We start from the raw sequence: 122,805 nt of genomic DNA, 5'->3' as shown, positions 1-122,805 counted from the left end.
AGTTGTTGATCACGCTGAATTTCCGAAACGAGCAACGAATTCCCCTGACATTTGCTTTGAGACGTTGACGTTGAGGCTTTTTGGACGTTTCGCAGAGAAATCAATCGTCCTTTCGTAGCTTCCCATCCAGCTCATTCAATTGTGTCCGTAAAATCCCCGTGCTAACTCCAAAAAACGAGCCGGTGTTCCCTGCTTAACTTCCTCGTCAGGCACGAGCGTGCTACGGCAAGTCTCCTGGCTCATGTGAAGGTAAAGACTTTCACCACTGGCTCACTCCCACATGTCCACCTGGTGGATTAGGCAGTGCGTTGAAATGCCACCACTCAGGTTTACTCTCTCTCCTTATCCCGGATTCTTTTCAGCATTCCGATGTTTGGTTTTTTTCCTTTTTAATCTCGGTGATTCATCCAGCAAGTTTACACCAAACTAACTTGAGACAGCCTGCCAGGCAAGGAACTTGGCTTAGCGCTTGACCCTGGAGTCTGTAAACCGGATGCAGAGTTCTGAACAGTAACCATCCCTTCATGGATGGACTGCTACTCACGATTCGTTTCTATGGGCCATTCTTTGTCACAGGGGGACTCGGTGCAGTAGCAACAGTGGAGTCGAGGCTAGACCAGACCCCAGCAAAGGTCAACTTTGTCTGGCGCGCACTCGATTCTACAGGGACCAACTGAAGCAGTCAGGAAAAGGAAAAAACGATTATAATCTTTAATAACAGCCATACTCTGAAACAGTGTTCGGTGTTTCGGACCGAAAGGCCAAAAGGGCCATTTTTGACCCCCCTGTAAGTTCTACATCCATCTCACAGAGGCTACAAGGACAGACGTTAGCCTCCGAAATGTCAACAAATGTTTGTGTTTGAGTCGACACATATGCTGGTATTTTTAACATAAAATGGCCTCTAAATGCTGTCAGACAGTGAGTGAGTGAGTGAGTGGGTGAGTGAGTGAGTGAGTGAGTGAGTGAGTGAGTGAGTGAGTGAGTGAGTGAGTGGGTGGGTGAGTGACATCTGGTATGTGACAGCACGTGCCCCTCGTAGCTGCTCTCTCAAAGAGCAATCAGGCCAAATCAAAGCAGCTGCCCTGAACTTGAGTGCTCTGATTGGACTAATCAATTCCATTTAGCAGCTCATCAGACAGGTGAAGTAGGGTACATGCGCGCACACACACACACACACACACACACACGCACACACTCACTCACTTATGTATCAAACCGAGCACAGAGACAGAACACTCTGGATATTAGTAAGAAGACTCACGCTGGCTGTAAACATTCAAATCTAAACTGGAACCCAGACACAAAGATGAGACTTTTGAGGCTTGAGAGCTGCTGAAAATGATTTCTTTTTTAGGAAAGGGAGAGTCCTTGGGCTGAGAGTGGCGAGGTGTTGTGCGTTCTTGGGACCTCCGTTTTGACAAGCATTTGAAGGTTGTTTATACAGCACTGGTTCAGACCAGTTTAGAATAACATGTTATCAATTAGGTGATTTTGTTAAGAGGGATCAAACATAGCAAGAGAAGCAAGGACGAGCCTTTTCTCTCCCAATCCGAGCCCACATCCAGGCTGTGGATGCGTGGTGACCTAAACTGGGCAGCTGCCCTTTCACATTTACCGACCTGAAAAGATGATTTTCCTGCTCACTCTCTCCCGTTCTCTGGGCACTCAGGAGAACGTCATTGTTTCTAAACCAATCACCCTGTCGACACCATTTTTTCCCACAAAGCCAACTTGTCCTTTCATTCTATAGTTGAAGCTTCACACAGTTCAGAAACTCAAATGGATTTTCAACAGCAGCCTGTGTGGTAACATGAACGCAGCCAGTCAGGAGGGGTCAGTGGGACCACAGATACCAGCAAATGGAGCAGGACTAACAGGCCCGGCTAATTAGGGTGAGTATAATAGGTAGAGGGTTATGAGGATTGGAACATATGGGTGGGGTTAAGGCTGGGGTGGGGGGGGGGCACATCTGAGAGCAATTGCACTATGTGACAAAATGCAGAGGCAACAGTCTTCCACTTGTTACCAGCACATAAACACTCGGTTCAGGAAGAAAGCACCAGGGAGGGATACAGCCGGGGGGGGAAGGGGGGGGAGCTGCCGTTTATCAGCCATTGATTAGCGCCTCGTTTGGTCCATTTGGTCCGCAACAAACAAACAGCAGGTCCTGACGGGTGGCCCCATTTAAGGCCCGTTTAACGTCCATGTTGAGTCACCTGTTGTCTTTGTTCCGCAGCCTCGGAGAAATCCTCAACAGATTCCATGGTGAAATGAGTGGAAGCTAAAATGGAAGTTCTGTGCGTTGCGTTGCGCTGCCCCGGGTCCCGGTGTTATCACAGCTGTTAGTCTGCCATGCGCGGAAAAAAATTTGTCTGTAATTTACTCGAATTAGAAGCACTCATTTCGCTCTTCCCCTGGCATGACTTAATGATCTGTTTATTTTTGAGGCTTTGCTTTCAGCAAATTATTGCTTATCTGTCGTCTGCTTATTGTCCCCGGAGCGGCTTTAAAACAGCCCCGCGGGCGAGAAAATGGCAACATCTTGGCCGAACGCGGCCCGAATTCCCACTGTTTTTACACCACCTGCCGCTCTGCCACGAAAACACACAAATTTTGAAACGCATCGTTATTTTTTGGATTATTATTAATGATTTTGAGGGGGGAAGGACACTAAATCTACAAGAATGCTGGTGCTTAAAGCTTTCTGTTGCTTTTCCTTGACCAGTCGTTACTGGTATTAATCAGCTGTCACACACCACTGCCGAGCGTGCACAGGCTAATCTGCTACCACTTACTCACAAATGAAACGCACATAATTACTCCGAATGTTGTTGTGCTTATTAACACAAATGCTTTGCTGTTCATTGATTGCTGCAAACTATTTCCACCCCCCCATTACAGGCGTTCTGTTGTAAATGGGGCTCACTGGTATTGACTATCGGGGAGGAGGTTATTTACTTTGGAGGGTGAAGAAAATGTGGCTGTAATTTATGCAGATTTTGGAGGGAAAATACACCTGACAGCTGCCAGGGCAGATGTGGATCCTCTCAGAATCAATGTCTTCTATCCTTCTGTGTCCTTGAACTCCCCTTGGGGGGAGCGGTGGGAGGTTTGAGACCCTCTCCAGGTATCTGCTCACCGGTCAGCAGCCCCTCGGAGGAACCCTGGGAGACGACAGAGGGGACTGTGGAATCTTAGCAGAGAGAAACACACATTACAGCTTCTGACGTCCTGACTGGGTCCAACATAAACACGCAAAATACAAATTCAACATTAATAATTAACGCTTGAACTCGTCAGAGGGGCCGAGGAAGGACGTCGCCAGCATTAGCTGCTGTGTTTGTGATCCAGCAGATGTGTGGAAGCGTTTTAGAAGTACGAAAAGGCAGCATAGCGCGGAGAGAGGGAAGAAAAGCTCCATTTTGGCGGCGCTGGAGAGCGACCCCTGGTGGAGGAAGCCTGTCCAGGGGTGGGGGGGGGGGGGGGCTCTGGTGTCGGGCGGGGAGGGGGGATCTGAGCTCAGACCCGCTTATGTCTTTTAGTTTTCCCAGAGTTCCCCCCACTAATGTCGAAATTGATGAGATGATTTCGAGTTGAAACCAAACAAAAAACTACATAAATGCCTACACACACACACACACACACACTGGGGTCTGAAGCACTTTAAATGGCTATTACGTGCATGTGCTCTGCGGTGTTGTATATCAGAGCTTTGAACAGCATAACTACCCAGTTAATATTGAGAGGAAGTGCTGGAGCTCAGGGAGCCTCGGCTGCCTTGACTTGGGTTTCTGCCGCTCTGAGCTCCAGAGTGGCACATGGCAACGAATGAGCCCTAATGATTTAAATGGTATCTGTTAGTTTAGAGTAAGACAATATCTCCAGGCAATCTGGCCTTGGAGAAAATACAGAGTTTCAAAAATAACCCCATTTGTTTCAGATCAGGGTAATGCTGCCTCACCGGAGCAGCATGTCATTGGTATTTCCATGTCAGAGGTTGAGTAATTACACCCAGATGACCACACAGCAGCTTTGAAAGCGTTTGCCGTTGAAAGTGCAAGTGCGTGCAGTCGTGTGGGGAACGGGGTCCAGGAATCGCAGCAAATAATCAGGACTGTTTACAGGATTGGATTATTTGATTTGTTTCTAATGCGTTTTGACCTCGGGAGGACTCGCCGACGCGGCCCGTCACTGCAGGTTTCCAGGATCAGACGGCTGTTTTCGTCAGCTGAAACGAAAATTGGGGCCTTTGTTCAGGCATTTAAGCCTCCTGCTGATGCATAAAACAGCTTTGATTTCCTCAACTTTAGAGAAAAACACGGACGCTATGAAGCCGTGCCCACTTTGAAAAGCAAGTGCCCCACTACTGAATATAAACAGAGTGTTGTGGGGGGGCTCCACGGCCATCTGAGTGTAATTTGGGTTCATGTCACACACAATTAAATCAGGATTGCTGGCAGTAATGAAGGCAAGTGACCTGCCTCTTGGGCTAGCTTTATTAGCGCTAGACGATGTGCGTCACCTCTGCTGTTAGCAGGAACGTATATCAATATATACGCGTATATATGATGGACGACGTCACACATTAACGCAGTGATGCTCTACGTCCCCCCCCCCCTCCTCCTCCTCAGTGCTCATGAGTGGCTCCTGAAGATGGAGGCTGAGATCTGCTGAGAGCTACACACTTCAGATCACTTCGTGATCACGTCTGGACGAGGCGGAAGCGGCCTCGACGGGTTCAGACGGAGCCCAGCGGCGTGCACGTGAGCTTGTGTTTAAATATAATAAGGGACACTCTTCGATGGGCGGAATGAGCGTTCACAAACTTTAAAACCGTAAACCTTTTAAAACTGAAAAAGTGGTTTTGAAACATGTTGCGCATAAAGAGATGAGACACTGTAAAATCTGTGCAATAAAAAAAATCCAAGAACAATAACAACAACAACAACAACAGCTATTATCGCGGTCGTTGTTGTCATTTTAGTGCCATTGTTCTCTCAAACTGAGGAAGATTAACTTGACTGAAGCCAGAGGTCAGAGAGAAGGTCAGGACAACTGTGTACTTTACGTGAAGACTTTAAATCATTACAGATCTACTGTGTTGACACGAGGTGTGGAAACAACAAACACTACTAATTACAGATGGACCAGTCGCCTCGGTTGAGCCTGTCGTCCGCGGCTGATCTATGAAAATCCGTTTGTGTGGATTCAACTCTGCTGCAGATGGTCCCTGGCAAAAAGATCTAAAGCCTGCGGCCGAGAGGAAAGGTTGTGTTTTTATTTTGCTGTTAAAGAGTCTCTCAAGCTCAAGCATGAGCGCCCACCTCTGGATGTGGATTAATAAAGCTCATAAATGCACTCGTGTAATTGATGCCCTATGGGAGGAAAAGAGTTAAACAACATTCCTCCTGAGCCAAACATGTCAGCTGCACGGTGAAAAAGACCAAAAGAGGAGTTGACAGAGTTCCTAAAGTTCCTAAGTGGAGCAACTGGGAATTTCAGAGCCTCACGTCAACCTGGCCTCGCCTTTAAAATCGTTAAGCTAGCCCGAGTTCATAACAAACGCCAAGCTATGCGCAACAATTGATGCGCCGCGTTCAAACAAGCATTGAAAAAGGTGAAGAGAAGAAGTGTTGAGCAGCAAACTGAAGCTGGCGTTCGCCGCGACGCTTCTGACCACTTGCAACTTGTCATTTAGGAGCAGAAGGTAAACAAAGGCAGCCTGTTTCCATCTGTTAATGCTAAGCACGCGCAGCCAGGCTAGCGGCGTGCTCATTGTTTCTGATGCTCTGACGTCTAAATTGTGATCCCACTTGCCCTTTCCTGGGACCGACGGCACAGATGGAGCTGGCGCCGTTACGGACTGATGATTACTCCTCGCTCTCTTTTTTTTTTTAACCAGCCAGTTAGCTCTGTTTTTAACTCCTCACGGGGAAATTACAAACCACAGAGGCAAAAACCTCTTTACTACATGAATGGACAATCAGTGTGTTAAATGTAAAACCTCCTTTGGTTAGTTTGATTCACGGCGCGTGAACGTTGCCGACGTGGGACCGATTTAACTTCTTATGTTAGCGATTAGCTAACAATAACAACTGGCTGTGACGCTGGCCAGGGTGGAAATAGAGTCATGACCTTCAACGGCCACGAGTCCTCCCACATGACCAGCGGAGCTCCGCTACAGTATCGGAGCACAGCCGGGGCAAACGGCGCTAACGTGCTCGATGAATCTGACGCCACTGCAAAGTACGACACTGTGGAAGCAGGTTATGTTTAGTCATCAACACAGAAACTTTACATTGGACGTTGGACACCAACACGCTACAAAATAAAACTGTTTTTCCACAGTAACTGTATTGCAAAAGTAAAAAAAAAAAACCAAAACAGAAACAAAACTCTGGCAACAGTATGATACAACATTGTCCCTCTGCATCTGCTAGTTCTTCATGTATTAAAAAGTGTGAGCCGTGACTTCAAACATAATCATCTAAGTTCAGAAAAATAGAGATTCAGGTCATAAAATGATTGCAAATACTTTGATGTACAGAAAGGGAAGACAGCCGGGGCAGCTCGGGGTCCCTGGGACGCACGGGCCGAGCTGCAGGGAGCCGGAGCTGCTGGCACATGGATGCATTTCATATGTTGGGCATAGAAAAATAAAGCACAACAACGCGACACACCTTTGTACAAAACAGAAGCCGGACGGCTGTGACGCGACTGACGCCCAGCCGGACGCAGGTCCGAGGACACGACGCCGAGGTCGCGCGACGGAGCTGCAAATAATAACACTGCGGTGAAAAAGGGACAGATAGAATCTAAATACACTGGTTGGCTGAGCGGCGGCTAAATGGAGGTTTTAAAAAAGGGCTAAAAAAGGTCAAACTTTGTACAACGTCTGCGATGGCTCAAACACATTCGTAGAAAATAACCAAAACGCGACTGCCGAGTGTAACTTTACTTCAATTAAATATACAAAAAAGAAGAAACAAAGGTGAAAGAAAGGACCCCCCCCCCCCCTTCTAAAAAAATTCAGAATAATATATGTATAAAAAAAGCTACAAACATTAATAAATTACTTCACGGACACAGACACTTCACAAGGTGCTAATAAAAATAATTTCAATACCAGAACTGGAACAAGGGGCTGCTCATAGAAACTAAGTGTCTTTTATTTGTACAGGTTGTTTTTTTTAATTACCCACAAAGTGAACTTTATTTAAACAAAAGCACAATGCAATGTTCTTGTGTATGTAAGGCCATATGACGTTAAAACCTACCGCCTCCCACCAGACAAAATTATATGATATATAACCATTCTCTCTCTATATATTAGATATAATTTTGTCTCATGTGAAGGGGACATTTTCCCTTTCCAAACCCAGAATTCTGTTCATTGGAAGATAAAGTTTGGAGGAAAGGGCTTGACGCTGCTGCTCTTTTTGTGCTTTACAGTTGTTCCTATCTACGTCTGTACACAAATATAAATATGTGCTCTGAAAAACTGTTCCCATATAGACATGATGCTTGTTCCGACTCCCATCCAAGCTACTGGACTATGAAACACTCGAGGTGGGAAGGAAAAGTGTTGCTCTTCTTCTTTTTTCGCTCACTAATAATAAGCTGCATCCATATGTTACTAATTATTGTGTAAATTCTCCAGATCACGATCCAAGCATTCATGCAACTAAATCCATGCAGGGAATACTTCACAAGAGTTGGAGGGACTATTTCTTGTCGCAGCGACCCCTTTAGAAACCGACAGCTGTAGTAAATAAGACGTGTTCTCTTATAAAATATTTATAGCAGGTTCTGTACATATTTTCAAAAGTCGTAAACTAGAAGCAAAAACCTAGTCGAGTGATACTTTCATAGAAATTGAAATGCGTGGTTTTATTTTGTTCGTTTTTTTTTTGTTCTTTTTTATTGGCTTGTTGAACGGGGGAGCGAGGTTGGATAAAACCAGCTGGTGGTCCCCCGACGGCGCTACAGGAGCAGCTTCCCGTTTCGATGGATCTTTAGGATCTTTCCCAGTCTCTGTTTGGCCGTTGCCATTCCTTTCTTTAGTCGCTTTGCTGTGGAGAAAGCAAAGGGTCAGAGGTCAGAGGGGGCGGTCGCCTTCATCTGCTGGATCTGACCTGACTGTGCACTACATAAAACAGCCCCTTTAAAGGCCGCCAACTTCCCTCTCCTCCAGCTCTTCCGGGAGGATTCCGAGGCGCTCCCAGGCGTGTCCTGGGCCTGCCGCCCGGTGGGACATGCCAGGATCGCCTCCGGGCTCCTCACCCCCCCTGAGGGAGCCACCCTGCGGAGGAGACCCCTTCTCGACCTTTCGGACTGACTGTAAATCGAGAGCCCCGCCTCTCGACTCGGCTCTTTCTTTACCAGACCGACGGCGTCACCGCGCCCGCCAAATCTCCCGCTCCACCTTTCCCTCCCTCCCTCCCTCGCCTCGTCTACATCGACCTTCCAACAGGGTGTCGACCGGACACGGGTTGAGACTCACCTTTGGCCTCGGCCGTCGCCGTGTGGTCGCCCTTGGCGACGCCGCTGCTGTTGATGCTTGTGAATTTGGCGCTGTTGTGGTTGCTGCTGGGCGAGTGGATGGACGATTGCCTCTGGTTGAGGAAGACGCCGGGGGCCATGGGCTTCGGCCCCTCGGGCGCTCTAACAGTCTCGGCGTTGAAGGCGTAATCGCTCAGGCAGTCGTCTTGGGACTCCGGGTTGGGCTCCGGCGAGCTGCTGTCCCGCGAGTTGCTCTGCGGATGCTCGATCACCTTCCGCTTGGCGCTTTTCCTCTTCTTCTTCGATTTCTGCTCCTCCTGTTGAAACAGGTGTCACGGGTGAGCCGGGGCGTGCGGGAGCACCCGGTGCGGCGCCACGGTGAAAGCCAGACCCACCTGATGCGACAGCTTCGCCGCAGCCGCCGCCAGGCCCGTTTCTATGGAGGCCACTCGGGCGCCGTCCCTCGCCGGACGCTCGTGGCGAGGAACCGAAGGTCCAACGCGAGCTGTCGGGACATCAAGGTGTCAGGTTAGCAGGTCAATACACGCGCTCTAGGCGGCGCCGGCGTTTTACCTGTGGGGTTATACGGAGTGTCGTCGCTGCTTTTGCGCTTCTTTGATCTGGATTTAAAAACGGGATTATCCTCTTCGGACTCCAGCGAGGGGTAAACTAGAACCAAAAAGATCCACGTCAGGTTCTCGGTGCTGAGAGGAAATCAGTGGTTCTTATCGGTCGGAGCTCAGAACCACCGCTTTTGCGGCGGTGGACGTCTCCAGGGTGCATTTGCTCCTGACTCACTGTGTGAAAACCGGCATAAAAACGGGAATTGGCTGGGAATTGGGAACGGGAATTAGCGCTCACCGTAATCCGAGTCTCTGAAACACGCCTCCAGGTGGTCCTGGTCATCATCGTAGTCCTGACTTTCTACGCTGCTGCTTTTCCTGGTCTTTTTACAGAGCTGTTTGGTCGGCCGCTTCATGTCGCCGCCGCCGCCGCTCTTCTTCCCCGCCGCCGCACCGTGCGAGTTGTTCTTCAGCTGGCTGTGGTTTTTGGACTGACTGTTGCTCCACGGCTGCTGCAGGCTCTCTGAAGACGACAGGTTGGCCATGGACAGCATGCCCTGAATGGCCTCCTGCGTGCTCGGAGACGCAGGCGGCTGACTGCAAGATGGTGAACAGAACCCCCAGAATGGGTCGAACGCCGGAGGAGGAAATTCACACAGATGCTGGAGGCCCGATAATGTGCGGTTTAGCCCCAACCGTGCGGCCCGGGAGCCCTCGCTCATGGACACCTGCGTGCAGTGTGCAGAGGTCCGAGACTAAACCCAAGACCGGTGTCGCTGGATTAATCGCAGTATCCCAAGCCGCAGGTCGGGTTAAACTGTTGTCATTATCGGTTCTCCAGCTCTCAAACCATCATTAAAGTGTTGAGTGATTGAGAAGGTTTACGGGTGTTAACAGTTTAGAGGTGGGAGTCAAGGGGAAGCGGAAAGGGACGAGACAGGAAGTGACGATGGGAGGGGGAGGTCAGGCTACCTGTTAGTGCTGTAGTCAATCCCACCAACTTGCTTGCTTGCCTGCAGCAGATCCAGAATCCCTGCAGCACTGTGGTCCTTTTTCCTAACCTTCAAACTGGACCCTTTCACCTCCGGCTTGGACTCCGTGTCTATGTGCAGCATCTCCTCATCTGAAGACTCGGCGGTCTGAATCAGGAAGACGCCCCAAGAGGGGAACAAGCGATGAGAGGTGTAGATAATTCTGGCCAATTTGTCACAGGGGCTCTTTTTTTTAATGAATAACACGCTGCAGACGTAATTAAAGAACACAGAAAATAACGCAGAGTTGTTGTTTTAGGTAGACGAGGAGGTTTTAGGAACGCTTTCCTCTACGAAGTGTTTTACGCCTCTGTCACTTTCGGTACTGCAGCTTTCCCGCGGTCACGAACGCCACAACAATCCCAACTCAGCTTTAAGAGGATGAAACGTTTCATCTCTGCTGTTTGGTTGTGGCCACGGGGCAACAAAACGAAGGAAAACAGAAGCATTTCTTTGTTTACACTGCACCACAGCTTTGGTGTCCAGGTGGTTGAGGAAGGACAGGACCTGATACGTACCCTGCTCACCAAAGGCTGGAACTTGGACTTCTTTGATGGCTGAAGGGGTTCTCTGAGGTCTGAGAAAACTGAGAATTACAAAAAAGAAAAAAAAGCCCAGATAATATAAATAATAAACCCATCGCCATCTAAAATGTCCCTTCGTGTCGTCGTGCGGACCGCCGAGACATGGGACAAGGTGGCGGGGACTCACGGGACTGATCCCTCCTCGCCGAGGTCTTTTTCCGCCTGATGGGGAACTCGTCGATCTTCAGCTCCCCCTCGTCCGAGACGTACTCGTATTCGTCCCTCACGGGCTTGGACTTGTTGTCCTTCAGGTTTTGCAAGGATCCGAAGACGCCGGAGTTGGTCTGAGGCTTCAGGATCTTGGAACTGAAAAGGAAACGCCAGAATGATCAGAGCAGCTCTCCCGCCGTGCGCGGACAGCGAGGCGGCGGCGGCGTCACGTCGCTTGGGCTAAACGCACCTGAGCATTTTCTTGTGGGACATGGTGAAGCTGAATTTGTCCTTATTGCTTGACAGCAGCGTCCGGTCCACTTTGCTCTCTTCCTCCATCTTCAGCAAAGAATCCGGTTTGCTGTTCTGTGGGAACCAGACGAGCAGAACCACTTAAACCGTGGCCGCATCAGCGGCTTCGCTTGGTGACAAACCGGCGTTCCGGCCGCCACGCGAGCCTGGATTTGTCGCGCTCACCTTATATTTCCATTTTGCTTCGGTCTTGTTTTTGCTCTGTTCTCTTATTTCAAACTTCTCCATGTTGTTCTGTTTTGGTATCTCCTTTGCCGACATGCTCAGGAGATTTTTGACAACCTGGGAAAAGAAGGCGGAGCATCAACACAAGACCAGCCACAGAAATGGCGTCGCCCAACTCCGAGGGGTGGGGGGGGGGTTTCGCCCACCTTTGCCTTCTTTGAATCGTCCATTTTACTTAAAATGTCCTTTGCGTGAGATTCGAGAGCGGCGAAGCTGGACGCCTTCAGAGGCAGCGAGGTCTCTTTGAATTTCTTTGCTTTCTTCTTCCCGCCTTCCTTCACCTTGGGAGTCTTGGGGGCCTTCGGCACCTTCGGGGGTTTCGGAGCCTTGTGGGCTTTGGTGGACTTTGGTGTTTTCTGCCGGGCTTTGACTCGGCTTTGCGACAGCACTTGAGCCGGGGAAACCGGCTCCTCCGGGTCTGAGTGGGCAGATGCTGGATGCTCGACCGGTTCTGAGGGAGCAACGATGGGCTCGTTCTTGACAGCTTTGTTTGCATTCTGCAAGAGGTGAACAACAACAGAGAACCGGAGAAAATAAATACCACCAACAACAGGAGCAGCAAAATGAACCGACCGGTTGGAAGACCACGACCGCCCGAGGTTCCGGCCCAGAAGGCCAACCAATCGGTACACTTCTAAAGTGCTCGCGGAGCTCCTGCAGACACAGAGCCACGACCAGATGTTCCGACCCTTCAGAACTGGTATCCCTGAGAGACGGGCCACTCGTCTTGGAGGCTTTCCCACTGGAGGGAACAGGGTTCTACCCTGATACTGCTTAGAGACCGCTCAGAGATCCAGAATGCAGTAACGAAAGCAACGACACGGTGAAAGGTTCAAGAGGGGGAAGTGTTTGCACAGTGACTCGGTTTCATCAGACCGGAGAAGCTGGAGGAGGAGACAGGAGTGCAGCCAGTGTCACCACTGCCATTCTAGGACCCTGGACCCAGACTGGTCCGACAGCCAGATCGGGGAAGAGTCCTGGTGGTTGGTGGGAACATCCTATAGATGACCCCTCAACGCATAATTTTTTTCAACTTTGGATCATTTTACTGGACTTACTGTGGGTGCTTATGAGCTTCCTTAGCATTTGCGTTTTTTGTCAGCGCAGGTACCAGGCAACAGCAGAGAGGAACCCAACAGGCGAAGCGTCAAGAGCACGATTATTGAGACGGGGAAGCAGCAGAGTGGAAATTTCAAATAATAAAACACAAGAAAGGGTGAGAGAAGAGCGTGTTGTTGTTCAGTGAGTGTAGCGTAGCGTAACGTGGCGTAACGTTGCGTAACATAACGTAATGTAGCATAACGTATCGTGGCGTAACGTTGCGTAACATAGCGTAATGTAACGTATCGTATCGTAGCGTAGCGTATCGTGGTGTAACGTTGCGTAACATAACGTAGCATAACGTATCGTGGTGTAACGTTGCGTAACATAACGTAGCGTAACGTATCGTGGCATAACGTTGCGTAACGTAGCGTAACGTAGCATAACGTATCGTGGCGTAACATAGTGTATCGTAGCATAACGTATTCTTTTCTGGATCAGTCAGTTTCATATTTTGTGTGATGTCTTTTGTCTTGTTTACTTCTAGTGATTGAAGTTGTGTTCCGTTTGTCTCCGTCCATCTTGTGTCCCCCGTGTTTGTCCAGTCCAACCTTTGCTTCAGTATCTAGCTCAGTGAGCTCTCCTGTCGCCTGTTGGCATTTTGTTAACTCGTGTCTTCTCTGCATTTAAGTGGGTTTACTCTGGATTTCAGATTCAATATGAAGCTTTAAGTCTTGTTGTTGAGCCAAATTGCACAATGGAGGGCAACACAAAGACAAATGGTTGTTTATACAGTAGGAATTTTAGTTGCAAGCTGAGCGTCTGAAGTGGTTTGTCCGAGTTTTGGTGCGTTTAAATGTCTGTCGATTGGGCCTGGAGGATGAGTCCCTTTGTAAAATAACAACCAAATATCAACCTCGTACAGCAGCGAGTGGAGGAACTCGATCAAACTGATTCATTTAGCTTCATAATCGGCCCGATGCGACGTAGATTAGACCGATTTCAGTGGGTGGAAGCGTCCGATCTCAGACAGGCGCGGCAGAAAAGAGGGAACACAAAATACCTCCGAGAGTCTGATCTCTTTGGCCAGATCCTTGATGAGCTGGGATGGCTTCATGTTTTCTGGAAGCTCGTCTTCGTGTTCCAAGAGGGCCTGAAACGAGAAGCGTGGACCTTGCTGAGATTCTCCACATCTTCACACACACACACACACACACCCAGGTGTCCGTACCTGTTTCTTTGTCCAGGATCTGAAGGCTCCGTTGATGATTTTGGCACCGTTGAGCAGGTACGGGGCAGGTTGCTTATTAACTTTATGCAACGCTGAAAAAGATAAGAAAAAAAATCACACTTTTGCAGTCTCACATCTGGATTTGGCTCCTCTGGGGGACCTGATCTGTCGTCCACATAATCTCTAGCTTTCATGCATTCACAAGCGCATCATTAAACAAAAGAAAATGACAGAAGTCCATTGATTTTACCTTTGAATCGCTCCAGCAGGTGTCGTCCCACGTACCAACATGCGGTTTCAAAGTTGGGGAACGGAGTGAGCGTCCCGATCTTTAACCTCTTCTCGATCTCATACGCCCTGAGGGGGATAAACACGTTGGTCCCAACTGAACAGAAGCCAGAACCCAACCTTTAAGCTTGTGTCCAGACCTCATCTGCATCTCCACGCTCAGGTTGTGGATAAAGTGCCCAGAAAAGGCCAAACAGTCGACCGGAGTCAGCATTGCATTGATCCAACCTGCGGAGTAATACACACCCGGGTAAGCCTATTTTATCCTTCACTGCCTTCACAGTAGTGTGTGTGTGTGTGTGTGTGTGTGTGGTTCTCTGCTAACACTGGGGAACACAGTTTTTGTTGAGTCATTTTTGGCCGCAGGATCCAAAACTGATCTCAGTTTTTCTCTATCAGATCAAGTTTTTAGAGTCCAGATCCCCTCTAGTCCAAAGGATCCCTATCGGAGATCGGTAGTGCCGCCCTACTGGGAGGTGCACACACCTCTCACCACACTGGCTCAGGTGTGACTGCACCAACAAGTTGCCACACAGCTGGAGATGAGTCCAGGTGTGACCAGCAGGCAGGTCTGACTGCAGCTAATCGGGAATTTGGCTTATCTGGACCTGCTAGGAACAAACTGACTGTAATATTTAGAATCAGCATAAAAATCCACCTGAAAGGGATTTTTTTTCCCCAAATTGTTCCCTAGTGTGATCAACACAGCAGCCCAGACACATCGGGATTCTGTCCCACCAAGCAGCTCGAATGAGATTGGGTTTATTTACGCCTGCTTCCTTTTTCCCGATTGGCTACATTCCGTCCGGGTCACAATTCACAGCCGGCTTTTATTGAGCAAGTCAAACGGACACGACTGTCGACCGTTTTCAGAGGCGATTATCGGGACAAATTCACTCTTGAGTCAGACTACAGGATAATTAGAAGATAATCTCATTAGACACAAGATAACCGGGCATTTGCTCTCCTCAAAGAGGGGGGGTGGGGTAGGTAGGTGGAATCGGTGGTGGTTAAAGCACTTGGAGCTGTCTTAGTCCCTGAAGTAGACCTGGAACCTGCTTGTAGCGCCCGGTCAGTGCGTCTAACTGTGGGATTTCATTAAAAAAAACAACCTTTTTTTCATTTCTAAAGATCTACTCAGCCTCTTCAGGAAGGGGCTGCGAGTCTGACCTGATGGGATGAACAGAGTCTGGCCTTGCTTCAGAGTGCATTTGTAACACTTGTCCACCTGGTCTGCGAAGAACATCTCGCTGTGGTTGGACGAGGACCTCCAGCGCTCGTACAGGGACAGGTTCGCAGAGGTGGGCTTGATCAGGAAGAAGATCTGCTCCCCCTGAAACCGTTAACATTTCCTGGGATTAAAATGCGATCTATGAGGGTGGGGGGTGGGGCGACCGGACCCACTGACGCACCTTCAGAACGTGATACCAGACCGAAGCCCCCCCACACTCGATGTGGAAGTCTGTGTAGCTGTCCTTCACGCAGATGAGACAGTATTTGGTGACCTTGGGTTTCCCGAGCAGAGCGTCGTCGGGCCAGTAGTTTTCCACCCAAGACAGCTGCCGAACAATCTGCGGACTCTCAACTATGTTGTTCATCCTGTCCGAAACCACAACAACAACAATGACAACATCAACGCGGATGAAGAAGGCGGCAGCAAGGAGCCGAGCGCGGCCGCGGTTCTGGAGCCTACCGCGTGTCGGAGAACTCGAGGTTGATGACGTTCAACACTTTCTTTCTGTTGGTGCTGTAGTAATAATCAACAAACTCTTTGAGCTTCATCTTGCTGTCGGTCTGCTTGGTGACGTCGACCACGTCCACGACGACGTCAGGACCTGAGAGGAGGTCAAAGGGCACAGAGGGGACAGGAAGAAGGAGCAAACCTATTACTGCACTTTTCTTGTCTCCCTAAAGACCGTTATACTGGGAGGATCATGACAGCCGGATCGTTACAACATTTAAACCAGTCGTTGTTGGTTGGTGGTTCCTCAGATGGTTCCTCATGCCACCAGAAAGATCCAGCTCATCATGTGATGTTATTAACAAAATGAAGCTTTTCCTAAGTTGGTTCCGTTGAGCTCAAATAAAAGCGGCTCAAGAGTGTTTTCAGCAGTTTAAAACCGGAGTGGATCCTCAAGCATGGAGGCGCTGGACCAACGGTGGTTCCTCACCAACGTAGTTCTCCACGTCACTGATGTAGAAGGTCGGGGGCGGCATCGCCAGGCCCAGACCCTCTTTCTTCTGAGCCAGGATGGGCTCGCTGAAGCCGTCCTGCTCCAGGTGCTCCACGGTCAGCTGGGTGCCGCTCAGCTTCACCAGCACATCGTCAGCGCTGCACACACGACATCAGGGGAGTTTAGGCGAACTCTTCCACTAGTGTATGAGACCGGGGTGCAACCATAGTGTGGTTACCTTGGAAACGTCCGACTGCGCAGCTCCTTTATAAACACCTGGCTGCCGTTCTGAACCGCTTTGATATCTGTGCTTTGTCCTGTGTCATATTTACTCCAGTTCCGTTTCTTTTTTACTGAAGGAGAAGGAACAAACAATCACAATACATTTTACACACACACACACACACACACACACACACACGCACACACACACACACACACACTTAAATTAGCACCAGGAAATTTCAAGCAGATGTGAGCAAAGCTGTAATCTCATCATCAAACTGAAACAATAATTCAGTTTTATGTTGACAAATGAGAAAATACAAATAAAAACCAGCCCTTAAACAAAGCCGGGGAATTTGCAGGACTATTGGACAGGTCCTCACGCTAGATCATGATCCCAGGTCGGGTAAAATGCACATACGAGGCCTCCAGCTGGGGGACCCCAGCGAGGTCTGTCCTAAACAGCAAGTTCAGCCACTGCGGGCTACACCGTTACCATGGCAACAGATATCCACAGACAGAAGCAGTGGTGACCTGGAAAACCTGGACCCGTCAACCACAACAGGACAGGTTCTGGATTTGAAGTGGTCCATATTCCAGACCAGAGCGTCGGTGATAACGGTTGTCCTGCAAACGGTTCGACTCATCGCACGTCCGCGTTAGTGCGCAACTGAACAACAAGAGCGACCCCTGCAGGAGAAGCCCAGCAGCGCCGCCCGGGGGTGGGGAAGAAAACATCTCTTCAGACGCAGAGGCCGAGCAGCATCGAGAACGTGTCTCCTCTGCGTCACCCTGGATCACCATGGAGACCCGGTTCTGATGAAGCTGGATCAGCAAAAGTCTCCAGATGAGAGACGCTGGACTCACCAAGGGTAGGGAGTGGGGGGTGAGAAGGTCAGGCAACAGCTCCAGCTGTGCATGTGAACCCAGGACACATCTGGTGAGGACTGGACTTCATAAAAGACTTGAAGCAAAAAAGCCGACATGAAAACGAGGCCAAATGACTCAACTGCGCATAAAAATAGGAGTGTTGACAAATACGGGCAGATATTCGTCCCTCATAAAATGCCATCAGGAGGGTACACATGTTCAGCCATGGTGGGGCCCTCCGCCCAACACCATCCAGTCCGGGATGACATGAAGAGACACAAGGGTCTGAGGAAGGATAGCTCCGGAGAGCATCTGTGGTTAGTTCCCTAACAGTGTTCCTTCACAAACTGTGACAGTGAACTGAAGAACCAAAGCTGTTTCGAAGGGAAAACGAGGTCACACATGGTCTTAGTGTTCTTAGTGGTGCTTTAGCACACCTAGCTCACCTTGTGTCAGATCCTAGACACGGTACTTGGTGGAAGCACCAAGAACAGGGGTCGCCAACACGATCGCCCGTGAGGACCACGTAAATAGCCCGCAGGCTTGTTCTAAAATTAGCTCAAATAGCGGCACTAGCTGCATTTATTTCTTTTATTTTTGGTATCCTTGTTTAAATCACACTTACATGTAAACTAAAACTGGCAATATATTAATTTAATTTATTTTATTTTTTAAATGATGAATATAACTAATACTGTTCAAGGGTCAGTATTGTGCGCATGCCCAAAACGTAGCGTTTGTGGAAAGAAAAAAAACAAAACAAGATGATTGACCCCAAAAAAGATGGCCGAAAAAAGAAATAAAACTCATCATTTTCACGATGAATGGGAGATAGAGTTTTTTGTTTTACCAGTGTGAAAGGAGCCTGCGTGTGTCTCATTTGCAGGGCGACACAACGCGGAGAAACATTTCACAACTTGCCACACGAGCTACCATGCTAACTACCCACCGGGCAGCGCACTACAAGCAGAAAAAGTTCGTGATATAAGGCAGCTTTGAGCAAACGGCAATCTTTTTCACGACAGCGGTGAAAAGCTCCCTAAAATCAACCGCAGCCTCATTTATTCACATATAGTAAATGCTACATTGAGCAAATTGGCTATTTCAGAAGTGTGTATCAAACTGGTCGCTCTTTAATCAGTACCCAGGAAGTAGCCCTTGGTTTCAAAAATTTTGGTAACCCCTGACCTAGAGGCTCCAGCCTCCTTGAGTAAGATGCCACATGTAGCCTGGATTTGGGGATATTCTGCTTCCCTCTTCTGGACATTCTCTCAGGCTCTATCAGGCTAGATGGAACCATCAGTGGACACCCATTGTTCAGAGATGTTCGGATGAGGCTGAGCCACTTAAGCCCATGCAGCTCCTCTTGCTTAAAGGGGAACCTTCATCACAGTCTGACGTCCAGAGAACTTTGGATCTGGTTTTTCTCTGCAATGTCCCTCAACGTGGACCAGTGTCCCCAACACCCCAACAGCACAAAGCTTTGAGTGGTCACTGGCTTCTTGGTCTCATCTCTAACCAGGACCCTTCCCCTTCTCAAGTATCTCACAGGTTACTTAGTTTCTGGCCCGGTGGTTCCAACCTTCTTCTGTTTCAGAACCATGAAGGCTCCTGTGCTGTAGCACTCCCCATGTCTGCACCTTCATACCACCCTGAAGGCTCTGTAGGCAGTTCTGTTGACCTCCTAGTTTGGTTCTTAACAGTATTCTTAGCTGAGACTTTGTAAAGTGTGATCAAGCATGTGGACTCCAATCAAGGCCAAAAACATCCCAAAGATGCTCAAGGCCCATCGCCCTGTTCAAGTATCATCGCGAAGGGTCTGAACACTGGCAAAGCAATTTTTCTTTGAATAAACTTGCAAAAAAACCCAAACAAACATCAATGATGCTACTTACGTGTGGATTTGCCGTGTGTTTTTTCACAGTTTGGACAGTGATATATGTCGATATCTGGAGCGTCGTCTTCATCCACCCCAACGCAGCTGGAAGAAGACAATTGTGACATTTTATGAACAAAATAAGTGGAACATTTTTAAAAATCCAAGCCGACGGAGCATTAATCCATCTTTCCACGGTCCCACAACATTTACTGGTCCTTCAGTTCTAACATCATTTTTCTCACATCCATCCCAAGAGTCGCAGCTCAACACCTGACACTTATTTAACGGCAGCAAGTCCTAAACAGCAAATGATCTGTGGTCAAGCCTCTACGAACTCCGGAGGGAACTTCTGACCTGTTCTGAAGAATCTGTGCAGGAGACGGGGTGAAGACCCAGACACCAAACAGACAACTAGTTCACAGAGCCAATAACAAAAATAATAACAACAACAATAATATGTTTGATTGAAAAGTGCCTTTGACAACCCTCAAGGGGACTGTTGAGAAGACAAAAGTCAGTAAAACACAAAGACTCAAATATGAGGGTGAAATATTCAGGAGGCAGATGAGAGAGTTTGGATTTAAAGACGTGGAGTCGTCCAGTGTTCTGGAGGTCAGGAGTTCTAGAGCTGGGGAGCAGAACAGCTGAGGGCTCTACGCAACATGGCGTAGGGAACACAGAGGGGGATCTAAGGGAACACAGGGGAGGATCTGAGGGAACACAGAGGGGGATCTAAGGGAACACAGAGGAGGACCTGAGGGAACACAGAGGGGGATCTGAGGGAACAGAGGAGGATCTGAGGGAGCAGAGGAGGATTTGAGGGAGCAGAGGGGGATCTGAGGGAACACAGAGGAGGACCTGAGGGAGCAGAGGAAGATGGAGTAGGAGGATCGGTGGGAACACAGAGGAGGATCTGAGGGAACACAGAGGAGGACCTGAGGGAACACAGAGGAGGACCTGAGGGAACACAGAGGGGGATCTGAGGGAACAGAGGAGGATCTGAGGGAACACAGAGGAGGATGTGAAGGAACACAGAGGAGGATGGAGTAGTAGGATCTGAGGGAACACAGAGGAGGATGTGAGGGAACACAGAGGAGGATGGAGTAGGAGGATCTGAGGGAACACAGAGGAGGATGGAGTAGTAGGATCTGAAGGAACACAGGGGAGGACCTGAGGGAACACAGAGGAGGATCTGAAGGAACACAGGGGAGGACCTGAGGGAACACAGAGGAGGACTTGAGGGAACACAGAGGGGGATCTGAGGGAACAGAGGAGGATCTGAGGGAGCAGAGGAGGATCTGAGGGAGCACAGAGGGGGATCTGAGGAAACACAGAGGGGGATCTGAGGGAACACAAAGGAGGATGGAGTAGTAGGATCTGAGGGAACACAGAAGAGGATGGAGTAGGAGGTTCTGAGGGAACACAGGGGAGGACCTGAGGGAACACAGAGGAGGCTCTGAGGGAGCAGAAGAGACCTGACGGAACACAGAAGAGGATGGAGTAGGAGGATCTGTGGGAACACAGGATGATCTGAGGGAACACATAGGAGGATCTGAGGGAGCAGAGGAGGATTTGAGGGAACACAGAGGAGGACCTGAGGGAACACAGAGGGGGATCTGAGGAAACACAGAGGGGGATGTGAGGGAACACAGATGAGGATCTGAGGAAACACAAAGGAGGATGGAGTAGTAGGATCTGAGGGAACACAGAAGAGGATGGAGTAGGAGGTTCTGAGGGAACACAGAGGAGGATCTGAGGGAATGCAAAGGAGGATGGAGTAGTAGGATCTGAGGGAACACAGGGGAGGACCTGAGGGAACACAGAGGAGGCTCTGAGGGAGCAGAAGAGACCTGAGGGAACACAGAAGAGGATGGAGTAGGAGGATCTGTGGGAACACAGGATGATCTGAGGGAACACATAGGAGGATCTGAGGGAGCAGAGGAGGACCTGAGGGAGCAGAGGAGGATCTGAGGGAACACAGAGGAGGACCTGAGGGAACACACAGGGGGATCTGAGGGAACAGAGGAGGATGTGAGGGACCAAAGGAGGATGTGAGGTAGCAGAGGAGGACCTGAGGGAACACAGATGGGGATCTAAGGGAACACAGAGGAGGACCTGAGGGAACACAGATGAGGATGGAGTACGAGGATCTGAGGGAACACAGAAGAGGATGGAGTAAGAGGATCTGAGGGAACACAGGGGAGGATCTGAGGGAACAGAGGAGGTTCTGAGGGAATACAGAAGAGGATGGAGTAGGATGATCTGTGGGAACACAGAGGAGGACCTGAGGAAACACAGAGGAGGATCTGAGGGAACAGAGGAGGACCTGAGGGAAATGGCTGGATGTAGAGACGTGAAGAAGAAGGGACAGGGATGGAGAGGTGAGGTTGTGTATGGACATAGAAGAGGATTTTGTGGACCAGGAGTCCGTGGAGCTGCTGAAGGACAGGGGTGATGGGGTGGGAGGAGGTTTTGGTGATGATGCAAGCAGCAGAGGTCTGGAGCAGTTGGAGTTTATTGAGGGTTTTTTGTGGGAGTCTGAAAAAGAGAGTTGCAATACTCTAAACAGGAGGTGGAGCAGAATGGAGGCAGCATAAGGGAGGGGTTCTGTCAAGGATGAGCCAAAGACTCTAGACCTGTGGGGAGGGGGAGACTGTGGAACTGTCCTAATTCAACAATCCCTAGCTCCTTTCTGTGCTGTTTTAAAATAAATGCTGTATGTTTGTTCCTCGCCCGTGGTCCACCTCCTTTTATTTAGAATGAGCTGTAGTTACTCTTATAATAACCAAATCTCATGTAGACCCCAACAAACTCAGTAACTTTTGTTGTACTTTTAACTTTTTCAGCAAAAAAACCTTGAAATCAACAATGTCATTCTGGTTTTCATCTCCACCACTCCAAACTGGACTCATTACACATCAGCAATGGCTTCCACATGGGAGCTAACCAGTTCCATCCTCCTGGATCCCGGAGTGCTGTTGACACAACAGGGTAGAAATATATTTCTGTCAGCACTATTCATTCAACCAGACCACAGCCAGTTCTCTTTCCTCTGGTGGTGCTTGAGATTAGCTATATTTAGCTATCTCTCCCTCATCTGTCCACCGTCATCCTTCTTCATCTCGCCCTCACTGAGAACCTACATGGAATCAAAACCCCCCTCCCGGGTGGCTCACCCCCGTGGCTCCTGGTTAAATATCGTACCGACTTCAGTCATCTCGCTGACCTTACGTGGAATTAGATTAACTCGACATCCAAAGGTAGTTTTCTCTGTCAACTGGAGTGTTTTTCTTCTCTTTTGGAGATGTTTCACCTTCTATCCAGAGGTTCAGAAATGAAGAAGCCTTCTGGATAGAAGGTGAAACGTCTTCAAAAGAGAAGAAAAACAGTCCAGTTGACACAGAAGACCAACTATAACTATTAACTAGACAGTTTTCTCAAGGAACGGGGAAACCCTGGACCCACCAGCTACGAAGTGGAGGGACCTTGGTGAACCAGTGGACCATTTTAAAGCCTGTCCAGTTCCTCATTACTGACACTCTTCTTTTTATGTCCACTCAGACGGTTTGTGGTCTGGGACGTTACGATGGGATGTCTCCTTTCCATTTCAAGGTCGGCTCTTCTGCCACGTTTGAAAGTGAGTGAAACTGATGCAGCTCCGGCCAACTGATGTTGTGGATGATGGACCCAGAGATCCCAGAGGAAAAGGACTGGGATCAGTGGTCTGTGGAGACCCGATCAGCAGCCCCAATGTTGCTAGCTGACATAGCATTGTCTGTCATTGGACATAGGTACGTACGACCCTCGCAGGGCTGGCCAGCCTCTCCAGGTGGTCTTCAGTGCTGGTTGGGGAACTGAAGGTGTTCAAGAGGGGTCGGGATCTTCTGATGTGTGACATCAGTTCGGTAGTCCTTGGAGCAACTGGGACATGGCTTCTGTGACTGTAGTATTGGAGCTAAACATGCTAGATCATGTCAGTAGACTTATGAGGACAGCATTGGGCCGGTTGAAGACTGGACTGCTGTCATTCGTCATGACCTGGGTGTGCAGCTCCCAGCTGTGGCTTAACTGCTGTGGGAAATTAGCAAGAGGTATCTGATTTCTGCCGAACTGGCTTCTCTTCAGTGGTTGCCCATAAAGTCTAAATAGACTTTCACAGACTAGAACTTATCCCGACACCACTGCATTGTTCATACTGCAGGCAGAAAAAGAGGGACTAAGCCTGAATTCTTTTGTCCACATGTGACCCAGATCTGATTATTTAAGAGTCTGATCAGCTCACTTGATGTGAGATACGCTTTTTCAAGCGGAGCTAGGCCATTTTCAGACGTGGTCCTAAATCAGATGCAGGTCAGGCGGTTTGCTATGTGACCTCAGTCCGAGGAGCCGTGCGGCGATTCATCATCTCGGTGGCATCAACAGTGACCCAACATGCCAGGCTGAAGTGATGGAGGAGGAGGTCACAGCAGGAACAGTCGGTGCTGCGCTCACACGGGCTCCATCGCTCCACAAATGTCTTTGCTAATGATTTTACCCTCCTTCCTCTCATCTAGCTTCTCGTTATCAACTGCTCATAATTGCATTTCCCCCCCCTGAGCGTCAGCATGAAATAGACGCCGGCGTCAGTGGCGTCCACGTGATGTCATTGTTCTTCATGGACATTGGTCACCGGTTTAAGAAGCCACACAAAGAATCGGCTCGAGTACGTCTCCAAAATAAGACCTGCAGTGTGAATGTGGTCTTCCTCCAGAGACAGCATATTATATGCATGATGTATGTTTTTGTTCTCTCTCTCCTTCCCTCTTCTGTTTTTTTCCCTCTACTTCTTACAAATGTTGGGAGAAAACTGCAATTTTTACGTGCTTTAAACACAAGTAAATAAATGTTACATATATAGCTCTTGTGAGTATTTAGGGCGATGAATGTTGCACAGCTCTGTTATCACTATTAAATAATTAGGCCCTTCTGTTGACCCCCTAAAAATGTAAAGAGCAGTTTCCAAATGCACGAACAAAACAAAAGAAAGATGTAAAAAAGCTAAGTAGCATCTCTTTTTTTAAAAAGAGAGAGAGAGAGAAGTAAAAATGATGTGTGTGACTCAATTTGTACATTTTTGCGCCACTCATTTTGAGTTGTACTGATGAAGTTCACTTGTGAGCCTCATTAGCTTTATTGCTGTTAGCATTATGGGTCGCGCACACATAATTAAAGGCATCACGCATTTATCCAAGACCACTGCTCGTTCCTGCAACCATGAACTCTGCATTTGCATCCCAAAAATGTCAACTATCTCACAGGTTGACTCACAAGTCAACTATCAACAGATCTGTGTCTGTTAGCGCTGATGAACGGAAGCTGCAGGTTATGATCTGATGTGTCTGCAACACTGAGGGTTTAAAAGATAAGATTAGACACTGATTAAAGCGCTACAACCCATCATCCTTCCATTGTCAACCACCTCTTATCAGTAGATCAAAGGCAGGCCACACACGCAGCAACCTGGACATTCTCTTGGTCCAAAAACCATTAAATCCCAGCTGTGTGAGTCCTGGCTGTTGTTAGCAGCCTTCTCCAGACCGGCGCCTCCATCGGGCCCTTGCTGACCTCTCGGGTCTCTTCACCTCACCTGATTTCAGCTGTGAGACGTTAACAAAGACGTGTGTGTCTTTCCAAATCATGTCCAATCAACTGAATTCAACCCAGATGGACTCCAATCAAGGTGTGAAAACAACGATGGGGACCGAGCAACGGTTCCCGCGGTTACGGCTCGGTTGTCATAACAAAAGGCTCTGAACCTGTCAATGAACGTAACATTAAATCTAATTACAGCGTTTCAAATATTAACGACAACAAAAGCCATTAAAAGTCTAATTCCCCGAGAGTGGAAATCAGAGGAACTTTTGTCTTATTTGGCGCGGCTCGTTGGTTGCTGTGGCGATGGGAAGGTCGCGGGTTTGACCCCTGGCCCCTGAAGCTGCATCTGACGCATGTGAACATACACAAACGTAGACAAACGTGCACGTTATCACTCCCGATGCAGCCTTGGAGGAAGCCTGAGTGAGCGTAAAGAACCTTTAGTGGTCCACGGTGACCAGGATCGAGTCCCTCAGACACTTGAACGCAACATTGAAGTGGTGTAAATAAACGTGCACGTTTTAGCTGAGTGACATGGCAGCTCCTGCCTCCAACACGTCTGACGCCCGTACGCAGACCGCCAAAAGTTGGGAGAAGTTGAGCTGAACGTCCTGAAACTTCCCAAAACGAGCGGAGGAGCCGAGCAGCCGGAGGAGCTGACAGCTGGTCTCAGATCAGCCCGGATGGCGGAGAAAGTGGCGTGCGGCGCCCGGGGCTGCGGGGACGCCAACATCTGGACCGCCGCCGCCTTCGAACGCACGAAACGCGGAGCAAAGTGCTCCCAAACTCTGCATCATCCATCATCCCGGTCCGGCCGAAGCTGAAGGCAGCGCGGGGCGCCGAGCTTTGTTACCCGGAGCCGCGGCGCAGCGAGCCCGCCGCGCCGCGCACTCCAGCCGTGATTTCACCCCGAACGTGTGGAAGGGAGGGGGGGCAGAGAAAAACAACCGGTTTGGCCGGAGATGGGTGACATTGTGGAGATGCAGAATGCGCAGACAAGACGGTCTGCAGAGCTTTTACCGCCTGCTGCCGGATCGGGAATGATTCAGTCCCGGAGACGCGGCGGCGGCGGCAGCGGCGGGATGCTTCATCCCCGCTCAGCTCCAAAGACGAAATAACCCTCCATTACCGCCCCGAGCCTCCTAAAAACACGTCTGCTCGGCGTTATTAGTGCAAAAGAAGCGAAAGAGCCATGAGCAGCCGCGCTAACCCCGCCTTCTTCTTGTCCGAGCGGCCTCTCGTCGAATGTAAATGGGCGACTGAGCGCAACAAAGCTGTCAAACGCAGCCAGACTCGCCATTTTTGTTGATTTCGCAGGCGCGCAGCGCGACACGAACGCGACATGTCGGCGAAAGGCGTCCTTACCTGCCGTGGAACCAGTCCTTGCAAGCATCGCACTCGATCATGAACTGGGTCACGTCGTAAGGTAATCTGCAAATACAATATACTGGTACAGTCGCCATGTTCAATTCACAACTACGTCGGGATAGACTGGGGGTGGGGTGTGTGTGTGTGTGTGTGTGTGTGTGTATGTGTGTGTGTGCGTGTGTGTGTGTGTTGGACGAGGGTGCTTCTGAAGGACACAACTTTATGACCATAATAATAGTAATAATGGCGTTATTACATGTTGGAACCAAGATGAGAACTTTAACACGCTCATGTCTGATCACACCAGGCTGCAGCACCTTTTTTTGACCACACGCTAGAAACCTCAAATATAAGCCACCGAAGTGCGGGAAGAGCATCCGGCATTCCGAGGAACATGCTGCAGAGTCCCATCCTTGGCTCAAAGAGCTGTAATAACCGTTGGTCGCTGGACTCCCTCCCAAGAATTTAGGTTTTTCCTGGTTCCCTTGAGCAGAACCTGCAGATTTCTGACGCGGTTTTAGAAGGGACCAGGTCACGTTGAGGGTCGCTCTCTGTCACCTCAACTGATCAACCTTTTCCCCCTCGTTTTTCAAAGTGCCCTTGCTATAAACTCCTCCAGGTTTTGAACCCCCCCAGGTGACCCAGTGGGTGCCGACTCTGGTCTTTTCCTCTCTGTTGGAGCCTAAACCCTCAATCAGCCCCACCGGTTTGTATTTTCCTGACCTGCATTTATTTCAGGGGGTTAAAGGTCACGGCTAAGGCGTCCGATCCAGGCTCCAGATCAGACGGGTGGTGCGGCCGGCTCGGGAGTCGACCCCGGAGTGAAAACACTCGCCCTGGAATTGCGAACGCCCCGTTTTGGACCGTAACGTCCACCTTTCTATTCTTCTTTATATTCAAATCACACAAACAAAAGCTTAATACAACGTGGATTTTATTGACTACAAAACGCAGATTTGTGGATCAATGGTACAAAACTTCCCACTGGAGCTTTAAGGTGGCAACCAAACACCCCCCCCCCCTCCAAGAACTCACATCTGTCTCAGCCAGCTGCAACAACATCTGTCAATATACAAGAATAGTCAAAGGGATGGACTTTAAATCGACATTCAGATGAAACGAAGCTGGTCAGGGCGTCGCTACGGAGCTTCCCATCATTTCCTCAGACCCCAGAGGCTCCAGACGCACCGGCCACCGAGTAGAAAGTGACGCCTGACCGGTAAATCCCAGCGGAAGGAGCCGGTAAGACCCGAGGATCAGTCCGTGGTGGTTCGGCGGTACCAGAAGCGGGCCCTGAAGTCGTCGCTGCAGGTCATGAAGCCCGGGTTGGTGGGGGAGTGCACGATGCAGCGCACAATGTTATTGTGTCCTAGCGACAGCAGGTTCTTGCGCTCAGCCGTGCGCGAGTCCCAGCAGCACAGGCTGATGGTGCGCTCGTCCGGCAGCAGCACGTAGTCCTCGGTGTGGTTGAACACCCCTTGGGTCCGGTGCATCTGGCGGCCGCTCAGCCCGGCGCCTGCGCACAACACAACGGGATAAACGTCAGCGAGGGGGGAGGGTGAGAGTGGCGCCAAGGCGTGAAAAAAGAGGGTAGCAGATTCTCCGTACCTGTGTACTTGACGAGCGTCCGTCCCGTAGAGATCTCCCACAGCTTGACCACGGAGTCTTTGCCACTAGACAGGATGTACTTGGAGTTTTTGGAGAAAATGGCAGAGCAGACCTCGGCGCCGTCGTGGGCCTTCTCGAAGGACGAGACGCAGCGGTTGGAGACGCCGTCCCAGAGCTTCACGCTGCCGTCTTTGCTGCAGGTCACGTAGCTGTTGGCGGTGGGGTTGTAGCTGACGCTGCTGATGGTGTCGGTGTGCTGGTCGAGCGGGTTACACGACACGAAGCACTGGAAGGTGTTTATATCGTAGAGGCGCAGGGTCGGATGCTGCGTTCCCACCAGTAAGAAGTCTCCTGAAGGGTGGAACGAGATGGAGCGGAGCATTTCTGCTTCCTGCACATAAGGGGAAAAAAGGCAGCATCGATTCTTTTGTGTTTCTATTGTGTTTTCAATCCTTTATCTATATTTAGATGTGGTCTGCTTCACTCGGGAACATTCTAAAGAGGAATTATCCACAAGAGACGCCTACCTGTATATATTTAAAGGCTCTTTTTGCAGAGGGCTTTGAGTAGTCAAAGAGTTTGAGGGTGTAATCCCTCGAGCCAGACGCTAGAATCTGTTCGGTCGGGTGGAAGGCGAGGCAGGTGACTTCGTCAACGTGGTCGTAAAGGGTCCGGATCACGGGGTGATTCTCCATGTTCTGTTGCGCCGTCTCGTTCATCATCACCTAGTGTACGAAAAATAAAGACATCAGCATGAACCGCAACGCCGCTAAATCCGAAAAGGGCCTTAGAAGTAGGTCACATTAGACACGAGGGTCGTTTTGATCAGATCAAATCGGGTCTGATCAGACAAAACCTACATTTTGATTTCCCAAAAATGTCTTTGGAATCGAAAAATACGTGTTCATTACTGGCCAAACAGCTCCACCTCTTTTACTTTATCAGGAAACTACTATGATGCGTTTTGAAGGTCTTGAGAATAAAAAAAACGTGCGTAACCTGTGATTAATGTAGGCGATCCAGACTGTAAGCTCACCTCTATAGGCATAGCACTCTTGGCCAGCATGCGCTCGGTGTCCAGGATCTTGATGGAGGCATCGGCAGAGCCGGTGGCGATCAGCTGGCCGTCGCGACTGTATGACGCCACCCGGCACGGCCCCTTATGGGACGTTACGTAACAGGTCTCGTATTCTGATGCCTCTGGAGACATTGTCTGGACATCAGCATCAAACTCCAGGTCAATCCCCACGCCGGGCGCAACTGTATCCGAGCGCCCAATGGCGTACTGCACCGCACTGTCGTCGTTCTCCAAACCTAAAAGGAACGCGACAACATGCAGAGTTCAGGTCGCCGAAGCCGTCACTCTCATCTCAAAGATGCAAATAATGAAGGGAGTGGTACCGATCTTTGCCAGCTGCATCAGCTGTTCCGATGGCGACACCACAGTCTCTGGCTTGACCTCATTGATCAGATTGTTGGCGATGCTGATGTAGCCATCATAGAGGAGCTGGCTTATGATGAGCTTGTACAGATGCTGACGGTCTTTCAGAGTTGGTTTTGGACGATACATCCTGGGTCACGGGGGCTGCAACAGATGAACACATGATCTAATTAGGCGCACTTAAGGAGGATTTCTTTGTTAAGAAGACGATTATTATTATCCCACGCATCTTGGTCCCAAAGAGCCAATAAAGTGATTCAACGAAGGCTGAATTTTAGACGTACCGCTAACTGGAACTTAGGACCTATGATGCTACGGTACATGTTAACTTAGCTTTGCGGAGGCAGTGAATCTAATATTGAAGCAACGGTTCGACATTTGTACTACACAACACCATCGCACACATGCATTGACGAGTAGTGACTATTTGTTTTGGTAGCATTTTAAATATCATATCTGACCCCTTTGAAACTTCCAATGGCGCTCAGAGACACAATTAACGTGTGGTCGTTTTAGTTTGCGTCTTTCGTCTTTTTCTTCTTTGGACAAAACTTCTGACAGTCTAGAGGCGCTTTGGCACGGTATCGCCTCTTATCGGCCACTCCCGGTACTGCGTCTCCTTCTTCTTCTTCGCGTTTATTGGCGGTTGGCAGATTATGTTTCAGCGCATTACCGCCACCACGTGTTTCAGAGTGTTATAGAGCAGACGAAAAAAACGACTACGTATTTTAATATTCCTTAGCCACTTTCAAGAATTTTTAAAATACTTCTATTCCCCTTTGTATTGTGTATTGTTTATAGTTCAACATCCAATACTTGAATAAAGAATATGTAAGTGGTGCAATCCCTGCTCTCTGACTGTGGTATGTTTAAATGCATTAAACATGTTTGATGCATTAGTGGGTAAACCTTCACGGTCATTCTCAAGATCAGCATCATACAACTATGGAGCACTTGTCCAACTTAAAAAATTAAACTCAAAACCTACTAATCAGTTTTTATTTATTTTTGTTTGTTTGTTTTTCAAGAAAGAACACCTAAAGACTGTGGAAATATTTCTTTATTGGTTGAGGACAGTCATCCACTTCCCTTTACAGAGCAGACAGTAAATCTTCAATGAAATCTGCAAAACCTTTTACAGACTGAACATTTATGTTGGTACCAGTTGGAGGAATAAAAGGAAATTAAACTGTTGGTTCACCAGCAGGCTCTGGAACATGGTCATGGTAATCATGAAAGAAAAGGGTTAATCAAAAGGAACAGAGGCAGAAAGAGAGGCAAATGTGCTGGGATACAGGGAATACTATACAAGGGCAACAAGAAACAACATTTTAACGCCTCTTAGAATACCCCATTCTCATCTCAGTAAAACACTGCATCAACAATCAGCATGTCATCGTGCATTACCAACAACACAACGCTGAATGACAGAGAATCCGAAGAGAAATGAGGCAACTGGGAGCTGGACAAAAATCCGGATTATTACATATGTTGTTGTATATATTATATCTTCAAGGGGCAATTACTCTGGTCCACATTCCAACATTGTATGTGGCAGTAATCTTCCTGGTTTTTCATTGTAGAGAAGATAAAAAGTATAGATATAGAGAGAGAGAAAGAGGGGGCGAGGCTACCGCTATAGCAATTGTAGTTATCATTGCAAGCCACAAGGTGGCGGTAGCACTATTATGGGTTACGACCGCCGTACAAGAAGAAGAAGCGGAAGCAAAGAAGAAGAAGAAGAAGCGTAAACAATGGACGCGGAGACGCAGCGGGTTTTAGAATTCTTGACTCAAGTTGAGGAAACAGCTGAAGATGTGCTCTCCACCAAACAACAGGTAACTATAGAAACAAGCAATTAAAGACTAAATCTGCAGCTGACATTAGCAAGCGTATAAGCTAATTGAACTACGCCTTTATGATGTGATTAAAAACAATTCAATCATGCTGCAGCTTTTGTGGTATTTATACTCATCTGTAACTTTGTAGCCAGCGTGTTCAGTTTCCAGTAAAGCTATATCTGAAAATGGATCTAGTTTAAAACTTGCATACAATTAACAGTAAAGCGCACCAAAGCATCAATATTTTCTGCAATCAAACTAAAATAAATGTAACTTGCTGATGTTCTTCTACCGATAGAACACTTCTAACTACAATAGTATATGTATATACATACTCTGATTGGCTGTTTGTACTTTAGATCGTGGACCTGGATTCCAAAAGAAACAGGAACAGAGAGGCACTGAGTGCTATAAAAAATGAAATGTCAGATACAGGTGAGTTACCTTTCAAATGCTTAAATATAGTGTATGGCTGTAAGGATACATGTGTTTGAAAGGGGTTGATTTTTAAAACATGAAACAACTGTCTTTTCTAGAGAAAGTGAAGGTTTGCTTTGGAAGTATATTCATCAAATTTCCCAAGCTGAAGACAACTGAAATGATTCACAAAGGTAGTAAAAACCACACACATTTCCTAGACAAATCTGCAATGCACTGGTAAAGTCATAAATACTGTATGTGCTCTTGCTTGTGTAACACCTGTTGTTTTCTCATTTATAGACCAGCAGCAGCTGGATGAGGAGATTAAAGCCCTTCGCAAAGGACTGAAGGAAAAAGTCAATCGTCTCAATGAGATACAAGGTGCATCTTCCCTCTTGTGCAGTTTGATCAACAGTTTCGAGACCATTTTTTTGATAGACAACCACGATATTATGACATCCTTCATTTGGCATCGCCTATAAAACTACCGTTTGACACATTCTGCTCCAAATGACTTTAAATTCCTCTGTAGCATCATGTCGCTCTGTGTCTTACAAATGTTGCAGCACTGGATAGGAGCAGAGTTTTCCCTGTAGTGTATGTGTATGATCCAGTATTATGTACTGGGAATATATACTGTATATATTAAAAAAAACATTTATTAAATGCTCAGTTGCCAAGCAACCAATGTATAAATTACATTTAAATAGCTGAGGGGGGGTCAGTAATGCTGGTCAGCAGCTCAGTGTGGAGATGGGGATGGGCCTGTGTATGGAAACCATTGTTTAATGGTAATTTTAAGGAAAATCCTGAGAGGCTCAGAGATGTGTGAATCCTAACATTTATATTGTTTTTTATAGGTAAACCTGAGCTGAAAGGTTACAGGATCGCTCCTCTGTCTTCTGATGAAGTCAAGATTATTAACAGCTTCTTAAAGGGATGAAACCTCCTCTGTAGAAGTGAACTCGGTCTTCGTTCCTCAACCATCACTTGACTGATGAATGCCGGATTTGATCTCACAATCCGGATTCAGATGCAACACAAATGTCCTGTGGATCTGTGCGTCTGGCACGTCAGAAGCGGCTCCTCTTTGTAACTTATGAGTATTCAATTAGTGGGACATTTGTCATTTCACGGTGATGAAGTGGGTTGACACATTTTATTTATTCTCAACCCACCTCTGAAAAAACCCACTTTTGATTACTTCCTGTTCTGTTCATAGTTGTTATTTTTCAGTACCTGGGACAGAAACTGAGGCTTAACTTGGGCTTGTACTGTCAGGTACTTTAAATCAGTTAAATTTAATCTCTTGTTGAAGCAACATCAGTCTGAATTCTCCTGTCAATCAAAAACTTGTGTTCCTATTAAATTTTTTATTATGTCATCCTGGGGGTCTTCATATTTAAATAAGCATAGCGCCTCAAACTGAAGCAGTGAAAGGGTCTGAAAGCTTTCACTCCCCTCTGTCCACACAAATCAACAGTTCCGGTCCTCGAGGGCTGTAGTCCAACCGGGAATTCTGTCCTACCGGGCAGATTAGATTCACCTGGGTTCCTTCTTCTCAAGGAACGTTTTTTGGGTTTCTTTTTCTGCCTTGTAGGACAGAAAACAGGGCTGGAGCATCGAGGTTTGGATCCGGGCAGCCATGCCTTAAGATACAACCATCTGCTAAAAGTCTTGTAGCATTCAAGTGTCTTTCTGTTCTTTTTGTGAGGGATTTTCCACCATTCTTCAATATTAAGTCTCCTTTTTCTGGGATTCCTGGGCCACGTTTTCATTTATGATCAATGGAAAACAGATTATCAGTCAGGAGGTTGCGAGGGCCACTGGGAAACCTTCAGCTTGTGTCTCCTGAGGCCGTCCGTCGCTGATTTTGACTGCTGAGGTGATTTATAATGCTTGGAGATCAGCGGCACCTGAACTTTTCTAATGATGATTGTGAACAAGCCCTGACCCTCACAGGCTAATTAAGGTCTGACACCCCTCAGGTCGTCTGGGGTGCCTTTTCTTTTACAGCTGGTTTTCCTTTTTATTTAATTATAAAATTGTGCAAAAAAAAAAAAAAAAAAAAAACCACATTAAAAAGAGCATTTTGTGTTTATGCCTTGCAGTTGCCCAATTGTTCATGATAACACGCATTTTAAGCAGGAGTGCAAGGAGAATTTCTTATTGTCACACTGAATGGGCCAAAGCAAACCGCTCCAGGTTCCACTGGATCACAGTGCACCCCTGCTTAAAATGTGTTTTGTTGTAAGTAACCAACCGATCCTGACTGCTTTGTTGCTCTCAATATAGGTTTGAACCCCCAGGAAATCCTCTTAACTATCTGTAAACTAGTTTGCAACACTGGTTTTCCTTGTGAAGGTGTTTAGTTTTGTCTGTTGGTTACCGTGCCACTGTCTTCTATATGCTAGTGGGGCATCAAACTAAACAATAAAACGTCTTAAAACCCTTTTTTTTTTTTAAACGTGCAGATGACGAGACGGCGGATCAATCTTATAGATTTAACGACAACTCCTATCGATGGGCAGCGATGCCCAAATCCAGTCCTGGAGGGCCTGAGACGGGCCGGGTTTTCTGTCCAACCGGGCAGAAAACGCTTCCTCCGTGGAAGGCGAGACGTCAGGAGAACGCGATGCCGCATGGTTGGACAGAAAACCCGGCCGGACTGCGGCCCTCCTGGACTAGATCTGGGCACCCTTGGAAGGCAAATGTTTCATTTTCCAAAACCCAATCGATGACAAACAACGTTGGTTGGATTGTACTGTCAAAATTCCAATAAGCCTTCTTTCGTGGCATCAAATGTTAGCATGTTTGAACAACCGGGATCTGACCAATCAGTCGAGGCTGGACCAGGCGGCATAAAGGTGAGCAGGCTCGGTCCGCATGGAGCCGTTTGGACCCGAGGAGCAGAGGTCAAGGTTCCGCCATAACTTCCCGAGTATTGTCGGCTCTCACCACCCGACCGCCTGTTCGGTAAACACACACTTATGGTGGAATATGCGCTGTGATTGTGTTTGAGTGACCGGTTTGTGGAAGCTGTCGTAGCCCAGAATGCCAATTATGTCCGCCCGTTAGCTAGCTAGCGTTAGCTTTAGCGGCCCAAGGTAATTGCACTTGACATTAAAACGAGGCCAATAAACTCTATAAAACGTTCATATACATATATTATGTATTCCAGATAACTGTGATTTGGTCCATATTCACAATTAAGGCTCAATGGTTTCGCGTTTCTCGTATTGGGTTCATTTCAGTCGGCCGCGCATTCATTAATATGGTCACGGGGGGTTTTCCCCACGAGATTTGGTTTGCGTCGTTTTCATATTAAATCCGAGCAAAAGGATTTGCGTTAAATATATGGAATGTTTTAACCTTGCTGCTACACAACCTTGTTGAACGAGAATAAATGAGAACGTATTGAATTTGTTAGTGGGGCGGTCGGGCCTGTCACCCTCCCTCCGAACCTGCAGGTGGCGCCAGAACACCCGCTGTTCCAGCGGAGAGGAGAGTTCAAGTCTCTCATTTTTGTTTATTGAAAAGTTGAATAAGATTTGTCAGTCAACATGAATACTTTCCTTTTATTTTTTTCTACCATCGGCGAATTGACTGTCTTATTTTCCCCCCATTTACAAATTTGGCCAAAACATTGGGTCTCATTCATGAAACGTTGGTAAATTGGCGAACAGATTTCGACGTCGACTCCACTAAAAACCTTCTCGGGTTCCGATAGATCTGATCGGAAACACGCGTGTAGATCACCAATAACAAACGATCGTAAATTGACGGCGCCTCGCGCCAATCAGCTGGTTGCACAAATCCCCGCCCACGAATTGGTAATGAGCACCATAAAAGGAGGTGGGCGTTGCCGCGTCCTGTCAGTCACGGCACAAGCAAAACCAGAGAACGAACGTTTTCCGACCTTCTGAAGCAGGCACGGAGATTATTTTGAGTGAACCTGGGTGAAAATAAACAAAAACAAGAAAAACCCTGCATTTTATTGTCATTAATTAGCAGTGGTGTGTGTCAGGGACAGGCAAATCAGAAGCCTGGAAGGAGGTAAGAGACACGGTTAATGTGGTCTCTGCTGCCAGAACCCTGCCGAGGTCAAGAGAAAATGGTTTGACACAGGAAGAAATCTATCTGCCACAGGAGGAGGAGACTTGCTGTCCAAATCCTCAAAGACAGATTGTACACGCTACATACGGTCGAAAGCTACCCTCCCCCCCCATCAGCAGGAGGGTCCCCCTACATGAGCCTGGTCCTGCTCAAGGTTTCTTCCTGTTAAAGGGGAGTTATTCCTTGCCACTGTTGCTTGTTGGGGGTCAGGCCCTGGGATTCTGGAAAGCCCCTAGAGACTATTTTGATTGTAAAAGACGCTATATAAATAAAGATTGAGTGATAAGAAACATGGAGCTGTAGCCAGTATTTCCCCATTTGCTTAGTTTCTGTATTTGGTGTCTATTTACGTGAAGCCAGGTTTGAGATATGAACAGTAGTGACGCATGGATCGTAATAGCGGGCGACGTTAATCGCTAGTAGCGGACTGCTGTGGTGTTTAGGGCTGTTTTTATGTTGAAAACATCTTCAGCCTGCACTCCCTGAGGTAAGGTTATCAAGATGGAGGCAGGAGCCAAAAGCACTAAACTCAGTTTAATTCTGCCACGTTTCCTAAAGGAATTATAATAAACATTTATGAATGTGGTGCTTGAAAGAAGCTAACTGAAGCCTCTCAGTCCATGTTTCAACCTATCAAGTTTAAACTACTGGGGGAAGTGTCTATATAAGCTACACGTATGGAGGACGTTTAAAGTTGCGGCTTCTTAAGAAATACATAATGTTTGTAACAATTTTTTTGCTAAAATCAGTACTTTTGTTCCTTAGGAAAATGTGTGATGGGCACAAAGCTGCGGGAAGACACGCTAAAGCGTCTCCTTATCTGTGGCCCTTGGACGACGCCGCTCCAGGGAGATTGCGTCCCTCTACGAGTGGAAATCCTCCCCCACCCGAGGCCAGTAATCCCAAGAGGCCCGGACGCGTAACAAATCAGCTGAATTATTTGGAGAAGGTGGTGATCAAAGCTTTATGGAGGCACCATTTCTCGTGGCCCTTCCAACGGCCCGTGGATGCAGTGGCGCTTGGTCTCCCAGTACGTGAACGTACCACGATTCTCCTGATGTCATCGGGGTTTGAAATATGGGAAATATCTACTGAGCGCTCCTCCGAATCGTTTGGTTTATCTGATGATAACGCCAAGATCTTTGTTTTCCAGGATTATTATACGGTCATTACAAATCCCATGGATCTGAGCACGATAATGATGCGTCTGAAGAACAAATATTACTGGCAAGCTCTGGAGTGTATCCAAGACTTAAACACCATGTTCTCCAACTGCTACGTGTACAATCAGGTACGTGTGGTGTTCTCTCCTCCCACCTGTGTCTGAGTCCGTTACATTTTAGTGCAGAACCCCGGGGGAACGACATGCACGTCTTCTTCTTTCTGCAGCCCGGAGATGGCATCGTTTTCATGGCTCAGACCCTGGAGAAGCTTTGTCAGGAGAAATTAACACTCATGCCGAAACCAGAGTGTGAAGCCAAAGGGAGAAAGATGAGTGAAGATATTGAACAGCACGTTTTAGGTCAAATGCCAAGTAGCTCTCTAAAGTGTAGACTTGAGCACCTGGATTTTCACTGCTTGGGGAAAATGTTCTTTTCTTTTGAGCCGTATATGTTTAAACGGGGACACTGTGCACTTTTGCCTCCTGTCACGCAGGTGCAATAAAGCAGCGCTCTCTGGTTTCTACAGCGGATCTCCAGCAGTTCCAGCCAGTTCTTCGCTCACAAGAGGAAACTGTAGGTGTACACTGTTAATGGGGGGGGGGGGCAACATAAATATATAGTTTATCATGAGTAATCGGAAGCATTTTAAACTTGTTCCCTTCAGTTATTCCGCTGTTTTATTTAGTTCCCAACTGGGCCGTGTCCGTTTCAGCTAAAAAAGGGCTCGAAGAGGAAAGCGGCCCCTTGTCCGTTGACCGTGCGCGCCGGCGGGGAGGCGTCCCCCCCAGCGGACCACGCAACCGTTGGCGCATTAACCTGCAGGAGAAGCAGCGGCCGCTCCATCAAACCCCCAAAGAAAGACTTTCCCTTTGAACGCAAGACGGTCAGGCTGTCGGCGGCGCTCAAGTGCTGCAGCGGCGTGCTAAAGGAGATGCTCTCAAAGAGACACTACGCGTGCGCGTGGCCCTTCTACTCCCCCGTGGATGTGGTGGCGCTGGGCCTGCACGACTACCATGATATCATCAAGCAGCCAATGGACCTGAGCACCATCAGGGTAAGGCCCATCCATCCCACCGTAACGCGCGCGACGACTCACCTCGCCGTGTCGCTTCCTCAGAAAAAAATGGACCAGGGAGAGTACGCGGAGCCCGCCGAGTTTGCTGCCGACGTCCGACTGATGTTCTCCAACTGCTACAAATACAACCCTCCTTCACACGAAGTCGTCCACATGGCGAGAAAACTGCAGGTACGCATGCGCCTGAAAGGAGGCGGCGGGACGAACGCAGGGGGAAAGTCTTGTTACCACTCGCACCATGTGACCAGATGTTTGCCGTCTTAATTCCCTGGAATAGGACAGTTAAAGGTAAATGCATCAGTGTTGAGAAATCACCGACGAGAGCGGGTCCGAGTGAGGTGGGTTTGATCACGAGGCAGGGTCCACACACACACACACACACACACCCACGGGTAATTGGGTTGTTATTGGCCCCCTTCCCCTCCTACCAAGGACGGCAAACACCCTTTATTTTATGTTTTCTAAGATAACCCTGTGGTCTGAGGTGGGTGGAGTGAGTTTGTCCTGATCCTCGGCTCAGAAAACAGACCGTAGATGTTAAACGTTCAAGGTTTACGACCAGAAATGTGCCGACTTTGAGTCTGGACCTGTGAATTGCGACGTGAACAGCAGGTAGCCAGGCGGCGAGGTGACCGAGGCGGGAGGAAATGGGCTGATGTCGCGTTCTTCTTTTTTAGTTCTCCTCGCGTGTCCTCTTCCGAGCGGTGGTTTCCTGTCGGTTCAAAAGAAAATCTCGTGCACTTGCGCTTTGCGTCCTAACTCTGGGCTGCGTCACCGTCAGAACCAGCGAAGGAAGAAGAGAACAGCTTCCAGCGAAGCTTCGGCTGTCAATCAATACGTTGCTTTTGAGGCTTGTTTGTGGATCGTGAAGGTCCAGCACAATCTGTAGATATTTTGGATTCTGCCTCCTGATTGGTGCTAAATAACTGATAGGAACTCTAAAATACTGGTGCAGCTAATTCAGTTTTGCAAACTATTTGCAGCCTCGGGTCGTTATTGCGTAATGAGTGCTGACCATTTCTGTCCTCAGGAGGTTTTCGAGGCTCGATACGTGAAGGTCCCCCAAGAAGCGAGCTATTTCCCTCATCCCTGTTCCGACCGGGCCCAGGGAGAGACGGTGGGAATGCTGTCAACCACTTCTGACAGTGAAAGCTGTTCAGAGGCAGAGGGTCCGTCGGAGCAGGTGGCCGAGCAGCTGGCTAACCTGAAGGAACGGGTCGGTAGCACTCATTGGCTCCTAAAACGGCCCTTTTCTGGGGTTTTCTTGCTGTTTTGTGACGGACTGGTTTCTCAGTTGAAAGTGGTCAGTCATCAGCTGAGCAGACTCACCCAGGTGCCCTCCAAGAAACGCAAGAACAGGTTGAAAAGGGAGAAGATAGCAAAAAAGCATTTGAGGTCAAAGCACAAATCATCCAGATGCAAGATTGTTATCAAGAGAGTGGGCGAATCCAAGAGCTCCGCTCTGTGAGTACGCCAGAATTTGCCCAATATTAGAAGGGTCACGTATCTCTTCAGTCTCGTGCTTTTGCTAATATGCTGTTTTTATGTGGATATTAAGTCAAGGCGGTGAAAATGATCTCCAGAGGGCTTTTCCTGTCAAATGTAAAGGGCTCCCAACGACGACGTGTCAGGAGGAGAGTCGGATGAAATCCCAAATCAAGAAATTGCCCGTTGACAAGCTGAGGACTCCGGATTCCTCCCGATCCAAACTCCCCTCGACGCAAGTGGTCACCCGCGACGCCTGCAACAACATCGTAGCCAGTAAGCTAAGTAAGTCCATTTTCTCCACCCGCTCGGAGAACCGTGGGTATGAAGCGGAGCCTCTCTTCAATGACAAGTCTGAGGTCATTTCCTGTTTCATGCAGAACAAAGTGCAGTGAGATCCACCGGAAGACTACAAACTCCCACCAAACTCCTCATTTCCAATAAAATGCAGACAAAACGTCCCGTCCAACTCAAAGGTAGCGTCCGTTTTTTTTAGGTGTTGCCATAGCTACCATTGCTTTCAAGTTTGGGGATCGATGAGAGTGGATGTCGGGCCACAAAACGTTTCAATACTCTCGTTCGGCTTCGGATTATCATCAATGTGTGATGGGAACGTTAGCATTTGGTGGCGAGTGGTGTGTGTGGATCCAAAGATCCTTCATTTTCTACATTATTTTACTATGTTCTATATGTTTTAGGGAGCTTTATCTGCTCTTATTTGGTTTAACTTGGGGAAAACGTGCTGCACAAGTAATAAGATGGCTCTAGAAAAAGCAGGTGGATAATAACAGCCCCATTTTGCTGAGCCCAAGCTCAAAAGAGCAGCTTTCTTCCTCAGAAGAATCCAAAACGATCCCCAGCCGAGCAGCATTTAGAGCTGACGGCGGTCGAGGCCTGACGGCTCATCCCAGTGGAGGTGGAGTCGTCGTCCATGAACTTTAATCCCTTCAAGAGGACGTTTCTTCTCACTGTCTCCAGGTGAACCCTGATGATTGTCCCTGTCTTCGCAGCTAAAGTCCCGGCGTCTCCTTCTGTCTGTCCGTGGTTGTCGAGCGAGGGAAGCAGCAGCCGCAGCAGCAGCTCCTGGTCCAGTCCTGGAAACACCAGCAGCACTTCAAGCAGTTCTGATCACAGTGACTCTGATGCGGGTTTGTGTCTTGCTCTGTCTCTGAAGGTCAAAACCCCCATTGTGGAGTTAGCAAGTCAAGTCATTTGTGTACCGTATTGGCCCGAATATAAGACGGTGTTTTTTGCGTTGAAATAAGACTGAAAAAGTGGGGGTCCTCTTACATTCGCGGTCTAGACATTATACCCATTCACAACGCTAGATGGCGCCAGATATATTTAAAGCGAATGCTGAACTAAACGTCCCAGGCCAAAGCGAACCCCTGTCACGAAGAAGAAAAATAAAAATAGCGGTAGCACGAAGAAAAATAAAAAATAGCGATAAGACAGAAAAGAGAAGAGATAACAGAAAATAGAGAAATGTAGCGACAATCTGGAGAAAAGTGGGTCGAAGATATAATCATTTGTTTCAGATGTACTGTAATTATTTTCTGTATAAAAATTAAATTTGGTGTTCAAAAAGTCTTTTTCAAACTTGAGTCTTGAAAAAGAGGGGGTCGTCTTATAATCAGGGTCGTCTTATATTCGGGCCAATACGGTAATATTCGCCTAAATGTGGGGTTGGGAAATACTTGTGAGGCACCTGCATCGCTAACGTGGAGCGTCTCTGGTCTTTGTGTCTTTCAGGGTCCAAAACAAGGAAATGCACAGAGTCTAGTCAGACGTTGAAGAGGAAGGTATTTATTGACATCACTAGAATGATGCTATGGTAGCCTTGCTGAATGGGGGGACAAAAGTTTCCAAAACTCTTTCTCTAAGCAAAAGGTGGCTCGTGCCGCCTGTAGCAAGCAGCCAAACGAGACTCAAGGTATGACCAAGAACGAGCTGTGTGAGGAGCTGCCAGCCTGTCTTCCAGGTACCGCATATACGTCACACACTGTGGCACCTTATAGTTGTCAATTTATTCCAAAGTAATGCAGCCAATCACGAGATTCCAAACTGCTGATGAAACAATGTAACGCTGAGACAACTGTAGGCCATCTGGCATCCATACGTTGGCCTGCTGGACGTCTTTATGTTCTTTACTGTCCACCAGATTTGTGTTCTCTGTCACCCAAGATGTCTCGGGAATGTCTGCTAGACTGGTGCCAAGCCAGGTTCCAGGTACTTTTCATTTATTAATTTATTATCAAATGCTCACAAACACTGCTTTAAGAGTGTGTGTGTGTGTGTGTTGGGAAGCTTTGACACTCACAGTATCGGTGATTTTAGATCATTTTATCCGATGCTACTGTGCTTTACTGATATGAAATCAAGTTTTTCGATGTAATTACATCCTGACTGGTGACGGCCCAGGTTTGTTTTTTTTGCATAACCAATGTTTTGAGGTATTCTTTTTTTAGAATTTCCGTCTTTTTTTGTTTGTTCTCCGACCTCCTGAAGATTGAGCAGGAGTTCTGAGTCAGGTTTGAGCCCACAGCCCCACACATGACTGGGTCCATTACCCCTTTTTATCTCTAGTCTTTCTTATTCCTGGGTGCTCCATCCGATCAATCATTCTGTAGGAGACATGAGTTCACCCCGCTAGCACAGCAGTCCCCACCCCCCCCGTGTTTGGCACAAGACACTCGCCAACAACCAGTGTTCACATCCCCATTCTGATGCTGGTTGGAACATCAGCACGAGGTCTGGACCACATCTTCATGCCCACTCAGCTGCAGCCGTGTGAGCGGCTGATTAGATTTGTGTTGGGACTTTGGGGAAATGGTCCTGGCACTTGCTGGCCTTTGATGGGTTCCCTGAACCCTTCTCCTCAATGGGGATCCAACACGGCGCCGGTTGAGGCACGTCCTCACGAGCAGCAGCGGCTTGCCTGTGACATCCTTCTTTTAAAGCTGTTATTCTAACTGTCTTTTTGGAATTAGCGTCATTTTAATGGCAAAAGAGGAGGTTGTGATTAAAGAGCATGTTGCGGGTTCGAGACCCTCTTAAATCAGAGTTGGCAAAAGTAATTTAGGGACTAAAAAGTTCTAAAAATGCCAGCTCAGATGTTATTAGTCCTCACTTAACTTATCAAACGTCTCTTTTGGACACGAGTGCATATACATTTATGTCCTGCAGCTGTGCCTCCTCACCCTTCATAACATTCTAACAATATATGCAAGTGGCCACCAGAGAAACCGAGACCGCAGACGCACGTGTAAATTAGCGAGGTGCACGGAAGTGTCGGCCCAGTGAAGCCAAGTTCTCTAGTGTTGCTGTAGACTGACAACATTTGATATCGGAAGATAAAGGAGGCAAGAGATGAACATTTCAGCTATGCTTAGTTTCCTCTGGGACGCGCTCATTGATCTTCCTCGATGACCTTAAAGACGATGGCGGCGGCAACAGGAACTCGGACGTCCCGAGAAGTAGCTGGAAAGAAAAGCTGAAACGTCCGTCTCTTATCTCTGCTGCATGTGCTCTCAAAGCAGTTTACAGCAAAAAAATTAAAGGAATCGGCCTCACAGCTACCGTAGTTTTGAGTGACTGTTTGTACATGTGCGTGTGTTTCTTAAATCTCGCCCCTCGAGCAGGGTCCCATGGTGTCCCCTCTCAGAGACAGCCCCGTACTGTGTAGACCGGATGAGAGTAAGTCCCGACACGGCCTCTGTTTTTACATCTGCTCCTTATCTTCCTCCGATTGACAGGGTTTTTTTGTGATTCTGTCAGATTTGAGACGGTCTGCAGACCTCCCCCACAGTCAGGTGACCGGGGACTCCCACGCCGCCGCGGAATATAAACCTGCTGAAAATGAAAAAGCCCAGACTCTCAGAAAGGTCAGTGCGGTTTTATGTTTTTCACGATGCAGCTCAGTGTGTCCGTTTTGGAAAAAGAACAAAGGGGCGGCTGGGGTTTGTGCCGTCTGGCTAAAGAGCTAAACGCAGCTGCGTTGCTAGCAGTGAGCTGCTGCTACAGGTGCTGATGTCTTCAGGTCGCTTGAATTAAACACACATGCCTTGTTTTGCTGATCGCTCAGCCCTGAAATCTGACTCAAAAGGGTGTCCTCTCTCTAGACGCAAGCCGATCTGTTGGCTTTTATGTCACCTGTGGAGTTCACAGGTGTCCTCAAAGGGGCTGTGACGCAGCAAGGCTACGCTAAACCCCGCTAGCCCCCCTTGGAACGACCACCGGTGTAGAGAGATGGCTGTCTGTACAGGAGCCCCGGCTCAATCCTCATTCCCACCGTGCCGGTGCCAAGTGTTGGACACACTTGGACCGTTGAGAGTTCTGAAATAAATCCTGGAAATCTTTTGGCAGGAGATTGTCCTAAAAAACGCTGATTCTTGGGCAAGACTGGCGAGTCAGTCGGTGGCGCTGGCTTCGGGGAAGTCGTCTAAAGACGCCTTCCAGCAGTTTCGTAAGGCCGCCCTAGAAAAGGAGCGTGTAAAAGCACTGAAGAAACAAGTGGAAGGAAATGAGAAGAGGGCGTCTCCTGGAAAAACTTGGTAACCTGTTCAATATTCCCTGCGTCAGCTCCATGAGGAAGCATTCAATGTTACTGAAACATCAGAGCTTCTTTGCCTTTCAGCTCCCTGGATCCATGTAAAACGCAGGAAAACCTAGAACCTCTCGGAAAGGATGCTGGCCTGACGGAGAACATCTGCACCACGGCGACATTAGACACTCTTAAAGATGTTGAGATGCCAAAATCCAGCATAGAAGCTTTCATCACGCCTTTGGAGAGAGAGAGGGAGATGGCTCGGAAGAGGGAGCAGGAACGTCGCAGGAGAGAAGCTGTGAGCGTCTGCACCAGTGTGGAAGTCCGAGGCTGGTTCCAGGAGCACCTTAACATCTCCTCTTTTTGTTTAACAGATATCGGGCATTGATATAACGAGGCAGTGGGACGTAATGACCTCGTTCGAGCTCAACCTGGACTGAAGACTTGTTTGAATGAGGTGGTGCTTCACGTTGAACGCATCAGCCCTCGGACCTACGCTGCTCAGACGTTCATCTCCCAACTCAAATGTCAGTTGTAATAAATGTCTGCGTACTGTCAGGGCTGTGGTTACACCAGGTTTTAGCGCCACCACCACCACATTGAACTGAAATATTAAATTACCCGTTGAATTCCTGGTTCCTTGTCTTTCGTGCACCATGCTTCCCTTTCCCTGGTGCAACTCGGCATTTATAGTATAAAGGATCCAGAAATTGGACATTTGACGGCGTAGATATGCACAACAGCAGATCACGCCTTGATAATGTTCCCACGTGCATGTTCACCATCGCTGTGCACATTTATCCTGAGCAGTGTGCTGGAGCTTACTCAATATATGCACCCCTGGAATGGAGAGAGATGTATTTAAATGACCTGAAACGGCACCGACCCATTGATGTCTGGACGACTTGGATGATCAGCTCGCCACTGATCATTTCTTATTTATTCGTGTTTCCAAGTTCAATTTAATGGTTTAGATTGGTTACTGGTGTCTTTGATCTCTGTTTTTGTTGTATTTATCAGTTGGTGTTGTGATGTTCGCTGTAATCTTCCTCCTCATACTAAATGTCATTTATGTTATAAAAATAAAATACGGCTCTTTTAGAGTTGACAGCCTATTTGCAATGAACGCTCCTTCAGCAAGAGCGCGCATGCGCACTGTCGTCTCTCAGACCGGCGGATGTGACGTCGCGTCGCTTCCGTGTTTACCGCAGGTTGTCCCCTCCGCTCTCCTCAACCTCTGAATCAGGTATTTTTCAGCGCCGGCTGCGTGTTATTTCAGCGGATACCATTTAATTTAGGTTAACTGAGGGACTAAAATACATTTGACCTCGAGTCTGCTACTTTTGGGGTCGCGCTTCAGCCACGCGCGTTGACTCTTGTCTGGATTTTCAGCCGTTACAGATCTATATGAGAAATATGTGAAAACTACACTTTACTACTTGATGGTTTAGTGTTACTATTCTTCACAAAACGGAGGAAGAACGTCGAAATTCTCTAAATTATCCCGTGGATGCAAAACACAGCTCAAGTGTGCATGGAAAGTGTGTTTAAAGCGATTTAGATAAAGTAAAGAGAGCATATATTGTATATACCCATCACAGTTTTATTCGCTACTTAAGCACTTCTGGTTGGATGCTAACTGCATTTCGTTGCCTTGTACTTGTGACATGTGTAATGACAATAAAGTTTAATCTAATCAGCAAAATGCCCTTCCCTTCGTTTAGAAAAGCATTGTGGTGGTCGGGGCCTGTCGCTCCTGCAGGCCGGTCCTGGTTGCTGTTCTACGGGGGAATAAGAAGAATGAACGGTGCCAAGAAGAGCCACGAGTCTGATTACCAGCGGGTTGTGTTAAAGAACTCTTCTCCATACCACTACATGAAGGTTTCTCTGTGAGTTTACGTTTGCTTTTCTCTAACCAGTGTTTATTTTTAGAAGAGAGCCACAATGAAGTGACACATTAATATTTTTGTGTCTTTAGTGAACTAGAAGATGAGTCTACCAAAGTGAGTGCTGTTGAACTGAAGCATTTCATCATCACAGGGCTGAAAAGTCTTTTTGGAGAGGTAAGAGCACGTTGAGAGAGTACGTTGGCTTTCTCTGCTGTCATTTCCCCACATCTTCATGCTTTATAACCTCCAGGTGGGAGCAGCGTTGGACTTTGATGTTTTAAAATACAGCGAAGACACCCGCACGGCATTCCTGCGCGTGCCCAGTCGGTGAGTCGTGGCGGTAGGAAGAAACGTCCACTCATCCTGTCCAAGGCTCGCTCATCCTATCATACATGTTTTCAGAGGTTTGGTGAACCTGTGGAGCTCTTTGACTCTGCTGGGCTCCTACCAGAGCCAGGCCTGTGCCTTCAGAGTCCTGCAGGTTAGCAGACCATCGATCGGCTGAGTCGCTTGAAGTGATCTTGTAGAAGTGACAACAAAGGTTCTCCTCTGTCTGAACATCAGGTGTCGTCGTTCCTGCTGCCCCTGACGGGAAACAGCCGGGAGCTGCTGCTGGACTGATGCAGAAGCGGTGAGGATGACTTATACGTGGAGGAGCATCTTGAATAAACCCTGGCTAGGTTTCGCGCGCCGCCCCACAGCATCTCCTCCCAGCCGGCTCCTCCACGTGGGTCAGGAAGCCTCCCTCACCAAGGCCTTTTCTGCACACGATGTGGAGCTTTTTGCCAAGCTGACGGGCGACACGAATCCCCTCCACCTGGACCCTGCGTATGCCAGGACCACCTCCTTCCAGGAGCCCGTGGTGCACGGTATTCTCGTTAATGGTTTAATCTCAGCAGTGATCGGCGCCAGGATGCTCGGCCGCGGCCACGTGCTCCTGCACCAAGAAATCCGCTTCCCTGCACCAGTTTTTATCGACGAGGAAGTGGTAGCCACGGCTAAAGTCTGCAAGATCAAGATGTCCTTTGCCTTCCTGACCGTGTCCTGCTCCGTCAAGGATAAAGTGGTGATGGAGGGAGAAGTCACGGTGATGATGCAGGGCGGCAGCAGCGCCGCGACCTCTGCTGCCCCTCAGCAGTAACGCGGATCATTCTCTCTGGGCTCTTACAGCTGGAGGTCAGTTACAGTTTTAGTTTCACCGGCTTATTGGACCCTGGAAGGGTGCATGGTTTGGTTAAAATGGGGGGGAAATTTATTATTATTGTGAAACTGTTGCATGTTTGGTTGCTGTATTTGTCCAGGAATCATTAAATCCTCTGGAGCTTCTCCCATTGGGATTAAATGTCCTCTATCTGTCTCTCACACCCACCGTGGCCTTTTGGACACGCTGGACGGAGCATTTTCAGACTCTTCACTGGTTTCATTTTGTCACACAACTTGGCAGACAATCATTTTAGAGAATTTACACTCAAGGTGATTCACAGGTTCATCTCTAAATCACCCCTGCTTGTCGATCAGTGGCTCGTTTAGATTTTCATTGAGATGACTGTAACAAAAAAATAAATAAATTCAACAGTGTGATGTCGAGCCAACTTTCTGTTTTATTTCTTACTGGTTCTTTAAGATGATTGGACAAAAGTGAATTTGGACAAAGAGAACAAATGCCAAAATACATTTAAATTACCGCTACTATTCATTTATTTATTTGTTTATTTAAATTTGAGCTAACGTGAGCCGCACGCGCCTGGATCACGTAGGATCACGTGGGTTTCTCTATCGTCCAATCAGAGCGCCGGAGCAGCGCGATGACGCGGCAGCTTCCTGGTTCCGGCGTAGCTAACGTTAGCAGCCCGTCCGCGGGCCTCAGGTTGCGGATGTCCCTCGTCCTGTGAGGGGGAGGACACCTCGGTGAGAACTCCACGGCCCAGCGAGACCGTCGTCGCGGGATGACTTACATGGAAAAGCCGTCCTCTGGCAAGGTGCTGCTGGACGACACCGTGCCCCTGACGGCGGTGATCGAAGCCAGCCAGAATGCCCAGTCCCACACGGTGAGTGTCGACCGAGCAGAAAGTTCCGTGTGTCGGCGGCCGGGCTGGAGCTGCCGCCATCGGCAGCCTCCATTGCTCTCCATCGCGATCCTTCTGGGAATGTCAGCTTTTTTGGACCGACGCGGTCAGGACGACCGACCGTCGGTGACGCAGAGGGAAACTTTCCGACGGGGGTCTTCAGATTTTGCTGATATGGGCGCATCCAGGGAGGCTGAAATCACTGACGCCGTCATTGTTATTGTTGTTGTTGTTGTTGTTGTTAGAGGAGATGGTTTCAAAGTTTACATGTGACGTTTGGCGTCCGCGTTTCGATCATTGTGAATATTCCCCGCCGATTCCACGCGATCATCGGCGGCTCCGGTGTCATTAAATCTCGGCCGGGACCATCGCCCGCCGTCCCGGTGTTGATCCCGGATTTCACGGGCGAGCCGAGCGTCATCTGGTGAACGCAGGGCGAGTCTTTAAGCCTAAAAGTGAAAAGTCTTTAAGGCTAAAAGTGAAATACGCACGACTAAAGAAGCGGCTCGTCACCGGGAGTGAGCTGGGATTGCGCAATCTTGCTTTCAGAGGGTCATGGGTTCAGGAAACACTATTACATCTTTAAATTAGGTTTGATTTAAACCCCCCCTCCCCATTTCTTTTTCTACCCGGAGAGAAATTGCCCCTTTGCTTTGCTCTTGTTCCTTATTTGACTTGACGTCGTGGTTTGGGCTCAGAAAAGCGCGCAGCACCGACGCACGATGGAGAAAGGTGCCAAATCCACGCGTGGACGCATCGATGGGCCTGTTTATGTGCCCTTCTGTAGTGTTTCCTGACGATTTCCCTCTGTCTTCTATATTTTATGCTGCTCTAAACCACCAACTCCTCCTTTCGGGAGCCTATTAACGCTACCTGTTATCTGATTCAATCCCTTTATGTGTTGTAATCCTCTCTTTCCTGTTTTACGTGCTCCAGATTGAGTTATTTGAACCCACATTTCACCCCGTCGGTGGCGTGTTTTCTCCTCCTGGGCTATTTATTTCAGAAATGGGGGTGTTTGTGAAGCAGTCACATGATCCAGATAGACAGCAGGTCACGAGCTGGCTCACCTCTTTCTGCGGTTGTCGCTGATAAAGGCTGACGCTCTTTCTCCTCTCAGGAATACATCATCAGAGTCCAAAGGGGGGTGTCTCCAGAGAACAGCTGGCAGGTAAACCTGGGACCTCCTTTGATTTTAATGAGCAGCTCAAATCCCGCTAACCCGACTGATGGAACGGTGTGTTTGACGCAGGTGACGCGGCGCTACAGTGACTTTGATCTCCTGAACAACAGCCTGATGGTGAGCTACACCTCTGTCGACGTGCAATCGCTTGATTGTTGTTGTTTTCGTCTTTCTTTCTGGTTATAATTTGACGTTTGAGTACTGACACAGGGTTTGAATCTGGAGACGTTTCCCTCATCCTCCAGCTGCCTTCAGTCCAGAACGTCGCAGCCGTTCTTCGGTTCAGCTCTCGATCCCGAACGTCTTTTGTCGAGAATGGCGGCTGCAACAAACGTGCACGTACTGTGTGTTTGACCTGATCGTTGTCTGTCCAGGTTTGTGGTATCGGTCTCCTCCTTCCTCCCAAGAAGCTAATTGGAAACATGGACAGGGAGTTCATAGCAGAACGGCAAAGAGGACTACAGGCGTATCTGGACTCAGTTACCCAGCACCCCCTGCTTTCCTGCTCCCTGCCTGTCAAAAAGTTCCTGGATCCCAATAGCTACTCTGCCAATTACACGGGTACGATTGCTCTTTCACCGCACTCTCGTTTACAGGCTCAGAACGACTGTACGTAGCCATGGTTACTGTAGTGTTTGCTAGTTTTCAATAACATTAGCGGAGAGCTGTGAGCGCACGAGTGGTGCGAATGGAATTTAGATACTTTATTTCACAGGAGTTGATTAAATTTGGGAAGTCACTGTTTGGAGGAAAGACCAGGAGCCAAATCGCAGGCTTACAGTTGCGAGGTGAAATCCCAAACGGCAGGAACCTGCTGCGCTAGCTGCAAACGGGTTTTGTAGGAAGTGTCGCAGCGTTTTTGCCAACGGCACAAAATTGAAATGACCCCCGATGACCACAGAGAAACGCCGCTTCCTGCTGATTAAGGGAAAACCCGGTGATAGCCTGCTCCCTCTTTAACCTTCGGTGCGGGGGCCTCCTCTCTTGCTCATGCACAAGTCTCCTCTTCCTTCAGTCCTCCTGCTCAGAGGCTTCAGCACTCTTCTACCAATACACGTCGAAATGGGCCAAAATGAGGCTCGTCGTTCAAGGCAAATACGGCCCAACCACCGTAATAATAAAAAACCCAAAAGTAGGTGGGAATGAGAATCAGCTTATTGCTTCTCAAGTCTTCCGCCTCCAGCTGACTGGAAATTGTCCAACACTCTGTTGAAAAGCAGAAGGGAAATTGCAGCTTCCTGCCACCCTGGTGGCGCGTCCACGCGAGGACGTGACGTCTCGTACCCCCTGAACCACTCTGTCAAATCTGAGCCTGACAAATCCTGGAATCCTGGAACCTTGGAACGTGCCCGAGACCAGGTTCTTCCATCAGGGAAGGAGCTGGCCGGTATCTTTGGGTCCATAATGTTGCTGAACCAGGAGCTGAAGACCTGCAGCAGTCCCGGGACAGCTGTCATCCCAGTGTTAGTGGTTTCTCCTTGGATGTCCCTCCTGCTGGATGGAGCCCAGCAGCTTTTCCACGACCAGGTGAACATGGTTGTTTAAGAAAAGTGCAGCTGCTCATTCAATAACAGCTGAAAGATGCAGCAATTCTCCTGCAGGAGGCGCTAATCTGCCGGGTTCAATCCAGGTGGAGTTATTTTGTGTGAATCTGCTCGTGTGGCTTCATCCTTCCACCTGCTCCTCAGGAACAAGCTTTCCTGCAGCGTATCCCATTTCCTATTTATAGACACAGCCTGGTTCTATTCCCTCGTGGTAGGGTGGGCAGCAACCATCGAGGCCCACGTAATCAACGGTTTATAGTTTGTACCCTCGTCAATACTCCAAATATGTTACGGACTCAAGTTGAAGCTGGACTGCTCTTTAACTTTGAGGTGGATGGTGCTTTTCACACCTTTAAACCCCCGAAAACCTTGTAGAATTATAAAAATATATCATTTCACTCATAAAGGCATCACTGCGGTCAAAGGAAGCTGGAGAAATTAGCATAATGAGAAACGTGTGTGTGATACAGGTGCTCAGATTTGATGACTTAGCTTTTTTTTAAATAACCGAGTTTGTTGTATCATTGTTTTATAAATGGAGAAAGTTATCTGGATTCATTTGTTTTTCAGAAATCGCCTTGCAGCAGGTCTCCATGTTCTTCAGGTCAGACCTAAAATGGGAGGTGTTGGAGCCTCTCAGAGACATGGGTGAGGTCAATATTTGACTGAGAGTCGTTACCCTAAGTTAGTGAGACGCTAATCATGGTGGCTAATACCTGTAGCATGCAGGCTCTACCGCATCACCCGATTCCTTTCATCTGCACATGTGTAGCGGGTGTATGACACATGTTTAGAGTGGTAAACAGGCCTGTGTGCAGTCGGGATGACGGGCGGAAGCCTCGAAAATGTCCGAGAGCCAGATGAAGTTGCTCTGCGTTTGTGTGTCTCGGCAGGCTGGAGAATCAGGAAGAAATATTTCTTAGTCAAAAACAAAGAGCAGCCCAAAGAAAGGTACCTGCTGAGCTGGGTGAGTAGCACACCGACAGGAATCGCTCGTCTTCTTGGCCCTTTGCCTCCAAGTTAAGGAAAGTTGACTTCCTCCTGACAACTCACTTATGGTTAACAGATTATTTAGCAAGTCAAGAGGGAGTTCTTTCCTCGTGGTGTCCTCAGTTTAAAATTCTGATATTTAATAACATTTGTGTGTTGTAGGTGGACCTGGGTCCTCATAAGTTCCTGTCAGACAAAGACCTGCAGTCAGCCATGAAGTGGCTGTCCGGCATATCCGTACGTCTGTGTGTGTGTGTGTGTGTGTGTGGGGGGGTGGGGGGGCTAAATAAAGGAGCAGGTTTCACCTGCATGTTTGGGGACTGAGGACCTTGTTTGGTCCTCAAAGGTCTGCTTGAGGGTTAGATGTTGGTTTTAAGGTTAGATTTGGGTTTCTGTTGTGATGGTGTCTATAAAGTCCTGACAAAGGTCGACCTAGGTGTGTGTGTGTGTGTGTGTGTGTGTGTGTGTGTGTGTGTGTGTGTGTGTGTGTGTGTGTGTGTGTGTGTGTGTGTGTGTGTGTGTGCGCAGCTGGAATGGCTGCACAGGCACGACGGCATCCAGACGCCACTTTAGTCCTTTAGTCCTGGATGTTCTCCTTTAGTGAGGAAGAACCAACATGGATTCTGAGGAGATCGAGCCGCAGTTGTAATCAGGACCCGCTTGGTTCCCCCCAGGTTCCGTACCTGTGCCCGCTGTTGTTCTTCAGCCTCAGCGAGTCGTCGGCGTTGCTCATCAGGCCGTTCAGTGAGAAGGGCTCCCTGCGAGACCACATCTGTAAGGTACTCCTCAACAACTCCTCAAAAAGATCTCTTTTGTCTGTTTGGGGTGGGACGTGACCTTTGTTGGACCGGAGGGGCGGGTTCAGGGGAGGTACATTCACCACTTCCTGGCTAAAACACCCTGTTGGACTTTTGGACCCGGTAATCAAAGGTGGTTGAAAACAAAGGTGCTAATAAGGGAACGTTGAAACTTTTGGAGATTCGTTATTATTATTCATTAGTCAACGTTCCAACAAAAGGGGCCAGACTACCATTTTAAAAAGCAAATCCAGGAAGGAAGGAATTGGGAAGGCCGGCCGTGTGTCTGGCACCACTCCACCTGTGCTGTCCCTGCAGGTGAAACCCAAAGAGTGTTACCTGAAGAAGTACTGTAACCCAAAGAAAAGAGAGGGCCTCGAGCTACAGGACATCAAGAAGTATGGCCGGCAGATCCTGGAGGTACCCGAACGTGCACACGCGTCCACGAGCACGGAGCATCCAGCTGCAATAACGGATGTTATGGGATGTATTCCGTTTGTGAAGGGCTTGAAGGCGCTCCACGACGCTGGCATGTTCTTCGGTCACCTGCACGCCTCCAACGTGATCGTGGATGACGGCGTCTGCCGGCTGGTGGACGTGGAGAACGGCGTCCTGGGCGTCCCCTCCTTTCTGCGCGCCGCCTTCACCCAGCACAGGAAGATAAACGTACGCTCGACGCCTCCTTCCAGGGCAGGCAGAGGTGTTGGCGCTCACTCGGCCGTCTGCTCCTCTCCCCGCAGTCCACAGAAGCTGTGGACGTCTTCGGCTTCGGCCATCTGCTCTACGAGATGACCTACGGCCAACCGCCCGACGCCGTCCCCATCGATCATGCGCCCGCCGTGCCGTATGCCGCAGTAGGTCAGTGCGTTCCCACGCAGGCGTTTGGGAATCCAAGTCCTTCCCTCCCTCAGGGTTGATCTCCCATGTTGGTGTGTGTGTGTGTGTGTGTGTGTGTGTGCAGTGCCAGTGCTGGAGTCCATATTGTCCACGGAAGCCTGTAAGAGCGGGATGCCGACGGTGGCGGAGCTCCTGCAGACGCCGTGAGTGACTGACCCTTTTGGACGGTGTCTCTGGGTTGAGGCGGCGAGAGAACGCCGCTTTTTCCCTCGCCCATGACTCCGGTTTGTGTTTTTCAGGTTATTCAGCGACGTCCATCTGCAGCCGTCAGAAAAACCCATCAAGGTGAGACAGAGGACCGTCAAAGGATCAGTGGGTCCTCCTCCCTTGAACCAGGCCGGGGGGTGGGCGATCTCCTCCCTTCTCCCTTCCCTCTCCTCCTTCTTCTCCCTCTCCTCTCCTCTCCTCTCCTCTCCCTCTCCCTCTCCTCTCCTCTCCTCTTCTCTCCTTCTCCTTCTGCCTCTTCTCTCCTCTCCCCTCCCTCTCACCCCCCTTCTCCCTTCCCTCTCCTTCTCCCTCTTCTCCCCTCTCCTCTCCTCTCCTCTCCTCTTCTCTTCTCTTCTCTTCTCTCCTCTCCTCTCCTCTCCCCCCCTCTTCTCTTCTCCCCTCTCCTCTCCTTCCCTCTCCCCCCCCTCTCCTCTCCTCTCCTCTCCCCCCCTCTCCTCTCCTCTCCTCTCCTCTCCTCTCCTCTCCTCTCCTCTCCTCTCCTCTCCTCTCCTCTCCTCTCCTCTCCTCTTCTCTCCTTCTCCTTCTGCCTCTTCTCTCATCTCCTTCTCCCTCTCATCTCCTTCTCCCTCTCCTCTCCCCTCCCTCTCACCCCCCTTCTCCCTTCCCTCTCCTTCTCCCTCTTCTCCCCTCTTCTCTTCTCTTCTCTTCTCTTCTCTTCTCTTCTCTTCTCTCCTCTCCTCTCCCCCCCTCTTCTCTTCTCCCCTCTCCTCTCCTCTCCTCTCCTCTCCTCTCCTCTCCTCTCCCTCTCCTCTCCTCTCCTCTCCTCTCCTCTCCTCTCCTCTCCTCTCCTCTCCTCTCCTCTCCTCCCCCCTTCTCCTCTCTCTCTACTCAGCCCCCCCACCCCCACCCCCCATCAGCAGGAGGGTCCTCCCTCCCTACATGAGCCTGGTCCTGCTCAAGGTTTCTTCCTGTTAAAGGGGAGTTTTTCCTTACCACTGTTGCTTGTCTGGGGTTAGGCCCTGGGATTCTGGAAAGCGCCTTGAAACAATTTTGATTGTAAAAGACGCTACATAAATAAAGATTGATTTGATTTGATGTTAGGAGGAGCCTGGTGGAAACAGTTCCATCAAGCTTGTCTAGCTCGGGGGCGGGTCCATCGTCAGTGCTTTGTGTGTGCGGAGGGTGGGAATTCCGGCCCGAGACCCCGAGATAGAACGATCCGGCAAAACGGGCAAAAACGATGACGACTCAAAACCGTCTCCATCCACTCCTGCAGATTTCCAGCAGGCTAAAAGAGGCCGTGAAGATGGCGAAGCAGAGTGGGGAGAGGAGGCTGCAGGAGGAGCAGAAAGTGGTACGGAACGTTCCGGTAATAACGCCGCGTTCCCAGTCCCGCTCGGTAAAGTTGGCTCGCCGTGTTTGCAGATTCATCAGCACAGGAGGCTGACCAGGGCGCAGTCTCACCACGGCTCCGATGAGGAGAGGACGAGGAGGAAGATACTGGCCAGGAAGGTGGGCAGCTGACCGGGGGCCCAGTGTTCCCACTGCCGGCCCAGTGTTCCCAACAGTGGGAAGCCCAAACTTCCTGCTTCAGCAACACCTCACCTGCTTGTGTTTTTGTTCAGAAATCCAGACGCACGGCTTGTGAGACCGAAGAAGACGTCTCCGCCAGAAACAACAACTCCGGTACGCTTGTCTTGTACTGCTCAAAGACGTGCGCGCTGAAACAGGCGTGCACGCCTCCGGTCACGCATACGTCCGTCAGTGACCCCCTTTGTTCTGCCTGCCTCCAGGGTCTGGAGCCAGCTCCCCTCCCACCTGCCCCTCCTCCCCCACACATCCGTCCACTACAGGTAATGTTGTGTGTGTGTCTGGAAGTGCCACGTGCACAGGCCCAAGCCTTCTCGGCCCCTGAAGCGTCCATGTTCCCAACATGGCTGATGTTGTTGTCTCGTGAAACATTAAACCCTCTCTGCAGCTTCATTCCCCACCCGTCTGGCGTGTTCCTTAGTCCCGGCCGTGCTCGGTGCTCACTCCTGTTCTGTACCGAACCTCTGAGGCCTTGACAGAACAGGTGGATTTCATCTGAGGCTGGGGAGCACAACAACTTTCATTTTCAGCTATATTTCCATTGTATCGGCAATAAAATCTTGTAATATTCCAGTTTTAAAGGCCCAACGTTTGCGACGGGGGCCCGGCTGGCGTTACTGAGGCCTTTAAATGAAATGGGGTTTTATAGCTCTCCGTCTCTCCTGTAGGAGCCCGGTCCGATCCTCCACCCGCGCCTCTGGTGGACGCCTCGTCCTCCTGCCCTCCTCCCCCCCCTCCTCCTCCCCCGCCCCTGGCCTCTCCCGACGGAGCGGGCGGAGGTCGCAACGCCTTGCTGAATTCCATCCAGACCTTCCGGAAGGGCAAGCTAAAGAAAACGGAGACGACAGACCGCAGCAATCCTGTCGTATGACGGCTATTCCTCCTCATCTGGGGGGAAGATGGCCGACCAGCTCCGTCGGCACTGTGGGGGGTGGGGGGGGGGGGGGGGGGGGGGGGGTTTCACGCCATTGAAAAGTCCCTTTTTATTGTGTTTTGGTGTTTTGTTTGTTTTTTAAATCCTGGCTTGTTATGCTTGGAGAGCATATTTGGTGAAGGAGGGGCCTCAGTCTGCACTTTACACCACCCCTGGCACCTGAATGCTTCGACACTTTAAGAGCCACCAGCATCTGGACTTCGATGAGCCTCTCTCTTCATTTCTGCTCTTTACACTTTTAAAAGTAGATCTTGCACATGTGCAATTTGCGAATGCTTCATCTCACTGAAAAATAAGGTCTTGAAGCTGAAACTCTTTACATTCCTCCATATTAATCCTGCCTGATGGCTCGCCGCAGTACGACAATGAGCCCCTCCTCCAGTGTTAATTTATATGGAAGTTGGGACAAGAAAACAATAAGAACCTCTTTGAATAAATGTTTCCTAAAAGTTGTCAAAGTTGCTGACATTTTTTTCCCCACTTTGTTCTGGTGTTGATGCCAAAAACCTCCCAATCATGATAAAATACCTCAAAAGCTGCTGAAATGCTGCATAAACTGGTTTAAAAGCTGGAATCTGACGGCAGAAAGAGGGAGGCCATTCCTGGGAGTGGGAGCTGAAGGAGAAGACAACGTTGTCCAGTTCCTCAGCTCCTGCCTGGAGCACCCACTGGCCGTCCTCCCTCATCATCACGAATGAATGGCGCCCTCCACTGACTCCAAGAGGTCGCTGAGGTGGGTTGGGAGCTCCTCGGGGGCCAGGCACGGGGGTCCGCTTTGACTACCTCTCTAGAGAGAATTCCACCAATCGTCAACCCTTGGATTCAGGAGGAATAATGGTCCCAGATGTGGAACCCTGGACCGCCTCTACACCCTTCACAGGGAGGTTGCCCAACCAGTCCACCTGTGCTTTGTTGACCGGGGCAGGAGCTTGGTCCACATTGCCCTCAGTAAGTCAGACCTGTTCCTGGTGCATGCTGGGCTTCGCTAGAGCTGCCCTTTGTCGCCGGTTCTGGTCGTCATTTTAATGGACAGAATTTCTAGGCACAGCCAGGAACTGGAGGGGTTCCGGTTTGGGAACCACTGGATTTCATCGCTGCTTTCTGCTGCTGATGTTGTTCTGTTGGTCTCCTCAAACCAGGACGTCAAGAATCTAGAGATCTTGTTTACCAGTGAGGGAAAGATGGAGCGTGAGATTGACGGGCGGGTCGGGGCAGCGGTGCGGTTGCATGACTGCTTCACAAAAAGGCCTGGGAGGAATTATGTACTTTTCTTTGTGCAGACCCTGACTTTTCTAATTACATTTCCTCCTAAATCACAACCCCAAAGGAAGAGAGCCCTGCAAGTCGAGGTCCAATGACGCGGTGGGTGAGTGGGGGCAGGCCTGCCTGTCAGCTTGGACACGATGAAAGGCAACCTGGTGATCACAGGACCCGCCGAGCTCTCACCTTTGACCTTCAGAGTTGTTGATCACGAGGCCCCTCCCATTATCCATTTGTTCCCGTGTTTCTCACCCCGTGTGCCGTGTTGTACCCTGGATAACGTCTTTATTATTATCTGATTATAGCTCTGTAGTTTTTAACGCTTTAAACTTCCTGCCCGACCGTAGTTGTGAATAAAATATTTAAAAACAACAACATTGATTCATCGACTCGGTCTGACCAACAGTTCATGCCAGATCCTGTTAACCAATCAGACCAACTCGGGCTTCTCTTCGCCTCCACCTTGATTCTATAACAAGAAGTCCATAATCTGCCGTTTTAGCCAGCAATCCTTCAAGCACTATAGTCCCTTCCAGTAAATAATTTTCTGTATAAATTTCTACTTTTACCCAACTGGCTGGTTTAATTCTGTCCTCTCTTTTTTGTTACCTGCCTACAGATCTGACAGTGGTGATTATATATATATATATATATATATATATAATGTGTGTGTGTGTCTCTCTCTCTATATATATATATATATATATATATAATGTGTTTGTCTCTCTCTCTCTCTCTCTCTCTCTCTATATATATATATATATATATATATAAAATGTGTGTGTGTGCGTGTGGGTGTGTGTGTCGCCCGTGTCCTTGGATTTTTTTTAACCCTCTCAATCTCACTTCCGGGTTGAATGAAGCACTGTGATTGGCTGCTCGGTGGGTAGAGAGCGACGTTTATTGGACGGTGCAGCAACGTCATCAAGACCCGCCTTTTCACGGAAGTCAGATTCAAGATGGCGATGTCACTAGTCAACATTATCCGTAAAGGAAAGGTGAGCGTCATCTTTTCTAATTGTGGAATTGTTTCGCATTCCCGATAATGTTACCACCTAATCTACATCGACGCCATCGCTGTGCTTTATTCTAGCCTGTCGTTTCGGCTGTGCGGCGCCGCCACTTTCACAGGACGGTCCCGGCAGCGGTGCAGGTCAGTAACAGCTAGCGGGCTAATTTCAGCTCCAATCACAGCAGCTCCGGCTCAAATATCCTGGTTCTGCACTTGTGACAAAAATGTACTTCACAGGTTTTAACTGACTTGACAGTTGGCAAATACGGAGACTGTCAAAACCGCCAATGAAATTTCCGATTGTCACTCGTTTCCTGTCGGCAAACATCAAAGCCTTAAATTTATGCCCAAGCTAATCGGATTGATTTTTCTCTCGACGAACAATCACATAATAAGATTTTATTTTGGATTTGCAGCAAATCAAACCGCACAGATGCTGTTGACCATAACGCTCATCTCTGTGCTAATCTGGCCGGTAAATATCCACATGTGGGTGAAGCGTGTCCTTTTCAAGGTTGCTGCTTTTGCCCCTTTCCAGGTTACCGTCCGCGATGCTCTCAACCAGGCGATGGATGAGGAGCTGGAGAGGGACGAGCGCGTCTTCCTGCTGGGGGAGGAGGTGGCGCAGTATGATGGAGCCTACAAGGTCAGTAGACGGCTCCAGCCGGTCCCAAGGTCACATTCTCATTGCTAGAACATCTGTTGGTGACATTCGCGCGTGGATTTATCCAATTTATGTGGACCACCTCGTATATATGTGTGGCTTGTTTGTGGGCACGCAGGTGAGCAGGGGTCTGTGGAAGAAATACGGAGACAAACGCATCATCGACACTCCGATCTCAGAGGTGAGAACATTCCCTGACGGCCGCTGCAGCGTCACATGTGACACAGATCTTTTATAATCCCTCTCCTTCTGGTGCAGATGGGGTTTGCTGGTATTGCAGTGGGAGCTGCCATGGTGAGCCCCCCCCCCCAACAATACACCCGTTAGCATTAGCCTCACTACTATCTGATATTACACTGTTGTCCCCCGCAGGCTGGCCTGAGACCAATCTGTGAGTTCATGACCTTTAACTTCTCCATGCAAGCCATCGACCAGGTCATCAACTCTGCAGCAAAGACCTACTACATGTCCGCCGGGCTCCAGCCAGTGCCCATTGTGTTCAGAGGGCCCAACGGAGCGTCGGCAGGCGTGGCCGCGCAGCACTCCCAGTGCTTCGCAGCATGGTACTGCGTCCGTCGCCGTCTCGGGGCGCGCGGCGCCGCTCGCCGTCTCCTCTGGCGTCGGTAACCGTGCGTCTGTGTTTCTGTAGGTACGCTCACTGTCCCGGTCTCAAAGTGGTGAGTCCCTGGAATTCAGAAGATTGCAGAGGTCTTTTGAAATCTGCCATCAGAGATGATAACCCTGGTAAGAAATGCAGGCCGCGTTTTATCCGAGCGGCCTTTTTGTGCAGCTCATTTTAGCCAGCGTCGTCACGGCACCGTGGTGTGTTTCAGTGGTTTTCCTGGAGAACGAGCTCATGTACGGCGTTCCTTTTGAAATGTCTGACGAGTCGCAGTCCAAAGACTTCGTCATTCCCATCGGCAAGGCCAAGATCGAGAGAGCCGGTGAGTGTAGATGGTTTTACCCACCCGTCTTTGACAACTGGAAGCATTTTCACAACTGCATTCACACACTTATTTGATTGTAACTTCATTGTAAACCTACAAGAGTGTCTGCAACTGTTTTTGGTAACGATTTACTGTCCGGCCATGTCTTCCGTCACTGTCTTTAACCGAGATTTCCCTGTCCTTCAGGCTCTCATGTCACTTTGGTCAGCCACTCGCGCTACGTGGGCCACTGTCTGGACGCTGCCGCCGTCCTAGCAAAGGAGGGAGTCGAGTGCGAGGTAGGGAGGAGCGTTTCTGGCGCTGAAGCCCAGCAGGTGGCAGCATCCAGCCATCTGTTGACCTTGCTGCTGTCCCCGTCAGGTGATCAACCTGCGCACCATCCGTCCCATGGATGTGGAGAGCATCGAGACCAGTGTGATGAAGACCAACCACCTGCTGACTGTGGAGGGTGGCTGGCCCCAGTTTGGCGTTGGAGCTGAGATCTGTGCCAGGATCATGGAAGGTAATGCCGTACTCGTGTTTAAATATTGATTGGTGGTTGCCCACAGCGCCCCCTGGCGGCAGCACTCTTGAATAAATTAAAAACAACGTTTTTATTTGCCTTTCTTCAGGTCCTGCATTCAACTACCTGGATGCTCCGGTCACCAGGGTGACGGGTGTTGATATCCCCATGCCATATGCCAAAATCCTGGAGGATAACAGTGTGCCGCAGGTCAAAGACATCATCTTCTCCGTCAAGAAGATGCTCAACGTCTAGGACACACACCTGAACACAGGCAATTCTGAAGCCCTTGTATATAAGTACAGTCGGAAGGTTCCATAGAAACGGCCTAGGTCCAGTTTTCAGTCTGGAGCGCGCACACACACACACACACACGTGCACCTTTTCTCCTGAACCCAACCGAGTGTTCCGTTAACTAGCTGTCTGCTGTGATGGTGCCAGGCTGACTGAGCTGTGTGTAATTGTTCTTTTCTCCACTCCAAATACTGTATCTTTTCTGGGGACAACAAAACTGTAGAAAGTTTTAAAAAATTTTAAACAAGACGCCTAAATTATAAAACACCAGAAATAAAACGGACACTAATTCAACATGTGTGTATTATGTATAAAGTTGCTCGCCTGTTACAGAAATAAACCCTCTTCAGTCTTTGACCCAGTCTCTGGAAAGACCCTTTCACATTTCTGCTCCTGGCCCGAGGCTCGGTACCGACGTGCTCGGAACAGTTTGGTGATAAAGAACATCCAACATTTAACCGAACTTTTGTCCGACTTTAGAGTCGGAGTCATTTCTTAAATGTGAGGGAATTCCTTTAGGGAGACGCTGGTTGTGTATTATTTATTAGACCAGGTCACTTAAAAACCATCTGTTGGGAGCTGGACCGAGAAGTAGAAGGTTCTGGGTTCAGACTTCAGAGCACTGCCGAGGTGCCCTTGAGCAACACCAGTCTCAGATGAACTGTTGACCTCCCCCATTGTGGCCCCTCCTCGTAAACCTGAGAGGGATGAAGCGCTTCAGAAGACGAAGATCTGCTGCTTCGACAACGTTCAGCAGAAAAAGACGAGACGTCTTTGTAGCGAGGGACGCGATACCCGTGTGGGCGGAGTCAGTTTCATGGCGCTGACAGGTCAGATCGCCCCACTTCTGAGTGTCCCTTCAGCAGGTCCATCCTCACCACCACAACACGCCTCCTCTTCGGTTCCTCCTCCTCCTCCCGTCTTGCCTCCTGTTTGCTCGTCTCCTTCCTTTGCCTCTTCACTGTCTCCTTCAGGGTCTGTTCCATCTCTGCATCTTCATCCAACACTTGATCTTCCTGGTCAACATCATCCTGTATTTCCTCCTCTTCCTCTGTGCTGTTTAGTTCTTCCTCTTGGTCCTCAACGTCCCCACGTTCTTCCTCTTCTTCCACATCTGACCCCGCGTCACCTTTCAGGTCGTCTTCTTTCCCTTTCACACTCTGTTGTCCATCATCTGTCTGACAGGAGGAGAGTAGAATCACAGACCTGGACACAGAAACCAACTGAACTAGAACACAACAACAACCTGGTCGACTCCGCAGACATGGAACCACAGCTGGGACTGTTTTAACCCAAACTGTTGCCTGAAGGACCAGCAGAAATGTGTGTGGTTACTAAGGTGCATCTCAATAGTGTCTAAAACCGGGGATCACTTTGTTCACAAAAACACACCAGTTTGGTTTCGCTGCCGTTTTCAAACCAACGAAAGGGACTTTGAATGTGGCTGATTGTTGGTGGGCTGGTCTGAGTGTCTCCAGGGTTCACAGAGAAGGTCTGAAAAAGAAGTATCCAGTGACGCAGTTGTGTGGATGTTGTTGGTTCCAACCAAGGGATGAAGGAACAACAGGTGGAACCTTGAAGGAGCTGCGCTACAGCAGCAGGAGACCACACGGGACCACACGCGGGTTCACACAGACTCACCAACACTGGACACCGGCATCAACCATCTTCTGACGGCTACTTCCAGCAGGCTAATGCACCACATCCCAAAGCTCAGACCATCTCAATCTGGTTCCTGGACCATGAACACGACTCTCCTCCAGTGGCCTCTGCGGTCACCAGATCTTGGTCCAGTAGATCCCCTTTGGGACGTGGTGAGACGAGAGTTTTGGAACATAGATGTTTAGCTGGCAGATCTGCAACAACGACGTGATTCTTTCATGTCCAATATTGGAAGAATGTTTCCATTCTTCTGTGACTATAAGGTCAACCGGGGATGGGGGGGGGGAGGGGGGGGGGGTCTAACCCTGCTGTTAGATGCCTGATTGTCTCAGGGACTGAAGCCCAGATCTTGCCCAGTGTGGTAGCTCTTGGCTTCTATCGCTCTATAGTCAGAGCCTGTTCCAGCCAATAGCAGCATTTCCAGATATGAGCCACTTCCTCAGTTTGGTGGTGGGTGATGCTCTGCAGGGGCTTGTCTTCCCATCACAGTTCCAGCTGTTCTCCATCTGGTTTCTGCCTTGTCTCCAGAAGATGATGTACTCAATGACCCTATCCTTTCCATCCTGGATAGTGGCTCTGATGTTCACTCGTGCTTGGCCTAGCTCCTCCAGCTTCCTGTGCAGCCTCAGGGTGCTAGACTCCCTTGGACTTGCCTTACTCTGTGGAGGTATCTGGCTGTGGCCAACTTCCTAGTAGTCTCCTCGGGGTTCCTGGTTGCCTGAGTAATCCCGAGGTATTCATAGCCGTTCTTAAAATCTGTGATATTCCCATGTGTTAGGCTGACTCCCTCAGTCCTGACTATCATCCCTGTCCTGGTTACACTTTGGCCACCCTCGCCCAGACACACGTCAACACCTCCTCTACATGGACGGCATGTTTTGGAGGTGTCTGATGGTTGCCCCATTCCGTAACCGATACCTGTAGCCAGTCTTGTCAATCACCGAGATGAGGGGGTTCAGACCTAAGCAGAACAGCAGTGGGGACATAACCTCACCTTGCTACATGCTACACTTGACGATGACTTGCAATGGGCCTGTAAGATGGCCTCCAGGTTGGTCTTCCAGAGCCTCCATGGAGGTCAGTATGGAGGCTCTTAGAGTCCTGTTCATCTTGAAGAATTCCAAGCACTCCCGCCTCCAGGTACCAGTTGGAGGCTTGAGTTGGAGCCAATCCAGGCAGCGCACAGATTGGTTGGTCTGGTTTCCTTTCTGTTCCCCGCTCATGTGTCGAGCGATGCATCCACTCATCTTAGACGCTCTGAGGCTTCCATGTTGTTGAGGCAGGTTATCGGCCAGTAGCTGGAGAGGATTCCGCCCTTCTGTTGGTCATTCAGGATCAGGAGAGTCCAGCCTTCAGTTAACAGACCAAAGGGGTCCCATCGTAAGGAACACACGCGCGCGTGTTTATGTACACACGCAAGATGTCTGAAACATTTATACTATGAATGAATTTGTGGTTGAGAAAAGTCTGTATCTTTGGCCAACATATGGAAATAAGTGGTTATTTGTCAGGAGTTCTTTTAGCTCTGAAACCGTGTAATTCCTTTCAAGAGGTAGAAGATGAAAATACTCACAGATTTCTGGAGCCTGTGGAGAAGCAAGCGCACCGTGTCCTTGTTCTGACACAGGCCCATGGTGTTGAGGGCATCCAGAGCAGATCCAGAGCAGCCCTGCAAGCGCAGCTCGGCCCCCAGAGAAGCTTGCAGGAAATTGTTCTTCCAGATGTTCCTTGTGAAAAGTGGGATGGAGAGCGCCACCACTGTCCTGCGCTCCAGCAGCACCTGGGCCTGCTCCTCTGTCAACGCGCTGCTGCACAAGCAAAGAACCAAACTTTAAAGTTCAAACCCGATCCCTGGTCACAAGAGTCAGGATGACGGTCCTTAGCTGACGCTAGAGCCGTGCAGTCTGGGAACCCAGCGTCAGCGTGGACAAACTTACTGGCTGCTCCTGGACAGGGCGCTGATGTTGGGGAACAGTGACGTCAAGCAGGTAGTGACCAGCGGCGCTTTGAGCTGGGCCCATTTCAGACAGCGGCGCCAAGGGAACGAGGACAGTGGCTTCTGTTCTGACACCTTCTGATGGAACGGATTGTCTGGCTGCCTCACTAGCGCCTTCATCTGGTGCCGCCCAAACAACAAGTACTAGTGACAGAGTCTTTAACAGGACATATGAAGGTGCAGCAACCAAAAGGCGTCCAGTCCTCACCTCTTCTTTCAGCTGCTTGCTCCAGAAGTCTAGCATGGGCTTCCTGGCACCCTTGGCCGACCACAGCAGCTTGAACGCTGCTTTGTAGCAGGATTTGCTCACCAGCAGCGCTGCCTTGCTTTTTTCCCCCATCGCGTGGTCATGCGTGGTTCCATCCCCCATCTCTGACTGCATTTAACACCAGAAAACACAAAACAACATCATGCAGCAGCGTCACAGCAGTCGCCACAGTCACTCATTTGTATTCCCTGGTTTTCTTTAAATAAACCAGATTATTATTGTATTTACTAAACTTGACTTGATGCCTGGAATGCACAATTAAATTTAATATCAAAGAGAGGAAACAGATTTCTATAAATCCCGCCAGTAATTCAAGTGCAAACAGTAAAATCAGTGACTGCATAAATATTCAAATGCTTTAAAGTGATGTTTCGCCAGACTGAGCAATGCTAACAGAATATTGAAAGGTAGCATGAGTGGCTCAAGATGATGCAAATTCACCACCAAACTAAAGGTGTGGCTGGAGCTACAGGTGTGGGCGGAGTCAGTTTCATGGCGCTGACAGGTCAGATCGCCCCACTTCTGAGTGTCCCTTCAGCAGGTCCATCCTCACCACCACAACACGCCTCCTCTTCGGTTCCTCCTCCTCCTCCCGTCTTGCCTCCTGTTTGCTCGTCTCCTTCCTTTGCCTCTTCACTGTCTCCTTCAGGGTCTGTTCCATCTCTGCATCTTCATCCAACACTTGATCTTCCTGGTCAACATCATCCTGTATTTCCTCCTCTTCCTCTGTGCTGTTTAGTTCTTCCTCTTGGTCCTCAACGTCCCCACGTTCTTCCTCTTCTTCCACATCTGACCCCGCGTCACCTTTCACGTCGTCTTGTTTCCCTTTCACACTCTGTTGTCCATCATCTGTCTGACAGGAGGAGAGTAGAATCACAGACCTGGACACAGAAACCAACTGAACTAGAACACAACAACAACCTGGTCGACTCCGCAGACATGGAACCACAGCTGGGACTGTTTTAACCCAAACTGTTGCCTGAAGGACCAGCAGATGGCAGAATTGCAAAGGATAACCGGTCAAAAATAGTGTAAAATGCAATGAGGCACGGGTTAAGAAGCGTGAGTAGCGCAGCAGCGTAGTACAGACTATGGATTTAAGAGTCCGATGACCTAGGAGACAAAGTATTCCAAAGAACCTGGTGGCTCCACAGAGTTGATCATTCGTGGAAACGCAGATGGAAGAAAGAACCAATGAGAACGCAGCTCTACAACGAACCCCTAAAGTTCCTAAAGGCTCGCTTCTCCAAGGAGAAAAGCTCTAAAAACTACAAAGGAGGACCAGGAGCAGCACTTGAGCAGAACACTCTGATCCAAAGCGCAAAGAACATCTGACCATCCTGCCTATAGTCCTCCCGGACACCAGTGGGGATCGGCCTTCCAACCAGGAAAGAGGTGGAAAGCACAAGCATTAGTAGTGAGGCCAAATGGCGCTCCATCCAAAGCGAACAAGGCTGCCCCACATGTTTTTATAGAGGCTCATGAAGGCAGCGTAGCAGAAGAGGACTATCCCTAAAGTGTGGCCGAGGGGTCTTGATCCCTCAGGAGAAGGACGCAGCAAACATCAGCCAATATCGGCCCAGACCCCCTCCTAACCCTGAGGAAAAGGTCTCTTTTAGTGTCATTGTAAAGAGGATTCCTGCAGACCTGAGGAGAAATGAGCACAATGGTGCCTCTGCAAAGGTGGGAATGATACAGTCGGCTTCTCTGGGTGTCTGGACCATTCCAGCATGGCAAAGGTGGAGAAGAAAGACCTCCATATGATCTTCTTGGACCTCAATAATGCCTTTGGCTTTATACCTCACGATCTCCTCTGGGCGGCCTTCAGCTGCTCTCAGATACCAAAGACCGTCACAGTTCTGGTTGAATTCTACGACCAGGATTTCAAGTTCTGCTCCTCAACGCCTGAGTTTACCTACTCTTGGCATCTTGGTCATCATGCAAGCCTCAAAGTGGGCTGTAGGTGGACAGTGAGTTGGCTCCTCTCTGTGGCCTTCTGGGGTGACATTAGATCGCCGGAGTATTGTAACAGCTATGGGAGGTGCTCTGTCACAAGCCTCAAGGACAAAGACCAGGTGAAACGACAGTGCAGGGACTCCAGCACTGACCTGCAGTCCATCGTCCAGATCTTTTTGCTGCTTGTTTATGGAGAGTAGAGCCACAACTAATATTGAGAAGTGGCTCTGAGTTCCACAGTGCCTGTAGAGATGGCAATGGCTTCCCCAACATGTCCCTCATTGGTCTCACGGAAGAGCTCAACACCAGATCCAAGACATAGCGGTAGGGAAGAAGACACCTGCCTGGGTTATCAGGTGCAAGGACCAGCAAAAGCAGTGGAAGACGAAATAGCTCTCAGAAATGCTGACATTGTCGGGAATATGGTGTTGGGCTAACAACTAGCTGCCCAGCTAAAGGCTAAATCATGAGCACAGAGGAAAATGGCGTTGGAGGAAGGACGCCATCAGGTTGCAAACGCGGGCCAAGCCAGTCTCCCTTAGCAAACATGGACAATGGACACGGTGGCTCAGCTGGATGGACATGTGGACCAACAGGAGTCTGAGTTTTCCCCCCCGATTCCTTCCAACACCAACCAACCTTCATCAGCGGCTTGGTTCCCTTTGCTCAAGCTTCCCTCCAGCACATGGGTGCACACCAGTCTCACCCAAGGGTGGTATACATGTGGTGGCACAAACAAGTCCTTAAGAGCCTTCTGTCTCCACCCTGGAGGGCAAGGGAACTACCATCACCTCCTTGTCAACACCAACACCCCGTGGACAACAGCTGCCATCCAGGAGGTGTCCAACATGACTGGAACCTGGATATTGGTGGACAGCTTGTGCTACCACTACGTTAAAGGAAACCCCATCTATGAAGAACTTTAAGACTTAAGATTTATTCTGGGGCACATGAAACTACAATGAGGAGCCCATACTTTAAATACACCTGGTGTTTTATTATAATCTAGTGGCAACCCAGTTTCAGAGAAATGCTACATGGACGGGGCAGCAAGCGACCATGTTTGTGTCCTGGTAGTCTGACTGAAGCAGCATTAGAACTGGTTATTCCTAACAAGCTATTCTTGATTTAAAATCTGGAATATAGCGTTATAGAACATCCAGTACAATTCAAAAAGATGAAAATACTCACAGATTTCTGGCTGTTCTGGAGCCTGTGGAGAAGCAAGCGCACCGTGTCCTTGTTCTGACACAGGCCCATGGTGTTGAGGGCATCCAGAGCAGATCCAGAGCAGCCCTGCAAGCGCAGCTCGGCCCCCAGAGAAGCTTGCAGGAAATTGCTCTTCCAGATGTTCCTGGTGAAAAGTGGGATGGAGAGCGCCACCACTGTCCTGCGCTCCAGCAGCACCTGGGCCTGCTCCTCTGTCAACGGGCTGCTGCACAAGCAAAGAACCAAACTTTAAAGTTCAAACCCGATCCCTGGTCACAAGAGTCAGGACGACGGTCCTTAGCTGACGCTAGAGCCGTGCAGTCTGGGAACCCAGCGTCAGCGTGGACAAACTTACTGGCTGCTCCTGGACAGGGCGCTGATGTTGGGGAACAGTGACGTCAAGCAGGTAGTGACGAGCGGCGCTTTAAGCTGGGCCCATTTCAGACAGCGGCGCCAAGGGAACGAGGACAGTGGCTTCTGTTCTGACACCTTCTGATGGAACGGATTGTCTGGCTGCCTCACTAGCGCCTTCATCTGGTGCCGCCCAAACAACAAGTACTAGTGACAGAGTCTTTAACAGGACATATGAAGGTGCAGCAACCAAAAGGCGTCCAGTCCTCACCTCTTCTTTCAGCTGCTTGCTCCAGAAGTCTAGCATGGGCTTCCTGGCACCCTTGGCCGACCACAGCAGCTTGAACGCTGCTTTGTAGCAGGATTTGCTCACCAGCAGCGCTGCCTTGCTTTTTTTCCCCATCCTGCGATCATTCATCCTCCTACCCTCCGTCTCCGTCTGTAAATAACAGCACCCAGCAGAGGAAGGACACAGTAAACACTGGCAATCATAACACTGTTAGGATTCCATTAGACATTTTGGTTTGAATAAATACAATCATTTTTGTATATAGTCAGCTTGACTAGATGCCTGACGAGAGGAAACAGATTTCTCCCTTTAAAATGATGGAAATGCTCACATTATATCGTAAAATATCCACAAAAGCTTCCAAACTGTGACCTTATCCAGATGATCTAAATCCACAACTGAAAAAATAAAGAAATATGACACTTGTGTGAATCTGAGTTGGTAGTAGTGGTGTGCAGGGCCCATAATAACCACCCAATACATATACTAGAGGGGGGGGGGGTCTTGATGCACTCATGTGTTTTTGACGGGGCTCCATGACGTCATGCGCGCGCACACGCACCTGTTTTGACGCCACTGGTTTCAGCCACAGGCACCGCTTCCCGCTCTGTTTGCGCTTGCATTTACTCCTAATAAACTGTGCGCAGGTCTCGCATAAGAAGGACTTCTCATGCACTGTCGCGTCCGGGAAGGCCCAGTGCACAGTCTCCGGGGTGGTGAACGTGTACACCGCCCTCCTGTTGAAGCTCCGTCCGTGGCGCTCGAAGTGGATTTTGCAGCCGGAGCAGTTTTTGTCCTCCGGTCTCATGGTACGGCGGCGGCCTCCTCTCCCCGGAGCCGGGGACCGAGTGTTGCATGCTGGCGTGTTTATGGCGTTTTCTTCGGATTTGAACGATCTAGCTTCGCAGTCCACCTCCGCGCCTACAGCCGGCTCGGGGAGCTCCACGGACACGGTGAACTGCTCTTGAACGAGCTGTTCAGGCGCTGCAATGAAGCCTTCTCGCACCGTTATTTCCCCTCCAGCTAACTGGAACTCGGAACCCTCCGATGGAGGACAGTTGCTGGCTGTGGTGCGGGCAAAGTCGTTTTCATTTGGCTCCGGAGACCAAGTTTCATCTTCTAATTTTATTTCTGAGGCTTCACCCGCCATAACAGTCTGGACTTCCTGTTTACTTATCTTTACCGGAAGAGGAGGGGCCGGGCTTACCGGAAGTGTCGGAGACCCGGCTAAAAACAAGCTAACGCCAAAGTTAAATCAGCAACTTTCAATAAGGTTCCAAAAAATGTATCCACAAAACCCTTGCTGCTGACATCGCTATTTTAAGAATAGCGCAATATCTTGAATTCAGTATCTTTATTTAAGCTTAGAAAACGAGAACATTGGCAACAGAGGAGCAATGAGTTTTAGCTACGTTTGATCAAGTAGTTACGCCAGCGCCATTACTGCCATCTGGCGGCGAGAGAAGGAAGCTCACGGATCCTATTTTATTTGTTTAAATTTCACAACGAGAATTGTTCAGAAATGTACAGTATATTTTATTAATATAACGCCTCAATTCAATTGTATTGTAAAACAATTTGAAGTAAGTGTTGTAATCCATTGCACATGCTGACTGTAAAATTATATGTCGATAACATGTATGTGAGCTATTTTGAACAATATCTATTAACTCTTTTATTGTTACATTAGGATGAACCAATGTGAAAGAGCTAAAAGAAGAAGAAGAACATATTTAAGATACAAAATACAGAATATAAACAACCTTCTGTGAAATATATGTGTATCCAGGGTGTGACCTGGGACAGATGGTATCTTCCGGAACCCTTAAAATAATGGCTTGGCCATGAAAAGACCTCAACCCCATCAGTTTGGCTCCAACTGGAAAAGACACAGCTGTTTCGGATCATTAAAGGAGAGCCTGCAGACGGTGTAAGATAAACCTAGTGTTCTTGGAAAATATATTTTCTTTATGCTGGACGGATTTAGACCCAAATCAAAATGCTATTTTTCTCTTCTGTTCACGCTGTCCTCAAATGCGGATGGTTTCCTGGTTGGAACTGGTTTTTGTACAAAGGGAAAGGTGCTAAACTTTAACAGCCGTTCACACCCAGCAGCACCAATGAGCCAGATGGTCCATGTTCCTTTGATGATGCAAATGGCATGTAGAAAACCAGCACCCTGCAGAACGATCAGGGATTTCTAGCAGAGCCGATGAGGGAAGAAGCGTCTTCTTTAACTCAGAACATTCACTGACATTTTTCTCGTGCCAACAATCTTTAGACCTACAGCCACACCAATAGAGTGGCAGTTTGTCCAATATTGGCAAGTGTTGAATGATGTTTTTGACACTGTTATTTTGTCTTATCTCAGGGACCAGAAGGTAGAATTTGGTCTTCAGTGGTTGAACTCTCTGCTGCCTTTTTTTCCGCTGTTCAAGCTCATTCTGAATCATTATTTATTCCATAATTTGGGACATCCCTTGTGGTTGAATCTGTTTTTAGAGGGAGAGCCATGGCAAGACGGCGCGCTATTATAAATGAGAGCATTAGAACAGGGAAACAGCATTCCAACAGACAATTTTAAATACAATTTAAGAAAAGCAGGGGCACTTCTCATTTAGACAGCTTTTTGAAAGAGTTTTGAATTTTCCGAGAGATATAATCTGTGATTCTGGTCACTGTTTAGTTTTCAGGGGAAGAGACACACATCAGCACGGCCTTGCCAAGGTTACACCACCTCTCCAGCTCTGTCTCCGACCTTGAGAGCCCCCAGAGATATCAACACAGGAAAGAGCTCTTGAAGTGAAGCGAAGTGGCTCTCTGAGGCATTTGCTGAGCTTCCACACTGGATGTGCCCAATCCACAAAAACGCTCCTTTTTCCAATGGGCCGATCAAAACTGATCCCTTTTGCAGAATCCCGGTCACTTCTTTTGTCCAGTCACCTACCTTTTTTCTGAGTCTGAGGCCTGTGGTTCAAACACACCGTTTCACCAAAGGTCTTCCTGTTTCAGCTCCAAATGTGTGATCCGATAATGCTGCACACTTATGTCGTCGAGACATCAGACAGCCGCAGAGGCAGCGAGAGATGTCACATGTGAAATAATTCCGTGGTGGTGAGTCCCTGAGCAAATCTCCAGTGACAATGGCGCATCTCACCAACTAAATCTCTATTTTACATCTGATGATAGATTTGCAGCAGCGCCCCCACTGACCTCCACTGCTGCTGACATGATTTCACACAGAAGTGCGGGAGACACATGGCAGCATAAACGTGCCCAACTCCAGCTCAACCACCCTCTGACACAGATACACATCTAGGACTACCAGCCACAGGGGCCGAATGGTCTCCGAGGCCTTTGGGTAGTGCAGTTATCCTGCTTTCACAACATCTTTAATGTCGCAACAGAACACAGCAAGGTAAATAATAGACAGCAGGGACAGCGTTCCTGTTTCGTTCTTTGCGATTTTGTTCCTTTTGCAAAGTTTACAAGCCCAGCGCAGGTTGAACGACGTCCAAATGACAGTCTAGACAAGGAGGATGGAGTTTGTGGCAAATCTGGAAAGGTTGTAAGGAGTGAGTCTTAAATTCCAGGCTGGTAATATCACTGTAACTTCCCGTGCAGTGTGAAAGGGGCTTGAGAGAGAATCTTTCCTCAACACTCCAGCACAACTCCCGCGGCGTCTTCAGCTCCCTATCCAGGGTTCCCTATCCTGCTGCTCATCCAGGGTTTTATCTTCTCAGACACCTACTCCGGGAGTTCTCGCACCTCGTCCTCGGCACTTCCTCATACTGAATTCAGATTGGGTCTGAACATTATTGTATGATGGATCCAAAAGGTGAGCAGTGAAAATGCATTCAAATCCTGTAAAATGTATAAAGGCGCAAAAATAGGGATATTGAGGGAAGAGGTAGCCCAAATGAGAGAAGAACATCTTCTTACATCTCAAAACAAACTAAAGACAGGTGATAAAAGCATAGTGTAAAATGTTCACTGCCTTTAATGTGACTGACCTAATTGAGCAAAGTTCCAGCTGCTGGCAGTGTCACAGTAACATGGAGGTCTGAGCTGCACATCACTAAACACACACACACACACACACACCATCTGCCCCAGGAAGCGTGGCGGTGGCAGCATTATTCTCTGGGAATGCTTCTCAGCAGCAGGTCCTGGAAGGATTGTAAAGGTACAGTATAATCAATCAAAAGTTGAAAGCCTTTTATTCTCATCGTATTAAGAACACAGCAAAATTGCAGTGAACTCCTTCGTTTACACACCAAAGATGCAAAGTAAAAACCCATAACACATAAAGACAGACAACGTTTAAACCACACCATCCTTCACACATAATAAATGAATGAGAATCGTGTCAAAACTATGTATTACGTGTGAAAAGAGCTGTTCCCAGCCTGTCCCTGGGCAACCTGACTGAGCTTTGAGCTGTTTTGCAAGGGAGAACGGAGAAAGGATTTGGTGTCCAGATGTGGCAGCCTGACATTCTCCACACAGAATGAGTGATGTGACTGTTGCTGATGGAGCAAACCAGGCAGAAGGTGGAAAAATGACAAGAGAACTGAAGGGGTGGAAATACGACTCTCAGCTGACCACCCAGATCATGAGCATGCTAATGCTCCACAAGGGTTCTATCTTCAGGCTCTGGCTCCAGTCATTTCTCCTTACAGTAGGAGAATCAATCAAATCAATCTTTATTTATATAGCGTCTTACAATCAAAATTGTTTCAAGGTGCTTTCCAGAATCCCAGGGCCTGACCCCAGACAAGCAACAGTGGCAAGGAAAAACTTCCCTTTAACAGAAAGAAACCTTGAGCAGGACCAGGCTCATGTAGGGGGACCCTCCTGCTGATGGGGGGAGGGTAGAGAGAGAGGAGAAGGGGGAGGAGAGGAGAGGTAGAGGGAAGGGGAGGTAGAGGAGAGGAGAGGAGGAGAGGAGAGGCATAGAGCATAGAAATACATACAAAAATACAATATATTGAATTAAATTGAATTGAATAAGCTGCTGGTTGAGTGGGTCAGTGGGGTCGGAGGTCAGTATACAGCTCCGAAGGTGGCGATACCTGTAAATGAATACAGAAGGGGGGAGGGGAAGCAGAAAAACTACACAGGAAATAGCATTACTAGTCTACTTGATGAGGAGAGGAGAGGAAAGGAGAGAAGAGAAGAGGAAACCATGACCCAGCAGGGTGACAGAGGCCTGGCAGGTGATCATGTTTCCGGACCCCGGCAGCCTCGGCCTATAACAGCATAGCTAAGATGTGACCTAATGATTAGACGACCCCCTAAGCATGATAATTTGTCTGTCTATGATAGTAACTGGAACTACAGAATTAGTAACAATAAGCTTTTTCAAAAAGGTAGATTTTAAGTCTGATCTTAAAAGTAGCGAAGAAGTAACAAATGCTGGACTAACTTTTCAGCATCACGGTGGGTCAGTAGCTTCCTGATCTTTGTGATGTTCCTCAGGTGAAAAAAGGCACTTCTAGAGACTAATTTAATGTGTGAGTTGAAGGAGAGATTTTGATCAAAAGTTACTCCTAGATTCCTCACAGAGAGACTAGATGTTAATGAGATACCATCTCGAGTGATCATCAGATCTAATCTATCCCTGAGAGGTTCAGGACCAAACACCATGACCTCAGTTTTTCCTGAGTTAAGGAGGAGGAAATTTGAAGACATCCAGGACTTTATGTCTCTAAGACAGGTCTGGAGCTTCACTAACTTATCTGTCTCCTCTGGTTTCATGGATAAATAAAGCTAAGTGTCATCAGCATAACAATGAACATTTATCCCATGCTGCCGAATAATGTTCCCTAAGGGAAGCATGTACAAGGTGAAAAGGATTGGTCCAAGTACAGAACCTTGTGGAACTCCATGGCTAACCCTACTGTATGAGGAGGGAACACCATGGACATGAGCAAACTGGTATCTATCAGATAAATATGATCTAAACCAGTCTAGTGCTGTCCCTTTAATCCCAATCACATGTTCCAGTCTCTGTAACAGGATGCTGTGATCAACTGTATCACAATTTGTGTGAGGTCATCACAGATAAAAGGCCATTTTGGGTTGTAAGCTTTGATTCAAAGTAAAAAGTCTTCATATTAAAGTGTTGCTGCTGCACCTACAGACATTACCCGTTAAAGGTTGAGCTGAAACCACCATCAGATCTGCCGCCTCATTCTTCGATCCTCCCACCGAGCATCACCCTCCAAGCGAGACAATCTACATACTGACGTGCACACGTGTTAAAGGTCCAAAGGTCAGTAACTGGGAGTTGATGGTTGGGATCAAGTTGAGCTCTGCTGGCAGCTCTACCAAAGTCTAAATGTTCTCTGTATAAATCCAATTCTGCTAATGTGGTTGCGCTTCTTCGTGTCAGTGCAGACTCGTGCGCGGGGCTCGTGCACATGAGGGTTAGGCTGCTTTGATGGAAGTCACAGAGAAGCAGGTGGGGGCGGGGCTTGTGTAGCATGTGCCGGCCCCTCTCAAACTGTAGCCTAACTGGGCCTTGCTCACGCCCTGATGACTGGCGGGGGCGTGAGCCCCTCACCTGTGCTAGTCTGGGCTGGGGAGGGGGCGAGGCGCGACTTTCCTCTTGCTCCATGAGGCGGGAGCAGCAAATGGATCTGTTCATGACTGTTAGAGTGTGTGTGGTCATGGCAGTGGCTTTTTGTTGTTTCTGCTTCAGGCTGCAGAAGATGGGCTGTTCCTGTAGTACTTCTTCTGACGAGTGGAGCGACAGCGACAGCGACAGCAGTCTGTCAGACTTCCCGACCTACGTTAGACGGAGCAAGGTGACGGTGGAGCACAGGCAGGACACCACCGCAGGAACCCAGCATGCATGCTTGGATGCAGAGCTTAAAGGAGACAGCCGAGGCAGATGTGATGAGGAAACCCTTGAATCACATCCCCATGTGGCGCTGCCCAGACTGAGCATAGGCGGAGAGGAAAACACTCCAGATGTGTCAAAGCCGTCCAAACTGGTCTGGTCAACACCCGTTAGGCCACCGTCTGTTGCCTTCATGGTGACTGAGGTGTCAGGTGACCAGCAGAGGCCAACGGTAGATTCAGAACCGCAACGTGACGATAAGGAAGGCGAGGAGGTACGTCTTGTAATGACGGAGCCGCATCAGGCGTTCAAAACAAAGACCCACAGCTACTACAGCATATGTTCCGCTGACACCGATGACCTCGAGCAAGAGCAGAACCACTGTGCAACAGATGAGCCTGGTCCATCCACTGTTCTGCAAACCACTTTATTACCAACACCTCCTCCTAGATCAGAGCCTGGTTTATTTCCACCACCTCCTCCTGAACCAGACACTGGTTTATTACCAACACCTCCTCCTGAACTGTCTCTATCGAGCGAGGTCAATGTGCGTCTGACCACGGTATCCTCACCAGATATCGGTCAAGAAACTCACCGTGGATCCATCAAATCCCAGTTTGACTGGCAGGACAATGTGGAGCTCAAATGTCCGTGGCTTCCAGCGAATTCACGCGTAAGAAAAATCCCGAGCCGAGATGAGGGCGATGTGCGTCTGACCACGACATCCTCACCGGATACTGTTTCCTGCTATCACGCCGATGTCACGACCTCGTGTCTCAATTTCAACAATCCAGAAAAATTGTACAGTCATGAAACTCGCCGTCGATCAAACAAATCTGAGTTTGAGTGGCAGGACAATGCGGAGCTCCAACGTCCGTGGCTTCCAGCGAATTCACGCGTCTGGAAAATCCCGAGCCGAGATGAGGGCGATGGTCCCTCTGTCCCAATTTGTTTTTATATCGCACCCGAAGACCTGCCCCCCCCGAGACCTGAGTGTCAGGATGCTGGCACTCAAACTTTGCCCCCTGGTGCTGGTGGAGATGCTTCCACTCCATCCAAGATTGACTCCGTCTGTCCTGAGCAGCGGGTGATGGCTGAAGGGGGCAACAGTGGGGTAAAGACAAAAGGAATGGTGTGGTCCCAGGGCACACCCCAGGCTGGGTTCCCCCAGAGGGGGGGCCGTGTGGACACCCCGGGGCCAGTGTCGGAGCCCCAGCCCTCCAAGGCTCAGAATTGTCGGCCAATGTTAAATCGGTAAGTTTATGGCCCCCACCCTTGCTCACACTTTATTTCACTTGTGGAGCACTTGGTAACACCTGAGACCTGTTCCTCTTCAGGGGTCTGGAGCAGAGATCAAAGACCAAGGCCGACGACCAACCAGCTCATCCGCCAGGACAGCAAGTAAGTTTTGGGTGTTGAGTTGTTTTTGATGCTTAATTTGATGCTTGATTTAATTGTGTCCATTCATGTTACTCATTCATAAAGTGAATGTCCCGATTGGTCACAGACACATCAACATTTATCGGGTTTAAGACCCCTGACAGGACAAATACCCCAGGTTATAGCAGACCTGTTGCAAAGATGCTCATGTTGGAAACTAAATCCTTGTGCTCTGACTTTTCAGGTGGGCTCCAAACTGACGTATGCACAGGTCTTGATGATGCCCCCACGGAAGCGTGCCCCACCCCCAGACCTTAGCCCCCCCTACCCAGAACAAGAGCACCAACCAGCTGGGACTCGCCGTCCAATTAAGCTGAGATATGCAAGGCTGTGAATGGAGCGCAATGGATATTTTTTTTATATTAGAAGCTGAACAGAATCTGCACCTCTTCCATTGCTGCTTTAGGGGATATTTTTTTCTTTTAACACACCTGCATAATTGATGCTCATAATTCTGATTTCTTCTATTAAAAAGCCCTGAGCAATATGTCTGTTGGCATCTTTTTTATCTCATGTTGGTACTGAGTTTGTTCGGCTTTTATTTGAGTTAATCAGGAGTGTTTTGGCTGTAGAAACTTCTGTTTGAGCAAAAAGGATTTGTTGATGTACCTCATTCACATTCTGTCCAGTGTGAAATCACAGAATCTGAAAACACTGACTTTGATGAGTGTTTAACACCATTACAAGTGTTTAAACACCATTTATACATGAATGTGTGCAGAATATCCAGGTACAGGTGAGTTACTGATGGACGTAAATATGACTGAACACTACTAAAGTGTATTCTGCACTTTGTTGTTCTCTGTTTTTTGTCATAACGTCTTCCACCCAGCAGGGGCAGAATATCCATAAGGTTTATTGCTCCTTTTTGTCGCCCGCTCTTGTTTACAATGAGGATGATTTCATTCCCGAGGGCCGTAATGAATAAGATGAATAATACTAATGAAATAATACGTGTTAGCTAGAGAGTTGATGCACACTTTGGTGTCACTGCCACATCAGTCTTGTTCAGCCATAACAGATTTGTTTAAAAGCCGTTTGACCTTTAATTTTACATTATTCCAACTCATAGCTTCAACCACACCCTAGATCTAGTTCTGACTTATGGTGTTGAGGTAGAACATGTGTCAGTGTTCCCTCAGAACCCCCTCCTGTCAGACCATTCCTTGATCACTTTTACATTTATGATTAAGGATTCTTCTATCGTCAGAACAAAGTCTTACTATAGCAGATGTCTTTCAGATAATGCTGTAGCTAAGTTTAAGGAAGTGATCCCTGTGCTGATCCCAGGACCACTGTGTGTTTCCCCAGGGATCAATCATTATAATCTTAGCCCTGCTGAGGTTGACTCTATTGCTGAAGGTGCAGCAACCTCACTGAGAATCACGCTTGATTCTGTTGCCCCCCTGAAAAAGAAAATAGTAAATCAGAGGAGGTGTGCCCCCTGGTATAATTCACATATCAGGACCCTCAAGCAGAAAGTGTGAAGACTAGAAAGGAAGTGGTATTCCTGTAAAATAGATAGCTGGATGTGGGTTTTTGTGTAAAATATTAACACAATATTTACCACTAAACCTACCATGGTGCTTGTAAACCCTCTGTTTCGTGCAGTAATACTGCATATTTGAAATATTGAATAAAGTTTTATTTTATATGTTTTGGGCTATCAGACAGTATCTTTTTTTATATCCTTTTTTTAAAAATAGAAACGCGGTTGTGTTTGCATCCTCTTGTTAGCTAAGGTCTGGCTGTTTGCAGGTCTCTGAAGGCCCAGTCTGGGTAACCACATGTTTTGAGATGATCCTGTTCCTTCTTCCTGCCTTGGGTTGTTTTGGCTACTTCTTTAGCCCTGTTATCGGGTTCTGATTCCACCCAACTTGTGTTCCAGTGGGTGGTGAGAGTCCAGTGGGAGGTGCTGATCTGTGTGTGCGTGTTCTGTGGACCTCGATGCTGAGCTTTGTGTCCTCCTCCATCTTAACTGTCTGGTGGTTGTGGTCTCTATTGCCTCGGTGGTGCGCGTGACGCGTCCAGTGGACACAGAGCTCTTATTTGGATAACTCTGACCTAGATGATTGAGACTGGTCTCAGAAAACTGGGAGGATATTCTGACATCCTGCCAAGAAATTCATCAAACTGTCCAGAAACACCAGTTTATTGGATACGAGCATTGTAAAGCTGCTCTCAAAGAAGGGCTCCAATGTTGGACTGTAATGACCTGTCAAGATGTTTAACATTCAATTTAATGCTTAACGGTTGCATCACCATCATAGAAGAATCATAGCAAAATATTTGGGTAATAATTTGGGACACGGTGGGGTAAAGTCACAATGTTTAATTATTTTCAGAACAAGATTTACAGTACGTCATATATGCAGCGATTTAACCCACTCACACATTTACGTTTGTGGCTTTGATGCGAAGCACAGCAGCTTTAAACACTTCGCATGAGATTTTTTTTGTGAGATCATCACAGATCAAAGGCCATTTTGGGTTGTAAGCTTTGATTCAAAGTAAAAAGTCTTCATATTAAAGTGTTGCTGCTGCACCTACAGACATTAACCGTTAAAGGTTGAGCTGAAACCACCATCAGATCTGCCGCCTCATTCTTCGATCCTCCCACCGAGCATCACCCTCCAAGAGAGACAATCTACATACTGACGTGCACACGTGTTAAAGGTCCAAAGGTCAGTAACTGGGAGTTGATGGTTGGGATCAAGTTGAGCTCTGCTGGCAGCTCTACCAAAGTCTAAATGTTTTCCATATGAATCCAATTCTGCTAATGTGGTTGCGCTTCTTCGTGTCAGTGCAGACTCGTGCGCGGGGCTCGTGCACATGAGGGTTAGGCTGGTTTGATGCAAGTCACAGAGAAGCAGGTGGGGGCGGGGCTTGTGTAGCATGTGCCGGCCCCTCTCAAACTGTAGCCTAACTGGGCCTTGCTCACGCCCTGATGACTGGCAGGGGCGTGAGCCCCTCACCTGTGCTAGTCTGGGCTGGGGAGGGGGCGAGGCGGGACTTTCCTCTTTCTCCATGAGGCTGGAGCAGCAAATGGATCTGTTCATGACTGTTAGAGTGTGTGTGGTCATGGCAGTGGCTTTTTGTTGTTTCTGCTTCAGGCTGCAGAAGATGGGCTGTTCCTGTAGTACTTCTTCTGACGAGTGGAGCGACAGCGACAGCGACAGCAGTCTGTCAGACTTCCCGACCTACATTAGACGGAGCAAGGTGACGGTGGAGCACAGGCAGCACACCACCGCAGGAACCCAGCATGCATGCTTGGATGCAGAGCTTAAAGGAGACAGCCGAGGCAGATGTGATGAGGAAACCCTTGAATCACATCCCCATGTGGCGTTACCCAGACTGCGCACAGGCGGAGAGGAAAACACTCCAGATGTGTCAAAGCCGTCCAAACTGGTCTGGTCAACACCCGTTAGGCCACCGCCTGTTGCCTTCATGGTGACTGAGGTGTCAGGTGACCAGCAGAGGCCGACGGTAGATTCAGAACCGCAACGTGACGATAAGGAAGGTGAGGAGGTACGTCTTGTAATGACGGAGCCGCATCAGGCGTTCAAAACAAAGACCCACAGCTACTACAGCATATGTTCCGCTGACACCGATGACCTCGAGCAAGAGCAGAACCAGTGTGCAACAGATGAGCCTGGTCCATCCACTGTTCTGCAAACCATTTTATTACCAACACCTCCTCCTAGACCAGAGCCTGGTTTATTTCCACCACCTCCTCCTGAACCAGACACTGGTTTATTACCAACACCTCCTCCTGAACTGTCTCTATCGAGCGAGGTCAATGTGCGTCTGACCACGGTATCCTCACCAGATATCGGTCAAGAAACTCACCGTGGATCCATCAAATCTCAGTTTGACTGGCAGGACAATGTGGAGCTCAAATGTCCGTGGCTTCCAGCGAATTCACGCGTAAGAAAAATCCCGAGCCGAGATGAGGGCGATGTGCGTCTGACCACGACATCCTCACCGGATACTGTTTCCTGCTATCACGCCGATGTCACGACCTCGTGTCTCAATTTCAACAATCCAGAAAAATTGTACAGTCATGAAACTCGCCGTCGATCAAACAAATCTGAGTTTGAGTGGCAGGACAATGCGGAGCTCCAACGTCTGTGGCTTCCAGCGAATTCACGCGTCTGGAAAATCCCGAGCCGAGATGAGGGCGATGGTCCCTCTGTCCCAATTTGTTTTTATATCGCACCCGAAGACCTGCCCCCCCCGAGACCTGAGTGTCAGGATGCTGGCACTCAAACTTTGCCCCCTGGTGCTGGTGGAGATGCTTCCACTCCATCCAAGATTGACTCCGTCTGTCCTGAGCAGTGGGTGATGGCTGAAGGGGGTGACAGTGGGGTAAAGACAAAGGCAACAGTGTGGTCCCAGGGCACACCCCAGGCTGGGTTCCCCCAGAGGGGGGGCCGTGTGGACACCCCGGGGCCAGTGTCGGAGCCCCAGCCCTCCAAGGCTCAGAATTGTCGGCCAATGTTAAATCGGTAAGTTTATGGCCCCCACCCTCGCTCACACTTTATTTCACTTGTGGAGCACTTGGTAACACCTGAGACCTGTTCCTCTTCAGGGGTCTGGAGCAGAGATCAAAGACCAAGGCCGACCACCAACCAGCTCATCCGCCAGGACAGCAAGTAAGTTTTGGGTGTTGAGTTGTTTTTGATGCTTAATTTGATGCTTGATTTAATTGTGTCCATTCATGTTACTCATTCATAAAGTGAATGCCCCGATTGGTCACAGACACATCAACATTTATCGGGTTTAAGACCCCTGACAGGACAAATACCCCAGGTTATAGCAGACCTGTTGCAAAGATGCTCATGGTGGAAACTAAATCCTTGTGCTCTGACTTTTCAGGTGGGCTCCAAACTGACGTATGCACAGGTCTTGATGATGCCCCCACGGAAGCGTGCCCCACCCCCAGACCTTAGCCCACCCTACCCAGAACAAGAGCACCAACCAGCTGGGACTCGCCGTCCAATTAAGCTGAGATATGCAAGGCTGTGAACGGAGCGCAATGGATATTTTTTTTTATATTAGAAGCTGAACAGAATCTGCACCTCTTCCATTGCTGCTTTAGGGGATATTTTTTTCTCTTAACACACCTGCATAATTGATGCTCATAATTCTGATTTCTTCTATTAAAAAGCACTGAGCAATATGTCTGTTGGCATCTTTTTTTATCTCATGTTGGTACTGAGTTTGTTCGGCTTTTATTTGAGTTAATCAGGAGTGTTTTGGCTGTAGAAACTTCTGTTTGAGCAAAAAGGATTTGTTGATGTACCTCATTCACATTCTGTCCAGTGTGAAATCACAGAATCTGAAAACACTGACTTTGATGAGTGTTTAACACCATTACAAGTGTTTAAACACCATTTATACATGAATGTGTGCAGAATATCCAGGTACAGGTGAGTTACTGATGGACGTAAATATGACTGAACACTACTAAAGTGTATTCTGCACTTTGTTGTTCTCTGTTTTTTGTCATAACGTCTTCCACCCAGCAGGGGCAGAATATCCATAAGGTTTATTGCTCCTTTTTGTCGCCCGCTCTTGTTTACAATGAGGATGATTTCATTCCCGAGGGCCGTAATGAATAAGATGAATAATACTAATGAAATAATACGTGTTAGCTAGAGAGTTGATGCACACTTTGGTGTCACTGCCACATCAGTCTTGTTCAGCCATAACAGATTTGTTTAAAAGCCGTTTGACCTTTAATTTTACATTATTCCAACTCATAGCTTCAACCACACCCTAGATCTAGTTCTGACTTATGGTGTTGAGGTAGAACATGTGTCAGTGTTCCCTCAGAACCCCCTCCTGTCAGACCATTCCTTGATCACTTTTACATTTATGATTAAGGATTCTTCTATCGTCAGAACAAAGTCTTACTATAGCAGATGTCTTTCAGATAATGCTGTAGCTAAGTTTAAGGAAGTGATCCCTGTGCTGATCCCAGGACCACTGTGTGTTTCCCCAGGGATCAATCATTATAATCTTAGCCCTGCTGAGGTTGACTCTATTGCTGAAGGTGCAGCAACCTCACTGAGAATCACGCTTGATTCTGTTGCCCCCCTGAAAAAGAAAATAGTAAATCAGAGGAGGTGTGCCCCCTGGTATAATTCACATATCAGGACCCTCAAGCAGAAAGTGTGAAGACTAGAAAGGAAGTGGTATTCCTGTAAAATAGATAGCTGGATGTGGGTTTTTGTGTAAAATATTAACACAATATTTACCACTAAACCTACCATGGTGCTTGTAAACCCTCTGTTTCGTGCAGTAATACTGCATATTTGAAATATTGAATAAAGTTTTATTTTATATGTTTTGGGCTATCAGACAGTATCTTTTTTTATATCCTTTTTTTAAAAATAGAAACGCGGTTGTGTTTGCATCCTCTTGTTAGCTAAGGTCTGGCTGTTTGCAGGTCTCTGAAGGCCCAGTCTGGGTAACCACATGTTTTGAGATGATCCTGTTCCTTCTTCCTGCCTTGGGTTGTTTTGGCTACTTCTTTAGCCCTGTTATAGGGTTCTGATTCCACCCAACTTGTGTTCCAGTGGGTGGTGAGAGTCCAGTGGGAGGTGCTGATCTGTGTGTGCGTGTTCTGTGGACCTCGATGCTGAGCTTTGTGTCCTCCTCCATCTTAACTGTCTGGTGGTTGTGGTCTCTATTGCCTCGGTGGTGCGTGTGACGCGTCCAGTGGACACAGAGCTCTTATTTGGATAACTCTGACCTAGATGATTGAGACTGGTCTCAGAAAACTGGGAGGATATTCTGACATCCTGCCAAGAAATTCATCAAACTGTCCAGAAACACCAGTTTATTGGATACGAACATTGTGAAGCTGCTCTCAAAGAAGGGCTCCAATGTTGGACTGTAATGACCTGTCAAGATGTTTAACTTTCAATTTAATGCTTAACGGTTGCATCACCATCATAGAAGAATCATAGCAAAATATTTGGGTAATAATTTGGGACACGGTGGGGTAAAATCACAATGTTTAATTATTTTCAGAACAAGATTTACAGTACGTCATATATGCAGCGATTTAACCCACTCACACATTTACGTTTGTGGCTTTGATGCGAAGCACAGCAGCTTTAAACACTTCGCATGAGATTTTTTTTGTGAGATCATCACAGATAAAAGGCCATTTTGGGTTGTAAGCTTTGATTCAAAGTAAAAAGTCTTCATATTAAAGTGTTGCTGCTGCACCTACAGACATTAACCGTTAAAGGTTGAGCTGAAACCACCATCAGATCTGCCGCCTCATTCTTCGATCCTTCCACCGAGCATCACCCTCCAAGAGAGACAATCTACATACTGACGTGCACACGCGTTAAAGGTCCAAAGGTCAGTAACTGGGAGTTGATGGTTGGGATCAAGTTGAGCTCTGCTGGCAGCTCTACCAAAGTCTAAATGTTTTCCATATGAATCCAATTCTGCTAATGTGGTTGCGCTTCTTCGTGTCAGTGCAGACTCGTGCGCGGGGCTCGTGCACATGAGGGTTAGGCTGGTTTGATGCAAGTCACAGAGAAGCAGGTGGGGGCGGGGCTTGTGTAGCATGTGCCAGCCCCTCTCAAACTGTAGCCTAACTGGGCCTTGCTCACGCCCTGATGACTGGCAGGGGCGTGAGCCCCTCACCTGTGCTAGTCTGGGCTGGGGAGGGGGCGAGGCGGGACTTTCCTCTTTCTCCATGAGGCGGGAGCAGCGAATGGATCTGTTCATGAGTGTTAGAGTGTGTGTGGTCATGGCAGTGGCTTTTTGTTGTTTCTGCTTCAGGCTGCAGAAGATGGGCTGTTCCTGTAGTACTTCTTCTGACGAGTGGAGCGACAGCGACAGCGACAGCAGTCTGTCAGACTTCCCGACCTACATTAGACGGAGCAAGGTGACGGTGGAGCACAGGCAGCACACCACCGCAGGAACCCAGCATGCATGTTTGGATGCAGAGCTTAAAGGAGACAGCCGAGGCAGATGTGATGAGGAAACCCTTGAATCACATCCCCATGTGGCGCTGCCCAGACTGAGCACAGGCGGAGAGGAAAACACTCCAGATGTGTCAAAGCCGTCCAAACTGGTCTGGTCAACACCCGTTAGGCCACCGTCTGTTGCCTTCATGGTGACTGAGGTGTCAGGTGACCAGCAGAGGCCAACGGTAGATTCAGAACCGCAACGTGACGATAAGGAAGGCGAGGAGGTACGTCTTGTAATGACGGAGCCGCATCAGGCGTTCAAAACAAAGACCCACAGCTACTACAGCATATGTTCCGCTGACACCGATGACCTCGAGCAAGAGCAGAACCAGTGTGCAACAGATGAGCCTGGTCCATCCACTGTTCTGCAAACCACTTTATTACCAACACCTCCTCCGAGACCAGAGCCTGGTTTATTTCCACCACCTCCTCCTGAACCAGACACTGGTTTATTACCAACACCTCCTCCTGAACTGTCTCTATCGAGCGAGGTCAATGTGCGTCTGACCACGGTATCCTCACCAGATATCGGTCAAGCAACTCACCGTAGATCCATCAAATCCCAGTTTGACTGGCAGGACAATGTGGAGCTCAAATGTCTGTGGCTTCCAGCGAATTCACGCGTAAGAAAAATCCCGAGCCGAGATGAGGGCGATGTGCGTCTGACCACGACATCCTCACCGGATACTGTTTCCTGCTATCACACCGATGTCACGACCTCGTGTCTCAATTTCAACAATCCAGAAAAATTGTACAGTCAAGAAACTCGCCGTCCATCAAACAAATCTGAGTTTGACTGGCAGGACAATGCGGAGCTCCAACGTCCGTGGCTTCCAGCGAATTCACGCGTCTGGAAAATCCCGAGCCGAGATGAGGGCGATGGTCCCTCTGTCCCAATTTGTTTTTATATCGCACCCGAAGGCCTGCCCCCCCCGAGATCTGAGTGTCAGGATGCTGGCACTCAAACTTTGCCCCCTGGTGCTGGTGGAGATGCTTCCACTCCATCCAAGATTGACTCCGTCTGTCCTGAGCAGCGGGTGATGGCTGAAGGGGGTGACAGTGGGGTAAAGACAAAGGCAACAGTGTGGTCCCAGGGCACACCCCAGGCTGGGTTCCCACAGACGGGCAGCGGTGTGGACACCCCAGGGCCAGTGTCAGAGCCCCAGCCCTCCAAGGCTCAGAATTGTCGGCCAATGTTAAATCGGTAAGTTTATGGCCCCCACCCTCGCTCACACTTTATTTCACTTGTGGAGCACTTGGTAACACCTGAGACCTGTTCCTCTTCAGGGGTCTGGAGCAGAGATCAAAGACCAAGGCCGACGACCAACCAGCTCATCCGCCAGGACAGCAAGTAAGTTTTGGGTGTTGAGTTGTTTTTGATGCTTAATTTGATGCTTGATTTAATTGTGTCCATTCATGTTACTCATTCATAAAGTGAATGTCCCGATTGGTCACAGACACATCAACATTTATCGGGTTTAAGACCCCTGACAGGACAGATACCCCAGGTTATAGCAGACCTGTTGCAAAGATGCTCATGTTGAAAACTAAATCCTTGTGCTCTGACTTTTCAGGTGGGCTCCAAACTGACGTACGCACAGGTCTTGATGATGCCCCCACGGAAGCGTGCCCCACCCCCAGACCTTAGCCCCCCCTACCCAGAACAAGAGCACTAACCAGCTGGGACTCGCCGTCCAATTAAGCTGAGATATGCAAGGCTGTGAACGGAGCGCAATCGATATTTTTTCATATTAGAAGCTGAACAGAATCTGCACCTCTTCCATTGCTGCTTTAGGGGATCTTTTTTTCTTTTAACACACTTGCATAATTGATGCTCATAATTCTGATTTCTTCTATTAAAAAGCACTGAGCAATATGTCTGTTTGCATCTTTTTTATCTCATGTTGGTACTGAGTTTGTTCGGCTTTTATTTGAGTTAATCAGGAGTGTTTTGGCTGTAGAAACTTCTGTTTGAGCAAAAAGGATTTGTCCAGTGGGAGGTGCTGATCTGTGCGTGGGTGTTCTGTGGACCTCGATGCTGAGCTTTGTGTCTGCCTCCATCTTAACTGTCTGATGGTTGTGGTCTCTATTGCCTCGGTGGTGCGCGTGACGCGTCCAGTGGACACAGAGCTCTTATTTGGATAACTCTGACCTAGATGATTGAGACTGGTCTCAGAAAACTGGGAGGATATTCTGACATCCTGCCAAGAAATTCATCAAACTGTCCAGAAACACCAGTTTATTGGATACGAGCATTGTGAAGCTGCTCTCAAAGAAGGGCTCCAATGTTGGACTGTAATGAGCTGTCAAGATGTTTAACATTCAATTTAATACTTAACGGTTGCATCACCATCATAGAAGAATCATAGCAAAATATTTGGGTAATAATTTGAGACAAGGTGAGGTAAAATCACAATATTTAATTATTTTCAGAACAAATGTTACAGTACGTCATATATGCAGCGATTTAACCCACTCACACATTTACGTTTTTGGCTTTAATGCGAAGCACAGCAGCTTTAAACACTTTGCATGAGATTTTTTTTGTGAGGTCATCACAGATAAAAGGCCATTTTGGGTTGTAAGCTTTGATTCAAAGTAAAAAAGTCTTCATATTAAAGTGTTGCTGCTGCACCTACAGACATTACCCGTTAAAGGTTGAGCTGAAACCACCATCAGATCTGCCGCCTCATTCTTCGATCCTTCCACCGAGCATCACCCTCCAAGAGAGACAATCTACATACTGACGTGCACACGCGTTAAAGGTCCAAAGGTCAGTAACTGGGAGTTGATGGTTGGGATCAAGTTGAGCTCTGCTGGCAGCTCTACCAAAGTCTAAATGTTTTCCATATGAATCCAATTCTGCTAATGTGGTTGTGCTTCTTCGTGTCAGTGCAGACTCGTGCGCGGGGCTCGTGCACATGAGGGTTAGGCTGGTTTGATGCAAGTCACAGTGAAGCAGGTGGGGGCGGGGCTTGTGTAGCCGGCCCCTCTCAAACTGTAGCCTAACTGGGCCTTGCTCAGGCCCTGATGACTGGCGGGGGCGTGAGCCCCTCACCTGTGCTAGTCTGGGCTGGGGAGGGGGCGAGGCGGGACTTTCCTCTTTCTCCATGAGGCGGGAGCAGCAAATGGATCTGTTCATGACTGTTAGAGTGTGTGTGGTCATGGCAGTGGCTTTTTGTTGTTTCTGCTTCAGGCTGCAGAAGATGGGCTGTTCCTGTAGTACTTCTTCTGACGAGTGGAGCGACAGCGACAGCGACAGCAGTCTGTCAGACTTCCCAACCTACATTAGACGGAGCAAGGTGACGGTGGAGCACAGGCAACACACCACCGCAGGAACCAAGCATGCATGTTTGGATGCAGAGCTTAAAGGAGAAAGCCGAGGCAGATGTGATGAGGAAACCCTTGAATCACATCCCCATGTGGCGCTGCCCAGACTGAGCACAGGCGGAGAGGAAAACACTCCAGATGTGTCAAAGCCGTCCAAACTGGTCTGGTCAACACCCGTTAGGCCACCGTCTGTTGCCTTCATGGTGACTGAGGTGTCAGGTGACCAGCAGAGGCCGACGGTAGATTCAGAACCGCAACATGACGATAAGGACGGCGAAGAGGTACGTCTTGTAATGACGGATCCACATCAAGCGTTCGAAACAAAGACCCACAGATGCTACAGCATATGTTCCATTGACACCGATGACCTCGAGCAAGAGCAGAACCAGTGTGCAACAGATGAGCCTGGTCCATCCACTGTTCTGCAAACCACTTTATTACCAACACCTCCTCCTAGACCAGAGGCTGGTTTATTTCCACCACCTCCTCCTGAACCAGACACTGGTTTATTACCAACACCTCCTCCTGAACTGTCTCTATCGAGCGAGGTCAATGTGCGTCTGACCACGGTATCCTCACCAGATATCGGTCAAGCAACTCACCGTAGATCCATCAAATCCCAGTTTGACTGGCAGGACAATGTGGAGCTCAAATGTCTGTGGCTTCCAGCGAATTCACGCGTAAGAAAAATCCCGAGCCGAGATGAGGGCGATGTGCGTCTGACCACGACATCCTCACCGGATACTGTTTCCTGCTATCACACCGATGTCACGACCTCGTGTCTCAATTTCAACAATCCAGAAAAATTGTACAGTCAAGAAACTCGCCGTCCATCAAACAAATCTGAGTTTGAGTGGCAGGACAATGCGGAGCTCCAACGTCCGTGGCTTCCAGCGAATTCACGCGTCTGGAAAATCCCGAGCCGAGATGAGGGCGATGGTCCCTCTGTCCCAATTTGTTTTTATATCGCACCCGAAGGCCTGCCCCCCCCGAGATCTGAGTGTCAGGATGCTGGTACTCAAACTTTGCCCCCTGGTGCTGGTGGAGATGCTTCCACTCCATCCAAGATTGACTCCGTCTGTCCTGAGCAGCGGGTGATGGCTGAAGGGGGTGACAGTGGGGTAAAGACAAAGGCAACAGTGTGGTCCCAGGGCACACCCCAGGCTGGGTTCCCACAGACGGGCAGCGGTGTGGACACCCCAGGGCCAGTGTCGGAGCCCCAGCCCTCCAAGGCTCAGAATTGTCGGCCAATGTTAAATCGGTAAGTTTATGGCCCCCACCCTCGCTCACACTTTATTTCACTTGTGGAGAACTTGGTAACACCTGAGACCTGTTCCTCTTCAGGGGTCTGGAGCAGAGATCAAAGACCAAGGCCGACGACCAACCAGCTCATCCGCCAGGACAGCAAGTAAGTTTTGGGTGTTGAGTTGTTTTTGATGCTTAATTTGATGCTTGATTTAATTGTGTCCATTCATGTTACTCATTCATAAAGGGAATGTCCCGATTGGTCACAGACACATCAACATTTATCGGGTTTAAGACCCCTGACAGGACAGATACCCCAGGTTATAGCAGACCTGTTGCAAAGATGCTCATGTTGAAAACTAAATCCTTGTGCTCTGACTTTTCAGGTGGGCTCCAAACTGACGTACGCACAGGTCTTGATGATGCCCCCACGGAAGCGTGCCCCACCCCCAGACCTTAGCCCCCCCCACCCAGAACAAGAGCACCAACCAGCTGGGACTCGCCGTCCAATTAAGCTGAGATATGCAAGGCTGTGAACGGAGCATAATGGATATTTTTTCATATTAGAAGCTGAACAGAATCTGCACCTCTTCCATTGCTGCTTTAGGGGATCTTTTTTTCTTTTAACACACTTGCATAATTGATGCTCATAATTCTGATTTCTTCTATTAAAAAGCACTGAGCAATATTGTCTGTTTGCATCTTTTTTATCTCATGTTGGTACTGAGTTTGTTCGGCTTTTATTTGAGTTAATCAGGAGTGTTTTGGCTGTAGAAACTTCTGTTTGAGCAAAAAGGATTTGTCCAGTGGGAGGTGCTGATCTGTGTGTGGGTGTTCTGTGGACCTCGATGCTGAGCTTTGTGTCTGCCTCCATCTTAACTGTCTGATGGTTGTGGTCTCTATTGCCTCGGTGGTGCGCGTGACGCGTCCAGTGGACACAGAGCTCTTATTTGGATAACTCTGACCTAGATGATTGAGACTGGTCTCAGAAAACTGGGAGGATATTCTGACATCCTGCCAAGAAATTCATCAAACTGTCCAGAAACACCAGTTTATTGGATACGAGCATTGTGAAGCTGCTCTCAAAGAAGGGCTCCAATGTTGGACTGTAATGAGCTGTCAAGATGTTTAACATTCAATTTAATACTTAACGGTTGCATCACCATCATAGAAGAATCATAGCAAAATATTTGGGTAATAATTTGAGACAAGGTGAGGTAAAATCACAATATTTAATTATTTTCAGAACAAATGTTACAGTACGTCATATATGCAGCGATTTAACCCACTCACACATTTACGTTTTTGGCTTTAATGCGAAGCACAGCAACTTTAAACACTTTGCATGAGATTTTTTTTGTGAGGTCATCACAGATAAAAGGCCATTTTGGGTTGTAAGCTTTGATTCAAAGTAAAAAAGTCTTCATATTAAAGTGTTGCTGCTGCACCTACAGACATTAACCGTTAAAGGTTGAGCTGAAACCACCATCAGATCTGCCGCCTCATTCTTCGATCCTTCCACCGAGCATCACCCTCCAAGAGAGACAATCTACATACTGACGTGCACACGCGTTAAAGGTCCAAAGGTCAGTAACTGGGAGTTGATGGTTGGGATCAAGTTGAGCTCTGCTGGCAGCTCTACCAAAGTCTAAATGTTTTCCATATGAATCCAATTCTGCTAATGTGGTTGCGCTTCTTCGTGTCAGTGCAGACTCGTGCGCGGGGCTCGTGCACATGAGGGTTAGGCTGGTTTGATGCAAGTCACAGTGAAGCAGGTGGGGGCGGGGCTTGTGTAGCCGGCCCCTCTCAAACTGTAGCCTAACTGGGCCTTGCTCAGGCCCTGATGACTGGCGGGGGCGTGAGCCCCTCACCTGTGCTAGTCTGGGCTGGGGAGGGGGCGAGGCGGGACTTTCCTCTTTCTCCATGAGGCGGGAGCAGCAAATGGATCTGTTCATGACTGTTAGAGTGTGTGTGGTCATGGCAGTGGCTTTTTGTTGTTTCTGCTTCAGGCTGCAGAAGATGGGCTGTTCCTGTAGTACTTCTTCTGACGAGTGGAGCGACAGCGACAGCGACAGCAGTCTGTCAGACTTCCCAACCTACATTAGACGGAGCAAGGTGACGGTGGAGCACAGGCAACACACCACCGCAGGAACCAAGCATGCATGTTTGGATGCAGAGCTTAAAGGAGACAGCCGAGGCAGATGTGATGAGGAAACCCTTGAATCACATCCCCATGTGGCGCTGCCCAGACTGAGCACAGGCGGAGAGGAAAACACTCCAGATGTGTCAAAGCCGTCCAAACTGGTCTGGTCAACACCCGTTAGGCCACCGTCTGTTGCCTTCATGGTGACTGAGGTGTCAGGTGACCAGCAGAGGCCGACGGTAGATTCAGAACCGCAACATGACGATAAGGACGGCGAAGAGGTACGTCTTGTAATGACGGATCCGCATCAAGCGTTCGAAACAAAGACCCACAGATGCTACAGCATATGTTCCATTGACACCGATGACCTCGAGCAAGAGCAGAACCAGTGTGCAACAGATGAGCCTGGTCCATCCACTGTTCTGCAAACCACTTTATTACCAACACCTCCTCCTAGACCAGAGGCTGGTTTATTTCCACCACCTCCTCCTGAACCAGACACTGGTTTATTACCAACACCTCCTCCTGAACTGTCTCTATCGAGCGAGGTCAATGTGCGTCTGACCACGGTATCCTCACCAGATATCGGTCAAGCAACTCACCGTAGATCCATCAAATCCCAGTTTGACTGGCAGGACAATGTGGAGCTCAAATGTCTGTGGCTTCCAGCGAATTCACGCGTAAGAAAAATCCCGAGCCGAGATGAGGGCGATGTGCGTCTGACCACGACATCCTCACCGGATACTGTTTCCTGCTATCACACCGATGTCACGACCTCGTGTCTCAATTTCAACAATCCAGAAAAATTGTACAGTCAAGAAACTCGCCGTCCATCAAACAAATCTGAGTTTGACTGGCAGGACAATGCGGAGCTCCAACGTCCGTGGCTTCCAGCGAATTCACGCGTCTGGAAAATCCCGAGCCGAGATGAGGGCGATGGTCCCTCTGTCCCAATTTGTTTTTATATCGCACCCGAAGGCCTGCCCCCCCCGAGATCTGAGTGTCAGGATGCTGGTACTCAAACTTTGCCCCCTGGTGCTGGTGGAGATGCTTCCACTCCATCCAAGATTGACTCCGTCTGTCCTGAGCAGCGGGTGATGGCTGAAGGGGGTGACAGTGGGGTAAAGACAAAGGCAACAGTGTGGTCCCAGGGCACACCCCAGGCTGGGTTCCCACAGACGGGCAGCGGTGTGGACACCCCAGGGCCAGTGTCGGAGCCCCAGCCCTCCAAGGCTCAGAATTGTCGGCCAATGTTAAATCGGTAAGTTTATGGCCCCCACCCTCGCTCACACTTTATTTCACTTGTGGAGAACTTGGTAACACCTGAGACCTGTTCCTCTTCAGGGGTCTGGAGCAGAGATCAAAGACCAAGGCCGACGACCAACCAGCTCATCCGCCAGGACAGCAAGTAAGTTTTGGGTGTTGAGTTGTTTTTGATGCTTAATTTGATGCTTGATTTAATTGTGTCCATTCATGTTACTCATTCATAAAGGGAATGTCCCGATTGGTCACAGACACATCAACATTTATCGGGTTTAAGACCCCTGACAGGACAGATACCCCAGGTTATAGCAGACCTGTTGCAAAGATGCTCATGTTGAAAACTAAATCCTTGTGCTCTGACTTTTCAGGTGGGCTCCAAACTGACGTACGCACAGGTCTTGATGATGCCCCCACGGAAGCGTGCCCCACCCCCAGACCTTAGCCCCCCCTACCCAGAACAAGAGCACCAACCAGCTGGGACTCGCCGTCCAATTAAGCTGAGATATGCAAGGCTGTGAACGGAGCGCAATGGATATTTTTTCATATTAGAAGCTGAACAGAATCTGCACCTCTTCCATTGCTGCTTTAGGGGATCTTTTTTTCTTTTAACACACTTGCATAATTGATGCTCATAATTCTGATTTCTTCTATTAAAAAGCACTGAGCAATATGTCTGTTTGCATCTTTTTTATCTCATGTTGGTACTGAGTTTGTTCGGCTTTTATTTGAGTTAATCAGGAGTGTTTTGGCTGTAGAAACTTCTGTTTGAGCAAAAAGGATTTGTCCAGTGGGAGGTGCTGATCTGTGTGTGGGTGTTCTGTGGACCTCGATGCTGAGCTTTGTGTCTGCCTCCATCTTAACTGTCTGATGGTTGTGGTCTCTATTGCCTCGGTGGTGCGCGTGACGCGTCCAGTGGACACAGAGCTCTTATTTGGATAACTCTGACCTAGATGATTGAGACTGGTCTCAGAAAACTGGGAGGATATTCTGACATCCTGCCAAGAAATTCATCAAACTGTCCAGAAACACCAGTTTATTGGATACGAGCATTGTGAAGCTGCTCTCAAAGAAGGGCTCCAATGTTGGACTGTAATGAGCTGTCAAGATGTTTAACATTCAATTTAATACTTAACGGTTGCATCACCATCATAGAAGAATCATAGCAAAATATTTGGGTAATAATTTGAGACAAGGTGAGGTAAAATCACAATATTTAATTATTTTCAGAACAAATGTTACAGTACGTCATATATGCAGCGATTTAACCCACTCACACATTTACGTTTTTGGCTTTAATGCGAAGCACAGCAGCTTTAAACACTTTGCATGAGATTTTTTTTGTGAGGTCATCACAGATAAAAGGCCATTTTGGGTTGTAAGCTTTGATTCAAAGTAAAAAAGTCTTCATATTAAAGTGTTGCTGCTGCACCTACAGACATTACCCGTTAAAGGTTGAGCTGAAACCACCATCAGATCTGCCGCCTCATTCTTCGATCCTTCCACCGAGCATCACCCTCCAAGAGAGACAATCTACATACTGACGTGCACACGCGTTAAAGGTCCAAAGGTCAGTAACTGGGAGTTGATGGTTGGGATCAAGTTGAGCTCTGCTGGCAGCTCTATCAAAGTCTAAATGTTTTCCATATGAATCCAATTCTGCTAATGTGGTTGCGCTTCTTCGTGTCAGTGCAGACTCGTGCGCGGGGCTCGTGCACATGAGGGTTAGGCTGGTTTGATGCAAGTCACAGTGAAGCAGGTGGGGGCGGGGCTTGTGTAGCCGGCCCCTCTCAAACTGTAGCCTAACTGGGCCTTGCTCAGGCCCTGATGACTGGCGGGGGCGTGAGCCCCTCACCTGTGCTAGTCTGGGCTGGGGAGGGGGCGAGGCGGGACTTTCCTCTTTCTCCATGAGGCGGGAGCAGCAAATGGATCTGTTCATGACTGTTAGAGTGTGTGTGGTCATGGCAGTGGCTTTTTGTTGTTTCTGCTTCAGGCTGCAGAAGATGGGCTGTTCCTGTAGTACTTCTTCTGACGAGTGGAGCGACAGCGACAGCGACAGCAGTCTGTCAGACTTCCCAACCTACATTAGACGGAGCAAGGTGACGGTGGAGCACAGGCAACACACCACCGCAGGAACCAAGCATGCATGTTTGGATGCAGAGCTTAAAGGAGACAGCCGAGGCAGATGTGATGAGGAAACCCTTGAATCACATCCCCATGTGGCGCTGCCCAGACTGAGCACAGGCGGAGAGGAAAACACTCCAGATGTGTCAAAGCCGTCCAAACTGGTCTGGTCAACACCCGTTAGGCCACCGTCTGTTGCCTTCATGGTGACTGAGGTGTCAGGTGACCAGCAGAGGCCGACGGTAGATTCAGAACCGCAACATGACGATAAGGACGGCGAAGAGGTACGTCTTGTAATGACGGATCCGCATCAAGCGTTCGAAACAAAGACCCACAGATGCTACAGCATATGTTCCATTGACACCGATGACCTCGAGCAAGAGCAGAACCAGTGTGCAACAGATGAGCCTGGTCCATCCACTGTTCTGCAAACCACTTTATTACCAACACCTCCTCCTAGACCAGAGGCTGGTTTATTTCCACCACCTCCTCCTGAACCAGACACTGGTTTATTACCAACACCTCCTCCTGAACTGTCTCTATCGAGCGAGGTCAATGTGCGTCTGACCACGGTATCCTCACCAGATATCGGTCAAGCAACTCACCGTAGATCCATCAAATCCCAGTTTGACTGGCAGGACAATGTGGAGCTCAAATGTCTGTGGCTTCCAGCGAATTCACGCGTAAGAAAAATCCCGAGCCGAGATGAGGGCGATGTGCGTCTGACCACGACATCCTCACCGGATACTGTTTCCTGCTATCACACCGATGTCACGACCTCGTGTCTCAATTTCAACAATCCAGAAAAATTGTACAGTCAAGAAACTCGCCGTCCATCAAACAAATCTGAGTTTGAGTGGCAGGACAATGCGGAGCTCCAACGTCCGTGGCTTCCAGCGAATTCACGCGTCTGGAAAATCCCGAGCCGAGATGAGGGCGATGGTCCCTCTGTCCCAATTTGTTTTTATATCGCACCCGAAGGCCTGCCCCCCCCGAGATCTGAGTGTCAGGATGCTGGTACTCAAACTTTGCCCCCTGGTGCTGGTGGAGATGCTTCCACTCCATCCAAGATTGACTCCGTCTGTCCTGAGCAGCGGGTGATGGCTGAAGGGGGTGACAGTGGGGTAAAGACAAAGGCAACAGTGTGGTCCCAGGGCACACCCCAGGCTGGGTTCCCACAGACGGGCAGCGGTGTGGACACCCCAGGGCCAGTGTCGGAGCCCCAGCCCTCCAAGGCTCAGAATTGTCGGCCAATGTTAAATCGGTAAGTTTATGGCCCCCACCCTCGCTCACACTTTATTTCACTTGTGGAGAACTTGGTAACACCTGAGACCTGTTCCTCTTCAGGGGTCTGGAGCAGAGATCAAAGACCAAGGCCGACGACCAACCAGCTCATCCGCCAGGACAGCAAGTAAGTTTTGGGTGTTGAGTTGTTTTTGATGCTTAATTTGATGCTTGATTTAATTGTGTCCATTCATGTTACTCATTCATAAAGTGAATGTCCCGATTGGTCACAGACACATCAACATTTATCGGGTTTAAGACCCCTGACAGGACAAATACCCCAGGTTATAGCAGACCTGTTGCAAAGATGCTCATGTTGAAAACTAAATCCTTGTGCTCTGACTTTTCAGGTGGGCTCCAAACTGACGTACGCACAGGTCTTGATGATGCCCCCACGGAAGCGTGCCCCACCCCCAGACCTTAGCCCCCCCTACCCAGAACAAGAGCACCAACCAGCTGGGACTCGCCGTCCAATTAAGCTGAGATATGCAAGGCTGTGAACGGAGCGCAATGGATATTTTTTCATATTAGAAGCTGAACAGAATCTGCACCTCTTCCATTGCTGCTTTAGGGGATCTTTTTTTCTTTTAACACACTTGCATAATTGATGCTCATAATTCTGATTTCTTCTATTAAAAAGCACTGAGCAATATGTCTGTTTGCATCTTTTTTATCTCATGTTGGTACTGAGTTTGTTCGGCTTTTATTTGAGTTAATCAGGAGTGTTTTGGCTGTAGAAACTTCTGTTTGAGCAAAAAGGATTTGTCCAGTGGGAGGTGCTGATCTGTGTGTGGGTGTTCTGTGGACCTCGATGCTGAGCTTTGTGTCTGCCTCCATCTTAACTGTCTGATGGTTGTGGTCTCTATTGCCTCGGTGGTGCGCGTGACGCGTCCAGTGGACACAGAGCTCTTATTTGGATAACTCTGACCTAGATGATTGAGACTGGTCTCAGAAAACTGGGAGGATATTCTGACATCCTGCCAAGAAATTCATCAAACTGTCCAGAAACACCAGTTTATTGGATACGAGCATTGTGAAGCTGCTCTCAAAGAAGGGCTCCAATGTTGGACTGTAATGAGCTGTCAAGATGTTTAACATTCAATTTAATACTTAACGGTTGCATCACCATCATAGAAGAATCATAGCAAAATATTTGGGTAATAATTTGAGACAAGGTGAGGTAAAATCACAATATTTAATTATTTTCAGAACAAATGTTACAGTACGTCATATATGCAGCGATTTAACCCACTCACACATTTACGTTTTTGGCTTTAATGCGAAGCACAGCAGCTTTAAACACTTTGCATGAGATTTTTTTTGTGAGGTCATCACAGATAAAAGGCTATTTTGGGTTGTAAGCTTTGATTCAAAGTAAAAAAGTCTTCATATTAAAGTGTTGCTGCTGCACCTACAGACATTACCCGTTAAAGGTTGAGCTGAAACCACCATCAGATCTGCCGCCTCATTCTTCGATCCTTCCACCGAGCATCACCCTCCAAGAGAGACAATCTACATACTGACGTGCACACGCGTTAAAGGTCCAAAGGTCAGTAACTGGGAGTTGATGGTTGGGATCAAGTTGAGCTCTGCTGGCAGCTCTACCAAAGTCTAAATGTTTTCCATATGAATCCAATTCTGCTAATGTGGTTGCGCTTCTTCGTGTCAGTGCAGACTCGTGCGCGGGGCTCGTGCACATGAGGGTTAGGCTGGTTTGATGCAAGTCACAGTGAAGCAGGTGGGGGCGGGGCTTGTGTAGCCGGCCCCTCTCAAACTGTAGCCTAACTGGGCCTTGCTCAGGCCCTGATGACTGGCGGGGGCGTGAGCCCCTCACCTGTGCTAGTCTGGGCTGGGGAGGGGGCGAGGCGGGACTTTCCTCTTTCTCCATGAGGCGGGAGCAGCAAATGGATCTGTTCATGACTGTTAGAGTGTGTGTGGTCATGGCAGTGGCTTTTTGTTGTTTCTGCTTCAGGCTGCAGAAGATGGGCTGTTCCTGTAGTACTTCTTCTGGACCTCGATGCTGAGCTTTGTGTCTGCCTCCATCTTAACTGTCTGATGGTTGTGGTCTCTATTGCCTCGGTGGTGCGCGTGACGCGTCCAGTGGACACAGAGCTCTTATTTGGATAACTCTGACCTAGATGATTGAGACTGGTCTCAGAAAACTGGGAGGATATTCTGACATCCTGCCAAGAAATTCATCAAACTGTCCAGAAACACCAGTTTATTGGATACGAGCATTGTGAAGCTGCTCTCAAAGAAGGGCTCCAATGTTGGACTGTAATGAGCTGTCAAGATGTTTAACATTCAATTTAATACTTAAGCTTTGATTCAAAGTAAAAAAGTCTTCATATTAAAGTGTTGCTGCTACACCTACAGACATTACCCGTTAAAGGTTGAGCTGAAACCACCATCAGATCTGCCGCCTCATTCTTCGATCCTTCCACCGAGCATCACCCTCCAAGAGAGACAATCTACATACTGACGTGCACACGCGTTAAAGGTCCAAAGGTCAGTAACAAGGAGTTGATGGTTGGGATCAAGTTGAGCTCTGCTGGCAGCTCTACCAAAGTCTAAATGTTTTCCATATTAATCTAATTCTGCTAATGTGGTTGTGCTTCTTCGTGTCAGTGCAGACTCGTGCGCGGGGCTCGTGCACATGAGGGTTAGGCTGGTTTGATGCAAGTCACAGTGAAGCAGGTGGGGGCGGGGCTTGTGTAGCATGTGCCGGCCCCTCTCAAACTGTAGCCTAACTGGGCCTTGCTCAGGCCCTGATGACTGGCGGGGGCGTGAGCCCCTCACCTGTGCTAGTCTGGGCTGGGGAGGGGGCGAGGCGGGACTTTCCTCTTTCTCCATGAGGCGGGAGCAGCAAATGGATCTGTTCATGACTGTTAGAGTGTGTGTGGTCATGGCAGTGGCTTTTTGGTTGTTTCTGCTTCAGGCTGCAGAAGATGGGCTGTTCCTGTAGTACTTCTTCTGACGAGTGGAGCGACAGCGACAGCGACAGCAGTCTGTCAGACTTCCCGACCTACATTAGACGGAGCACGAAGACAGTGGAGCTGAGGCAGCACACCACCGCAGGAACCCAGCATGCATGTTTGGATGCAGAGCTTAAAGGAGACAGCCGAGGCAGATGTGATGAGGAAACCCTTGAATCACATCCCAATGTGGCGCTGCCTAGACTGAGCACAGGCGGAGAGGAAAACACTCCAGATGTGTCAAAGCCGTCCACACTGGTCTGGTCAACACCCGTTAGGCCACCGTCTGTTGCCTTCATGGTGACTGAGGTGTCAGGTGACCAGCAGAGGCCGACGGTAGATTCAGAACCGCAACGTGCCGATAAGGAAGGCGAGGAGGTACGTCTTGTAATGACGGAGCCGCATCAGGCGTTCAAAACAAAGACCCACAGCTACTACAGCATATGTTCCGCTGACACCAATGACCTCGAGCAAGAGCAGAACCAGTGTGCAACAGATGAGCCTGGTCCATCCACTGTTCTGCAAACCACTTTATTACCAACACCTCCTCCTAGACCAGAGCCTGGTTTATTTCCACCATCTCCTCCTGAACCAGACACTGGTTTATTACCAACACCTCCTCCTGAACTGTCTCTATCGAGCGAGGTCAATGTGCGTCTGACCACGGTATCCTCACCAGATATCGGTCAAGAAACTCACCGTGGATCCATCAAATCCCAGTTTGACTGGCAGGACAATGTGGAGCTCAAATGTCTGTGGCTTCCAGCGAATTCACGCGTAAGAAAAATCCCGAGCCGAGATGAGGGCGATGTGCGTCTGACCACGACATCCTCACCGGATACTGTTTCCTGCTATCACACTGATGTCACGACCTCGTGTCTCAATTTCAACAATCCCGAAAAATTGTACAGTCAAGAAACGCGCCGTCCATCAAACAAATCTGAGTTTGACTGGCAGGACAATGTGGAGCTCCAACGTGCGTGGCTTCCAGCGAATTCACGCGTCTGGAAAATCCCGAGCCGAGATGAGGGCGATGGGCCCTCTGTCCCAATTTGTTTCTATAACGCACCCGAAGACCTGCCCCCCCTGAGACCTGAGTGTCAGGATGCTGGCACTCAAACTTTGCCCCCTGGTGCTGGTGGAGATGCTTCCACTCCATCCAAGATTGACTCCGTCTGTCCTGAGCAGTGGGTGATGGCTGAAGGGGGTGACAGTGGGGTAAAGACAAAGGCAACAGTGTGGTCCCAGGGCACACCCCAGGCTGAGTTCCCCCAGAGGGGGGGCCGTGTGGACATCCCAGGGCCACTGTCGGAGCCCCAGCCCTCCAAGGCTCAGAATTGTCGGCCAATGTTAAATCGGTAAGTTTATGGCCCCCACCCTTGCTCACACTTTATTTCACTTGTGGAGCACTTGGTAACACCTGAGACCTGTTCCTCTTCAGGGGTCTGGAGCAGAGATCAAAGACCAAGGCCGACCACCAACCAGCTCATCCGCCAGGACAGCAAGTAAGTTTTGGGTGTTGAGTTGTTTTTGATGCTTAATTTGATGCTTGATTTAATTGTGTCCATTCATGTTACTCATTCATAAAGTGAATGTCCCGATTGGTCACAGACACATCAACATTTATCGGGTTTAAGACCCCTGACAGGACAAATGCCCCAGGTTATAGCAGACCTGTTGCAAAGATGCTCATGTTGGAAACTAAATCCTTCTGCTCTGACTTTTCAGGTGGGCGCCAAACTGACGTACGCACAGGTCTTGATGATGCCCCCACGGAAGCGTGCCCCACCCCCAGACCTTAGCCCCCCCTACCCAGAACAAGAGCACCAACCAGCTGGGACTCGCCGTCCAATTAAGCTGAGATATGCAAGGCTGTGAACGGACCGCTATGGATATTTTTTTTATATTAGAAACTGAACAGAATCTGCACCTCTTCCAATGCTGCTTTAGGGGATATTTTTTTCTTTTAACACACCTGCATAATTGATGCTCATAATTCTGATTTCTTCTATTAAAAAGCACTGAGCAATATGTCTGTTTGCATCTTTTTTATCTAATGTCTTCGCAAATTTAGAAATCCAAGACCACCACGTGTCTTTTAGATCCTATCCCAACACACCTGTTGAAGGATGTTTTACCATTGATAGGCTGTTCTATCCTGGACCAGATCAATGGTTCTTTAGTGTCAGGTTATGTACCCCGGTCCTACAAGGTGGCAGTGATTAAGCCGTTGCTTAAAAAAACATCACTGGATCCAGATGTGTTCGCAAACTATAGGCCGATATCCAACCTTCCTTTTATCTCTAAAGTTCTTGAGAAGGTGGTGGTGACTCAGTTACTGGAGCACCTGCAGAGGAACAGCCTGTTTGAGATGTTTCAGTCAGGCTTTAGAGCTCATCACAGCACAGAAACGGTACTTAAAGTTACTGATGATCTTTTTATAGCTTCAGATCATGGACTGGTCTCTATGCTGGTTCTGCTGGACCTCCGTGCTGCTTTTGATCCAGTTGATCACAGCATCCTGTTACATAGACTGGAACATGTGATTGGGATTAAAGGGACAGCACTAGACTGGTTTAGATCATATTTATCTGATAGATACCAGTTTGCCCATGTCCATGGCGTTCCGTCCTCATACAGTAGGGTTAGCCATGGGGTTCCACAAGGTTCTGTACTTGGACCAATCCTTTTCACCTTGTACATGCTTCCCTTAGGGAACATTATTCGGCAGCATGGGATAAATGTTCATTGTTATGCTGATGACACTCAGCTTTATTTATCCATGAAACCAGAGGAGACAGAGAAGTTAGTGAAGCTCCAGACCTGTCTTAGAGACATAAAGTCTTGAATGTCTTCACATTTCCTCCTCCTTAACTCAGGAAAAACTGAGGTCATGGTGTTTGGTCCTGAACCTCTCAGGGATAGATTAGATCACATGATCACTCTAGATGATATCTCATTAACATCTAGTCTCTCTGTGAGGAATCTAGGAGTAACTTTTGATCAAAATCTCTCCTTCAACTCACACATTAAATTAGTCTCTAGAAGTGCCTTTTTTCACCTGAGGAACATCACAAAGATCAGGAAGCTGCTGACCCACCATGATGCTGAAATGTTAGTCCAGCATTTGTTACTTCCAGGCTGGACTATTGTAATTCTTTATTATCAGGGTGTCCAAACAACTCTTTAAGAAGCCTCCAGCTGATCCAGAATGCTGCAGCCAGAGTTCTGACAGGTATTGACAAAATAGATCACATTACTCCTGTACTGGTGTCTCTTCATTGGCTGCCCATTAAATTTAGAATAGTTTTTAAAACCCTTCTTCTGACCTTCTGACAAGGTCCTCAGAGGCCTAGCTCCATCCTACCTGGAGGAGCTAGTGATACCTTATTAGCCCACTAGACCGCTCTGCTCTCAGAATGCTGGTCTACTTGTGGTTCCCAGAGTTTCCAGGAGTAGAATGCGGGGGGCGAGCATTTAGCTACCAGGCCCCCCTGCTGTGGAACCAGCTCCCTGTCCAGGTACGGGAGGCTGACTCCATCTCTACTTTTAAGATCAGACTTAAAACCTTCCTCTTTGAAAAAGCTTATTGTCATTAGTCTCTCCCTGTCCTCCCCCTTCTTCTCTCTCTTTACCCAGCCGGCCATCAGCAGGAGGGTCCCCCTACATGAGCCTGGTCCTGCTCAAGGTTTCTTCCTGTTCAAGGGGCGTTTTCCTTGCCACTGTTGCTTGTCTGGGGGTCAGGCCCTGGGATTCTGGAAAGCGCCTTGAAACAATTTTGATTGTAAGACAAGCTATATAAATAAAAATTGATTGATTGATTGAAGGAAACCAAGAGCTTTGATCCTCATGCCGATTTCATCATCTGTCTAAAGGTCATTTCATCCCAAACATCATCTCATCAGAGGAGGTATTGTAGAAGCAGTAGAACCAATTTAGAAATGTCGAAGTGATTTAGTGTAGAACTAATTAAGCTCTAAAGCTTATCTGTAGAGCTTATCTTCTACAATTTTCTACATTAACACTTTGTGGGCAGCCAGTAACTTTCCACTGACCACTTAAAGGTGCTCTGACCGTAAATGTAGTTTGTCTTGACTTTGACTCACTGTGATATCCACCAAACAAATTCTAAAGATAATTCTTAATTAATGAAATAATTCATCACCTTGGTGAATTGTGGGATCGCAGAGTGACACCGACAATCGTCCAAGATCCAAACAGCAAACTGAACAATAACCATGCAAACCAGTGCAGGGTGGAAACTGTACCGTTTCTCCTGTGTGGGGTAAAACCACACGACCTTTGTCAAAAGAAGGATGAGAATGAAAATATGGAATGAAACAGTTGCTGAAGCCAGATAATTTACATCTTAGTTGTCTCTTTACCCCTCCCTGTTTGGCGGCCCAGGTTGAACTGACACGACACCACCACAGGTTCCAACTGACAACCCACCTGCTTTCATTCCACCGGTTTGGTCAGCAGAACCTGCCTCAACAGATCATGGAGCCTCAGGAGTGGAAAGAAAAAAAGAGGACAGATTCAAAGGCGCTAAATAGAAACTTGGTCCAACTCTGCGCGAGGCTGAGCCTAAGGAAGTAGCCACAGACAAGGACGTGGAAGTTTATGATCCAGAGGTGTGTCACAACTGTAGACAATAAGATCACTGGACCAAAGACTGTCCCAGTAGGGGACCCCTACAGGATAGGGCCTTGGCCTTGAGCTGACCAGCTGGTGAGGCTACACCCTAATCATACCCTAATCACAACAAAGAAATTCTCAGCTCTCTTACACCTGCTTACTGCAGTGACTTGCAGACTTGCTTTGCTTGATTCAAATCCAACCAAAGATTGCAACATATTTGATTTTTAAATGAGGCACCTCTAAAGAATTACCTACTATCACATGTCTAAGAAGTGGGAAACCTGTGACAATTCTGGTTGGTTTGGGAAATGGTAGATAAAAATATTCAATCAGCACATCTGGTCAGACAGTCGAAGACTCTAAACACTCTTCTCTGGTCTCAGAACATTGTCCAATCGACTCTGTGCCTGTGTGTCATAGTGCTGGCGTCAAGACCCGAAGGACTGAGAAGGACTGATAATCAGCCGTGCTTCAGAGGCGTGAGAGGCGTCAAGTGTGTGACTGTCTTTCACTCCTACCAGATGATTCTTCTTTGTTTGCTTGTCACTGGTGGATAAACATCATAGATTCAAAGGACAGATTGCAAACTGCAGTTCCCCTGAAACCTCCTGTTGCAGACTTCCAGACGATTTCTGACCGTCACTGACGGTTCATCTGAGTGACAGATCTGAGACTTCTTATGACAGTTTTTCACACAGTTAAATGACTTTATTTTGTCTGGTATGTATTTCCTGCCCAGCTGCAGTTGAGCCTACTGGCTGACAACCACATGTTTCATTACATGAGAACAGAAAGTCACAGTTGAAAGATTTGCCATCTTATGTAAAGAAATGTTTGACTATTGCTGACTGGGCCATCCGATCAGTCACAGTTCAGAGCACACACAGACAAATAATGTTTTCTGACCCTTCTTCTCCTCTGATCGAAGCTGTTCCTTCACATCCTTGGGCAAAGAATAAATGTGATTTTGGGCTAATTACAGGCCGAGACCGTGACCTGTCACTCCAAAGGCTGATTACAGACCACAGACAATGTCCATTATGCCAAGAAGCTGTTGATAGCATCTGTCCAATCTTTGAAGCTTTGTTAAAATATGGAATCATATTTGCCTGTGAGGAGTCACCTTTTCAAACTACAAGATTTTTCTGTAAAAAAGATTCTCCCAGCAGGACCCAGCAGACCTCCAACCTGTCAAAGCTGCTGTCCTCCCCTCCACCATCTTACCATCATTACATAGCACAAGCAGCTGGAGGCCCACGCTGAAGCTTCTTGTTTAGCTAAAGGCCAATCTGTAAACATCTACAGAGACTGTCGCTAGGCCTTTGGGGTGATTTTGATGCCATTTGGAAGCACAGAAAATTGTGCACACTTGTCTCTCTCATACCCCCCCTTCCCCTCTAGCCCCTCTTTCTAATCTGCCCTCTTTCTCTGCTCTCAATTTTTTTTTAAAAGTTAAACTGGGGCGCAGAACAATCCAGGATGGTTAAAACCTCGGTCTCAACCTGCAACTTCTCTGCCACCACACAAACCTTTTTCTAACATATCATAATGGGTTTCACTGAGCTGACTGCTGGAGGAAGGAGGTACTGCCTGGAAATGGTTGACATGTTTTCTAAATGGGTTGAAGTCTTTACCATCAAAGTCATTCCCAGATGGGGAATTCCAGAGAAGCTGTCATCAGACAATAGCAAACATTTTATAGATGTAACAATGCAACAACTCTCAGAAAGATTAAATGTTGCTCTCAGGACGCATGGTTCACATCTCTGGGAGGTATGGTTCCAACCCCTTTGTCAAAATTACTCCTCCTATCTTTTAGGCTGAAGCTTAGGCTGCCAGATAACCAAAGCCACATATCGGGGTTAAGTACTACTTCCCTGTAATTGCACCACAAATAACTATAATTGCAGTGACAATCCCTGGGTGAGATTTCCAAATGGTGTGGCGCACATTACATGGCTAAACTTGTACTCTGTGTTTCTGAGAGGTTTGCTTCTCATTTGCACCCATCACATAGAACCTCTTGCTCAAGACCTTAATTACCACCCTGCTTTTGACTTTATGAACATTGAAGTCAAGGCCCTCCCTCTGAAATACGGCATTCCAAAATTGTATCCAATTGTATCAAAAATGTTCTGGCTGCCCAGGGATTCATTTGCTATGTATCTGGAATGTGGTACACTGGCTCCAGATGAATCACATAAGATCACTCATGTAGTGTCTCAACTGAATGGTTAATTCATGTTTGTAGATAACATCTGGAGCAATGGCTAAGAGTGGCTCCATGTTGTTGTTTTTAATCGTTTGATGTTGTCATTAACCCATTGTCTCATTCCCTGGCTGAAGTTTTGAAGCTGATGCTTTTGACACAGATGATGAAGGCTCCTGTTAAGCCAGGCTTTTCCTCCTTTGCGACATGATGATTACTGCTAGAAAACCTGACAAGCCAAATTTGATTTTGTGACATTTTCCCTCAAATCTCTTGGAGTACTGGGTTTCACTGATATCTTTTTCCATTTAGTGCAACCTTGTAAGCATACTTGTTAGACTTTCCATTTATTTTTTGTTCTATTTAAATTTGTTTAAAGATAAACAATAGATTTAAGAAGAACCCTCCCGTCTGGCACTCCTTGACTAATACCAACCCTCAGGCCAACTGGCATGTCTGCTCTGCAAAGACAATAAAAAAAGAGCTCTCACTCTTATATCTGAGAAACCGAGAGCTAGTACAATTTCTACATCACTCTTTGAGGGTGGGGACAGTTTTCCAGCTAATGACCCAGGGGTAGTATGGGTATGCCTGTGGGCCATCAGACTACAAGAGATCATTCCCCATGCAGTAGAGAACAAAAGGCTGAACAAGTCCTACTGCAGGTTTTCACACCTACCCTCCTACCTGTTGTGTACGAGCACCATTAACCTACCCCTCCTCCTCAATCTGAGCACTCCTGTGACCGCCTGCCTGTACTGAGGGTCTGCTCTTTCAGAAGCTGCATCCTAGGCAGGCTCCTGGATCTGTTGGCCTTATCTCCACTTGGAGTTTTAACAGATCATTGGAGCTGTGTGAACTCCCCTCAGAAATGCTCTGCCACAAGTCACATTTCCACTGCAGAAGCCTCAGGGTAATTTTACGGGGTCGGGGCCATTGGTGTATGTCTCCACTATAGGCACCTCCCCTGAATGGGCATTTACAGGAACTTTTACTGGGCATAGGCCCAGTCCTTGCTCCAGGGTAGATATTTATACTGCGTTCCATTTGTACTCAGACATCTGAATTCCTCAGTTCCAAGTCGGAAGTTTCAGGTGGAACAAAGATTTCCTCACAACCCTCGAGCTGGCTTTCAAAGATGGCTGCCCTGAGTGTAAACAGTCAACTGAGCATAACCCTTTGATACTTTTTGTAAACAAGGAAATGTGGCAAGAGGAAAAAAATAGGCTAGTTTCTTTGTTCTGTGTTTCTTCTTCATCCACTGTCTTTGAAAGTTGTAGGACTGCATTTTTGTTCAGAAGTTGTTTATATTTGGTCAAGCGTGGGAAACTCATTTGTGGAGATCACCATCTTCATAACGGGAATGTTAAACAGTCAGCTGTGATGTCATTCCCTGGACTGACTTCTGAAGTAAATGGAACGCAGCATTAGATCTCTCCCGAAAAATTCCTGGGTGGGTCTTTTAGGTTTACTCTGTGATGAATGGCTATCCCCAGAGCACAATATGAGAAGGGAAGAATCGGAACATTAGCCTAGTAAACACCACTTCTCCTCTTGTTTATAGACTCCACTTGAACAACACATCCCACCCCCTACAGGACACCGTGGCAGCACTGGGCAGCTCCATCAGTGAGCGGCTGCTCCACCCTCACTGTGTGAAGGAGAGGAATCGCAGATCTTTCCTGCCGGCTGCTGTCAGACTGCACAACAAACATAATGCCCAATAGCACACACTGAATATTATATATTCTGATATGTTTACTGTATACACCCTCTGTACTATGTACAGGTATACAAAAGGCTGATTATCCATTTATCTTGGATTATTATATACCGGTATATAAATTCTTATTTAAATATATTTTTTATTCTTATTTTAATTTTTTTTCTGTGTGCTTTTGCTGCTGTTGCACTGTAAATTTCCCTGTGTGGGACAAATCAAGGAATCTGAATCTGAATCTGCTCTATATACAAACACATAAACCAGAAACTACCTGTCTTGCTTTGCACTTTATACCTATCACAACACGTGCTGTTTACTTAATATTTATTACCACACAGATGTGTACACAGATAGACCTTGCAGTGATGGATCAGAAGAAGAACAACTGTTAAATGGGCAAAACTCTCGAATTCCAGACTTTGCAAAGCTGCAGGAAATCTTATTCGCTTAAAATATAACACCACCACCAACTTTCATATTTACCTCCTTCCTTGTTGTCTTCTTTATTATTTTTGATTTTGGCAACTTGACTCGATAAACTCATTGTCAAAATTGTCACAAAATGACATGGTGGCGATTGAATCCATTGAGACATTGACCATGGAGAGGGCCAGGTGAGAGGAACAATTCCTGTGAAGATCCTGCCCCCCGTATTTTCCAGGAACTACCGCAGTGGAAATTCATCTATAGTCCCGGTCCCCAAATGGGCCATTGCCCCGACATGTTCAGTCGTGAATTCCTTTCAGTCACTACTGTGTGACCCCCTACAGTGTGCCTACAGACTAAAAGGGTTAATTTTAGATACTTTGAAAATAGTGTTGCACTTACATCACCTCATCTTTACATATGGCGGATCCTCTTTGCAGATTTCAGCCTGGCCTTCAACGACATTTTTCTGGGCATCACTCCATCAGGGGTGTGTTCTCTCCTCACTGCTCTTCTGTAAAACTGCTGATGTTTGTGGAAAACACCACCATCAGTGGCCTCAACTTTGAGAGTAATAGGTCATCTTAAGGTTGTTGGTGCAGTCAGAAAAACCTGGAGCCGATCCCGCTCAAGACTTAGACTTTAGACTATAAACTTTAAAAAGACCACCTCCTCTCTAGTCTCAGCAACAATGTATCTATCATATATAGACTCATTCAGGTTTCTGGTTTCCGTCATCTCTGAGGACCTGAAGCGGTCCTCCCACATAGACAGTCTGATGACGATACAGCAAAGGATGTACATTTTGAGGCTGCTCAGGAAGATCAACCTGCCTCAGAACCTACTAAAAATATTTACTCTGCAATAGTACAGCCTGTTCTTTGCACTTCCATCACTGGTTTAGCTCTGACCTCCCAAGACTGCAACAGGCAAGTCTACAGAGAAACTCAATGGGAGCAATCAGTAAATGGGAGCAGGAAACATCTCTGCAGACCCTCAGACACAAACTGTTCAATCTCTGGCAGCAGATACAGAGCACTGCTCAACACACCCACAGCACACACAAATAGTTTCCTCCCTTTGGCTGTCAGCATATCTAACAGTTAAGATCACCTAAAGACCATATATACACACTGTATTCACATGTTTTCATCACTGGATTTTTTTTTCTTTTTTACTATTTTCACCAATCATGTAAATCTCTCTTTAGAAAGGTCTACTTATTCGACACATATAGGATACACACACATTTTATATATTCATTTTAATATTTAGTCAGATTAGTTGCATGTTACCATACACATACAAAATAGACAGACACACACTGTATACACACACACCCAAGTATATACAATTCTATATATTTTACACACCCCCATACGCGTGTCTACACGTGGGTATGTATATAGAAACGCGCATACATGTATATTCTTCCCCATTGACGCCCCCACCCGCGCTTTTCCTGCCAGGCTCCGCCCCCAGAACCTCCCTGGTCTGTCATCCACTCCGCCGTTGTTGCAGCCATTTTATCGCGGAGCTTCGTCAAACCAACGAATGGAGGATGTCTTGAGCACCAATGTTAAAAGGTAATTTGGCGTATTTTTCTCGGGGAACTCCTGTCCGTTCCTGTCTGTAATAAGTAACGTTTCAGCTCCAGCGTGGCTAATATGTCTGCTTATATGTCTGGCTGGAGGACTCGGGCAGTTTTTACAGCCACTGACCACTCAGCAGAGGAAAGATTGGTGTTTAGTGGCCAAGGCTGGTCGCTGGCATATGTGCTAACAAGAGCAGTGTATTTTAAACTGACAAAAGTTTCGAGTTAGTTTTTGGGTGACTGTAGAAAGAAGGAAAATTGGACTCGGCCTTACTTTGAGGGCGCTGCTTAACAGTTTAGTCCTTCTTCATTCTTGTATTCAGCCAATCGTAAGGGGGCGCTCAAGAGCCGATAACGAACGTTTGCTAGCAGTAGTTCAGTGTTGATGCCGCTTTCCAGGTCACAAAACACGTTTATCTTTGACTGTCATGACTATTTTATATACAGTCAGAGTGTTGACTCCAGATCTAAATCTTTCATGTTAAAGAAAATTAGTCCACATTATTTGCAATTAATTGACGGTATCATAATTTAACTCAATTTTGGGTATAAAATGGGCTTTTCCATTCAATCCTGTCATCATTACAGAATTGGATTTGATGTGGTGAGGTACGGTCTCGGTGGTTTTCCTTAATGATTGAGTGCCACCTGGATGAGGGTTGGGTCTTCATAGCTAGGCGGTCTCAAAATATAGTGACGTTATTAGGATGTGGTATGAATACAACACAACTATGGAAGACATGGATCATTGCAACAAAATATCTCTGATAAGTCTTTGGTTTGTGTGGTTGGTTTTTTTTACTCACCACAGTCTCAACAGAAATGACAGAAAACACGGTGCAGTATGACATTAGCAATAAATTGGTTTGTCAAACGTTGACGTGCTGAGTTAATATTTACGCTACCTAGCTAGCTCATTGTTTAGTTAGAGTGACTTTATCACCAATTGAATAAAATAAACAATGCTAATTGTCAAAAAACACTCACGACCCTCTGTCTAGGTGGCTGAGTTGAGTCTCTCTCCCTCCTTTTGAATGCTGGTTATTGCTGAAAATGGCCTCCATTTGAGCTTAAGCATAGTTTTTTACTAATTCTTTTGAAGAACAAAGAGACATTCTGTCACAGTTGTGAGATTTTAAATAAGGTTGGCATGAGTTCTCTTAAAATGGAACCGTCTCAATCGGAGCATGAAGATATGCAGCTCAACTCATCATGTGTTGAACCCTAGCCCTGTAGATGCTGAAAAAGTACCTTGTACCTCTAGTCAAATACCTCTTTTCCACTCGGCACAACTCCACCCTGACACAGCACGGTTTGCAGGCTTTTCCATGAGGGGTACCATGGCTGAGCAGTCACTTTTTTTAGTACCTACTTGGCCGGAGTTCCTGGAGAGTCTCGCAGGTACTAATAGGTTTATGTCGGTCTGTTAATTCTGTGATTGGCCATGGTATTGAGGTCACCAGTGAGTCACAAGAGCAACGCATTTCAGGCTCCAACCCACCATTTTTAAAAACTTTACAACAGCGTGGGGTGTGTGTTTTTCTTAATTTTACAAAATGAGCAATAAAGTACAGACTATGGGTGGAAGAGTCCCAATACCAAGTAGCAGTATTGGGGTGATACTGGCCCTTTCAAAGTATTCTTACTCGGTAAGCATTGCTAACACAAACGTGGCTGCTCCGTCACAAAAACATCACCAGTTTGGAAATTCCTTGAAGTTTTTGCTGATACACCCAAGGGTGAGGTGTACTTTATGTGTGTGCACACAGACAAGTGGTTTAATTGACGTTTACACTAATTAAGGCAAGGTTCTTCAAGTCAGCCACCAAGTTGTTGGACTCTAGACAGAAGGTTGAAGAGTTTTGTGACTTTAAGCATTTTTATGGTACTTATTCCATTCATGGTGGCTCAACTTTAAACATAAAGTATATTTTGAAAGTGATGTTGTTTCTGGTATGCAGAAAAGAACCTGACTAGTTAGCCACCAGTGCTAACTGTCCTCCACTTGTGTAGTGTGATTGCATCGTTACTGAGAAAAATGTCAATCAATCAATCAATCTTTATTTATATTGTTTCTGTTACAAACAAAACTGTTTTAAGGCGCTTTCCAGAATCTCAGGGCCTGACCCTCAACAAGCAACAGTGGCAGGAAAAACTCCCCTTTAACAGGAAGAAACCTCGAGAAGGACCAGGCTCATATAGGGGGACCCTCCTGCTGATGGCCGACTGGGTAAAGAGAGAGAGGAGGAGGAGGAGGACGGGTAGAGGAGAGGATAGGCCGAGACCAATGAAATACATTAATTATAATAAACTGCCAGTAGAATTGAGGGGGTTAGCGGGGTCGGAGGTCAGTAGGTCAGCATACAGCTATAGGCCTCTGAGGACCTTGTAGGTCAAAAGAAGGATTTTGAAAATTATTCTAAATTTAACGGGCAGCCAATGAAGAGATGCCAGTACAGGAGTCATGTGATCTCTGTGGTCAATACCTGTCAGAACTCTGGCTGCAGCATTTTGGATCAGCTGGAGGCTTCTTAAAGAGTTGTTTGGGCACCCTGATAATAAAGAATTACAATAGTCCAGCCTGGAAGTAACAAATGCATAGATTAACTTTTCAGCATCACGGTGGGTCAGTAGTTTCCTGATCTTTGTGAGGTTTCTTAGGTGAAAAAAGGCACTTCTAGAGACTGTTTTAATGTGTAAGTTGAAGGAGAGATTTTGGTCACAAGTTACTCCAAGATTCCTCACAGAGAGACTAGATGTTAATGAGATACCATCTAGAGTGATCATGTGATCTAATCTGTCCCTGAGAGGTTCAGGACCAGACACCATGACCTCAGTTTTTCCTGGGTTAAGGAGGAGGAAGACATCCAGGACTTTATGTCTTTAAGACAGGTCTGGAGCTTCACTAACTTCTCTGTCTCCTCTGGTTTCATGGATAAATAAAGCTGAGTGTCATCAGCATAACAATGAAAATCTATTCCATGCTGCTGAATAATGTTTCCCAAGGGGAGCATTTACAAAAATGTCAATTTAGTCAGTCAGAAAAATTTGATAAACTAATGTTAGTTTTTTAGAAGGATTGTTTTTGTGTGTTGTGTTTGTGTATTTTCGAATAAGGACTTTCTGCAGTTTTGATTTTTTTTAACTTTTCTGCCAGGCTTTACCAACCAAACGTTTATCATAGATATTTTGATGAGGAGGTACGGTGCTAAAATGGAAAACCAAAGTGACCTTATTGTATTGAGTCGTGTAGAGCCGATAATGGAAAAACACGTAAAGAAAGAGGATTTAAGGGAATTTTAACATGGCATGGTTGTTGGTGCCACACAGGGTGCTCTTAGGATTTCAGAAACTGCTGATCTATTGGGATTTTAACCAACAACTGTCTCCAGGGTTTAGAGAATGGCCCCAAAAAGAAAAAAATTCTACTCAGCAGTAGTTGTACGGACAAAAATACAGTATTGAGGCGAGAGGAGAATAGACAGACTGGTTCCAGATGACAGAAAGGCAACAGTCACTCCAACAACCACTGGTTACTACCAAGGAATGAAGAACACCATCTCTGAAGGAAACAACAGGTGGAACCTTGAAGAAGCTGCACTACAGCGCTTCGGTGCCTCTCCGGACTCACCCAGACTCACCCTATTTGGACCGGGTAGATCAGAAAAACATTAGCTCGTCTGATAAGTCTCGGTTTGAGCTGCGACATTCAGATGGTTGGGTCCTAATTTGGCATAAAAATCATGAAAGCCCAAATCTATCCCGCCTTCTATTAACAGTTCAGGCTGCTGGTGCTTGTGGGGGTGTAAAATACAACAGTTTTAATCTTTTTCGTAATTTTTAGAATGATTCAAAAGTGTGTGTGTGTGTGTGTGTGTGTGTGTGTGTGTGTGCGGATTTGCTCATCAAATCAAACAACAATGTTTCATGAATAAAGTACACCAATGTTTTTAGGGTACAATTAATGATTTTTTTTTATGTTTAATTTAACTACTAGTTTTTCCAATTAGTCGAGTAATCATCAGGGAACCAGAGAAGGAGACCCCTTCAGTGCGGGGAGAGATAGTGGGCGGAACTACCTCATGAAGGACACTGAGAAATGCCGCCCAAGTTAGATGGAAACATGTTTGAGGCTCTAGTAGTATTTTAGGTTTCTAAAAGAGGAAGTGTCTCAGGGAAGTCTGGTCACATACAGAAGAAAATGCTGTCATTATTGGTACTTTGGTACTCAACTCTTCTATCTTCTCCTTCAAAAGAAACATTTCCTCCTCCCCCATTTGCATGGGTGACATAAGTGTGTTGTGCCACATTAAAAGTAGTCCATATGAAATACCGTGCAATGAGCTTTACATTTAAATAAATGATTACTCAAGGCAGAGAAATACTGCAATTGTTTATTTGTAATCTAGGTACAGTAATTATTTTTGGTTCCAAGGTAGTTTTCTCTGTCAACTGGACTGGGTTTCTTCTCTTGAAGACGTTTCGCCTTCTATCCAGAAGGCTTCTTCAGTTCTGAAATTGCTGGGGAGAGAGCTTGAAAATATATAGCCCCTGTGGACCATTAGCATGCTAATGATCTGGGTGGTCACCTGAGAGTCGTTAGAAGGGTCGTTCGTCGGGTCGTTCACCTAGTTTCTGTTGAGGTGTCTCCCCTTTGTCTGCTGGATCACATGGTGGTGAGTCACTGGGTCTCTTGGAATGATGTGAATGTTTGTTTTGTTGTTGGAAGGAGTGGAGGACTGCATTGTATGTGGGTGACAGGAAGTGCCTCAGGCCACCACCTCTGTTTAAGGATGGTTTTTCCAATTTAACATGGATAGCTTCCTTGACCCCCCTTTCAAACCAGCGGTCTTCTCTGGCCAGTATCCGTACTTGGCTGTCCTCGAAGGAGTGCCCACTCTCCTTTAGGTGTAAGTGGACTGCTGAATCCTGACCCGAAGAGGTGGCACGTCTGTGTTGTGCCATTCTTCTGTGGAGAGGTTGTTTGGTTTCCCCAATGTACAGTTCCTTGCATTCCTCCTGGCACTGTACAGCATAAACAACATTACTTTGTTTGGGTCTTGGTGTCTTGTCCTTTGGGTGTACTAACCTCTGTCTGAGAGTGTTGCTGGGTTTGAAATGAACCGGTATGTCGTGTTTCTGGAGGATCCTCCTAAATTTCTCTGAGACTCCAGACAGGTAGGGGATGGAAACGCTGCGGCGTTTGTTTCTCTCCTCCTCTCCTTTGCTGAGGTCTCGCTTTCTTGAGGTTTTGGTGAAGGCCCAGTCTGGGTAGCCACATGTTTTGAGAGCTGTCTTAATGTGGCCCTGTTCCTTCTTTCTGCCTTGGGATGTGCTGGGTATTTCTCTGGCCCGGTATTGGAGAGTTCTGATCACTCCCAACTTGTGTTCCAGTGGGTGGTGAGAGTCAAACAGGAAGTACTGGTCGGTATGTGTAGGTTTCCTGTAGACTTCGATGGTGAGACTTCTGTCCTCCAGTGATCTTGACTGCGCAGTCCAGAAAGGCCAGACTGTTTCCTTTTACATCTTCCCGGGTGAATTTTACATGCTCGTCTGTTTTGTTGAGGTGATCGGAGAACGCTTCCAATTCTTGTGTTTGAATTTTGACCCAGGTGTCATCCACATACCTGAACCAGTGGCTTGGCGCAGTTCCTGTGAAGGATCCTTCACAGGTGGCTTGGCGCAGTTCCTGTGAAGGATCCAGTTCCTGTGAAGAATCTTATGTGACAGCGGGTTTTTTTTCTTGACCGCTATTTCCCTTCAGTGGGTCTTGGGGAGAGTGCCTGAGCCTATCCTAGCTGCATTCGGGTGAAGGCAGGGTACCCACCTGGACGAGTGGTACTTTCCTCAAGAGTACCTTAGTAACGCTGAAGGTGTATTGGTAGAGGCAGTATTGGTAGTATTGGTATTTGCGCACAACCAGAGTTTGTTTACAACAAATCACTGGTGTCATAAAGGAAAAGAAAGGACTTCAATCCATACCAGATTCAAAACAAGTTCAACATAACCACAGGTAATATAGTGTGTGCAGTTCTTTGTATTTGGATTAATGGCATTCTCGTTTCCATTTAGGTTAACACATATAAACCTGATTTTGTGTATGTTAATATTCTTTCGTGTTCTCATCATGCAGTTACTGTTTTACATTGTGACTGCTGTCGCGGCTGGCTGGGGAGCAGATGTTGTATTAAAGCTTTTTCTTCATGATAATTACTAACGCTCAGCCATGATTTTAATGTTATTGTGTTACTCAAGTGCTATTTTCTAAAATTTGTTATCGGCTGTTAACAGCTGTTTCAGGTTTCAATGCATTTAAAGTGTGAAGTTCTTCTTCCCATAATGGCAAGTTGGATGAGTCTCAAGGTTCGACTTCCATGCACCATGGCTCTCATGAGAGTAAATGTGAATTTGATCTTGAGCTAAAAACTCTTTTAAGGCTGAACCAGATTTGTCGCTCAGTCCATTTTTTTTGTGCGTTTGTATCGTTTCTGTGCGATTCTCTTTAATTATTCTGTGTATTTCTTTGACAGGAGTAGAAAAAGGGCAAACATGGAAGACAGTCATGTGGTTGGCCGACCACTGGCATTTTCCTGTGAAGAGCAGAGGGCATTTCACTCGTGGTCCCGAATCTCGTCTGCAGGACATAATGTTCTTCTGGATGCTCTTAAAATCTTTGATCCAAAGTCTTGTGACCTCTCGGATAGTGAAGAACTGTTAACATTCCTGCAGGACCTGTGCATGGAGGGTCATAAACCCACTGTTCTACGCAGCAAGGATGTGTATGGATACCGTTCGTGCACATCACAACCCCTGACTAAGGATATGTTGAAGCCTCCTAACAGGAACAAGAAGTCTATGGCAAAAAAAAGAGCAAAGAGGTCCTCTACCAAAAAGAAAGAGGTGCACCCATCATGGAACAGTTCAGAGCGTAGCAGTCCAAGGATTTATGGAGTCCGTCCTCCAGAGTTGTTATGGGACCATTATGCCATGTTCTCCAGTCAAACCTCTATTCATACGGTAGAGCTGGAGAAGGTACGTCGGTTGCAGCCGTGCCTCAGACTGACCAATATCAAAGGGCTGTCAGGTTGCCACACGGCCAGACTCCAGATCCACACTTCCTGGGACTCGGAGACGCCCACCGTTGTTTCTGTAGAGCAGCAACAACCTCCAGCACTTTCAGGAATACCGTTGCAGCCTTCACAGAATGGTGGGGTTGCACCCACTAAAGCTGTGGCCTTGCTTAGCCAGAAGAGCCAGTCTTGTCCCCTTCGATCAGATGGTGCTCTAATAGGAGATTCTGCACCAGTTTTTTATACTTATGGACGGGGTTTCCCAGGCGCTCAGACGCAGCTGACCTGTCATAGCTGGAAGAGCCATAGCCACCAACACGGTGGTCAGGGTCCTAAAGAAATGAACGGTCTCACTAGACATAACTGTAAAGACAAGAACTGCATCAGATGGAAGGTGATAAAAGTGGACGACTCTCGCTCGGTGGCTGAAGCACTCAGAAAAGCAGAAAAAATCCTGCAGGTCAACTTGTCTCCGGTGATTCAGATTGAGTCTCTCAACTGCATTCTTGAGAACTTAAGATATCAGAAAAAATGATTGTTTATTACACCTTATGTGGTTTAGAAGCATTTCGCATCTCTTAGCCTCTCCTGATGAACTCGTTTAAGACAGGCATTTAGCGTAGGCTTTTGCAGTCTCTTCAGGATTGCAACTATTGTATTTTGTTTTGAGATTTGGGGCCTGGACAAATGATAAGAAGTAGTTTATTTTTTCTAGCTGGTTGGGAGATAACTAGCATTTTCCCATTCTCCATACATGACTTGAGGATGGATGGTCTCTACAGGAAGCCTTCCTTCCGCTTGGTAGCAATTGACTGTTGGTGCGTTTTGTTGATGTATTGTGGGACACAGCATCTACTGTCACATGGACCCTCCTCAAGATGCTGGGTTTCAGTATTTAAACTAGTCACAGCCGGTTTGTTGTTTAGAACCAAGTTTCTAATCTAACATAAGAGGGTTGAGTTGTTGGTTGGCAAATCATTTCCCTGTTTTCAAGTCAAAAAGCATTTACAAAGAAGCAAATCAGATGTGACTGCAGCATTAGATTGAGCGTTTGAACCTTTGTTTGTGTGATTGCACTCCGCAAAGTCTTAATTTTCTATTTTTCTTATTTTGCAGAGCTTTTTAAAAAAAAATTGAACCCACATTGAATGAACATAAAGGATTCAGCTACACTGATGGAAGTGGGAACTATTAATGGGTAGAACAATTCTCAAAAATATGAAACATTTTTGGTGTGTCTTGCTTGACAGGTCTTTGGTTCCATTGCATGGATTTGGCCCACCTTACTAAAAATCAAATTTTCATCTATCAAATACATCCAAACTAAGTTACCTAAGCTGCTTTTCTAGGTTTTTTACATTTCTGTACCAAATAACAGCCATGTTGTATAGAAATCAATTCCTTAGTTGAGATATTCGTCATGGATTTCTTACATAAACTACTTGATCTGTTTTATCTCATAACCAGTTAAAAATGCAGTATTATATTTTAATCTGCTCAATAACACAGTTTTTCTTTCTTACTTTTCTTACTTGTTTTCAACTTTTTGTCATGCACCTTAAAATGCACTTTGGGAGAAGAACAGTTGTTCAATTGGAACCTGTTTAGGGGACATTCATGTCATCAACATTCTTATTTGCTGTGTTCAGTAGAAAAGAATTCAAGCTATTTGAGTTTGGAGTTCACACATACCCTGCAGGATAGACCGTTCATTAAAATGAAATTGCGTAGTTTCCGCTCTCATACAAACGATCAAAAAGAGTTTAACGACATTTCTAAAAAAAGAAACAAACTCAGTTTTTGTCTTATTTCATAGAAATGGTAACTGCATAAACCCTCCCAGGTGAAAACACACTTAACCAAAAAAAATAAAAAGAACCTGTTAATGTCAAGTCTGATACAGGCAGCAACGTAAAAGGACCTGTTTCAGACTGGATATTATTCTAGAGGGAAACAACTGCCCCTTGTGTTTAAATCCAGACCATATCGACATATTTCCACTCTTCTTGATGAATCTTACCTTTTAAAAGAGTATTTTTAAAGTTTTATTTTTGGGTTTTTTTGGTCTACATTGTCGTGTTCACTTGTAATCTTTGATTCTCTTGGATTTCTTTGCACCACAATTGTATATTATTGAATTTTCTACATATTTAAGTTTTTATTCAATAAAATTGCTCTGAAAATAGATTTAACTGTTTTTGTCTGATTCGAGCTATTGGTTATTGGCCACATTTAGCAATGAGATGAATATATCATTATTTGAGATATGTTAACTATCTTTGTTAAAACCTCTGAAGGATATAAAATGTGGAGATAACCACTGAGAGTTGTTAATGTGGAATTTCAGTATCTTTGTCTAGTGATCAAGTTTATGAGCTCCTAACTTGAACCACATCTCAAAATGTCTAGATTAAATTCATTTTCCATCCTTCTGTAATATTATAGTCTACATCAGTCTACATTAAAATCAAAAGTATTTTACTTGATTCTAAAACAATATTTGAGTAATCAGACCAGCTCATCTGTTTACATGGGAATTTTGCCACACTATTTTTACAAACGTGCAAAATGATTTAAAAACATGAGGGGATTTGTTTAGTCTTTGTTTAGTAGTTTATTTTTTTCCTTTTAAAAAAGTGGGAGATTAGTAAATTGGTAAATAGCAAAGATATTACAGTAGAAGTAAAACTGACTACTATTACTGGTGTATCTACCCCCTCACTAATGATCTGTGAATTTTTTTTTTAATTTAAAATTTGTATTTATACAAATATACTGTGACATTTCCGTTAATGATGTATGAGAAAATGCGCAGATTTGGCACACTTGAAATCTTACTGCGTATTTGCAGATTGTATCACCCCTTTACAATTAGGTTTGCGACCCTAATGGCTCGACAACTCTGGTAGTTTCTGTAATTTCATGCCCATCCCTCAACTACTCTTCTTTATTGTCTCCTAGGCATTCTGTAAGTGGTGGTGACCATGGGGAATGGTTCAGTGGTGCTGAAACATCCAAATTTGTGAAAATGGATCTATACATGGATCTATACATTGGCATATGTAAATTAAGCCGCTATAACATCATGTGTCTGTGTAAGAATGAATTTAAAGCAGCTTTCTTCCTTTGTTCAAACCAGTTCTACAACAAGATGGATAGACCAGCAGACCTCCACCTGTAAAAATGCCTAAATTACACTTTTAGTGAAGACTTTCTCTTTTTTTTAAAAGTTTCTTAGACTCAAATTCACTAAAAGGGGTGTTGTTTGGGCATCCTGCCAGGATGCCTCTGTCACCGGGAGAATCTTTGGTATCAAACCATAGGAAGAAGTTAGGAAAAAGACATGGCACAAAAACAGCTGAAACTACTTAAATTTCAGTATTTTGAGCACTTGATCTGACTTGCATTCCCATTAGTTTGTGAGTAGGATGAATGGAAACTACATGGGTACAATAAATCAATAAATTCAGATAATTCTTTAATAACATAAGGATTCTTTCTCATACAAAATGACAGGCTTGGTGTCTTCCATGGTAACACTGTGGCTACATTTAAGGAAGTTAACCCTTTATTAACCCCTTGACCTCTGGACAGAGAACTGTCACTCTAATGTTAGTCCGATAGCCTATAAAAAGTTACTCCCTGTTATTCTTCTATAAAACAAGAACAACCCCAGGTTTCATTCCAGCACTGTAGCCAGTCTGACTAAAAGTCATTATGCTTTGGCGACACATGTCCCTTCTACTCTTAGTGAGGACATCACGAGCATCTCCAATAATAAAATGATGTCTGTTGAATAACTGCAATTCAGAATTTCCTATGTATTTGATACCAAACTTGAGAATAAATACGTCGAGTATTTCTCTGGGTGGCATTTCTTCATTTCTTCAGCCAGCAGATCCAAGATGGACATGGCTCCAATTCTGACAGGCATGAGGACAAATGATCAAATGTCTTCCATACTGCCTTCAGCTCTACAGGGATGTCAAATACTGTATTTCTTCTGACCTACATGATCTTTAGGTGCTTAACGCCATCATATCTAGAGGAGCTGGTAGCACTGTATCATCCTCATTAAGGGTTTCATTATGCTGCTCTAGGCTAGGGGTGCTGAGGTCCAGAAGCTGAATTTCTCTCATTTGTTATATGCTTTTGCTCTCTCTCTCCCCCCCCCCCTCTCTCTCTCTCTCTCACTCTCACTCTCACTCTCACTCTCACTCTCACTCTCACTCTCTCAACCTCAACCATTACTGTTTCCACACCTGCACAATGACTTGCATCCCCACCAACCCCATGGGTTTTAGAAGTATATCTTCAGCTAAGGTGTGGTCAGACTGACCTGGTAATGGTTTAGCCCTGTAACCAGTTTATTAGCTAGTGTTTTAGCATCTCTGGTAGCTCACTTTCTATGCTGGTGATGTACTGGATCTGTCTCGTCTGATGTTTAATACTAAATGTCCAAGAGCAGAGTCAACTTTCCCATCCTGTGGAACGTACACTACTGTAACATACGGAGGGTTATTTATTCTTTATTTATTTATTCTCTGCTCACTGGCAATATTATCAGTATATTCTATTACATCTGTGACAGACCCTGAAGGAGCTGTTCTGCTGCTGTGTTCTGCTCTGCTTTGCTTTGTCTGGTTTGAAGATTTCTGTTTTTCTGCATTGTGTACTTCTTTCCTCATTTAACTGTGCCCTATTGAGGGTGACCAAGTCTCAGAAAGTCCCCCTTTGCCCGGGCATGTCCTCATTTCAGACCTAATACTGCGTCTTTCAAAATTTCAAAATCATCAGGGATTTTATTCTATTTTCCCACCTGCTGAAGTGTGCTCTTTTTCACAAACTCAAATCTGTTCACCCTAACCTCATGCGACGTGCACACGCCAACTGTGTGATTGGCGTGAGCACGTTTGTAATTGGTGTCCCTTGACGACCCTAAATGTTAATGCTGGGTCACTTTTAATAATGTCAAAAAGGGCATTCCTGAGGGTGATATTCACATTAGTGATAAACAGATGAAGAACGAACACCCGGGTCTTTGCAATCACTTGAGTGGATATAAAAGTGTGCGTGAAATGGTGCAGAAAACACAATTAACAATAATGGCGGCGTTGGTGCTATTAGAAGACATTACTAAGAGTGTAGCGTGCAGAGAAAGTGGAGGGCTGGATCATCAGCTGCTTTAGCCCTCCTGGAACTGTATGCAGAGCTGCAGCCACACTTGGAGCCTGAAATGGCAGGAGCCATGTCCTACCTGTGCTGGCCAAACTGGGCTTGCTAGACACGGGGTCATTTCAGCGAGAGCTGGCCGACAGATCGGGACTAGGACAGTCAAAACTGAGCCAAGCTGTGCCAAATGTCAGCCACATGTATCAAATTCTCATATACACTGCAGTTGCGCAGGCCGACATAAAAGTGCAATTTGCAGCGAGAGCTGGCTTTCCAAATGTAATTGGAGTTATCAATGGCACACCTGTTGCTATAAAGGCACATCAGAATTACATCATTACTGATCAATGGTTTAAGTAAGTGACTTACTGTTTTTGCTGCCATAGTAGAGATGCCACAACAAGCCTCTTATTGTCTCTGTGCTTAAAGTACTTGTCTTCAAGCATGTGTGTATAGTGTTGAAGTGCCTCAAGTTTTCCTCGGTGCACAATTATATTTACTTTCAATAGTGCATGATCCACGTTAAATATTTGTTCACAGCTCGACTTCATTGAAGAGTTGAAGTGTAAAAGTTCCTCTTCTTGAGACTCACGGCTTGTTTCTGTTGTCTGATCATGCAGAGAGGGGAATCCCACCCTGTTTATGCTTATTTGCTTATGTAATTGAAGGGGTGGCGAGGGAGGAGACTGGTACTGAAATATGTGTGCTCAATCCCATGATGTATAGAGAAAATGTGCCCAGATTCAGGTGTACAAAACAGTTTCATTACATTTAACAGCCCCTTCTGCCTCATTATCCACCCTGAAGTCAAAGTGCCTCCTTTTCTTTCCGTAGCAGGCTATGGTCATCCCCAAGAATACAGCCTTTCAGCGTTTTCTTGTGGATGATTACCAAACTTTGGAACTCAAATGAAGCCTATGAGAGGCAGAGAGGTGAAAAGGGGTGTCAAAGTAGACTCTAAAGGGTTTCTGACGGTTTTGTAGATGGCTGTGACTATATCGCAGAAACTGCAAAAGCACAAAAACAATCCTCAATAATGACCAAATTTGTCTCCAAGTGGTGCTTCAACTGTTTCCCAA

At 47.5% G+C, this 122,805-nt stretch overlaps 14 protein-coding genes and 2 long non-coding RNA genes across 36 annotated transcripts; 12 read left to right on the top strand and 4 right to left on the bottom strand.

The window, feature by feature from the left end:
- Nucleotides 1-6,250: 6,250 nt before the first annotated feature.
- phf2 (PHD finger protein 2) lies at nucleotides 6,251-26,233 on the bottom strand. 2 transcript variants are annotated; one of them, XM_029827136.1, is made up of 22 exons: nucleotides 26,078-26,233; nucleotides 19,095-19,180; nucleotides 16,343-16,457; nucleotides 16,102-16,262; nucleotides 15,624-15,765; nucleotides 15,343-15,529; nucleotides 15,101-15,263; nucleotides 14,071-14,158; nucleotides 13,893-13,999; nucleotides 13,643-13,734; nucleotides 13,475-13,564; nucleotides 11,517-11,867; nucleotides 11,311-11,427; nucleotides 11,084-11,199; nucleotides 10,811-10,989; nucleotides 10,618-10,685; nucleotides 10,041-10,207; nucleotides 9,367-9,665; nucleotides 9,079-9,174; nucleotides 8,901-9,010; nucleotides 8,507-8,822; nucleotides 6,251-8,075 (listed from the first exon to the last, which is right to left on the bottom strand). In XM_029827136.1, exons 1-22 carry the CDS (start codon nucleotides 26,173-26,175, stop codon nucleotides 7,987-7,989), a joined length of 3,237 nt encoding a protein of 1,078 aa, XP_029682996.1. In that variant the 5' UTR covers nucleotides 26,176-26,233; the 3' UTR covers nucleotides 6,251-7,986. The 2 variants fall into 2 exon arrangements, with proteins under 2 accessions (XP_029682996.1, XP_029682997.1); XM_029827137.1 differs by having other exon boundaries at nucleotides 10,618-10,676.
- Nucleotides 26,234-26,997: 764 nt separating this feature from the next.
- On the bottom strand, nucleotides 26,998-29,747 carry cstf1 (cleavage stimulation factor, 3' pre-RNA, subunit 1). Of its 2 annotated transcripts, none has more exons than XM_003972989.3 (6): nucleotides 29,591-29,747; nucleotides 29,090-29,273; nucleotides 28,725-29,002; nucleotides 28,216-28,413; nucleotides 27,689-28,079; nucleotides 26,998-27,596 (listed from the first exon to the last, which is right to left on the bottom strand). In XM_003972989.3, the coding sequence occupies exons 2-6, from the start codon at nucleotides 29,256-29,258 to the stop codon at nucleotides 27,337-27,339; spliced, it is 1,296 nt and encodes a 431-aa protein (XP_003973038.1). In that variant the 5' UTR covers nucleotides 29,259-29,273; nucleotides 29,591-29,747; the 3' UTR covers nucleotides 26,998-27,336. The 2 variants fall into 2 exon arrangements, with proteins under 2 accessions (XP_003973038.1, XP_029683007.1); XM_029827147.1 differs by lacking the exon at nucleotides 29,591-29,747 and adding an exon at nucleotides 29,414-29,556.
- A 1,067-nt stretch (nucleotides 29,748-30,814) lies between these two features.
- pdrg1 (p53 and DNA-damage regulated 1) lies at nucleotides 30,815-32,773 on the top strand. The gene is made up of 5 exons (XM_003973004.3): nucleotides 30,815-30,967; nucleotides 31,330-31,405; nucleotides 31,507-31,581; nucleotides 31,691-31,771; nucleotides 32,251-32,773. The coding sequence occupies exons 1-5, from the start codon at nucleotides 30,884-30,886 to the stop codon at nucleotides 32,331-32,333; spliced, it is 399 nt and encodes a 132-aa protein (XP_003973053.1). The 5' UTR covers nucleotides 30,815-30,883; the 3' UTR covers nucleotides 32,334-32,773.
- A 150-nt stretch (nucleotides 32,774-32,923) lies between these two features.
- Nucleotides 32,924-44,881, top strand: LOC101076526 (bromodomain-containing protein 3-like). Of its 9 annotated transcripts, none has more exons than XM_029827146.1 (20): nucleotides 32,924-33,275; nucleotides 36,272-36,536; nucleotides 36,660-36,797; nucleotides 36,896-37,028; nucleotides 37,163-37,242; nucleotides 37,355-37,723; nucleotides 37,787-37,915; nucleotides 38,775-38,960; nucleotides 39,039-39,208; nucleotides 39,303-39,514; nucleotides 39,610-39,705; nucleotides 40,240-40,377; nucleotides 40,982-41,031; nucleotides 41,114-41,210; nucleotides 41,391-41,458; nucleotides 42,868-42,925; nucleotides 43,007-43,113; nucleotides 43,595-43,782; nucleotides 43,866-44,073; nucleotides 44,150-44,881. In XM_029827146.1, the coding sequence occupies exons 2-20, from the start codon at nucleotides 36,276-36,278 to the stop codon at nucleotides 44,213-44,215; spliced, it is 2,754 nt and encodes a 917-aa protein (XP_029683006.1). In that variant the 5' UTR covers nucleotides 32,924-33,275; nucleotides 36,272-36,275; the 3' UTR covers nucleotides 44,216-44,881. The 9 variants fall into 9 exon arrangements, with proteins under 9 accessions (XP_029683006.1, XP_029683003.1, XP_029683002.1 ...); XM_029827143.1 differs by having other exon boundaries at nucleotides 32,924-33,640; nucleotides 36,896-36,997; nucleotides 37,159-37,242; nucleotides 37,382-37,723; XM_029827142.1 differs by having other exon boundaries at nucleotides 32,924-33,640; nucleotides 36,896-36,997; nucleotides 37,159-37,242.
- A 2-nt stretch (nucleotides 44,882-44,883) lies between these two features.
- Nucleotides 44,884-47,233, top strand: rpp14 (ribonuclease P/MRP 14 subunit). 5 transcript variants are annotated; one of them, XM_011613549.2, is made up of 6 exons: nucleotides 44,884-45,021; nucleotides 45,500-45,664; nucleotides 45,754-45,838; nucleotides 45,915-45,991; nucleotides 46,067-46,145; nucleotides 46,229-46,425. In XM_011613549.2, the coding sequence occupies exons 2-6, from the start codon at nucleotides 45,576-45,578 to the stop codon at nucleotides 46,283-46,285; spliced, it is 387 nt and encodes a 128-aa protein (XP_011611851.1). In that variant the 5' UTR covers nucleotides 44,884-45,021; nucleotides 45,500-45,575; the 3' UTR covers nucleotides 46,286-46,425. The 5 variants fall into 5 exon arrangements, with proteins under 5 accessions (XP_011611851.1, XP_029683009.1, XP_011611850.1 ...); XM_029827149.1 differs by lacking the exon at nucleotides 44,884-45,021 and adding an exon at nucleotides 45,038-45,312; XM_011613548.2 differs by lacking the exon at nucleotides 44,884-45,021 and adding an exon at nucleotides 45,038-45,316.
- A 12-nt stretch (nucleotides 47,234-47,245) lies between these two features.
- Nucleotides 47,246-49,025, bottom strand: LOC115246974 (uncharacterized). The gene is made up of 2 exons (XR_003886079.1): nucleotides 48,604-49,025; nucleotides 47,246-48,179 (listed from the first exon to the last, which is right to left on the bottom strand). It is a non-coding gene; the product is annotated as an uncharacterized lncRNA (long non-coding RNA).
- On the top strand, nucleotides 47,459-56,291 carry pxk (PX domain containing serine/threonine kinase). The gene is made up of 18 exons (XM_003973000.3): nucleotides 47,459-47,712; nucleotides 48,851-48,901; nucleotides 48,983-49,030; nucleotides 49,288-49,474; nucleotides 51,028-51,105; nucleotides 51,351-51,424; nucleotides 51,610-51,684; nucleotides 52,122-52,226; nucleotides 52,563-52,664; nucleotides 52,749-52,910; nucleotides 52,985-53,102; nucleotides 53,206-53,284; nucleotides 53,381-53,426; nucleotides 54,586-54,663; nucleotides 54,735-54,821; nucleotides 54,935-54,995; nucleotides 55,103-55,162; nucleotides 55,568-56,291. The coding sequence occupies exons 1-18, from the start codon at nucleotides 47,611-47,613 to the stop codon at nucleotides 55,768-55,770; spliced, it is 1,716 nt and encodes a 571-aa protein (XP_003973049.2). The 5' UTR covers nucleotides 47,459-47,610; the 3' UTR covers nucleotides 55,771-56,291.
- A 1,681-nt stretch (nucleotides 56,292-57,972) lies between these two features.
- LOC115246855 (uncharacterized) lies at nucleotides 57,973-69,555 on the bottom strand. Of its 6 annotated transcripts, none has more exons than XM_029826664.1 (9): nucleotides 68,806-69,555; nucleotides 68,226-68,393; nucleotides 67,959-68,137; nucleotides 67,586-67,829; nucleotides 64,992-65,291; nucleotides 64,379-64,546; nucleotides 64,112-64,290; nucleotides 63,748-63,982; nucleotides 57,973-58,804 (listed from the first exon to the last, which is right to left on the bottom strand). In XM_029826664.1, the coding sequence occupies exons 1-9, from the start codon at nucleotides 69,391-69,393 to the stop codon at nucleotides 58,796-58,798; spliced, it is 2,070 nt and encodes a 689-aa protein (XP_029682524.1). In that variant the 5' UTR covers nucleotides 69,394-69,555; the 3' UTR covers nucleotides 57,973-58,795. The 6 variants fall into 6 exon arrangements, with proteins under 6 accessions (XP_029682524.1, XP_029682518.1, XP_029682519.1 ...); XM_029826658.1 differs by lacking the exon at nucleotides 57,973-58,804 and adding an exon at nucleotides 60,798-61,690; XM_029826662.1 differs by lacking the exon at nucleotides 57,973-58,804 and adding an exon at nucleotides 61,517-61,686.
- Nucleotides 57,998-60,869, top strand: pdhb (pyruvate dehydrogenase E1 subunit beta). The gene is made up of 11 exons (XM_003972999.3): nucleotides 57,998-58,091; nucleotides 58,187-58,246; nucleotides 58,644-58,751; nucleotides 58,888-58,950; nucleotides 59,028-59,063; nucleotides 59,142-59,332; nucleotides 59,419-59,513; nucleotides 59,603-59,713; nucleotides 59,903-59,994; nucleotides 60,077-60,218; nucleotides 60,328-60,869. Exons 1-11 carry the CDS (start codon nucleotides 58,053-58,055, stop codon nucleotides 60,471-60,473), a joined length of 1,083 nt encoding a protein of 360 aa, XP_003973048.1. The 5' UTR covers nucleotides 57,998-58,052; the 3' UTR covers nucleotides 60,474-60,869.
- LOC115246856 (uncharacterized) lies at nucleotides 69,390-76,958 on the top strand. The gene is made up of 8 exons (XM_029826665.1): nucleotides 69,390-70,173; nucleotides 70,930-71,357; nucleotides 71,433-71,661; nucleotides 71,987-72,081; nucleotides 74,389-74,520; nucleotides 74,950-76,344; nucleotides 76,428-76,491; nucleotides 76,715-76,958. The coding sequence occupies exons 6-8, from the start codon at nucleotides 74,960-74,962 to the stop codon at nucleotides 76,862-76,864; spliced, it is 1,599 nt and encodes a 532-aa protein (XP_029682525.1). The 5' UTR covers nucleotides 69,390-70,173; nucleotides 70,930-71,357; nucleotides 71,433-71,661; nucleotides 71,987-72,081; nucleotides 74,389-74,520; nucleotides 74,950-74,959; the 3' UTR covers nucleotides 76,865-76,958.
- A 4,977-nt stretch (nucleotides 76,959-81,935) lies between these two features.
- LOC115247032 (uncharacterized) lies at nucleotides 81,936-84,998 on the top strand. The gene is made up of 3 exons (XR_003886125.1): nucleotides 81,936-81,962; nucleotides 83,779-83,910; nucleotides 84,340-84,998. It is a non-coding gene; the product is annotated as an uncharacterized lncRNA (long non-coding RNA).
- Nucleotides 84,999-87,154: 2,156 nt separating this feature from the next.
- LOC115246750 (uncharacterized) lies at nucleotides 87,155-89,641 on the top strand. Its single transcript, XM_029826016.1, has 4 exons — nucleotides 87,155-87,303; nucleotides 87,727-89,121; nucleotides 89,205-89,268; nucleotides 89,492-89,641. The coding sequence occupies exons 2-4, from the start codon at nucleotides 87,737-87,739 to the stop codon at nucleotides 89,639-89,641; spliced, it is 1,599 nt and encodes a 532-aa protein (XP_029681876.1). The 5' UTR covers nucleotides 87,155-87,303; nucleotides 87,727-87,736.
- A 1,633-nt stretch (nucleotides 89,642-91,274) lies between these two features.
- LOC115246917 (uncharacterized) lies at nucleotides 91,275-93,181 on the top strand. The gene is made up of 3 exons (XM_029826873.1): nucleotides 91,275-92,509; nucleotides 92,593-92,656; nucleotides 92,880-93,181. The coding sequence occupies exons 1-3, from the start codon at nucleotides 91,449-91,451 to the stop codon at nucleotides 93,027-93,029; spliced, it is 1,275 nt and encodes a 424-aa protein (XP_029682733.1). The 5' UTR covers nucleotides 91,275-91,448; the 3' UTR covers nucleotides 93,030-93,181.
- A 1,480-nt stretch (nucleotides 93,182-94,661) lies between these two features.
- Nucleotides 94,662-96,568, top strand: LOC115246881 (uncharacterized). The gene is made up of 3 exons (XM_029826844.1): nucleotides 94,662-95,896; nucleotides 95,980-96,043; nucleotides 96,267-96,568. The coding sequence occupies exons 1-3, from the start codon at nucleotides 94,836-94,838 to the stop codon at nucleotides 96,414-96,416; spliced, it is 1,275 nt and encodes a 424-aa protein (XP_029682704.1). The 5' UTR covers nucleotides 94,662-94,835; the 3' UTR covers nucleotides 96,417-96,568.
- Nucleotides 96,569-97,690: 1,122 nt separating this feature from the next.
- LOC115246749 (uncharacterized) lies at nucleotides 97,691-99,988 on the top strand. The gene is made up of 3 exons (XM_029826015.1): nucleotides 97,691-97,909; nucleotides 98,876-99,796; nucleotides 99,967-99,988. Exons 1-3 carry the CDS (start codon nucleotides 97,803-97,805, stop codon nucleotides 99,986-99,988), a joined length of 1,050 nt encoding a protein of 349 aa, XP_029681875.1. The 5' UTR covers nucleotides 97,691-97,802.
- A 9,353-nt stretch (nucleotides 99,989-109,341) lies between these two features.
- ccdc71 (coiled-coil domain containing 71) lies at nucleotides 109,342-118,741 on the top strand. Of its 2 annotated transcripts, none has more exons than XM_011616972.2 (2): nucleotides 109,342-109,476; nucleotides 116,015-118,741. In XM_011616972.2, the coding sequence occupies exons 1-2, from the start codon at nucleotides 109,445-109,447 to the stop codon at nucleotides 117,087-117,089; spliced, it is 1,107 nt and encodes a 368-aa protein (XP_011615274.2). In that variant the 5' UTR covers nucleotides 109,342-109,444; the 3' UTR covers nucleotides 117,090-118,741. The 2 variants fall into 2 exon arrangements, with proteins under 2 accessions (XP_011615274.2, XP_011615276.2); XM_011616974.2 differs by lacking the exon at nucleotides 109,342-109,476 and adding an exon at nucleotides 115,112-115,497.
- Nucleotides 118,742-122,805: the final 4,064 nt, after the last annotated feature.

Source organism: Takifugu rubripes, chromosome 19, assembly GCF_901000725.2.
Source record: "Takifugu rubripes chromosome 19, fTakRub1.2, whole genome shotgun sequence".
Taxonomy (NCBI): domain Eukaryota; kingdom Metazoa; phylum Chordata; class Actinopteri; order Tetraodontiformes; family Tetraodontidae; genus Takifugu; species Takifugu rubripes.
The sequence above is the reverse complement of the archived record's forward strand: the minus strand, read 5'-3'. Positions and strand labels throughout refer to the sequence as shown.

Excerpts from the sequence above, each read along its gene's own strand:
- phf2 (XM_029827136.1), bottom strand. The coding sequence starts at position 26,175 with ATGGCGACTGTACCAGTATATTGTATTTGCAGATTACCTTACGACGTG. Across the intron at positions 13,565-13,642 it reads GATCCTGGACAAAGAAACAG|GCCCTCTTGGAACACGAAGA; the intron begins GTACGGACACCT and ends TTCTCGTTTCAG. Across the intron at positions 9,175-9,366 it reads TTTCAGAGACTCGGATTACG|TTTACCCCTCGCTGGAGTCC; the intron begins GTGAGCGCTAAT and ends TTTTGGTTCTAG.
- cstf1 (XM_003972989.3), bottom strand. The coding sequence starts at position 29,258 with ATGTATCGTCCAAAACCAACTCTGAAAGACCGTCAGCATCTGTACAAG. Across the intron at positions 28,080-28,215 it reads GAGCCTTTAAATATATACAG|GAAGCAGAAATGCTCCGCTC; the intron begins GTAGGCGTCTCT and ends CCTTATGTGCAG. Across the intron at positions 27,597-27,688 it reads GACGCTCGTCAAGTACACAG|GCGCCGGGCTGAGCGGCCGC; the intron begins GTACGGAGAATC and ends TGTTGTGCGCAG.
- pdrg1 (XM_003973004.3), top strand. The coding sequence starts at position 30,884 with ATGGACGCGGAGACGCAGCGGGTTTTAGAATTCTTGACTCAAGTTGAG. Across the intron at positions 30,968-31,329 it reads TGCTCTCCACCAAACAACAG|ATCGTGGACCTGGATTCCAA; the intron begins GTAACTATAGAA and ends TTTGTACTTTAG. Across the intron at positions 31,772-32,250 it reads TCGTCTCAATGAGATACAAG|GTAAACCTGAGCTGAAAGGT; the intron begins GTGCATCTTCCC and ends TGTTTTTTATAG.
- LOC101076526 (XM_029827138.1), top strand. The coding sequence starts at position 33,516 with ATGATAACACGCATTTTAAGCAGGAGTGCAAGGAGAATTTCTTATTGT. Across the intron at positions 37,724-37,786 it reads TGGACCTGAGCACCATCAGG|AAAAAAATGGACCAGGGAGA; the intron begins GTAAGGCCCATC and ends TCGCTTCCTCAG. Across the intron at positions 43,783-43,865 it reads GCGTCTCCTGGAAAAACTTG|CTCCCTGGATCCATGTAAAA; the intron begins GTAACCTGTTCA and ends TTTGCCTTTCAG.
- rpp14 (XM_011613547.2), top strand. The coding sequence starts at position 46,302 with ATGACTTATACGTGGAGGAGCATCTTGAATAAACCCTGGCTAGGTTTC.
- pxk (XM_003973000.3), top strand. The coding sequence starts at position 47,611 with ATGACTTACATGGAAAAGCCGTCCTCTGGCAAGGTGCTGCTGGACGAC. Across the intron at positions 47,713-48,850 it reads AGAATGCCCAGTCCCACACG|GAATACATCATCAGAGTCCA; the intron begins GTGAGTGTCGAC and ends TTCTCCTCTCAG. Across the intron at positions 51,685-52,121 it reads AGTGGCTGTCCGGCATATCC|GTTCCGTACCTGTGCCCGCT; the intron begins GTACGTCTGTGT and ends GGTTCCCCCCAG.
- pdhb (XM_003972999.3), top strand. The coding sequence starts at position 58,053 with ATGGCGATGTCACTAGTCAACATTATCCGTAAAGGAAAG. Across the intron at positions 58,247-58,643 it reads CGGTCCCGGCAGCGGTGCAG|GTTACCGTCCGCGATGCTCT; the intron begins GTCAGTAACAGC and ends GCCCCTTTCCAG. Across the intron at positions 59,514-59,602 it reads CATCAGAGATGATAACCCTG|TGGTTTTCCTGGAGAACGAG; the intron begins GTAAGAAATGCA and ends GGTGTGTTTCAG.
- LOC115246855 (XM_029826658.1), bottom strand. The coding sequence starts at position 69,393 with ATGGCGGGTGAAGCCTCAGAAATAAAATTAGAAGATGAAACTTGGTCT. Across the intron at positions 68,394-68,805 it reads AACCAGTGGCGTCAAAACAG|ACGGAGACGGAGGGTAGGAG; the intron begins GTGCGTGTGCGC and ends TGTTATTTACAG. Across the intron at positions 64,547-64,991 it reads AGAGGAGGCGTGTTGTGGTG|TCAGAGATGGGGGATGGAAC; the intron begins GTGAGGATGGAC and ends TGTTAAATGCAG.
- LOC115246856 (XM_029826665.1), top strand. The coding sequence starts at position 74,960 with ATGGGCTGTTCCTGTAGTACTTCTTCTGACGAGTGGAGCGACAGCGAC. Across the intron at positions 76,345-76,427 it reads TGTCGGCCAATGTTAAATCG|GGGTCTGGAGCAGAGATCAA; the intron begins GTAAGTTTATGG and ends GTTCCTCTTCAG. Across the intron at positions 76,492-76,714 it reads CTCATCCGCCAGGACAGCAA|GTGGGCTCCAAACTGACGTA; the intron begins GTAAGTTTTGGG and ends CTGACTTTTCAG.
- LOC115246750 (XM_029826016.1), top strand. The coding sequence starts at position 87,737 with ATGGGCTGTTCCTGTAGTACTTCTTCTGACGAGTGGAGCGACAGCGAC. Across the intron at positions 89,122-89,204 it reads TGTCGGCCAATGTTAAATCG|GGGTCTGGAGCAGAGATCAA; the intron begins GTAAGTTTATGG and ends GTTCCTCTTCAG. Across the intron at positions 89,269-89,491 it reads CTCATCCGCCAGGACAGCAA|GTGGGCTCCAAACTGACGTA; the intron begins GTAAGTTTTGGG and ends CTGACTTTTCAG.
- LOC115246917 (XM_029826873.1), top strand. The coding sequence starts at position 91,449 with ATGGTGACTGAGGTGTCAGGTGACCAGCAGAGGCCGACGGTAGATTCA. Across the intron at positions 92,510-92,592 it reads TGTCGGCCAATGTTAAATCG|GGGTCTGGAGCAGAGATCAA; the intron begins GTAAGTTTATGG and ends GTTCCTCTTCAG. Across the intron at positions 92,657-92,879 it reads CTCATCCGCCAGGACAGCAA|GTGGGCTCCAAACTGACGTA; the intron begins GTAAGTTTTGGG and ends CTGACTTTTCAG.
- LOC115246881 (XM_029826844.1), top strand. The coding sequence starts at position 94,836 with ATGGTGACTGAGGTGTCAGGTGACCAGCAGAGGCCGACGGTAGATTCA. Across the intron at positions 95,897-95,979 it reads TGTCGGCCAATGTTAAATCG|GGGTCTGGAGCAGAGATCAA; the intron begins GTAAGTTTATGG and ends GTTCCTCTTCAG. Across the intron at positions 96,044-96,266 it reads CTCATCCGCCAGGACAGCAA|GTGGGCTCCAAACTGACGTA; the intron begins GTAAGTTTTGGG and ends CTGACTTTTCAG.
- LOC115246749 (XM_029826015.1), top strand. The coding sequence starts at position 97,803 with ATGAGGCGGGAGCAGCAAATGGATCTGTTCATGACTGTTAGAGTGTGT. Across the intron at positions 97,910-98,875 it reads CTGCAGAAGATGGGCTGTTC|CTGTAGTACTTCTTCTGACG; the intron begins CTGTAGTACTTC and ends GATGGGCTGTTC. Across the intron at positions 99,797-99,966 it reads TTCAACAATCCCGAAAAATT|ACCTGCCCCCCCTGAGACCT; the intron begins GTACAGTCAAGA and ends ACGCACCCGAAG.
- ccdc71 (XM_011616972.2), top strand. The coding sequence starts at position 109,445 with ATGGAGGATGTCTTGAGCACCAATGTTAAAAG. Across the intron at positions 109,477-116,014 it reads TTGAGCACCAATGTTAAAAG|GAGTAGAAAAAGGGCAAACA; the intron begins GTAATTTGGCGT and ends TTTCTTTGACAG.